The 127,785-nt window shown below is 39.2% G+C and overlaps 7 protein-coding genes across 16 annotated transcripts in view; 6 read left to right on the top strand and 1 right to left on the bottom strand.

The window, feature by feature from the left end:
• Positions 1-6,486, top strand: part of IL21R (interleukin 21 receptor) — a 15,019-nt gene extending 8,533 nt beyond the window's left edge. Inside the window, exons 4-8 of the mRNA XM_064726447.1 lie at positions 1,164-1,315; positions 1,717-1,894; positions 3,192-3,288; positions 4,066-4,147; positions 4,646-6,486. Of these exons, the coding sequence (XP_064582517.1) occupies positions 1,164-1,315; positions 1,717-1,894; positions 3,192-3,288; positions 4,066-4,147; positions 4,646-5,560 (1,424 nt within the window). The 3' untranslated portion in view covers positions 5,561-6,486. The remainder of the gene's footprint in view (positions 1-1,163; positions 1,316-1,716; positions 1,895-3,191; positions 3,289-4,065; positions 4,148-4,645) is intronic.
• Positions 6,487-11,472: 4,986 nt separating this feature from the next.
• On the top strand, positions 11,473-21,876 carry LOC135454392 (interleukin-9 receptor-like). The gene is made up of 10 exons (XM_064726448.1): positions 11,473-12,054; positions 12,610-12,827; positions 15,481-15,571; positions 15,962-16,070; positions 17,318-17,511; positions 18,201-18,346; positions 18,667-18,841; positions 19,075-19,189; positions 20,201-20,285; positions 20,763-21,876. Exons 3-10 carry the CDS (start codon positions 15,493-15,495, stop codon positions 21,300-21,302), a joined length of 1,443 nt encoding a protein of 480 aa, XP_064582518.1. The 5' UTR covers positions 11,473-12,054; positions 12,610-12,827; positions 15,481-15,492; the 3' UTR covers positions 21,303-21,876.
• Positions 21,877-27,105: 5,229 nt separating this feature from the next.
• Positions 27,106-58,618, top strand: PDPK1 (3-phosphoinositide dependent protein kinase 1). Of its 4 annotated transcripts, XM_064726038.1 has the most exons (15): positions 27,354-27,477; positions 27,941-28,092; positions 37,298-37,570; positions 41,235-41,277; positions 41,468-41,605; positions 42,825-42,969; positions 45,653-45,750; positions 46,507-46,582; positions 48,043-48,111; positions 48,608-48,704; positions 50,011-50,184; positions 50,592-50,809; positions 51,590-51,647; positions 52,561-52,713; positions 53,296-58,618. In XM_064726038.1, the coding sequence occupies exons 2-15, from the start codon at positions 28,090-28,092 to the stop codon at positions 53,401-53,403; spliced, it is 1,653 nt and encodes a 550-aa protein (XP_064582108.1). In that variant the 5' UTR covers positions 27,354-27,477; positions 27,941-28,089; the 3' UTR covers positions 53,404-58,618. The 4 variants fall into 4 exon arrangements, with proteins under 4 accessions (XP_064582109.1, XP_064582106.1, XP_064582107.1 ...); XM_064726039.1 differs by lacking the exons at positions 27,354-27,477; positions 27,941-28,092 and adding an exon at positions 27,106-27,213; XM_064726036.1 differs by lacking the exon at positions 27,941-28,092 and having other exon boundaries at positions 27,295-27,477.
• Positions 58,619-58,771: 153 nt separating this feature from the next.
• KCTD5 (potassium channel tetramerization domain containing 5) lies at positions 58,772-90,907 on the top strand. Of its 2 annotated transcripts, XM_064726040.1 has the most exons (7): positions 58,772-59,091; positions 66,406-66,514; positions 67,660-67,751; positions 68,611-68,706; positions 71,754-71,870; positions 77,602-77,727; positions 84,789-90,907. In XM_064726040.1, the coding sequence occupies exons 1-7, from the start codon at positions 58,858-58,860 to the stop codon at positions 84,816-84,818; spliced, it is 804 nt and encodes a 267-aa protein (XP_064582110.1). In that variant the 5' UTR covers positions 58,772-58,857; the 3' UTR covers positions 84,819-90,907. The 2 variants fall into 2 exon arrangements, with proteins under 2 accessions (XP_064582110.1, XP_064582111.1); XM_064726041.1 differs by lacking the exon at positions 71,754-71,870 and having other exon boundaries at positions 58,780-59,091.
• Positions 90,908-92,889: 1,982 nt separating this feature from the next.
• On the top strand, positions 92,890-105,659 carry UBE2I (ubiquitin conjugating enzyme E2 I). 4 transcript variants are annotated; one of them, XM_064725970.1, is made up of 7 exons: positions 92,890-93,008; positions 96,918-96,996; positions 97,180-97,263; positions 99,888-99,960; positions 101,612-101,721; positions 101,894-101,973; positions 105,002-105,659. In XM_064725970.1, exons 2-7 carry the CDS (start codon positions 96,931-96,933, stop codon positions 105,063-105,065), a joined length of 477 nt encoding a protein of 158 aa, XP_064582040.1. In that variant the 5' UTR covers positions 92,890-93,008; positions 96,918-96,930; the 3' UTR covers positions 105,066-105,659. The 4 variants fall into 4 exon arrangements, with proteins under 4 accessions (XP_064582040.1, XP_064582042.1, XP_064582041.1 ...); XM_064725972.1 differs by having other exon boundaries at positions 93,005-93,053; XM_064725971.1 differs by lacking the exon at positions 92,890-93,008 and adding an exon at positions 93,207-93,339.
• A 1,311-nt stretch (positions 105,660-106,970) lies between these two features.
• Positions 106,971-111,587, bottom strand: TSR3 (TSR3 ribosome maturation factor). 2 transcript variants are annotated; one of them, XM_064725964.1, is made up of 6 exons: positions 111,315-111,587; positions 111,008-111,224; positions 110,003-110,196; positions 109,043-109,216; positions 107,637-107,700; positions 106,971-107,560 (listed from the first exon to the last, which is right to left on the bottom strand). In XM_064725964.1, exons 1-6 carry the CDS (start codon positions 111,562-111,564, stop codon positions 107,428-107,430), a joined length of 1,032 nt encoding a protein of 343 aa, XP_064582034.1. In that variant the 5' UTR covers positions 111,565-111,587; the 3' UTR covers positions 106,971-107,427. The 2 variants fall into 2 exon arrangements, with proteins under 2 accessions (XP_064582034.1, XP_064582035.1); XM_064725965.1 differs by lacking the exon at positions 107,637-107,700 and having other exon boundaries at positions 107,397-107,560.
• On the top strand, positions 111,326-120,645 carry GNPTG (N-acetylglucosamine-1-phosphate transferase subunit gamma). 2 transcript variants are annotated; one of them, XM_064725968.1, is made up of 11 exons: positions 111,326-111,514; positions 111,596-111,650; positions 111,911-111,978; positions 114,101-114,155; positions 114,263-114,346; positions 115,393-115,486; positions 116,779-116,893; positions 117,463-117,545; positions 117,791-117,919; positions 119,282-119,363; positions 120,466-120,645. In XM_064725968.1, the coding sequence occupies exons 1-11, from the start codon at positions 111,472-111,474 to the stop codon at positions 120,588-120,590; spliced, it is 933 nt and encodes a 310-aa protein (XP_064582038.1). In that variant the 5' UTR covers positions 111,326-111,471; the 3' UTR covers positions 120,591-120,645. The 2 variants fall into 2 exon arrangements, with proteins under 2 accessions (XP_064582038.1, XP_064582037.1); XM_064725967.1 differs by having other exon boundaries at positions 111,457-111,514; positions 111,593-111,650.
• The last annotated feature ends 7,140 nt before the right edge of the window (positions 120,646-127,785 follow it).

The following is a 127,785-nucleotide window of genomic DNA, read 5'->3' on the forward strand; positions in this document are numbered from 1 at the left end:
GCCTCCAGGGATGGAGCAGCCACAGCTCCTCTGAGCAACCTATGCTAGTTCCTCACCACCCTCACAGAGAAGAATTTCTCCCTGATATCCCATCTAACCCTGTTCTCTGTCAGCATGAAGCCATTCCCCCTTGTCCTATCACTACATGCCCTTGTCAAAAGTCTTTCTAGAGCTCTCTTGTAATATCCAAGGAGCTGGAGGCTCTCAAAAGGCTTTTGCAGTGGACACCTGAATCAACATGACATTATTTTGGGTGGCAAAAGGTTTCCCAGATGCACTGGATGTGGGAGTTCCCCTTTCTGGGGCAATTCCTAGTCATTTCTCCTGCATGACACGCAGACAGAATGCAGTCATGTAGCTGACTTGGTGAAATGCTGGTAAGTTCTGGGCTGTATATCAAACTGTGAAAAAAAAGGAGTGGTGAGCCAGGCAGATGGGTACCAGGCAGATGTAGGAAAAGGATTTTTCTATTTGGCTTCTTCTGAAACTTTACTTGAGAAACGTCATCTTTTTGACAAATGCCTTAACATTTCAGGAAGCCTTCTTACTCCCACTGACAGACTAGAGATTGGGTAGTGGTGCTTTGCATATCTCCTAGAGGCCCTCATCCAAAGGCATCATAGCTCAGCGGTGGGCTCTGCAGACTGCTGGAGTTTTGCACTACTGCTTTTCAGTATATGAACACTCCCTGCAGGGATACAAAAGCTTGCTTTTTGAGCAGATGGGGCATGGAATTGCAGTGGGTTTATGCAGTATCTCTTAGCCTCAACTTTTCCTCATGACTCTGTTACATTGAGGGGTATTTCCCCAGTCTTGTGAGTGATTGTGACTACACAGAGTTCTTTTATGTCATGGGAAGAACAAGGTGATCTACATTTTAAATAATCTCCCAGCAGTTTATTAGCTCTGTGTACTATCTTTCTCCATAGGCAATGAGGAGCTTCAGAGACAAGCAGAAGATATATAGAGATAAATGTGGTCCTGACTTCATTATATTCCTCACATGTGGGGTTCCATGCATGGCTGAGGACAGGAATGCTGTGGATGTTCTCTAGTGTAGGAAGGCCCACCACTGCTAGGGCAGCTTTGTTCCCTACTCGCTCTGCATTGCTGTTACCATGTTGGGCCATCTCTTAACTGTATAACACCATCCTTTCTTTCAGTAAAACCACAGCCTCCATTCAACCTGACCGCTTTGTTCTCAGAAGGTTACAATATTTCTTGGGAAACCATCTACCAGAACTCTTCCTTCTACTTTTTGAATGAGGAGCTAGAGTATCAGCTGCGTTACAAAAGAAGAACTGACACTTGGGAGGTAAGTGAGATGGCAGTTTACCATCAACTGGGGTGTACCAGAAAAGAGAAGGCCAGCACAACTAAGACAGTAGCACTGGTGGGAAAAAAGAGTTTTCATAATTTAGAAAAAATGTCTCTCTGCTCAACTGGGCTGAAAACAGGCAAATCCAAAAATTAATTGAGACGCAGAAGCTGTGTGAGAAGTATTAGATCCTGTGAGGAAGACTGATAATTCATTTGATTCTCATGCTGTCCTGCCTGGAAGGCTCCCCCAGGATTGCATGTAGCTGCTGACCAGTCAGAGCATGGCCTTGCAGAAACAACATGAAAGCAGAAGAGGTTACTTTGCAGGCATCCTTACTGTGCAGCAATGTGAGCAAAGTAAGAGCAGTCACTCTAGTGTTGTTTAATCATTCACAGACTCAGAAGACTAAAGCTGTTCATGAAGATAAACGGACATTGGTGATCCTGCCATGGGAACTACAGGCGGACACTGAGTACGAGTTCCAAGTGAGAGCTAGACCCCGGGAAGACAGTGACTATGGTGGCTTTTGGAGTGAATGGAGTTCTCCGCTGTCATTGAAAACCAGCCCTGCCGGTACATGCTGCCAGATCTCCTTGCCCTTTTAATTAGTCCAGTGTCAGAGAATGCTTTCAGAAATTTAATAAAATCTAATTAATTACAACAAATTTTAAACAGTCCAGTGAAGACAGGTATGATTAGCTTCCTTACTGGTTATGTGAACCCCAAGCCTGGGCTGTCAGTATTGACGTTCTCACAGTGTGGCAAAAGAAAGAGTGTTTTGTGGAGTTGCTGTACATTTGGATACCACTTGCAGGAGTGCAGCCTCTAGCTTCCTTTTCATTGTCAAATGTCCAGGGTCCTATTTGCAGCTTTCAGAAATGGGAGAGATCTCCTCTACTGGGTCTTAGTGTTGTCTTCAGCTGAGGGAAGGGGGATCCTGCTCTCAAACCTGAGTTCTGTGTCTGGACTGTGATGTTGGGTCATGCTGGGTCTGGATGTTTTGTTTGGTAGCCACCACTCTGCAGTACTCTGCAGGGAGTTCACAGTATATGGAAGTACACTGATGCTTGTCATGGTGGAACAGAGCTTATGAAATAAGGAGCCTTTGCTCCAATAGAGCAGGTGCAAAATTACTGTGATCACTGCCAGCAGTATGTGCTGAGCTTCTCTGCTCTCACTACTCTGCAGCTCAAACTGATGTATTACAGGGTTTACCTGGTGCAATGGCAGCATGGCCAGGCTCCATTTGCTAAGGGATATCTGAGTACTGGATCTCAAAGATGCTGCTTTTCATCACAGGTGGAGAGCAGCTACCAAACCATCATCTAGTCAACACCTGTCTCTAATCAACTGCACTCTTTCACTTCACAAATCATCTGTGGAGGTGTCCCTAACCAGGAGTCAGAACACCAGGGATCTTTGTGGGAAGGAGCTGTCCTGCCCTAACTGTTGGCTGTCTGTTGTGCAGCCAAGTCATAGGGCAGCTGATGTGCTGCTCCTTTCATTGATGCAGTCATCACTGAGCACCCTCAATCAAACCTGTCTGGAGTACAGATGCCCAGGTGACAGCCTCAGTATCCCAATGAGAAAATCTGGGGTAGAAATTAATCATTTAGGCTGGAAAAGACCTCAGGATTATCAGGTCCAACCTTTGACTGATGGCCACTTAATCAACTAGACCATAGTAGTAAGAGCGATGTCCAGTCTCTTGATCTCCAAGGATAGTGACTCCACCTTCTCCTTGGGCAGTCCATTCCAATGCTTGACAACACTTTGTATTCCGAAAACCCTTTTCCCCTTCACCATCTACTGATTATTGATCAGGATATAAATGCAAGGTGAGCCTGAATGACCTTGTCTCTTTCTCCAGCAGTGACACAGACAGCAGGCATGGAATGGTTGTTGTTGTTTGGTATTGTCGTGGCAATCATAGCTTCAATCACAACATTTCTGGCCAAACAGCAGAGGTAAGAATGCTTCAGGAGGCAGAAGTTAATGCAGCCTTCCTTGAGTCTTGTATATCTATGAGTGGGCAGCTAAGAACCTGTGAGGGACAGCCAGGAATGGTCACTGGCTGATGTGCTGCCCCGAGTGACCTGCTTTTCACTGTGACTCTGTTGCCGTTAGCTGGCTGGGCCAAGATGGTGGCACATGCGCATGAAGCAAGGGCCACACAGCCTTCTGAGCTGTTCTCCTGGTCTTGTCTGTGTTCTGCAGTTGCCAGATAGAGCACAGTAGCCAGAGCTGCCCCCTTCCAAAGCTGACATAGGTCTCTCAATGCTGGCTGGAAGCCTCTGTCCCTCTCAGAGGCTTCTTATGCCCTTGAAGAGATATGGGATGCTGACATGGAGGAGGGCTGGGCTGGTGCAGCAATAGGGCTGGCACAGCCTAGGTCCACAGAAGAATTGCATAGGTTTGTGGTCTGGCCTGCAGACCACAAACCAGCTCAGCCTCAGTGAAAATGCATTTCTAGCATCTGGTGCTTTTCCAGGAAGGAAAAAAACTGGAACCTCTTACCTCAGTGTGAATGTGTGTGTGCAAGTGCTGAGGTCTCACCTCTAGTGAGGTTCACAAGAAAGGCTATTAGATTACTCTGGCAGCAAAAGACATCCTTGGAACCTCAGCTGTTGGTAACTCACGAGGCTGGGCAAGTGATTCCAGTTGCTTGAAATGGATCTAGAGATGCCTTGATTTGCATTTTTAATGTGTGATTAACCCCAAAGCCTTTCTCTTTTCTCTTCCAGCTTGTGGAAGAAGATGGCTTGCATCCCAGACCCTGCTCCCTTTTTCAAACCTCTTTACATGGCTCATAATGGAGATTTTAAGGTATAAATGGGCTACTCAAGTGAATGGAGTACATGACAAACTAAAAGGCCATCATGCTATCCTAAGCAAGGGATTTTCATTAGGGCAGTAGAAGGAGAAATCTATTTCAAAGGAATGCCAAACGTCTCTAGATATAAGAACCAGAGCTTTCCAGTATCTGTTCAGTGCCATGAAAATCTTTATGTTACATCTATACTCTTTATTCTCTGTAAGTGCTGTCTCAATGTGTGAGCTGAGTTCATGGGATTTCTGAAGCCTGGGATCCTGTCGGGAGTGTCAGAGAAAACCACAAAGCTCTCAGAGCTAATTATTTTCAATTACTTCAATTAATTCTCCTGCAGTTGCCCATATCTCATAATAACAGCATCATCCTGCTATATTGGAGGAGTCAGTGAATTTAATTTTTGCCTCCAAAGGTGTAAGAAATTTGGTTATTTCTGTGGAACCTCAAACCTTGTGGTGCTAACCTAACCTCTCCCTGTGTTTCTTTTTCTGCAGAAGTGGGTTGGTGCATCCCATATGAAAATGACCTTTGATTTCTTTGAATGGGGAATAGTCCTTCCAGAAGTCCTAGAAGTTTACACCATGCATCCTTCCAACAGCACCCCACAGGAAGAGTTGCATGAGCTAAGAAAGAATCTGCCTTGCAAGCCCTGTGTGTCTTGCCTGACTACCCCAGGTCATGGTAGCCAGTCACCGTGGTGCAGTGTAAACAGTAGTGATGGGACTGAGGACCAGTCATATGGGCATTTGTCAATTGATACAGTGACTGTGGCTGATGAATTTACATCTTGTAACTGCCAGTGCAGCTGTAATCATGTGTACAGGGAACATGACCATACCAACAAGGAAGATGATAATGCTGGAGAACCCGGTTACCCCAAGGTTAACCTTGATGAGGAAGACAGAAAGATATCCAGTGACTTACATTTGGCTGATCTGAGTACACAGGACAAAATACTTGCTTCAGGCTCTGTGTCCACAGACCACCTGAGGAGCACAAGTGTCCCAGTCAACCAGCAAGGAGAAAGGGGAGTGGAAGGAGGTGTGGGGAGCATCCTAGAAGCCCTTTGCTTGCAGCCTTATCAGTGGGATTTGGAAAATCCAGGTTCTCTACCTTCTCCTGATGGTGAAAGTGTTTCCTACAGTGAAGGCTCCTATGACTTCTTCCCTCACAATACAAAGCCTGGTGACAGTTATCCTTTGATCTGTGTAGATTTGGACACTATTGACAGTGGCTTTGTGGACTCAGACTGTGGAAGTCCAGTTGACTCTGAATTTGGGCAAAACAGTCAGACCATTTGTGGGTCCATCCCTCTTGAGCAAGAGGGGCAAGACTTTACACGGAGCTACGTCAAGCAGTGGGTCTCCTGCCGCTCTGAGAGCCCTGTCAGTGGGACACAGACAAACTAAGGACTGGATGAGTGTGGAGCCTTTTTCATAGTGTGCCAGGAGCAAACGGCTAGCAAAATTCAGAAGAGAAAAGTTTACTTTGTGTAAGCTCTATTGCATAAGTTGGCACCTGTTAGGTCCACAGAAATAATACCTGTTTCTATTCCTGCTTATTAATGTCTCAAATTTATTGTGATTGATTGTTCTTGAGTTTTGTTGGGTTTTGGTTTTATTTAGAATCACAGATCAACCCTCCCTTGGTGTAAAAAAAAAAAAAAAAAGTTAGAAAAAAGCAACTGTACCTTGAAAATTATCCTTTGGCTTATATAGATATGAAAAATTTTTTGCAATAATCTTATAAAGAGTACAGAACTTTATTTTCCCTGGTATTCTCACATGACTTAAGAGTTTGGCTGCACATGGAACCTTAGAATCATAACTCATGGCAAGCACATTTGCTATGTTAAAGTTCTCCTACCTTTCCAAACAACATGTGATGTTACTTTTCCTTCTACTATCTTTGGCTCTTTAAACTCAGCTGTAATAGTCTGTTAATTACAGACTGGCTCCAGACCGGTCCATGGGGATCAAAACTAATTCTTATGAAATCATTGCAGAAATGCGTGTACTAAAGACTAAGCACGACTCAGGTTTCAGAAAGATTTTCCAGGTAGAGTCTGCAAATGAAAAGACTTCAATAGATATATAATTCTAAATAAGCTCTCACTACTTGGCTTTTCTATTGAGTCAGACTCTCTCCCTGTACTTTTCAAGCATTTTAATTGAGCAGCTTTTAGAATTTTGCCAAAATTATCGAAACATTGTCCTACCTGGATATGCCTGCCACTTCTGCCTTGGACTTGCTCTGCTGCAGTTAACAGGTCAGTAGGACAAATTTTGAGCAATTTCTGCTAGCTAATAAAGCCAAATATGAAACTGCACTGTAACCTTGAATCCGTTTTTCTCCCTGGCATCTCCATATCTCTGATTTGTTCAGGATACATGTCTTAAAAAGTCACTGAAGAGTAATACTGAAATTGAATGTGAAGACCTTCATCTTACATAGACATAGTGCTACTAACCCATAGACTGCTTGGCTCCAGAAGGTTGTATCTTGAGAGAACCTTTGTGGTGAATGATGCATGTTTGCAATGTAGTAATAATCTGTTGTTGCTGTGATACCAATAAACTCCCTTCCCTCACTCCCTTCTCTTACCTGAGACTATAGGCAACCCCACAGCTCCCTAAACTGGGGAGAGCACTGTAGTAAAGAGAAGCTGTTTTTTTCAGAGGTGAGTGCTGGGACAGTACTGCATTGCATCCACATCCTCTGGTTTGATTGTTCAGATCTGCCATGGTATTTGTTATGTTGATTTTGGACCTACATGACTTAGTTTTGTCCATGTAGTTATTACTCCCCCAGTACATCCCTAGCTCAGTGTCTTCCGGGGTACTGCTTTGAGATATATTAGCTTCTTTGGTTTCTTCCCTCCTTATTTTCCATTTTTCTTGTCATGTGCTGTGCTAAGTCATAGGAATAGCTGTCTTCATGTGCTGATCCTGGTCCCTCTGCTGCTACTGCTGATCCAATCCCTGCTGCTACTGGTCCTTCACATGCTCTCCACAAGGCAGCAGAGAATCCAGCAGAGAATCACCCCAGCTCCACTGCCCTGAAGAGCTGACTGCCTCACACTATCCTATGAGGGCAGCTTGCGTTGGGATCATGTTGATGCAAATATGTACTGGACCAGAAGCATTTCTGGTGGTCTCAGCACAGTCTTCTGCAGCCTCATCTTGCAGCTCTTTTCACTTCAGAAACTACACTGTGGTAACTGACCCCAGGCTGCTTAAAGGAGAAACTTGCTTGTTTTTCTGGGGCCCTTCACATCTCAGTCCTGTGTGCTCTGTTTCCATTTGTATTGATAGCCACAGAACTGCTGAAGGAACTGTTTCTGTTACTGGAACACTATGTAGCTGTACATCTGATAGATGGTGGTGGTTTGGTGTTATGTCGGGCTGGAAATTATCTCTGCTCACCCTAGGAGGCAGACTTCATGAACAAGTGTGTGACACCAGGATATTAAAATAAGGGAAGTAGTTCCCTTTGAAGCAATGTATAACAATTAAGCTTTTGGTCAGGGAGTTGTCACTGTGGATGTGGAGGGGTTTGAGGTGGGGGATTTTCAAAGCCTCTCAGGAGCAAACTGCAAATGTCCCTGATCTAGCAGTTCTGATTTGGAAATTTTTTTCCCCCATGAACAATAGGGTCAAAAAGCAGGTACTGGGAGAAGCACCACAATCCATTCTGATGTACCAGTTTGGAAATGTCCATCTCTATTTCTGCATGGCCCCTGCCTCCCTGTCTCTTGGCCACAGAAGCTGATACTGACAGACTGTTAGTCTGTTCTTTGACTGCTTCTCTCTCTCAGTTCTCTCACTAGACCCGTGTACAAGACTGTCTTGATGGATTCCTGGCTGTAACACTGCCATTGCATCACTGCTGCTGGGCATGGGAAGATCTGTTCCTTATACACTCTAGGATCAGGACAAGGAAGCACTGCAATGGTTGTTGGCCTTCGCTTCCAGAGCTGCCCTTTGAGCACAGTGCAGCAATCAGCTGTGGAAGAAGTACAGGGCAGGGAAGCTCAGGGATGCTGCAGGGGTCTGAGCACAGTTGGGCACAGGTCTTGGCTGGAGGCAGTTTAGCCCGACATCCACACTGGGCTAGGAAATGTCTTTAGTTCACTTAGAAAGTTATTTTGTTGACCTATTTATATAAAAGTTGCAAGTAGATACTTTTCTATTCAGCAAATTACTTGCCCTTTTAAATGTTAATGCTTTAGCAGAAATTCCTTTTTCTCCATGACTAATGAGAAATTACATATATAGCTACTTTAACTCAATCTGATAATCAGAGCAGTTTTTCATTGGTTCTTGAGATTATCTTTAAAATCAGGCACAGTAAGCTCTGTTTTATCATGCCACTGCTGCTACTGCCTGATCATCAAACCACACAGTTTAAACTATCAAGGGACAGAAGCAGAGTGAAAAGTGACATTTCTTTTTTGCTGGTAAGACAGTTTACCATATTTCTGTTCTATGCATTCCAGTATGTAATGTTAGGGGATGTCTATTGAGCAAAATATTAAAAAATATTTCTTTATCTAAATGTGGAATTCTATATTGTTTCTTGAACTAGGAGCCTGAAGACCAGAAGTGTTTTTGCACTTTTGTTCTGATAGTTTGCTGAGCACAAAACACCACTGTTGCAATAATTCTGATGGATTGTGCTTGAAAGAAGGGCCATCTTGAACAAGGTACTCCTCTCTGACTGCAAGAGATGAATGTAAAGGAATTCAGCCAAAATAGTCCTTAGTGTTTGGGACTTTGCAGATATGAGCATACTTTTTAAATGTATGTGTACATATATATGTGTGTGTGTGTGTGTGTATGAATATTGCTTTATTGCAATCATCATCTGAAGCAGCTTTCTTTCTGGGATCCAAGTATATCACATCTAAAAGTATGTGGCCGTTTGTGGGCCTCAAATTGTTGGGAAAATGGCTCTCTAAAGATGAAGAGAGAAAAGGCTTGTTATGTGGGGTTCTCTTGGATAATCTGTGCAGATAATAAAATCCAACTACCTTTTCCTTATTCCCCAGGATAAGTCTCACGTGACCCTGTTGTGCACATTTGATGTGTTTCTGTCAAACGTGTGCTTAGAGGCCTAGATATTCAGAAGGTAGATAAGGTATCACTAATTTTTCTTTAAGGATCTACAAAAGTATTTTCTTATAGGCAGGGATGATTGATTGCAATGGGTACCCCTCCTGTTGCGCATACTAGCATGACAGATTGCTCTGGAGACTCTGCACTTTGGGTAATCTTTGTGGATGAAGGGGTGTACCTGTTGGTACAGACATGCTATTGCCTGTCACTGTTTTACTTTGTTGGTGCTAGTCAGTGTCCTGTCTTTAGTGCCTGTTAGTGCTGCCTCTGGAAGAGACATAAGCAAAGGAAGGGATTATGGCCAAGGGAGAGCAAGTCATTTATGTCTAATTGCTAAAATGTAAGGAATGGAAACTGAGCATTCAAGGGTGCAGATCTGCTGTGTCTGCTCCCACTGTGCACCACTCATTGTATCATAGAATTCTGGAATAGCTTCAGCTGGAAGGGATCTTCAAACCCTCTGCCATGGGCAGCAACACGTTCCACTAGACCAGGTTGCTCCAAGCCCCACCCAACCTGACCTGGAACACCTCCAGGGATGGGGTAGGATTGTCTTTTCTGGACAACTTGTGCCAGTGTCTCATTGCCCTCACAGGGAAAAATTTCTGCACAATACCCCATGTAACCCTGGCCTCTGCTTGTTGGAAGCCATTACCCCTTGCCCCATCACTACATGCCCATCTCCAGCTTTCTTATAGCTCTTTTATGTATTGGAAGGGACTTTAAGTTCTCCTGGATCCTTCTCTTCCCCAATATGAACAAGCCCAGCTCTCATCCTGTCTCCATAGCAGAAGGACTCCAGTTCTCTGATCATCTCTTTGGCCTCCTCCAGATTTGCTCTAGCAACTCCATGCCCTTCTTATGTTGAGGACCCCAGAATTGGACACAGTACTGCAAGTGGGGGTCTCACAAAAGCAGAGTAGAGAGGTAGAATCCTCTCCCTTAATCTGCTGGTCATGCTGCTTTTGATGCAGGCTAGGATACAACGGGCTTTCTGGGCTACAAACGTGCATTGCTAGGCTTTGTCAAGTGTCTTATCAGTATCAGAATCTTGCTCTGGGAGTGAGAACAAGCAAAACACATTTTGAAAGAGTCTAGAGCCACTGCCAAATCAGAGCCTGAAGTTTCTGACTTTCTCTGAGATATAGGTGAGCATACAAGATCATGTGAATGAGCTGCAAGAAGAAAAATTTACATTGATTAAGCAACATACCTTATAAAAATGTTGATGTCAGAAGTGGAATAAAGCCTAGAACTCCCAGCTGTCTGCTATGGGCTGGCATATAATATCATGTATCAAAGGATACCCAAGCATATTGAAGAATCTTCTGCATGTATCTCTGTCACAGACATTTCTTCATAGAAATCCTTTCTTTGGGATTTCTCCTTCTGGGAAGCAAAGGGCCCCAGAAGAAGAATGTAAACAATTGTTATCAGCTGTTGTGAAATGTAGCAGGTGTCCCTGTGATTGCCTCATCTTCCTTGTGTACCATTAAAGGCCAATCACAGGAGCAGCTCAGGGACAGATTCCCTGGGCAAAGAACTTTGTTATTCATTCTTTCTATTCTATTCTTAGCATAGCTGCTCTCTGCAACCTCTCTTTTTCTTCCTTTTAGTATAGTTATAATGTATTATATATCTTATATGAATAAATCAGCCTTCTGATCAAGAAACAAGATTCTCATCCTTCTCTCACCACAGTGACCGTCTAAGGTCGCTGTAATATATCTCCATGCGAGATCCTTACTTCATGTTTTATCAGGCTTTTGTAAACTGATCTTACTTGCAGCCATCCAAGAGTCAGAGACACAAAAATCCTATTTTATGTCCATCCCTTTGAGCCCATTACATTTATCTACACATTTCTTCTATCTCTTTTCTCTATCTCATCAAGCCTAAGCTTCTTGTCCCCACTTTTGAAGTCACTGACAGCTTCTTCTTGTCTTCCTGTCATCTCTCACTTCCCTATCTAGAAGTTAACTCTATGATGTTAGAGTTATGTTTAACTAGATCATTAAATCTACTTCTCCTAATCATGCTCCATACTACTGCTTGCACATTGAAGGTGCTGCTTACAATTCTCTTGGGCTACATCAACCTTATTCTTCAAGTCTCCCTGTAAAGCTCTGTTTTACAGAGTTTCTGAAACCTAGATGATATCTAGGCTACCCACATGCTGAGACTGTGTTGTCAATGCTTGCACTACTTCCTCTCTCAGTGGTATCTGTCAAATAATTTATTTTACCTTATAAATTCTTATGAGAAAATGTTATCTTTTTATTGTGTGTTCAACTGGACCCCAAATCTGGGAGTAAATCCCAGAATATTAATTTCTGGTGATAGATTTAGCAATAGCAGTGTCCTGGGGTGACGTTATGATGCTTGTATCCCCATTCATCTGTTCTGTGCCTTTAAGACCGGCTCTGAAGAGTGGAAGTTTTTTTTGGGTTTCTCTTATCAGGGACACAGAGACAGGCAGTACATAGGGCTGTTTTCACTTCTTGCTTTCAGCTTGCTGCTTTGCTTGCTCTCTTTTCTGCTCTCGCTTCTGCTCTGCTTTGGCCTCTGCTTATTAGTTAGTTTAGCTAAACAGTCCACATTCCTTCCTGGACTGTTTCTCCTCTCCTGTTTCTGTGACCATCTTGAACCTGCTCCGGACTAGGACTCGGGAACACCGAAGGTTTGGCTGCAGCAGCTGCCCCAGTGCCGGAGGGACTGAGAACAGAGCAACCACCCCCGAAAGAGACTTTCTGATTTCGTCATCTTTCTCAGAGCGCTGTCATTGGGTATTGTTCATTTTGTGTGCTGGGGGGTGCTGTGTCTGTCAAATAAACAGGTTCTTTCCACCTCTCTCCAAGGAATTTTTTCCCGAACTGGTTGGGGGGAGGGGCCGTGTGGTTTTGCTTTCTGGAGGGGCCCTCCTTTGCAGATTCTTTAACAAATTTGCCCTAAACCAGGACAAGCAGTCAGTCATTTGTCTTTCTGTTAATAAGCAGTTGAGAGCATTTGGACAATCTGTGTTGTACAAATTCTAGTTAAAATTACTTAAAATTGCTTTTGGGAAGTGTAGACAGGAACCACAGGACGGGAGGGGAAAGGCACAGATACAAGGCCTCTTTTCCTTGAGCAGATAACGGGCAGAATTCTGCCCTGGAAACATACTGAAAGGATGGAGACACCATTGCAACCAACTTGAGACCACTTTGGAAATCAAGGTCATTACCACCTCCTGGTGCTGATAGACTGCTGGCAGCATACCTGATGTATCATTTCAGGGCATCATCTCAGAAATTTTGTCTCTTCCTGCAGAGTGAAGGTGGTTCTCCTTTCTTTCTTTGTAGTTCTCATACAGCTTTTCTGCCTTCGCCGCAACTTTGTAGTGCTGCAGAAACTGGACATTAGAACACAAGAAAGCAGCAAGCAGTCTGGCGCCCAAGACATCTGGCTAAGAAGTTGATTTGTCTTTCACTGCTAGAAGCTGCTGTAATTCTACCTGCACTGCTAGCACTGGGCTTCCTTCTGAGCTAATAGGAAGACTACAAGTCTTGCACATGATTAGGTGAGAGGTTTCAGCAATAAAGATAGCTCCTCCTTGTAAAAATTCTTCATTTCTGTCTAGTTGTATCTACCTTCAGTGTCCAATTACTGGACGCTTTCCATATTTCTCTCGTAGATTTAAAAAAGAAGAAAAAACATACTTTTCTCCTACCTGAAATCATCTTCTCATGTAAGGTACTTATGGCTGGTGTGAAATGACTACTTAGCCTTTCCTTTGGCTAAGTTAAAAAGATTTACTTGGTCTATAACTGTTGATTTCTGAGTAAAGTTATCCAGGGCTAAATCATTCACATCTCCCTTTTCAGAAGCATTTTCATATTGACAGCAATTTTTTATTTAAAGCATTGATTCCAACAGAAGAAATGATTTAATAGTGTTTCAAATGCTACATGTAGCTGCAATAACTTTTCTTTTAATTTATATGTATCCAAAGTCTCTATGTTAGCTCCTGTAATTGTATTAATGTACTGCAGAATCTCATTCAGCTTGTTATGTGTACTTCTTGAAATTATTTTCTGGTAAGTCTTTCAGAATTCAGTGCTCCGTGACCTAATTATGACTAATGTTTATGGCTTCTCACACAAAAATTTGCATTTAAACATGTTGTATTTGCCTCCAGAAGAGCCAGAGAGCCAGAAATGTCTAACACATTTCAAACGTTGCAGAACTGAACAAAGAACTTCTTGCGTGGGAGTGGGGAGAGTTTATCAAATTAGTAACAATTACCTGGAAACATTCTGTCCTGGTTTACTTATCTTGACCTAAGTTTGTTTGTTTGTGTGCCTGAACACAACTTCTTGTAAGCACATGAATAATTCTACTTAATGCAGCTCTTTCTATTTTATATTTAGTCAGAATTACTGTATTTATCACAGGGACCATAAGCAAACCTGATTAGAATGATAAGCACAAGAGACTTCATGCCTCCCAGCCTCCCAGCTAAAATCAGCTAATGGTGACACTTCCTCTTAACAACCCCCACCCTGAAGAAAGTCTGCAGCAAAACAGGATATTTATGAAAAACCCGTAACTGAAGAGGGGGTGAAATGAAAGCCAGAAATACTCCTTTTCTCTTGATCAGTTTCTGAAACATTGTAATTATTTTACAATTTAATTCAGACAAGGGGAATTATAGACAGGCATAATCATGTGCAAGAAGTTATACATGGATGCTGTTGTCTAGCTTTGTGAAATTCATGACTGGAAAGATATTCTTGGTTATGGATCAGGTGGCTTAATGTCTTCAGTAAAACAATCCTAATGATTACTATATCACAGCTCTTGCTAAGCATAGGGTTTTTCTTGCACACTTCAAGACTGCTTCAGATCTTTTGTTGGTTAGTAATCATAATATTATTCTATAGTCAGGCTATACACACTTGGTCCTGTGCTAATGCTGTACTTATTTTTTTCTCCTATCCTGACATTCCTTCCCTTTTCCCCAGCTTCTTCTGAAAGAGAGATCATAATCTCTGGCAAGTTTTCTTTGGTATTGTTTTTTCTTTTTTTTCCTTATAATAACTAACCCAAGCTCTTTTGAGACTGAACATTCCACCCTCTTGTTACCCCAGCTGTAAAGCTCAGTTCAGTGTCTGTGCTAGTCAAGTAGTGCAAACATTGTTCCTTCAATATTTTTTTTTACTTTCAAGAAGATGTTTTTGTTTATACTGATTAGTGGTCTCTGTCTACAAACTCACTCTAAGTTTTCTGGGTTTCAGGCTCTTTGGAGCAGCCCTCTCCTTGCAGTGGTGTTGGGCTTATTTGCTGTGCTCAGGTAACAGCAAATAATGCAAACTGGAAACATCTTTTTAAAACACCGCATATTGCTACATATATCCATAGGTCCATATTCTTCATATTGCATGTTGCCAAAAAATCATCAAATCAGAAACTTTTAGTGAAAAAGTGTAATTTTAAATTAAAACTTCATCAGGAGACAATTCAGAGAATTGAATTTTCGGTTAAAAAGAAAGAGAGTGAGCCCACAATAACCTTGTAGAGATGTAGAGTTCCATATTGTGGAAGATGTTCGTCAAACATCCTTGCATAACCCTTCAGTGAATTGGGATAATGGCTAGTATTCTATACCTAAGTATTCTATATCTCCCAATGAGTGCTTTGACCAGCATCATATCTGTTACTCTCTGTGTCCTTTTTCTGAATACGCAGAAATAACGTTGCTCCAGGAGGCCTGTGAGCTGCAAATGTCTGGAGGCTGAGAATGCTCAGAGAGGAGCATGGATGCTCTACTACTATGATTCTCTCTAAGCATCTGGTTTTGACTATCAGAAACAGGATTTGGGGAAACATGAAAATTGGTTCCAACCCACTGTGGCTCTCTGCTGCTCTTCAATTGTCACAAACCACATGACAAAAATGCAGGAAGAAAGAAAGATAGAACACCCACACCTTCTCCCACCCTTGATAAAATTGCAGGAATTGTAGATTTCCTTTCAAGCAGGTGGTGCTTTAGTGCAAAGTACTATTTACTGCTATGAGAACAACAGTTCCTACAGAAGAAATTATATGGCTGAGTTGGTGCCCTCTCTGGTTCAGGATCAGTTTTTGTCAGGCTGGCAGAAGTATGCAGCTAACGCTTCAACCCACTGGTAGAAATACCAACAAAACTGGTCTGAATTATTATTCTGTTCTAGATACTATCTGGAATGGGAGGAGTTGTGTGGCCTTTGGGGCTCCAGCTGTGCATTGCTGCTGCGCTGCTCTTTGGTGGAGGAAGAGGGAGAGGTAAGAGAAAATCTGGAATAGGTCCACTGCACAAAGACAGGCACACGTCTGAGCTCATTTTTCATTCACAGACCCTTCGGTTTGCAATCCAAGGTCTTGTGACTACCCTGTCCCAGGAGCCAGTACAGCTGGCTGACAATGCCGGGCCTAGGGGACTGAGCTAGGACAAGCTGGGCACCAGAAAAAGTGTAGCCACTGCCCAAGGTCCCTGCCCTAAGATCTTACACTCATCTCATGCAGTGAAGTGTGTTACAACAGAGTAAGAACATGAGGAAGATCTGATGCAGTGTCAGCAAAGGAAGTACTAACAAGTAATGCATTTATTTGGCGTGCTGCGCAAGGCATCATCCAGTGATATATGAATCCAATTCTGGTCTCCTTCCTCTGCAGAGCTCTCTGGCAGCCTGAGCTGCCTGAATAACTACATGACTACCGTGAGTTGCATGTGGGTAACGGAGAAGCCCATGGGCAATGGACCTTTCCACCTGCATTTCACCAAGTAAGAACTGCACACCAAGAGCTGTCTCTGGTAGCCCCAGCTCTGGCTTGGACAGGGCAGTACTGAGAAGCAGAGATGGAGCCCAGCTGCGGGCTTTACTCCCTCCACAGCAGGACACCTGTGGCACAGCTAGCTCTGCCACCCCATCACCCCAGGCCTCAAGCTGATCTCTACTGGGGCACCACAGCCTCAGGGGCCACAGCAGTCAAGTGCACATGGCTGCATGGTCTCCTGTCAGCTGTGGGCTCTCCATCTGTTTAGTGAACCATTCTGGCAGGCATCTCAGAGCAGAGAACCTTTCCTTCCTGGCCTCTGGGTCCCCATGACCTGGGAACTTACAGAGGCCATCCTATGTAAAGCTGTCTAATCAACTTCTAATAATTTCTTTCCTTTTTGCCTAGAAATTAAACACCTAATGATTTAATGTATACTATATATATAGATACAAGTCATAATCTTTAATAAGAGATTTAGAATATTATCTGAATAATTTTTCCTCTAATAGAAGAAATCAGGGGAATCATTTGCTAACTGATAGGATAACTTGAGTTTAATGTATTTAGGTTATGTAGAAACATTGACTTGACCACCAGTAACTATTATATGATGGTAAGCCACTCTGAGTTAGATGACTTATATTCTGCTACACTTAAGTAAAAAATAGCCTAACTCTTATTAATACTAGATTTTAAATCTATGGAAAGAGGGACAAGCTGATAAACTGTGATATCCCAGTTTCCTGTGGGATCACATGCAATGTGAAAAAATTGCTAATGAATGGCTAAACCACAAAAAGGCAAAGCAACTTCGAACATACTTTGCTGTCAGTACTGGTTTGTTTGTAGTGAAAGAGGACTTAATGTACAGCTTATTGTTACCTTTGTGCCATGCACTTGTAACCAACTGTCCATCCACTCTGTCCATCCCCCAACCCACCTGCTTTCCTGCAGTTACAGCAGCTCTCTCACTTTCAGAGGGAGCAGGGAACAGCTACCAGATGCTATGTGTAGCTTCTCTGAGATCTGGTGCTCTCAGATCTGGTGCTGTCAGCAGTAAGGTTATAAAGGTGTCTTCTTCCTGTCCTGCCCTGCCATCCATCCAGCCAGCTGGTTTGCTTGCTGTCTGCACTAAAGAGGTTCATGGTCTTCCAGAGTGTGGTGCTGTGCTAAGGTGCCACACATGCATAAACTGAAAAGCACTTAAATTGTATGACTTAAAAGAAACTTTCAGCCTTTTTATTCTTCTAGCCTCTGGTCAAAGGGCCACAACGCCAGCTGCAAACTGACTGCCACAGAGAGCATGCAGAATAAGTACCACTGCACAATTCATTTAGCCAGCCAGATCTTGGAAACAGATGGTTATAGAGTCTCTCTCCAGGGAAACTTCTTTGGATGTAATCAGACATACATGGCCTTTCTAGAGTACAATCCCCGCAAGCACAGTAAGTATGAACCAGGACAGCTGAGAGCTGAGGCTCTGCCCAGCAGCTTCAGGATAGGTCTGATATGCTGCCTAACAAAGGATGTCTCAAAGATAGCAAGGGAAAACAATGAAAACAATCAAGTCTGCCCATCCCCAGAGATTGCAATGTGTCAACTGCATCAGTAAGGATGCAGTCACTGAGTCTCTCCATCCTGACTTTTCCCAGACTTCAGAGGGGCTGGATCTGGAGCACCATTCAACAATACTTCTCATCTGCATCATGCTTTCTTGTGCCCTGGGTAATTTGCAATTGGATTGCTTCAATTATTTGTTCATTTTGCTGTTTAATTTTTCTCTAAGAAATTATGTAATAAGGAGTCATGGATTTTAACAGTGTCCCATGGCCTGGTACCAGGGAGAAATTCTCAAAACCTGTCCGTATTTGTGGTATGTTGTAAGGGCAGAATGTGATATCCAGAGTGGTTCTTTGCTTGCAAGATTAACCCTAGGGACTACTGGAGTTATCCTTAATTTATGTCAGATCTGTAGCTGTTCTGATGCTGTAAGATAACTTGGTCTACTGCTAGTGTTAGTATCCCTCTTTAGACTCAGCTTTATCTTCCATTATTTCAGTCACCCTAATATCATGCATTTTCTTTTGTGGTGTCCCAAACACTGTGAAAAAAACCCCGCCTCCTCTATTTGCAGTAAAACTTGATCCACCTTTGAACATCCAGAGCAATGCCACTGCCAGGAAGTGCCAGATATGGTGGAGTGTGTGGAATGTGCCTTGGTACCTCACTGAAATTCTCCAATATGAGTTGCAGTATAAGGAGTACAGCATGTCCTGGGAGGTAACTGGATGAGGCATACAGTGATCCTACTTTTTTCTTTGGGTACAATGGCCTTGCCACTGAGCTCTGCCAGCTGGCTTAAGATGGCCTTTCTGGTTTCCCATACTAAGGCTGAGAGATTTTACATTAAACATCAATACTGAAGTTCAATAACTCTCCTTCTTATGAACCCTGCATCATTATTCAGGACCTCTTCTTGCATCTAAGAAAAGAAAACATGGAAAAGAAAAGAGAAGGGAAAAACCAACAAAAAAAGAATATTTAAAAGACCATCCTTTTGCCCAATCTCATTAACAGCAATGCTTTGTAATACTTTGCAGGTTGCAATGAACAAGACACTGCCCAGTTCACTGCCACAAGTAGAAATTGAAGCCAGAGAGCTTCGCAGTGGCATTGCTTATGCTGCAAGAGTTCGCTGCAAAGTTTCTGAAAATGAGAATTCATACCACAGTCAATGGAGTGAGTGGAGCCAGACAACAGTGTTTAAAAAAGCAGGTACAAAGAATTTTCATCTCATTTCATTTCTTTTCATGCCCATGTTAAAAAAAAAAAAAGGTGGTAAAATGAAGCTTTTCAAATCAGAGGTAGCTTTCTTCAATTATCCATAGCCAAATTATTTTCCTTAAGGCCTTTAGCTGCCTGTTTCATTTGTAATCCTTGGTTACTTGGGGTTCTATCTTGACTTCCTGACTTTTTATTAAAAATTTTTGTGCTGATTCTATTTCTAGATGTCCCCAAAGTCTCTGAAAAGATTCTAAATATCAAAACTATGCAGTACTTGTTCATTCCTCTGAGTTTTGGCACTCTACTCTATTTATTCTGGAACTGCAAGCTTTCCTCAAGGTATGTGACTTTCAGTAAGTTCCCCTTGATCTTTATGGCCTGAAAAGGGTAAATCAAGAGTCATTACATTATTTTTCCTTCCTGTTTCTGCTGCACAGACTCAGTCATTTCCAAAAGGTCTTCTGGAATGTGACATGTTCCTTGGCTGATGATAGTTAATGACACACTATACAGTCCTTAAGGAGACCAAAATACCTTTGAGACTCCCAAATTTGACTGAAGTCCAAGGATGATGGTATCTTAAAGAAATTTAAGCACATGGAAATATTTGAAGTTTCATGTAGATAAATTAAAAGTGCAAGCACACAGCAACCCATAAAGGTTGTTAAACTAATGTCAAGCTACGTGTGATATTCCTGGCAGGAGTCAGGAATAAGGCAATAAAGGCAAAATAAACTGACTGATTCATTTGAGACCAAGTTGCACAGACAAAAAAGTGGTTTTAGAACCTTGGTTCAAAAATCGTCTGCAATTTTTTATTCTGGCAGAGGATAAGTACCTCTTTCTTTTTTACCTTGACATACATTACTATGCTCCATATACACATTTTTCGTAGAGAAACAGAATACATTATGTCCACATGATAAAACATTTTTATAGGATAGACTCCAATAAAGGGGCAAGGATGTCTGGCAGAATTTCTCTGTTTAAATGTAATGAAACTAGAACTCTCTAAAATACTTTCAGAAACAGTGGTTTAGATTAAGTAAGCTGATAAACAAATGCTTAAACAGCTCAGTGTATATAATGAATCATAGACAAGTATATTAAGTTTGTGACATATTCCAAATAAAATTATGAGACTGTGCTTCAGGTTAGAAAAAACCTAAATTAAAATTAAATGCATGCACAGGTGGCAAAAAAATAATTGCATGAGAAGTCAGAAATTATGATGAGTGGGCTTCTTGTGCAATCTTACTAACAAAGTGGGGTGGGGTTCATCTAGCCAGTATCATGGAGACAGAACACAGAAAAACTCTATTTTTTTTAAGTGGTGTTTTCTCACTTTAGGGCAAAAAGCCTCGCCTGCTTTAACATTCCCACGCCAGCTGCTTTCTTTCAGCCACTCTATAGTTTGCACAATGGGAATTTTAAGGTAAGAAATAAATTTCATTTCTTTCTTATGACCCTCCGTTTATGAGAGGAGGATTTTTTTCTGGGATTAATAATTCTAGATCCTGAGCAGACTTACTGACACTGTTGATTCTGATCTTCCTGAAAGGTTATAGTTTCTCTTTTTGCTGCTTCCGCATACTAGTTAACCACCAGAGCTTCTGTTCAGCTTCTTGCTCCTTAGAAGCGGAACGCCTCCAGTGGCTCCCAGTTCAGACTGAATGCAAAAGGTGCACCTTTTCAAAACCAAAGCAATACCAGCAGCTTGCATTATATTCTAGTGGTGTAATCTTGTAAACATTTGTGAAATTAGCTGCTAGGTTTTTACCCTATTACTCTAACTTTACCTGTTGGATTTGCACTAAACATCTGGATTATTGTGCCAAAGCTATATAAAGAAAGAAAAGTTATTTTGGAGTAACTATGCAAAATGACCCCAACTTATTGATGCTTTCATTAGGACTGGGTTGGACTGAATGAGGCTTGTAGCCAGCTTGAAAGAGAAGAGGCCAGCAACTCAAGAAAAGTGAATGCAGATAGAGTTTCTGATCTAAACACCCAAGAACTGATTTCCCAGATCTCATTGAAACCTACAGGAAGCACAGATGTGGTTACTGCAGAAGAAAACTTTGCATTTGTCTCAGGTCCAAGCCAGCAGTATGTCCCCAGCAGGTACATAAGAGCAGAAGAGATAGAGATGTGGCCAGGACTATTGTTTGCACCAAACCATGCTGATGATACCGTTGGCCCAAAATTCTCTGAAATAATTAAAGACAACCTTGAGAGCCCTAGTGTTGGAAGGAATTATCCCTCTCACTCACAGCATGGAAAAGGTGACTTTCTTATGCTTGGAGAATCTTTGGGGAAAAAAGATATGTCCTTCAGTGGTAGTGACTATTGTACTTTGTGTGACAATGATACCACAGGAGGTTTGATTTCCGCTGAACTACTGAAGCTTTCTAATCACAATAGTCATGTTAAACATCAGAAAGACCAGTGACCTTCTCTGAGGAATACTGCCTACAAAGTTCCTTGTGCTCTCCTATCACCTCCCAAGCAGCACGAATGGGGACTTGTCTGCAAAGTGCAGACATTTTCAAACATGTATCATTTTAAAACACATCCTCAATTTCTGTACTTCAGAAGAAGATTGTGACTAAGTCCCATGTCCAGCAAATACTACCCCTACAGGCATTCCCTAAATTAATCTCCTGGCTGCAAGATCCATTAACCCTCTTGTCTAAGAAGGCAGCAGCAGACCTGCTGTTTTCCTCAGGAAGAACTATTATAGTTGTGTGCCTCGTGGAACCAGCAGTATTTTCAATATGATAAACCATGATTTAAATTCCATCATTTTGTAAAAAATATGCATGATTTTTCACAAAATCGTGAGAAACTATTTTTGCTTAAGAAAGTAATTCTGCTTCTTAATATGATATTGATGAATTAAAGGGATTCCTGATTTGATCAGAATTTGTAATTGCTCTGTTTAGAGATAATCAAACAGTAGGCCTTGTTCTTTATTATCTTGAATGGCTGTAACTTTTTATTTTGCAATAAATAAGCCTCATGTACTGCTTTAACAAAAATTTATTTCAAGGTTAAGTGGCTGGGCTGATTTAATAGAAAAAAAGTGAAAAATAAGAACAGCACAAATGACTTTTACTTAATTACAGTACAGGCCAGGCCCACTGCCTCTCCAGAGCTTCTATTATTTCTCCAGAATTCATGAGTCCTTTGCCTATCTGCACAGCAGGTACAGCCTTTGTGAGCTGAATCTCTGGAGGTTTACTTTCTGCCCTAGACACAGAAAATCCTATACTTGATTAATAATCTACCAAGCAGATTTTTGCAGTCTTAGTTCCGTCTCTGAGATTTAATGGGCTCAACAGTTTTAGCAAGCATACTGAGATATGTACATATACATCCAAACTAGCTGACACATCTATATACACAGTCACATACATTCATTTCCTCCTCTTTGGAGTGCTTCCCTTGTTACTCTGGCGAGAACACAGATTAATTTAGACAAGGCAAAGAAAGATTTCATGTAGAAGAAACAAAGTGGGTCGAGACATCCTTCCCAAAAGTGTGCTAAACTGTTGTGAGCAGTCTTTATCTGTAAGAAAAACAGGAAGAGGTAGAGGAGTTAACACCTGATTTGTGTGTTGCCACAGGAGGTGATAGCAGTGATTAGTTTTCAGTGTTGTAAGCAAAGGGCATTTCTGATACCTGAAAAATATCCCATTTCTGGTTCTTGGTGCTTTCTAACTTACAAAAACTATATTCAAGGGTGCTTCTATTACTCCGCCACAATCTAATGGCAAGAGAAGAACATGATGTTGCTGTCATTAACAGTTACTGTTATTTCCCCAGGATGAGAAAATCAGTAAAACAATGCCACATACCAGGAGGATGTTGGTGATCCCAAACTTTTAGACCCTATAGCGCGGTTTGATGTATTGTCCCAAATTTCAAATCTTCAGAATCTGAGGGACACTTTTTGAAATTGTCAGATCAATTGTATCTTAGATTCATCAGTTCTTGGCAGACGAGAACTTCGCAGACGAGGTGGGTTTCCCCCTTTCTTATGAACATGTCTGCACAGAAATATAACCATTTTCATAAAATCTTGTTTTATTAATAAGGTATTCTGTACCAGCTGTAATAGCAAAATGAGAATGGGAACAATTATATTCAGATATGAGTAAGGAGAAGCAGGTCAGGCTTCTATGGAAGGGAGAGTGCATTAAGGGAGTTTTCATTAATAAAGACGCAAAAGAAAACTGAGATTGAATGTAGTCAGAAATTATTTGAAAGAAATGAAAAGTCAAAAACTGTGCTGCTTGTGTCCATCAGGGCAAGATAGGAAGACTATAAGGACTGAGTCTGCAGATGATGACAGGCTGATGGTTGAAAGGCTGAAATGATATTCCAGCATCAGCAGTTCTCCAAGTGAAACCTCCTAAAAACTTTTAGCTGCTTCTGCTTTTATGGAATTACTTAAAAATATTAGTTGTTGCAGCTAAAACCAAAATGCCTCTTCTTTACAATTAGGTCTTTGGAAAAAGAAAGCCTCGTTTTTATTTAGCCACAGAAATACTACAAATTTTCTAAAGCCACCCCCCCCTTTTTTTTCCAGTTTCCTTTGTTTTTAAAATTTTTTGTACTTTTTTTGGTGTGTCATTTTTGAGATTGGTATTAGGTTTAAGCTATGGTTTTTCACAGCTTGTTCCAGAATCTCTGAACTATTCTAAGGCTGACTTTTGCCTCCAAGAGTGATATGTATCCTTCCAGTGGAAGATAGAGAATTACAGCCTAATAAGGAGACATAATATTGGCTATGGTGAAACCCATGAAGCCTTTCATATCCTGGGACTACTAAGCACATACTATTTGTATCACCTGCAACCAGAACAAAGTAAGACAGCATATTCTCCTTTTTCTTCTGTTGAGTTTTGTCAAAAGAAATTTTTTTGGAAGGTACTTAAGTAGTGCTTGTAAGCCACTAAGGAGCTGGAAGTGTTCTGTGACAAAGATTTTGGTTTAATTGTAGATATGCTTTTTGGTGGTGTGTTTGGGGGTTGTTGGGTTGGTTTGGTTTGATTTGTTTGTCTCACCTGGGACTTCTACTCACATAAACTGCCCAGGGCATGGGGACTGTATGTAGCCTCCATCTAGGCCTGAGGGACACAGCTTGTCTTCAGTTCTGTTTTTGTGTCGCTTCCTGTATGGCCCCTGGGGGTGGGCTTCAGGTAGTTATATTTGGATAGCCCCCTTGGGTGGATGTGGTAGTGTCTCCCCACTCCCCAGGGCCGTGTCCCCCTCCCCGGGGCAATGTCCCCCTCCCCGGGGCAGTGTCCCTCCCCAGCCCGGCCCGATGCCCCTCGGCGCGTGGCCGCCCCCTGCTGGCGGATCCCGGACGGCTCCTCCTGCGTGCCTCCCCACAGGCAGCGTTGACTTCCCCCGATTCTCTCCAAATTCCTCACATCTTCCTGAAGGCATCATGCCTCGACTTGGAAATACTTATTCAACTACATCCTCATTTGTTACATGAAGAATGAAATAAGTACTAGCTGCCGTTCTCCAATTCTGTATGTCATTACATGCTAAAGTAGCATTTATTTGCAGTAACTCTCTATTAATTCATTACATAAATTCTGGTACCCTGTAGCTCTCACATCCTAGTTCAATATATTGCTAACAAACTATTATTTCAGAGTTTATATTAATATATTTGCTTTCTTTTTTGAAACACTTTGCACTCTATGTAATTCCATATTAGAGTGTATTTCACATATGTCAAAATATTTTTCCTCTTCATTTTTGTCTCCCCAAGTGACTAAAATCTTTCCCAGAAGAATATCACAAATCTTGTACACATACTTTCTATTTCATTATCAAAACTGATGAAAACATTGAATCAGATCAAGTTTGAGCCTGGAATGCTCCTTGAAATGCCATTCCACTTTAACAAGGAACTGCTAATGATTAGACTCAAACACATTATCAAAAAATTTAATAATTCATTACAAGACTAGCTGCTCCCATTTAGGTCAACTAGCTTCCTTAGTATTCCTTTAAAATTGAACTGTGTCAAAAATCTTGGCAAAGTCAAATTATAGACTACCTACCCTGTTAGCAGCAAGTAAACTTTTTTGTCAAAGATGGAAGTTATATTGTTTCTCTGTTTATCCACTTGGTGTAGCATTATTTTGGGCCTTACTTTTCCTACATTTGAAAATGAGACTCTATCATTCTGAAGTCCTCTCGTTTTCTTGAATAGCTTCTCAGAAATAACTTTTAACATTGCAGAGACTGCTTCAGTTATTTACATTTTGCTTGTTTTTTTTTTTTTCCTTTGGGGTTGTTTTATTTGTTTGATTTGGTGTTTTTGTTTTCTTTCATTTTCCCCAAAAATTAGTTTAGGGCAAATTTCATCTGTCCCTGCAGAATTTAACACACGTGCTAAGGACTTCAACTCAGATTTTTTGTCTGCTATTATCTTGTTGAAATGAATATTATCTTGTTAAAACTAGATTGTTCACTGGAAGAAAAATGGTGTGCTCTATTCTTCAATCCATTACACATTATCTACTATTCACTCCCTTTCCTGAACAGTAATGGGCCTTTACTCTCCCTTTTTCCCAAAACTGATGACAAACTTGTAGATGTTGTGGTTGTTCCCTTTTCTAACTAATTGTAGTTTCTCAGTTTGTTTTCAACTGAACAAGAGATAGAAAATATCTACAGTCCAAGTTTTTCAGCATGTTTGGTACCCTAAACCCTGCCAGATGAAGCCATTGGACTCTACAGCATTGTCATCTCACAGGATTACATATGATATATTGATATTTCATAGCTTTAAATTCTACTGTGTGCTTTATTACCTCTATTCTAAAGGCACCATTTGCTTTTCTAGAAAGGAAAATGTTAGAGTTTGCTGATATTAAGCAGCAGAACCTAGGAAATTGCCTATAGTGATGCTGTTGCCTGATCTGTACTTGCCTTGGCTCATACACGCTGGAATACACATATAGTCTGTACAGATGATCCACAGCCCAGGGGAGCTGAATCAGTATCACATGTGCCCAAGTAAGCCCTGCTGGACAGGATATGAGCCTGCACAGAACTGTCTTGACTGACACACAGAGCTTAATTGAGTAGTCATATAATATTATTGCAAGTCTGATGGTTTTGCTTCTTTTCATTTCTTTGTGTTCACAACTCTTGGCAATATGATGTTTGAAATAGCTGTAAACTTGCTGTGTACGAGCCACAAATTTTATTAGTTTTGTGATGAACCTGATAGTTTTTGAGAATTATAAAAGTATCCAAGGACATAAACATAAATCCAACTGCTCAAGCAGCCATGTGGACTATTATACTTGTCTGGTTAGACCCAAAACTGTAAACAGAGGAGAGAAAATTCTTTCGAGATCACATGTTAAAGAATCTGCCTTTTTGCCAGGACAATCTCTTTGAACTCACGTGTGTGAAAACCATCACAATGTCTGTCATTCAGTAGCTACAAACAAAGTTACAGCACTACTGCCCCAAGTTATGCAAAAGGTTTGTGATACTCAGGAGAGTTTGTCTGAGATGCCTAAAATACGGATAGTCTGAATAGCGAACATAGGCTTACAATAAAAAGCCACATACACACACACACACACTGATCCATGCCTCCAACCTACTACAAGGTTATGATCAATTGTTCTACTCATCTGCAGAAAGATGAGAGAACTGTCACACAGGAAAGCTGATTTAGGCCGACTTCTTAAAAAAATCTTTCTGAAAAAAGTGTATTAACCCTCCGACACAGCGATTACCCTTACCCTCCGTGCACTCCCATTTGAAGCTAAATATCTGTATTTTGTAGACTGTGTTGTTCAGTAAACTACATGGTCTTTTCCTGCCTCATCCTTTTGAGTAATCCCTCACAATTCTACGAATTCCTTGACAAACCCTATTTGCTCGCTGCAGTGTTCTGCACCGCTGGCCCGCCCTTCCCGGCCTCTGCGGCCAGCAGGCTCGCACACGGACTGACACAAAGCCGTTAACGGGCATAGAGGGCTCGACCGGAAAACAGCCTGTCAGAACCGGCGAGGGACCGCGGGTGTTACGCAGACACGGGGGGTTCTCAGGAGCGAACACCCGCACTAGAATTGTATTTATGACACACTTGAGTTCCGAGCTGCGCGGAGGGGGCGGGCTGACGCCGCCGTCCCCCAATAGCACGGCGCGCCGCCGCCGTGGCACGGACCCGGCCGCAGAGGGCCCTGCCGGCGGCCCTGCCCTCTTCCGCCCCCATTACACGCAGCTTCCTGGGGGCGTCATCGCACAGCTGCGCAGCCTCTCGTCGGCTCAGGCGCTGAGGCTGCCGGGGGACGCTGTGGCCTGGCCCGAGTGTGAGTAACAGTTACCGCCACCAATGAGCGAGCACAGTGCGCGGAAGACCCACCTACGGCGGGGGGATTGTTGTGGTGACGTCAGGGGCGGGGGACGCGGGCGCCCCATTGGCTCAGGTTGGGCCGAGCGCCTAGCGCGGAACGGGTGGGGAGAGGCCCCGGTCCGGGCGGGCCATGGCCAGCACCGGCAGCCCCCTGGTGAGTCCGGGCGCGGGGAACGGCCCGCGGGCCAGGCGGGCCATGGCCAGCACCGGCAGCCCCCTGGTGAGTCTGCCCGGGGCTGCGGCCCGCGGGGTGCTGGGGGAATAAGTAGGCCCGGGCGTGAGGGCCGGCCCGTGAGAGGTGGCCGCCCGTGCCCAGCGCTTTGGCGGCGGCGGGGTCGCGGTGGGCTTTCACGAACGGCCGCGCCTCCTGCGCCCGCTGGAACAGGGCGGGTGAGCGGGCGCTGCCGCCCGTGGGGCCACTCTTGTCTCTGCTGCTCGCGGTCATTCTTCCGCCCCCCACTCCTGAGTCGCCGCGGGTCTCCGTTCTTCCCCGAGCGCCGCCCGTTCGCTGGAGGAGGTGAGGCCGATGGTGAAGGGGCCGCACTGCGGCCTCTCGCGGACCTCCGTTTTCGGTTCCGGTACGGGGCGTTGGCGTGGCTATGCCGGGCCGTCTCCCGACGAGAGAACAGGTGTTGTTGCCTTGTGGGAGCTACCTGTCACTCTGTAATCGATTTCTTTTGTAGTAGGAACAAACGCGTGAGGAAGATCGCGAGGGTCACAGTAGGACGCCGTTTCAAACGCAGTTGTTTACGTTAGTCTGACAGCGTAAACTCGGTTTGTGTGCAGTGGCATATCTAGAAGATGGAGTTGTAACTGGTATACAGACGTTGTAATGGTAAATCTTCTTTTGTGTTGTAAGTTATACAGTTCAGCTAGCATAGACATCCCCTCTTGAAAAGAAAAATAATCACCAGCTTTCACTCGTGTTGACAAAACTACCTGGCAGTGATATGTTCCTTATCCTCGTGTGCATGCTGCTGTGCTTTTGGGTCTTGTGTTTTGTCAGTTGCAAATTGCCAAGCTTCATTCTGCAACACTTAAAACCTTTTCATCAGTTGGAATTGGCTGAGGAGGGTTTTCTGTGGAGAATAGCACAGCAGTGTTGATTCTTGACATGCTGTTTCAGTGTGCTCTCCTCTTCATGCTCAGTGATTTTTTTATTAGGGTATTACACAAAATCATATTTATTGATGAAAATGAGAAGTACTGTGGGAATAACTCTTCAGAACACATAAATGCTACATGAAGGAGTATGAGATAAACTAGTTTTTGATTATTAAAGGAATTTGTTTTGCTTTCTTGCTAGTTGATACTGCTCTATAAAACTGCTTCTGAGCATCAGAGATGACATCTGTTTACTTGGACTCTTAAACAGAGAGTATGCTTCCCTTTGTGTTTCTGCTCTTGCTTATTGCCCATCTTTTTGGTTTTTTTTCCTCAAAAATGCTCGCATTTCTGTTCCTTTTCTATATACAATTTAAGTCCTTGCCCATAAGAAGAACATGCAGAGAGGGGAAAAGTTAAGAATGCAACTGCTGCCTATTTAGGTAAAAATTAGGATATTTTGTCACGATAATTCTTTTTAATTCCTTCTCTTCCATTCTATTGAATGTTTTCCTGGTCAGGTGAGTGTACTGACAGGCAGTACCAGATACAAGTGGCCCGATTCCACTAACCTTTTTGTAATTAAGATGAGATCAAATATGGGAAATCCAGTATTTCTGAGACTGAGCAAGTTACTGTTAATGTTTATGTGATGGAGTTAGTGACATAATGAGTTCTGTGATGACTGAGTTGTAAATGCATAAGAGGGATTAAGGAGGGGAGGTGTGAATAGAGCACAGCTTTGAAAGGAACATTCTAGCAATTCTCTGCCAAAACAGTTTTCTGTATTTTTGTATGCACAGACAATTCCTAAAATATTCCATTATTTTCTGAAGATTGACATAAGGAAGGGAGTTGTACTTCTAAGAAGGAAAGTATTTTAGGCTTTAGTTGCGGATTCCAATGTGATGTTAGTTATTTGCTGTTAATCTTATTGTGAGTATATTGGGTTTCAAACCAAGAAGTGCCCTTCCTCTCATAATGAGAAGTCTGGAAGTATGGTAATTTACATCTTCATCTGCAGCAACATCTTCACTGGGCTGTTCAGCTGCACGAGCAGTTATTAGATTCTACCAGTGTTTCCAACCTGATAAAGCTTATAGCGTAGTCATGGACCTGGCTGAACAAAATTGCTGCCTTCTTTTTGTTCCCCCAGTGGAACTAATATGAACTACACTTTTCAAAGAACTGGGCCTGCAGAGCTTACATAGAGTAAGTTTTGCATCTATGTTGAGAATTAGATTACACTATATTAAGAGTTCTGTTTGTAGTTATTTGTACATGTAAAACTTCCTCATACATACGTAGGAAAAACCCTTCAAGCCTGTCTATTTAGTGTTCTCTTCTCTTCTCCTTCTTTTCATCATAAAGCTGTGACTAGTCTTTATCAGTCATGTATGTGCTTTTAACTGGGATGGGTTTTTAGTAAATGTTCTGGACATCAAATTGCTTACCAAAGCAGGCTGCAAGAATAGAAAATAGTAGAAGAGAAGGATGTTAAAAAGGTGCTTAAAGGTGGAAAAATCAGAAGTTTTAAGAGGTACAGTTTTATATGCATTCATATTTCTAACATTAGAAGTTCTTAGAGCTAGTAGAAAGGATATGATCCACAGGGTAATCTGAGTATAATAGGGATGTTCTACCATATGGGTAGGCTTTTTCCTTTTTTAAACAATTTTTTCTTTAGATTATTGATCTATTACAGTGCCAGAAGTAAAGTTTAATTTAGCTCTTGAAACTCTACAGGTAGATTACTGTAGCTGGATGTTGTAAGATACCCTGCAGGCTCAGCCTCCAGTTAGGAGGCAGCATTATCAGAAAATCATGGAAAGGGATGCTGACTATTGAGGTACTTGCAGGAATTTTTGTGCAGAAGGCATGAAACCAGGGGCACAATCACTTTGTTAGACTGAAAAATGTAGTCAGCTGGCAAAGTAATAAAAATAAATTGGGTCTGAGTATTTGAAATATTTTAGTAATACCTGTTTTTTAACAGTAAACTTGTATGTTTATATATGTATTTGTCAGAAAAACTATACAGATTGGTATAGAACTAGCACGTTTATGGCATTCAGAAAATATGCGAGTGACTTTAATTTAGAAAACACTATATTTGAAAGATAAAATCATTTTTCAAATTCCTCATATTGGACCTTTCCAAAGAATATGTATGATGCCAAGGAATTATTTCTGGTATTTCAGACGGAAAAACTTTCTTTGCAAGTGGCCAGGTTAGATTATGTATATATAATAAAGAAGGAAAAAAGAGCAATAAGCAGATTTTCCTCCCTTCCCGCTTCCCTTTCTGACATCTTATTTGCAGGTAAGCTTTTAGAAACTTACTGTAGTCTAAAGCACCTGAAAAGACTGGAAACAAAGTACGCAAAGCTAGCTATTTGGTCTAGAACCTTATTTTTCACACCATATGAATTCTACTCAAAATTGCTGTAGGAAATAAGTGATTTGCTGTGTGGCTAAATATTGAACTTGAGATTTGATTTCTGCTTTAAAAGACAAGCTGTAAATACTTCACTTGCAAATATTTTATTATTCTTTATGGTGAAAAATTGCAAGGATTAACTGGCTTAGAGCATTCTTCTGAAAAAATACTAAATTCAATGTTTTGTTCTTTAGTAATCCTGCAGGAATTTACATTTCTTGACTGTGCCATGAATCCTTCGTACATGCACTCCATCTATATACTGCTGCCTTGGTGTGTCTGCTTCTCTGTTCTTCATGCCAAGCTGTTCTCTTTGCCTCCTGTAGCTGCTAGCAAGCAGCCTGGCATAGGAAACCCTTTTGTGTTTGCTAGGCTGAGCCCCCATCTATGCCATGCAGCACCTGATTATCAGTGTGCCTTGTGAGGTAGCTGGTGGTGTATTCTGGGATCCAGACTATCGCAATCACAGACAGCTTTTGTTTTCCTGTGAGCTAGCCTAGATCTGTTTATGTTAAATTAATTCTCAGTGGTTTGTTTACATTATAGCTGTTTGGGCCCTAGGCTGACTTTAGGTTCTTGGAGATTTGAGTGGTTTCCTGTTTCTGATTTGTTTTGAAGTACTAGGTAGTGGAAGGAGGGCTTAAATAGTCTGTCTCTGAAGATGATTGGAACTTAATGCTTTGCTTAGCAGTAGAGGAGGTCAGAGGGTAGCTGGCTGATATGCAGGTTCTTATAAATCTTTTCATTAGCTTTAATCCCTACCTGATTTTTGAATTACAATCTTGGAAGTCAGTGGCAAGAAATACCACTGTATGTAAAGTGGTCAAATTTAGAGAAGGGCATTTGCATAAACTAAAATTTTGGATCAGCATTGCTTGGTATGTGAAAAATTAATTTCTCTAGAAGCAAAAATGATCTTGTGGATAAAATACCTTTATTCCCTAAAGGCCAAAACAATCTAAGAATGTAGAGGTGTTCTCTGTGCTTCCAAAGCATTGAGCCTCTTGGCTATATTTTTGCTAATATAATATGAAGCTGATATCCTCATTAATCACTTATGGATGAACTGTGTTATGGATTTACTGCACAAAGCAAGAAATGACCATAGACGAACAGTACTTCTGTTTACCACTACTGCAGAGGTACAAGCCATTTTAGGTAAAATAGTATGTTTGAATAGGGGAAAGCTTGAAGCTTTCCTTCCATTAATTTGTAGAGTCTTTAATCTAGAAATGTATTACCAGGACATGTTTTTTTAAAGCTCTTTTATTGTCCTTCAAATTATGGTTATTTCTATCAAGATATTTTGTTAAGATATTTTTGTGGGAAACAGTTTTATGCAGTACTTCAATGAGTGCTTACCTTTCAGCATTAGAGAGATTTCAAATGACACTGGGGCCTGAGGGTGAGCATAGTTGTTTGGGTGGGTTAGAGCCTAGACTTCTTTAATCAGTTGGTATCGCAGTCTGTCTGGACAAGAACAACAAAAACCCACTCCTTTTATGGAGCCAAATGCTTTTGAAGTTTGCATGGTTAATTCATAAAAATGGTCTTTAAACAACATTTTTTTCATGTGGCAACTTCTGAGATCAAAAAACTTTACTGTAGATAGATATGACTTCCGATTCTCTTGCAAAATGAATTTGTGTCAAAATAGTTTTTATAATTGAACTATGAGATTTTAATATGTTCGTTTAAATGTAGTAGTTGGTAACCATTTATGAACCTTGATCAAAGTATAGCTTTTGACAAATTGTTTGGCTTCAGACTGTTTTGCTGACTCCCAGTTTCTTCAAGTTATGTGGTGTTAAAGGGGCAGTTTGTTGGCTTATGTGCTAAATTTTAAGTTCTCTACAGCGATCTTTGCCATTTGATGATGAGGTTTGAAAGAGTGCTGATGCAGCTCTATGTAACATAAATGCAAACCACTGTTACATGAGATCACAAGATGAATGTTTGATGTTAATGCTTTTTAAATATCTACAAATAACTAATACATGGAGTGGAGTTTGTTTGCTGCAGTTTGACTTACTATTGTCTTCAAAGAACTCTAAAGAAAAGTGTGTCCTGTCTTTTTTGGGTTTTTTTGGGAGACGTGTTTGCTCTTAGAAGTCATGCTGAACTTCTGTCAAGCTGAAATTGTGAGCAGAGTACATGTCTTTAAATTACTGTGATGTTTTAATATGTCTGTATGTATTTTGGTGTCAAAGTTAACCTTTTAAGTGGGTGAACAGTTAAGGAGCTGTGTGATGCATTCAAAGTACTTCTGAGACTTGGCTTACTGTGAGTTTTGTCTCATTCATTACATGCTTGATTTTATGTTACAGTAAATAGACTGATAGCATCTAGTGACCTTTTCTAATGACCGTTTTTTTCTCTTCAGGCTAGTATTTTAATTACTTAAAGGCAATAATAATGTTGGCAGATAGATATGCTGTTGAATTCTTGAGATTATCTGACAAACTTCTAAGCATATTCAAAGTGTATATAAAGAGGGACTGGCATGCAATGGAGTTCCATTAGTCAATACATTGTTTCTCTCAATACAGATACATGTACAATTGGTTAATAGAAAGAGGATGCTGTTGGTCACTTAGCAGAAAGTCTGACGATCCATTTTTAGACAGACATCCAGAGCATAAATAGACATGAGCATATAAGGTCTGAGAACTGATGTTTGCTGCAATTTATGAAAGCACACTATCCATTATTGCTCTGGGTTTTCTTCATTGAGGGTGCTTCACTCTGGTGCAGCAACAGACTTTATGAAAGGAAAACTGGTGTTAAATATTGATAGGGATCACACAATAATCATTACACTTCTGCAAATAGCTCCCATGTGGGATTGGTATTTATTGGTGCAAACTGTACTGTGCTCTCTGCACTGAAATGTGAGGCCTTTAGTTGGATTTTGTTACTCTGAATCAGTGGATTTATATCTTCAGTTTCTTGTACCTGAACTACACTGCTTTTGCCTGCAGTCTCATTTTAGGTACTATGAGGCATAGTTTGAAGGCATATATATTCAGGCCCATCTAAGTATCTGACCTGATCAGTTGCTTTTTCTTTTGGAATATGCTGGAGCTCTCAGTGTGACTGTGTTACACAGTAACCTTTGAACTGGAGACTGTCACAACTAGGTACTGGGGAACCTAGAGAAGGTTAACATTTTAATTGTGGGATATGAGTGGGGAGGAGGCCGGTGGAAAAGCTGTGTGTAATTCAGATATGAGATGTGTGTCACATGCAGTTGGTGCATCTTTGTCAACCCTCTGAAACACCACTGTGCCTTGAAAAGAATATATTAAATATAACTGCTTAGCTTTTAGTTTTTTCGCTTTAAAACTCTAGGTTGTCAATGTTTAAATTGTAAGCAATACAAAGTAAATTTCACTGTCAGAACTTCTGGCTTATATGACAAGGTCAAGACTGTTTACAAAACAGCTCAGACCAAACTTGTCTAACTTAAACTGCCTTTAGCAGAATCATGGGTTGTGCCAATCTTCTAGCTTATAGTCTCATTAGCATTATTTATAATCAAAACAAATGTACCAGTTGAGGATTAAAGGTCATGTTGCTTTGTGTAAAAAAATACTTTCTGTTACCAAGGTTTGCTTCCAAAAAATTAGCTTTATAAGTAGTTAGATTAAGAGGTTTTATGATCATGTCTGTCCTATGTCTTAATGCAGCTTGAGATTCTGTAATAGACAGCAGTCAGACTCAGTGTTATCAGACAGCTGAGAGGTCAGCATCCTGTTCATACTGATTTTCTTTGTAATAGATCTTGCTAGTAGAATTTCAGCAATAGCAAAGATGTTCTCAGTCATCTTCAGTGTTCAACAGTGTTCAACATCCTGTCACTTAGTACAGAAGTAGAGGATATTGGAAGTTTTAGTCAGTTTGGAAGTTTTATTAGAAGCTCAGTCTCTAATAAAAATATTTTTTGCTGCTGTCAGTGTTGATAGAATGGTCTCAGGAAAATAGTGTTGCAGTTTTTGTGGTGGGGTAAAGCTAGTGGATATGCAGTTGTGGTTGTAGTTGCTTTAGAGAAGTGTGATATGTGTTTGATGCATATTAATACATCAATAGTTCTAGTGATAGTGCAGTTGTCAAAATGCTGAATTGCAGAGGGAAGAGGTATAAATCCTTTTGGGTGGTGGGGAAGAAAGGAAAAACATGATCCTATCTAGTGGGGTTTTTGCATTGATTCCAGTTTACTAAAGTTTACTCCTACTATTTGCAGGCAAGTGAGGAAAAGAACAGTATTAGTACTTATTTCATGTATAAATAGAAGGAATCCTGTTTCTAGTTATTTAGTGAAAACTACTTGATATAGATTTTGAAATGACTGTTGATCTATAGTGCCACATATATTCAGCAGATTTGTTATTTTCTTCCCTGGAAGATTTTCAAAATCAAGTATGTTGCACTAAGAATGGAACTACTTCTATATGAAAGTCAATGAAAAGGAGAACCCTTAACGGTTTGGGAAAGTGGGGTTAAAGACTAGTTTTTAAAGAGATAACCACTTATCTAGTAATTCTGTCAGCATGGTCTATGGTGATACATGACATGCAATAGGTCAGTCTGTTGTTACCATGTGAGGATCTGTGCTTTCACTGACTGCCAGCTGAGAAATGTTGATAATTGCTAGAAGGAGAGCATCTTCAAGCTTCTGAGAATTGCAGATGCAGTTAGAACACTTTAAATTTCAGTTACTGACTTTGTATCTCACTAAAAAATGTCAGCATCTGGTAGAAGAAAGCTCTTAAGTCTGATTTTTACAAAAGAGTAAGGTACAGGGTTACATCAGATAAACTGGCCTGTATTCTGTCTTAGGCATATATGAAAACCCATATATAGAGGCATATATGGTTTCTGCAGACATATTTTTTGGAGCCTTTCAAAATAAAACTTAGAAGGTAAATAACACAGGACAAAATACTAAAGAATACGTGGAGTGTGAAAGGGCGAGTGTAGGAATCACCTTTTTCAATAAACATTGAGGTGCAGACCTAGTTACATAGTTCTGTCATTTCTTAGGTAACTGATCCTTTTAAATCTATTGCATGTTCCTCTGTCCTCCTTGTTCCTAATCTTGACTTTCCTTTGAGAAAATCAGGGGACTAATTGATGTTATATCCTGGCCAAAAATAACCTACTTTTCCTACAAAGTCCATTACTCCTGTCTCTTCCCTCAGGATTTTTCTATACTTGATATTCATTGTGTCTTAGTTTTAACTACTGTGTAATGAAACACACTGCATCCAGCACCTTTTTCCCCCTTTCTCACTGTGCTCTGATGCTTTTGTAGTGGATTTTTTTCTTGCTTGTTTGCTTTTTCAAAGTGATCTTGCTAGCTGCAGAATCTAATCAGACACCCGACCTTTTGTGAGAAGTAATTTTTAATTTTGTAACATGGTGTATGTTACAGACTCTCTAACATGGTTGTACAATACATCTGTTTTGAGATTCCATGATTTTCATTAAGTCATAGTTTCATTCTGCTGGGTGTATGTTAGAATACTGAGATTTATAAAATGGTGTTAACTTTCTTAAATATTTCCTCTTGTATGTTTACAAACATTTTTTTTTGTTTTGTTAATGGTAGTTTAGCAGAGCTCTCCTATTTGTTTGTGTTTTCTGCCCAGTTTCAAGTAGAACATCAGAAGCAGTCCCTGACAGACTAATTGTGGTGTATTACCAAAAGGGGCAGAAAGCAGCTTCACAAGGTTCCTTGATCTTACTAAGGGAAAATTGATAAAAGGGTACCAAATGACAATTTGCTTTGTATATTACATTAACCAGTGTTAGGAGTGTGTCATCTTGTATTCTGGGCTATATCTATTCTTTTTGTTTTGCAATTGGATTGTCTTTATGTGGCCGTATGTAGAATTTAAGAAGTGCAATCTCCCTTGTTTTAAAAGGTCATGAACCAGAACATTCTTCAAAAAAAGTTTTAGGTGTTGCTGATTATTAAAACCTCCACCTGATCTGCCTTTTTATGTTATGTCCTTCCCCAATGTACACTAAAGTGAAATTCTAAGTAAAAAATTAAAAATACGTCCTTTGTCTCCATTAAACTTTTCATGTGTTTTAGAGTTCATTGTCACTTGGATCTCTGAACTAATGTTACTGGTACATACTGGTGTTTATTGTATGACTAGAAACTTAAGGTCATGTTATTCATAGGAGAAGATGCCATGAAATTTGATAACTTGGTGTTAGGAGCATTTTTTTGAGTTTAAAAAAAGCATTCTTGAATTAAAGTGTTCAGATGTTTGACCTATGGCTATATGACAGCATGACCCAAAAAGAGTTATTTATCAAATTGTTGCCATTTTCCAACATAAATACTTTTATTCCCTCCTAAAGAGTTTTTTAATGATAACCCTTTCAAAGAAGAATTTTTATGAACCTTGTATGGAAATTAAGTACAGTTGTGCATGGTAATTATGTCAGGTATGGGAATAATAGTTTAATTTTCCCTTTTCAGTATGATGCTGTTCCAATCCAGTCAAGCGTGGTGTTATGCTCCTGTTCATCTCCTTCAATGGTGAGGAACCAAGCAGATTCCAGCACTCCACCTGTCATTTCCGCTTGTGGCAGCAGCAGACAGGCATCTAACATGGAGGGCACAGAACCCGAATCAAGATCTAATTCAAACTCCTTGCAGCAACATACAGGACAGCAGCCTCCACAGCCTCGAAAGAAACGACCTGATGACTTCAAATTTGGGAAAATTCTTGGTGAAGGATCTTTTTCAACGGTAACTTTACTTTTTATAAGAAGTGACAGATATCTTAGATAAACTTGAAAATTTGTATATTTGTTGTGTAAGATTGATGAGATTGAAATGTGGAGAGAACAGCCTGAAGATTTAGTGGATTAACTTGACTGTTAAAATTAAGTGTCGTCTTAAATATGGGTGGTGATTTTTTTTTTTTTAAGCTCCACTTAAATTGATCAAAAGCCTTGTTGTATCCTAATGACTTGATGCTTGGATGTTTAATCAACATTGCTTTCTAATGTAATTGTGATAGCCATAATAGGTTATGTAAAAATTTTGATATAAAGGATTGGAACTGATCTAGGAGCTTGTGGTAAAAAACTATGTGATGTCCGGTCAGTGGCAGGAGGTACTGCCAGATGCTTTCAAAAGAAAGAACACTGATACTTCTCTACTATTCTTGCTCAGTCCCTAGTCCTTGAGGATTTAGTGAGTCACAGTCAGTATGTTTGTGTTCAGTAGCCTTGAATGGTTTGTATCTCACATCCACAGCATTGCACAAAAATGAATTACATAAGTATTGCCTTCGTGAATCCATGAAGCATTTAATACTTTCATTTGATGGTTTGGTAGTTTACCAGTTGTAAGACAATAATATTTCTGTATCTTTTTCATATGATACTTGCTGTGTACGATTTTTGGTTGTAGGTCTCTAAATGTTGGGGTTTTCTGGTTCTTCCAGTACAGCCTACTGCAGTGTTTAGGATGCAGGCCTCTAGTACTTGTCAAAAGTAATTTGTGCTCATACATGTAGTTTGCATAATTTACAGGTTTCCCTAAAGCATCCAAGAGAGTTGTTGTGGTTTGGGTGTACCAGGACACTTCACTTCAGTAGTACACTTCATTTCTGCTTTTGGTCTCTGAAAGTTAATGCTATGTTCCATGTAGATAAAGAAATTCATAGGGCTTAGCCCAGACTCTGAATAAACTTTGTCCAGCACTCTGCTGCCTGTCTCCCTGGATGGCAGCACAACCCTCTGATGTATCAACTTCAGAGCATTTGATCTGTGGGGCGTGTATCTTTATGTTGTCATCAAAACATCTTATTAAAAAGCATATGGTTTTTTTCATATTAAACACAGTTGTAGACTCAGAGATCTGACTGTACTCCCCAAGATCCTCACCAATATTTTAACTAAAAAGTGTTTATCTCAAAAAATAGGTGCCCTCATATTACCATATATCCAATGACAGCTTCAGATTAAAAAAATATTTTCTTCAAGGTCATAATGAATGTATTCCATTTTCTTGGACTTCTCTTAAGCTGCCACAAGCTCTTACTTAATGCCAGGACTGCATTTTAAATTCAACAGATATATATGATGTGGCTTCAGGGTTTTTCGTCAGAGCACTCTCCAACTTTGTGGGATTGTATTCTGCAGCTGCAACTTCTTGGACCCATGCCTGATATAAACAAACAGACAAATACAGGGCCTTCTACTTGTTGTTCTGCTCTTTTAAATTAATGAGAATCTACTTGGTTTGTAGACAGCTTCAGGCTTCTTTCAGAATAATATCTGTTATTGGTGGAAAAATTGTAATTCTCATGATTGAGGAGGCATGTTGTGTAGCTCACCTCCTTCAATATGTGGGTACATGTATATTCCACCTTGGTTTTGTCTCCACCTATAAATGAGGCATTTCTTAAAAACAGGAGCTCTAAGGAAGTATGATTGTCTGACCAAAACCAGTTCTTAAATGCAGATTTAATCTCTAGCAGCCTGAAGTATTTGTTTAAGTTTAGAGTGGGGCATGGTCATGATGTATGCCAGGTATGTTGGCAGTTACTTTTGCTTTGTAGCCTCTAAGGGTTCTCTGCTCTATCTATGTCCCCTTCCTCTCCCCTTCCTTTGATTTGGGATGTTTAACTACATTTCTTGCCTTGCTGTTGTCTGAATTTGCAACTTACATGTTTACATGTTCTGTGAATGCTTTTGTTTTTCTGTTCGTTTTATGGCTTTTTTTTAAGCTATCCAGTTAATGTCTAATTTCTTTCAATAGAATTTACATTCCTTATTGATACTACTTCTTCCCATAGGGTGGATAAGATTCAGGCCCCTGATAAGAGACATTGTATTAATATGTACCTCTGAGCTGTTTTCTGTTTCTTTATTTTTGTGCATATCTACTGTGGTTTTCTGGATTATTAGTTAAGGGGAAATTAAGATATATGGTATACTCAGATCTGATTGGTGAGGAAGGAGCCTGAGGGTACCAAAGTACTCCTGCTATCAGGTAAGTGCTCATGTACTTAGAACACAGCTGTTTTATGTCAGTGTATGTAGGTAATACCTGTGAAATACAATGGTAAAAAGTTGGATACAGTGCAGGACTGGAAGAGAGTCAGTCTTCAGCTTAATTTGCCAAGATATATTTTCATCTGTGTCAGCTGATACCTTCTGCCATCTGAGTCTGGTCTCTGTGTATGTGGAGTTTTATTTGATAACTGCGTTTTAAACTGACCTGCTTTCAGAAGCTTTTGTGGTAGATATGGTTGATGAAACCTAGTTACAAAAATCAGAAAAGTTAATAACATTCTCATTCAGCTGCACATCTTGTCTAGTGTTAGGTGTATACACAGAAGGATCTCAAAAGTTCCTTATGCGGAGAGGCAGATGTTAACAGACTGGTTGTTTGTAACATTTCTAATAGAAATTTTCATTGATGAAATACTGTAAATGTCAATGTGGTTTTAGGAGATGAAATTTTAAAGAAAGTTAAAGCTGCCTGTTACTACTGAACAATTTTCTAGTACTAAAGAGTGCAACTGCATGCACCTCTTTCATCTGAAGAAATGCCTTATTTAGATTTCCTAAATACCTAACATTTAGCATCAAGTGTGTGTAGTAATATTTTGGAGTACTCTGTTGTAACTGATTTTGTAAGGGATTAGAAGCAAGTCCAGTGCAGTGATTAAAAAAAATAGTGTGAAGTTGAGATTTTAGCAAGATGTTGAAATGGATATAAACTCAAAATGCGAAAAACAAAGAACTGTACTCATCTATTGTTACAAGGTTATTGGTTGCATTCGTGCAAGAAGACTTTTCAGATTGTCTCTAAAATTGCCTTTTATAGAGATCTGTCTTGAAAATGAGCCTGGTGTTCCTCCAAAAGCATTTCTCTATAAAAATGTAAACCTGTTTGCCTGAAATTTCATCCTTTGCTTCTACTAACTGGAAATCTTCTGTTCGTTTTATTTCTTTTTCTTAACAAACTGTAAATAATTGAAAGTTCTGTCTCACTTCTTACTTTTGCTCATTGGATAAAATTTATCTTTCAATCTTTGCCATCTGTATTCAGGAAGGTGCTATGACAATTATTTTTGTAAGTATTTCCTCAGTGTACTTGTTGCTTTTTGTTTCCCCCTTTAAGAAAATATGGCAGTTTACTTTGACTTATATTACAATCCTCAGAATTCTTCTGTGAAAAAAATATGCGGTATTTACACTCTTGCATGTGTAAGTCTTTTGGCAAAACAAACATTGGTCAGCTGAACTGAATTTCTGCAGAAGTCTTGCTGAAGCCAGCATAATATTGAATACATGCTTAAATATTTTGCTGTGTTCCAAATATCTACTGGAAGAGCAATGTTAGTGCCTGTGTTTAGTGGCCAGTAACAATGTTTTCTTTCCTCTGACAACAGGTTGTCTTGGCTCGAGAATTGGCAAGTTCTAGAGAATATGCCAGTAAGTATTGACTCCTTTAACATCAACTTTTTGAAAATAAAGTGTCAGTGTAGTCCAGTTATGAAATACCTGTTGAAGGAACAGAATTAGTGGTTTCATGTTAATTAAATGTAACCAAAAAACTCCAAAACAAGATGGGCTTAATTTACTTGTACCTCTTGCATTTTCACTTTCTCTTTTTTTCATTAAGTTAAAATTCTAGAAAAACGTCATATCATAAAAGAAAACAAGGTACCGTATGTGACACGAGAGAGAGATGTAATGTCCCGTCTGGATCACCCTTTTTTTGTGAAACTGTACTTCACCTTTCAGGATGATGAAAAACTATGTATCCTTTGCTTATTAAAACTTGCTGTAACACTTTCTTAAGACTAATAACAATGCCCAGTTTTGATTCCTTAAAAAGTGGTCTAATGGAAATGATGGAGGTAACTTTAGGTATTTAAAGTATCCTGATGTATGTGATGCAATTTTTGTAGTCACACTTTTAACAGAAATTAAGCACATGGAATGAGTGGGTCCTCTCAGAGAGAAAAGTAAGTGTCCTGTGAGACAGGGGGAAGCAATTAAACAAATTGTCCATGTGGTAAATGTTGAAAGGTGACTTGTAACAATCCAAGTTTAAAAATAATTTAAAAATTCTAAATTGAGTTGGAGGGGGGAGGTGGGATGTATGGGAAGTGTTTCAGAAGTGTTTTATTCCTGATGTATATATGTGTGTACGTATATCCATCTATTTATCTTTAGTAAAACACAGTAATTCCCGCATTTAAAATAGGGGTAGCCAGCTATATTTCGTACTAGTTTCAGTTCTACAATTAGAGCTATTATTAAAACTTCTTTGTAAAGATGAAGATGCTTATAGAATGTGAATCCTCTGGGCTGCTGTTTTCCCAGCTCTCTCTAGCAGTAATTTACGAAGTGCAGTTTAATCCTGGAAGCTCATTGCTTGGCAGTTGGCTTTGGTTTTTTTTTTTTTTAAGAAGATGTTAATTATGTGAACTTCCTCTTAAACCTCCTGCTTGGAATTGGCTGTGCCAAGCATAAAGGTATAGATCAGTCTATTTCTGGGGTCAGTAAGTAGTTTTCTGGTTTTCCCAAAGGCTGCTAATAGTGCTGGCAGGCCCTATATATCATACAGTATGAGCTCACAGGGCTTCTTTAGTATTATTTGTATTTATGTAAACACTTGCTCTGGTACTTTCCAGGTGATGGGACAATTTTTAACTTCTATCAGTTATTACTGTAAATAACTCTGAGGACAATTATGTATGTAATTTGAATGAATTATCCAGATAATTCTCTGGAAAAACTACGAAGTTAACCCTTTATGTAGTTTTTGCTTTGCTAAGAAATTTGGACCCATGTCCTTGGTTGATGATATATTTAAGATATTGCTTGGGCCTGCTACTTGTAAAGTTTCAAATTAACCACCTTCTTCCCTGTTGTTCATGAATTTTTAGTAGTATTCTTCTCTTTGGAATAAGATTGTGGGGATTTTTGTTTTGGAGTGGCTTAGAGATAAACCTTAACCAAGTTACATTCAGATTTTGGACTTAGCTATGCCAAAAATGGAGAGCTGCTGAAGTATATACGCAAAATTGGCTCATTTGATGAGACCTGTACAAGGTTTTATACTGCTGAAATTGTATCAGCCCTGGAGTATTTGCATGGCAAAGGAATCATTCACAGGTAATACAGAGTTGAGACAGACATGCAGTTGATCATGTAAGAGGTGGGTTTTTTCCTAAAAATGTTCTTTGTGAAACTAAAAGCAAAGTTGGATTTTTGTGGAAAGCTAAAGAGCACAAATTGCGTTTGATCAGCCCTAGCACAGTTAACATCAGTAGTTAAACATAGCAAACTTGAGGAGGAGAGCCAACCGCTGTTATACCAACTGTTGGAGCAGGAAAAAGTAAGAAAACCTTCTGGCCTTGAATTAGCATTACCAAAAGCTTGTCTTTTAAGCTTCTTTGGTTGGCCTGAAAAGCAGAAACTGACTTTTTGTTTAACCACTTTTCTTCCTGTGCTGTTATGTTGCAAAAGTAACTAGAATTCTTCTAATATATATAAGAAGAAAATTAATAATCATTAATAATCACTATATAATCAAGAAAATTAATCTATATCAGTTTTCACTGAGTAAACAATTTCCACAAAGCTGCACAATAATTAGGTAAGTGGTGAAATTAGCGAAGTTTTGAGCAGTACTTATGAAGTTGTTCTTGATGTAATATATTGTTTGGATGGTAATGATTTGTCATTCATGTTTATTAACTAAAGCTTTAAGTGCTAGACATCTGACCTGCAGAACTTCTTTTTGGGTAAGAAATTTATTGTGTTTAGGTTACCAAGGAGTTGTCATGGGACACTAGATGCTAGTTGGCAAAAAAGCTGACTGGTTATAATTCTGCTAGCATTATTTCTTTCAGTTATTACAAAAACAGTTTTTCCTTTTAAACAGAAGTTTTTTTTGAAATAATTTGAATCTAAGAGGGATGGATGTGGAGCATACTGAAGGCACAATACTTTCTACAGGGGCAGGGGAAAAGTTCAGGAACTTCCAGTTCCCCTAGTTTCCCTTTGATTTTATAGTTCATGTGTTTAGGCTGAGAGGATGCTTATAAAATGAATGTGGCACGATTGCCAGTGTTACTAACCCTATACTGGAAACCTCCTGTTGGAGAAGAGCTGTGTTTTACTTGTTTTTATATGAAGGACCCTATGAGGAGGTCAAAAAAACCCAGGAAAATTGTGCAATTGGAGAACTTAGTATGAAGTTCATGAGGACACAGCTCTAGCAATGCTTGAAAACTCTTGAGATTTTTTACTGCCTGAAGAAATAGGACATGACATAGAACCACTTTAAGATGTCAGGCTACCCTGGAAAATTTATTACACAGATATCTCTATGTATTTATATGTCGAAGGAAGGGGACCAGGACACCATATGGTTCATCACAGGCCCCTCAGGTCGGTCCTTCAGGTCCCGGTCTGTTGAAGAAAGTATCAAACACTTATGCAGCAAATAATAAGCTTATGAATATTCTGTAAGCCAAGCAATCTATTGGTTAAACTATACCATGAACTCTTCCTCATTCCTTAGGGGTTACATCTCTCTTTTCTCATGTCTCTTTCACTGTTTGTTATCCTACTACAGCTAGGCCCAAGGACACTGCTATCTATATAGGTGCAGGACTTGGAATTAGCCACGGTTTTGTACTTTTCCAGTCCTTAGCCAGCCAAACTCCCAACATTTATATATATAGCTATAGATCCATAATCCAGTATTAATGTAGGTATAGGATATATTATATACACAGTATATATGAAGCATGTATAGAGTACAATATATCTACATACATACATGTCTTAAAAAAGCTCTACACAAAACTGTTAAGGAATCCATTCCATTTATGTACTTTCTACCTCTCTCATAGGACAGACACAGGAAAATCAACAGGATTTTTATGGCTTGTTGCTCTCTGTGGTAGTTTTCAGACTTTAAATTGTACAACTCATACTTTTCCATAGTAGGGGACTTCAATCTGAAGAAAATAGTGCTGCACAGTGATTGACAGAAACAGCTTTCAGTTTTTACTAGCTTTTTCTTATCAGTCAAACAAAACAACTCCCATGCTCCTAGATTTCTTTATGAGCATTCAAAGATTCAGCTTAGGAGGGAAGTATGTAGGGTTTTTTTGGATGAGCTAAGGAAACTTGATGCAAAGGCATATCATATCAGTGTAACTGAATGCTCTTAAGTTGTTTCTAATGCAGCTCTTGACATCTAAGTCTGTACTGCTATCTATTGTGTTTGTGATGCTGTGAAGTCTGGTTTTATTCAGAATCAGAGGCTATGCCTATGCAAATAGTAGGCATGCATTTGAAATGCAGATTATGCGTGGAGGTGATCTACCTTACCTGGTCAGGACATTTAGCTGGGGCTGGGTTTGCCAGTGTTTGATTAACTGGAGTTTTGCAGTGAGGAAACAGAATTAGAAAATCTTAATGCCATATCAGTCTGTCAGATGTTATTTAAATTAAGGCTTTGGAGTGAACGGGCTTGGGGTTTAGTGTGTGTTTTTGTGAGGTGGGGTTTTTGTTGGGATTTGTTTTGTTTTTGAAATTTTTGAACGTGTGACATGCACATTAGCATAGTTTTGAGATGATTATTTACGTGATGTTTAAAAAAAATGTTAATGGATTTAACAAAATCTGTCTGCAGGTTGACAGCTACATGTTAGAGAAGTTGTTGTAACAATGTTTATAGAATGTTTGCATCATTTGTTATAGCATTATGTACCTCAGTCACTAGACAGTTTTTCAACTTTAATTTGTATGCTATTTGAATATAAAAATCTGTCTTTTCCAGGGACCTTAAGCCAGAGAACATCTTATTAAATGAAGATATGCACATTCAAATAACAGACTTCGGAACAGCAAAAGTATTATCTGCAGATAGCAGACAAGGTTTGCCATTATTCATTATGTGACACCAGTAATTATAGCAAGTGATCCTTTGAAAATGTACATGTGTTTTATTTACCAGATTGTAACCTTCCAATGGCATTACCTCACCTAAATCACTAAAGGACCTCGAAACAGTTTTGACTGTCACTACGTAGATTATATCAGAGGGGGTAGTGTTTGGTGTAGTGGAGTACCAGCTAGATTACCAAATAGACTGGGAAGTTGAACTACTCAGGTTGCTTAGTTTTCATTTGCAAGACAAGAATACAAACAAATAGGTACCATGGCTCACCTGATACAGTAAGTTTTAACTCTGTTTATGTGTTTAACTCCAGTGGTTGAAAGAATTGCGCAAATATGAAGGTAGTAGAATTAATGTGTCTGCAGTTGTAATTAATAGCCTGTAAATAGATCCTGCAAACAATGCTTGAAAAAAGCACTAGGCTGAACTGAATTCAATTGACATTTTTTTCTTAACTGCAGCAAACTTGTGTTGGTAGATTTTATAACTAGGTACCTAAATGCCTAGCTTCTTGAACCAAACAGGTATCCCTGAGATTGATTTGTTTCTTCCAAGCAGGTTTTGTGTATAGTTAAAGAAGTTAAATTCTCATAGGTTCTTAGCAGCATTATGTAAGTTACAGTGGATTGCCTTTTGGGTTTGTTTTTTTTTTTTTAAACTGGGTGGCGACAGGGGAGGAAGAGGAGAATTGGCTTATGCATAAGTATATGTTTGCTTATTTCTTTCCTCAACAGCACGGGCAAACTCATTTGTAGGGACAGCACAGTATGTTTCTCCAGAACTGCTGACAGAGAAATCTGCCTGTAAAAGGTGAGGGCTCTATATTCCAGAACTTTACTGTCTCTGTCAGGAAACGGTCAAATGGGGAGGAGTGGATAAATCAAGCAAGAAAGCTTAGTATTTTAAAGAAACAAGATGCTTGAGTATTTTAACAGAGCTTGAAAATTTTTTTCTTATTAAGTATTGCTTCTCGTCTGAGGGCTGGCTTCCTTAGTTTATCTACTTTTTTGGGTTCTACTAACAGGATTAGGTGTTTTTGAGAAGGAGGTGTGTAAGGTGAAGTTGGATTTCTCACCCATAAATAAATCAGACAAATCTGTTATCCAAGTAATATAATTATTCCGTTTTATATAAGATTGCTCAAATATAGTATTTCCTGCTGTAGGAACAACAGAAATGTCACATGCTGTTCCGTTAAGGAGAAGGCTGCAGCTTTCTTTGACTTGTATTTAGATCAACTTGCAGTTATGTTTCCTAAACTGTACTTAGGATTTGCAAGATTTTAAAGCTTATCTGTCTGCCTGGTATGAGTGATGCCCTTCAGAAATTTCTGAACTCATTAAAATTGTTTGTTGGTGGTATCCTACTGAATGTGTATATCTATTTTACTGCAATGATGGAAGAGTAAGCTAGTCGCTGACAAATCAGAAGTTAAAAGGATCATTTAGGTGAATAGGTGTAGTAATTTGTGCTAGCATTTCTTTAAGTGATAGAGATACTGTCAGACTTTTCACATCTTCTTTTAGTGAAGAGCTTTTGACTGTTTTGGCAATGGAAAGATTTAACTAGAATATCATCTCCTTTTAGAAGTTGCATAATGCTTCACCTGTACAGAAAACTCTTAGTTTGAGTAGTTTTAAGTATTTTAGTCTTCCATGAGGGTTTTGAAGCTTTAATCAAATCTATGGGTAGCTTACCTCGAAGTAAAATAAGTTAAAAGTGTTCTTTCAGGCCAACACACTAAAGCTTAACTTTCCTTTGCCTACCACACTAGAACATAGCTTTTCCTTATCATTATAGCCTTTCTGTTTGTGTCTTAAGAAAAGCTTTAAGTAAAAAAGATAAAAAACTGTAATATATTCTCTTTTTTGAAATCAAATATTAAGAGGAAAGTATTTTAAATCTGAAGGGGCATATATTGAATGAAGTTGGATGCATCCTTGAATCATCATGTGGATAATCAATATTCTTTTCAAAGTCATTAGTTACCCATTATTTTGACTGTGAATTCTACCTGTCTTCCACTTGTGCTTGGAGTCAGTTTTTGTGGGACTATTACTCTACAGTTTCTTCTTTTAAGTTGTGTTGCTAGCCTATTCTTCTGTCAAGGGCTAAAGTAAAAATAATGTGGTAAATATACAGAGCAGGTTTGTCCACTGGGTTCATGCTATGTTTTAAGTAGGAAAAAGTTAAGAATTTTTCTTTTAGATTTCATATTAAAGATTTCTTTTACAAAAAAGATTCTGTGTTTTTTCCTCTTTGTTTTGAAGCTCTGACCTCTGGGCTCTGGGATGCATAATATATCAACTTGTAGCTGGATTGCCTCCATTTAGAGCTGGGTAAGAGATTTGAGCTAATTATTTACATGTGGATCATAAATATATTGCCTCTGATTGGATTTTTACCGTACTAGCAGTTCTGAAGTATTTTTCTTAATGCAGAGCTGGTATTAATGTCATGCTGCTTTTATTTGTCCTTTTTGGTGCAGTGAAGTTGCTTAGACAGTTATAACTAGAGCTCCTGATGGAGAGATTCCTTTAAGCTATCCTAGAATTTCACGTGTAATTTGTGCCATGATGGTAACTATATAACTGTACGTGAAGAGGTTTATAAGGCATATCCTCAACACTCTCTGTTGAGTCATATGAGCTTTTGTTGTTATTTCTCAAGTATCTGGTGCTTACAAGATCATAGTACCCCTTCACCCTAGGAAGATTCACAGGAACGTAACTTAACTTGTAGATTTTTTGTTTAATATTTGTCTGGTTTATTCAGGTTAAGGTGAAAGAATCATGGAGAACCAATAACAAGAGTTAATATTTTTCTCTTCTGCAGAAATGAATATCTTATATTCCAGAAGATAATAAAGTTGGAATATGACTTCCCAGAAAAATTTTTTCCCAAGGCAAAAGACCTTGTGGAAAAGCTGTTGGTAAATATTTGTGCTTTTCTTCTTGAATGTGCTATGCTTGTTTTGATTGATTTTTTTTTTTTTAATAACTGACCAAGTAGCTAAATGCCTAACTTCTTCAACCAAAAGGTATCACTGAAATTGATTTGTCATTAAATGTTTTGATGACATTGGAAAACATTCAGCTTATGTAGTTCTCTTTTCTGAAAGTTTCTGTGCACTCTTGCAAATCTTATAATACGAACATCTGTGAGTATTATTGACTGTGTAGGGGACTCTCTTGAAAATCAATATCTGTTATTAAACAGCACTTTGATTTTTTTTTTAAATCTGAATTCTAATAAGAATTGTTAGAAGGACAAGGAATGTCTTTCTATGAAATGGAAGCAAACAAATCTAGATACTGTGCATTACAAACAGAAATTAAGATTCAAATACTTAGGCTTACATAGTTCTCAGATTAATTGGTTTTGAGTTGTCTGAAGGATCATTTAGTTAAAAACAGCATCCTGTACGTCACAGGCAGATATATTCATTACAATATAAATCCAGTTGCCTTGCATTTTAACATGCACTTAACATGTCTCAATAGTATCAGTCTAAGAATTACTATGCCTGTGAAGGTTTGACTATAGGAAGAAAAAGTAGTTCTGTTCCATCAGTGAGATTATAGTCATGACACTCAAGTGAATATGCAGAGAACATTTTAGGTGTTATAAGCTTTTTTCAGTTCAACAGTCTATCATATTAGCAGGGAATGGGGAGGAAACTCTAACCTTTGTGGATGATGACAAATACAACCTAAAAGGCCTATTAGTGCATTCCCGTGTCCAAGTCCGGTTCGATGGCCAAGCCAGCATCTCCTGAGTGGTGAAGTCCAGGTTGTATTTACCTGGTTGTATCCTGAGAAGTGTGTCATTTTGAGGTCCTTGAGAGGCTGATGTTTAACACCACCTGTAGTTTCCGCAGCTTCCTGTATCACTAGAATGTGATGGTGGACTAAACTTAAAAGGAGGTGTGCTTCATCAGACCTTCTCTGTATGTTTGTTTCAGTCTTTACAAAGAAGCAAAACCAAAAAATTGTGTCAACTTAAAGAAGTGCTCCTATCCTTAGATCTGTGAGCTGATCTAATACATAATGTTGTTGACAAAACATAGTGACAAATAGCATCTTTTATTATAAACAACCTCCTTATAGTATAGGTATGTATGCTTAGGGCAGGGTGACAGACTGATTTTATATTTTCACGTGGTGCATTGCAAATGTGAATAATGCTTGCCTTTTCTCATTATTTTATGCAGCTTAACTTAATTTTAATTTGCTTAGGTTCTAGATGCTACCAACCGATTAGGTTGTGAAGAAATGGGAGGATATGGACCTCTTAAGGCTCACCCCTTCTTTGAATCCATTGTGTGGGAGAACCTACATCTTCAGACACCCCCTAAACTTACAGCATATTTACCTGCTATGTCAGAGGATGATGAAGACTGTTATGGAAATGTATGTTTGTCTACTGCTGTATTGAGCTCTGATGCTGCCTGAGACTTCCATTATAGCATAAATATTGAATACCAATATAAAGAAATAATATAAATACTAATATAAATATTTTTACTGAAACTATGAATTAGTTATATTTTAATTTTTAAGAATGTAATAAATGTTGCTGGTTAAATTTTTACTTAAATCAGCATTTGTTTTCTGATAAAGTAAGTATTTAAGGCTGGCTTGCTTTTGATCAATCATACTTTTTTGCATAGAATCCTGCTGATCTGTAGGGAGTAAGCTGGGATTTGGCCCAAAAGCAAAATAAATTAAAGCATGCTTAAATTAAAAGCCACAGATTAGTGCAAAATAAGCTTTTTAATAAAAGACATTTAATTACTTCATTTTTTTTCCTCCTTTAGTATGACAATCTCCTGAGTCAGTTCGGTTGCATGCAAGTTTCTAGTTCTGCCTCTTCCCATTCACTGTCTGCTGCAGAGACAAGTACACCACAGACATCAGGAGGAAATATTGAGCAGTATATTCATGATCTTGACAACAATTCTTTTGAGCTGGATTTACAGTTTTCTGAAGACGAAAAGAGGTTACTTCTGGCAAAACAAGCTGGTGGAAATCCTTGGTAGGATCTTTGGATGTAGCTAAATAACTTGCACAGCAATAAAGAATCCTGGAAAATAAGTGATTTTGATTCAAATTAATATTTGTCAATCTTAGTATTTTCAAGTAAACAATTAGCAACTAGATTTTTCTTGGCTTCTATTTTTAAAGCAATAGCAGCAAAACCCTAATATTATATTTCTAAAATTTACAAGGTCTAGAAGATGATGTAGAGTGTATTTATAAGATAGGCAGAATGATGCTATCCAGTGCTGCAGAGTCTTTGCACTACAGTCCTAAACTAGAAGAGGTTCCTCCTTTTTTACAGATGCCATAAGTTGTTGGAATTTTTTGCATGATAATATTCTGTGGATATCTAACCAAAATGCCTCCAGACTACGAACAGCATTTCTTTTCACTCTTTAGAGAAGTCTCTCGTGTGAATTTTTGTCGTTGCTGTTGTTCCTTGGTGGGAAGGGGCGGGGGGGCGCTAAGGGTTTTTTTTTTTTGATTGGTTGGTTTGTTTGGGTTGTTGGTTTTTGTTTGGTTTAGGTTCTTCTGTTTCGTTTTGGTTTTTTGTTTGGTTTTGATTTTGGTTGGTTGGGTTTTTTACCCCCTGTTAAATTTTAGAAAAAACTCACTGGTCTGGGCTAAGGAAGAGTCCAAAACTCACGTACTAAAGTTGTTCAGGACTCTCATGGAAAAAGACATGCTAGGGAGTGACGTGAAAAACTACTTGATCATTATAGCTGTTTCTGTGAAAGAATTACTTCCGGAGTAATAGTTATTTTCTTTTTCTAAGGCATCAGTTTGTAGAAAATAACTTAATCCTAAAAATGGGTCCAGTGGACAAAAGAAAGGTAAGGGCTTTTCTTAATTTCCTGTAACAAGACTGAGCCGTCAAATTTTTGCACAGCTGCAGCACAGATAAGCAGCTTGTTTTTAAGCTTCCTTGTTTAAACAATTTGTCACCTATAAACAAGTTATTTCTAAAATATCAGTGTTTTCTTGTGAGTAGATTGATTTTTTTTTTCTTGATTTAGTAATGTGCTCTTGATTTCATGGAAAAGCCTAAGTAAATCTGCTATTGTTGCTTTCATTTTGAGATTGCAGCAAATGAGATTTGCTTGTCCTCTTCCTCCCAGTCTGATATAATCTAATAAACACTTTCTTGACGCATATCTGAATGTGATTTGAACCAAAAGTACCAAAAAATTATCAGTGTTGTTCTCAACTGTGCTTTTTTTCCTGGATCTGACTTTGTGCCTTTATCCTGAAAGAGGCAGAGGTGATGTTAGAACAGCTTTAAGTGTTAATTTCAGCAGCTTACAGAATCAGCTACAGATAGTCTCCATCAGCTTTAGTGGAAAGAAGGTTCTCTTTCATCTAAGTTAATACCTGCTTCTTCGTAGTCTTTTCTACAAAATCATGACTATTGATTTCTTTGAGAAATAGATTCTGCTTCACTCTGTGCCACCTGGTGTTTCAGGTTTTGCTAGAACTTGAAGATACTTTCCTAAAATAGTACTTGTGTTTCGTCATGTAGTAGAATAATGCACTGCAACACCCTAAAAAAGGAGTGAGGTCAAATAGGTAAAGTAAAATTAAAGACAGCCCCCGAACCCAAATATACCATCCTAGCACTGAGCTGGTTTTATCCTGCCTCTGTTGTTTAGTTCAGAGATGTCTAAATTTACATTTTTAATTCCCTCATGGATTTTGCTGGGATTTGTTTGTTTGTTTTTGCATTGCTACTTCTACTTTTCTTGTTAGGGATTGTTTGCACGTCGGCGCCAATTGCTGCTTACGGAAGGGCCCCACCTGTATTATGTGGATCCTGTCAACAAAGTTCTAAAAGGAGAAATTCCATGGTCTTTAGAGTTGCGTCCTGAAGCCAAGAATTTTAAGACATTTTTTGTTCACACAGTAAGTTTATTTTTTGAATTTTTTTTGTATATTGCTCTAAGGTCCTTGGGCTATTTCTGTAAGTTATCAAAAAGATTTTTCTGAAGAAAGTATAGGTTTTTTTGATACAAAATTTCATAGTCCTAATTTAAAACAAAACTAAACAAAAATCTGAACAAAGTCAACCAACAAAAAAAGCACAAAATCCACACCCCCGGACAAAACAGAATAATAATAAAACAAAAAATTACAAAAAATCTCATTCTGACATACATGTTTATCACAAAAATGCAACTGTATTTTAATTATTAGTGTTTAAATTAGCCGTAAGTGGATTTTGGGCTTTGAAGGATGTTCTTAATGACTTAACATTTAGCCCTTCTTGTATGTAGTGAATCATGAGAAGTGCATAATATATTGTCAGTTGACTGCTTATAATGGTTAATCAGTAATACATAATGTTATATAGCTGTAATTGAATTTAACTTTCAGAAAGTTAACGAGCTAATTCTGAGTAATTATTTTATTGGTAGGTGCAGAATTACTACTGCTTTTTGGTTAAACTATGTTTGGAGTAATCATTAAAATGTTGTTCACTTATAGCCAAACAGGACATATTACCTGATGGACCCAAGTGGGAATGCTCATAAATGGTGCAAAAAGATACATGAAGTTTGGCGGCACAGATACCACCAGAATGCTGCAAAATAGTAAAGCTCATCCAAAATTTCCCAGTTTCCCTACTTGCTGCTAGAACTCCGTGTGCAGCCGATCAGAGGAATCTTTTCAACCCACCTATTACCATCTCAAGGGGAAGCATACGTCTGAAATGTTCTTGGTTTTGGGTTTTTTTTTTTGGTTTTTTGGGGTTTTTTTTTGCATTTTGCTTTTGGTTTTCTTCTTTTGTTTGGGTTTTTTTTTGGGGGGGGGAGGTTTTTTTGTTGTTTTGTTTGTTTGTGTGTTTTTTTGGGTTTTTTTCTTTTGTTTTTTTTGGGGGGGGCAGTGGTTTGGGTTTTTTTTTTTAAGAAGAAAAAAAAAAGGAAGAAAAGCAAAAACCTAATGGAATTCAGGGTTGCTTTGCTCGCTCTTTGTGCTTCTGTTGAGGCTTCCACTTGCATATCATTGCTGTGAAGATCTTGCTTTTGTGCACTTCAGTTCTGTTTCTGCTGCAGACTAGTGGATAGACCTTGCATTACCAGCTTCACTTAAGATGAGTTAAAACCAATCCACACGCACACATGCCGAATCATGTACCAGCCTTGCATTTTATGGGGCTGGAGTTTTCTGTGACTCTCAGATTATCATTAAACTGTGTTTCATCAGGGAGCTTTTATATGCCTCTTCTAAGTACCACCTCTTTGTTTTCTCTTCCTTTCCTCACAGTCCCCCAGCTTATTGGTATATGGCATTTATAGCCAGGTTGGTTGCACCCTTGTGTAATTCCTAACATAGTTCTGGTTGCAGGATTTGTGTGGTACTATAGTTATTATGTGAATGAATCAGATGTGTTGGTCTGGCAGACCGGCTCCAGTGATAAAGCTTTTGAGAGAGAAAATGCTGAACATAGCACTGAAATTTATAAAATTGAAATGTTGGCTTCTGAAGTCTTTCAAACATTAAGTTTAAATTTTAATATAAGTCATATATGTGATTAATCAAGGGACAATAAACTTACCAGCATGCTTTTAACTAATGCTAACTAAAAGAGAAACTAGTTAGTATGGGGGGAAAAAAGGCTACTATTGATATAGTAGATAGTTTTTCACCTTTTCAGCAGATGAGGGCAGGAAGCTTTCTTTCCAGGGTATGCATGTGTTGTGCATTTTAGTGGGGCCAACCTGTTTTCTTGGGTAGAGAAGGAAATGTGAAAACTTTGTACAATTGATTACTTGACTTTTTATTGGTCTCATTGTGTAATGAGATGTCAATTCTGGTTTTGGTCCTTGGCCAAACATTCAGGAACTCTGGAAAAATGTAAGGAATTGAAATACAGATAATGAAGTAATCTGGTGAGAAAATCAAAGGCAAATACTGATACAAAGGGAAAAATATATGGTACTTAAAGCATATCTATAAAATGAAAATATCGATCTCCTTTATCCTCTTCAAATTATGGCTGTTTTTTGTGGTCAAACATTTCTTGTCATGTTACAACGACACAACTTCCTGTGTGCTAAAAAAAAACTTCCCCAGTGGTATTTTCTACATGCTTGTGTTCCTAAACCTTGCAGAAGAGAATGACCTAGGTCTGGACAAAGGCATTCTTTCTTTTTTTTAAAAGCAGTATAAACATCACACCTATTTATTCACTCATTACATATACCATTACATTGCATTTTGAGTTGTCATACTATGTGATTTTCCTTCCACCAAAGAAAGGTTTCTCTACAATGTTGAAAAAACTCATAGGCTACTATTCTCTAGAAGCAGTATTTTAAGAACAATGGCTTATAAGATTTCTCAAAAGACACATGAATGTTGAATATTTCCTTGTAGAGGGTGAAGGAGATTTATTATTGATCTCTTAAAAACTGTGTTATGTGGTTGAACTTGATGGCAGTTCAGCTTTTCCATTCTTTAAAAGAGACAGTGCAGTGCAGTTGCCTTTTCTTTTGGAGCAACTGCATTCCTGTAGTCATCCTTATCCCATCACATACGGAAACCTGAGAGAAGCAAATCCCTGGCTTACTGTGTCTGGTATTAAGGGGGAGAAGGGGTCCTGTAAATGGCTTAGGAAGACATAAGAGTGTTGTTCCCTTTTCATCATGAGAAATTCCATCACATACAAAATATACCCCTTGTCACTCAAATTTGAATAGCACACTGTACCTTTGATCTGCATCTGTAGCAAGCTATATGTGCTGTTCTATCCAAGATGACATGTATTTTAAGTCTGTTGCAGTGCTATCCATTTGTTCTCCAGCTGCCAAATTTCGGCCATGTATTGTGTCCACTGGAGACAACCCTACCACTTTTGGATTTAGTCTCTGCTATTGAGATCTAGACAGGTGTATTCCCAACTTCGTACAGGAGAGTTTGGCAGTGATGGGGATTCACAGTGCCACTACTGTTCAGTGTGACAAAACTTGGCCTCACATAAAAAGTCTGGCAAAATGACCTTCATTGGCCTGTTAACTAGGTGGAGATCTAGATGTGCTTAAACATGTTTTCTGTAATATTTAGATTTTTAGTCATTTTACCACAGCAAATTAATTGTGTTTTTTCACACCTTGAAAATCTTCTCTCAGTAGGCTTTCATCCTGCCCACCAAAAGCTTTCAGCCAGCCTTGTAGATCTTGGTAGCAGTAAGCTGTCAAGAAGGTATCTGGAAGGCTGATGTCTGCATTCTATAAATCCTTTTTTTTTTTTTTTTTTTTAAATTGACAGTGCTATTATTGGAAAACTGTAAGCATCTCTTACAGGCATCACTCCACTTAGAGCTTCAGTATTCCTAATCCAGTCTTACTTAGCTACTGCTTTTTTGGGAAGGAACTAGAACTTTCCTGGGAGAGGTATTTCTATTTCTTGGACTATGTGTAGAATCTGTGGGTTTGAAAGGTGACAAGAGTATAGAGTAAGGCATCACAAAGTAATTTTGGATTCAAGTATGTTTTACTAGTTTGTCCACTTAAATGTGTGTTGAAAGGTGCTGCATACATACTACGAAGGGCTGGTACCCATTTAAAATGCTTATACCTGATGTGGGGTAGAATCAGGTCTTTGTCCTGAAGATCACTCCTGTGGTTCATGGGAGTTCATGGAATGAAATGTGCAAAGGAGGTTCTTCAGAGCTGCACATAGGCCAGGTGATTTTTCTGCTTTTAATCCAAGCGGTTTAAAGGAGAAAAAAAAATTAGGTACTTGAAGACTCTTCTTCTTACTGCAGACCTACTGAAAACCAAATCTGTTGATTCATTCCATCTCTTGAAATTTCAACAGTTGTTGATCATTTATGAAGAATCTGGTCAATAATGTTGTAATTTTGCTTTGCTTGGTATTTGAACTTCAGAAAGGTATTTATTCCATCTTTTTCTGTGGTGTGGAGCTTAAAAAAGGATGAAGTACTACTGCCCAGTCACAAGAAGCTTAGAACTACTTTAATAAACTGAGAAATTAGTTTGTTACCATTTGCCTTTAAGTCCAGTTTTGTAAAGGTTTTGTATTAAGAAAGAGTTACTTCAGATGTGATGTTGAGGCATTGCTAGCAGACTAATATTGCCTATTAGGATTCCATTTGCTAGGTACTTAAGTACTGAAAAGATCAAATTATCAGTACTGTGCTCTACTTTTCTCCTTCTGATGTGATATGATTGTGAAGTATCTGCTATATATAAGTCTGAAAAGAATTGTGGATTGAAACAAAGATGTGATTATTCTAATCAGCTTTCATAGTTCAAGATGCTTAATTTAATGTGCTTGATACAATTATTTTTTGTGCTGGGAACTTTGAAGAATTATGGGAATTTTCCACATGTACATTTTCTTCTGAACGATTGAGTAAAGTCAAGACAATTACTTCATTTGGCCTGTGGACAAAGCATTTGATTTCAACACCTTGCTGAGGAGAGAACTTGTGTATTAATAGTTGCCTAAAGATGTGGCCTCTGGATGGATTCTGATCATTCTTTCTGCTAGTAAATGGCACAAATAGATGCAGTATTTATATCTGAAATTTTGCTGAATGTCTGTAATGCTTCATGGAAATGTTTTGTGAATCAAATGGAAGTGCTCCTGCAAAGCCTCATGATGCAGATTGTCTATCAGTTGATCAATTGATCAGCTACTACAGACAAGTAGTTCTGTAATCCAAAATGGCATGTTTTCGTTTATGACTGATAATTTCAGAATGTTTCCTCTTTCATAGAAGAAATTACTGTTATGCAGCAAACAGTTGGAGAGGTTCTTAAGCACTCAATAGCCTGGTTTTAGAGTAAAGAGAATATACTGAGTTGGAAAGGACCCATCAAGGTCATCAAGTCCAATTCTTGGCACTGCACAGGACTCCCCAGCAATCCCACCATGTGCCAGACACCTTGAACTCAGGCAGGCTTGATAGTGTGACTGCTTCCTGGGGAGCCTGTTCCAGTGTTTGGCCACCCTCTGCGTGAAAAACCTTTTACTGACACCTAACCTAAAGCTCCTGTGACTCAGCTTCATAATACAATTTCCTCAAGTCCTGTCCCTGGTCAATAGAGAAATCTGTCATATCAGCTGGGCCATGAATGTAGATGATTGCCATTTGACAAAGCTTCCTATGGCCATGTACTAACTGACTTGATATGGTGAATGTTCGCAATGGTAGCAGAACTGAAAACTATATCTGACAAAAGAGAAAAATTAGGAACCAGTTTTGGTAGTTGTATGCTGTTTTCAGGTTGCTGGCAGTCAGTTACATGTGTAATATGCTCTACCTAGTTTGTAGCTGTAACTGTGATGTACAGAAAAAAAGAAAAAACCCACCCCAAAGAAATAAAACCCCTGACCCTCCGTCAACAAACCACAAAACAATCTCCCCTCCTCCAAGAACTCGTGAAAACAGAAGCAAATAATGCAATGATATGATATACACTTTTGTATTTTTATTCTTCTAAGGTTATTTGCTGGCTCTTGTTGGCCTCTAGTTCAGTCTGTGTTATTTAAATTCTAATATATGAATTATTTGGATTGAATTCATGTTCGGGGCCATGCTGTTGTATGTATTGATGTACAGCCTTGAATGTGAATAATTATTGTAAACTATATTTTACACCTTTTTTCTGGCTTTATTATATAAATTTTCTATTGGTCGATGATTTAATCATATCTCATAATTTAATGACGGTTTATTCTCCTCTCGACAGATCTCTGTGCTATAGATGTGTAGTTAGTGACTGGATGATGGATTTCACTTATGCTTGGTAGTCTGTAATAAAGGCATGTAGGGTTCTGCGCGGCCTCCGCCTCTTCCTTCCGCTGTGGGGCGGGGGGCATGGGACAGAGACGGGCCCGCGGCCTCTGGCCCGGCGGCGGCCCCGTCGCAGACGTGAGGGCTGCTCCCGGGGCCCCAAGCCGGAGCCGCTCGGGCGAGGGGCGAGAAGGGGCAGGGCGCCGTTCCAGCCGACGCTTCCGGTGGGCGGTGCGCCGAGGGCCAGGCAGCCGGGGCGGCCCCTTCCGGCGGTGGTGAGGATGGCGGCGGAGAACCACTGTGAGTTCCCGGTGCCCCCGGCTGGCGGCCTCGGCGCGGGCGGGCCCTGCCGTCGGTGTAGCTCGGCGCCGCTGCCCGGCGCGGGGCCCGGCAAGTGGGTCAGGCTAAACGTTGGGGGCACCTGTTTCCTGACCACTCGACAGACGCTCTGCAGGGACCCTAAGTCCTTCCTCTTCCGCCTCTGCCAGGCCGACCCCGACCTGGACTCTGACAAGGTGAGCGCCGGCCCCGCCGCGCCCGCTCCCCGCTTCGGGCCCGCTCCCCCCGCCGCCGCGCCCGCTCCGGGCCCGCTCCCCGTCTGCCGCGCTGAGGGTGCGCTGCGGATGGTGCCTGGTCCCGCTGTGACGCCTGCCTAGGCGGCCGCCGGCGTGAAGGGAATGCGGGGCCCGGCGCCGCGGTGAGGGGCGGCAGGAACGACTCTGCTGCCGTGGAGGGAGTCTTCCTGAAGAGTGTTGCTTAATGAGTGCTGTCGTGCGAAGCAGTTGGGCTCGTGAATACAAAACTGCTCATAAATACAGCAGACAGCACAGTATCGTTTGTACGTTTGTGTAATATTTTTACGTTGTTTGACGGAGTTCAGTTTTAGTGGTTTCATGAAATATCTGCATGCACTGACGTTTTGTTATTTCTGCACTGTCATTAGTCTCTTGTTCAATTACAAGAAGCAGAGCAAAGTACTTTTGATAATAATTTTCACTTAGACGTAGCATTCTGTCTTTTCAGCAATTCTTAAAGAAAAATGCATATTCTGCATAGATTGCAAGTAGTGGGTGAATATTTTAGTATTCACTCTGACTCATTTTTAGTAGGGGAAGAAAGTTATTAAGATTTTATTTGTGGTGTGGTATGTAATAATGGGTATAAAGTATATAGTGCTGGCTCTGAAAGAAATTTTGGAGCATCATGGACAAAAAAGTTACGGAAAAGAAAGGAACAGCTTATAACCCTATAACCAACAGGTTGAAAATAAGGAGTTGCTTATTATATATAAATTTTGAAGGTTTTTTTTTTTTTTAGTGAGGTTAGTAAATTTCATCATTTTTTCAGGCATAACTTCCAGAAAGGATATTTGAACACTTAGGCAACAGAATGTAATATTCCTGAGCTAGAAGGAAAAAAAGTTGAAGTGTGGTGGTGTGGGAGTTGTTTTGTAATTGTCTTTGGTTTTGGTTGAGTTTTTTATGAAGAGCTTAAATTTACCTATAAAACTAAGTTTAAATATTTAGGCGACTTGCTGATACGTAAACTGTCTCCTTGGGAGAGAGTAGGAAAGCATTCCTCTAATGCTTCCGAAGTAAAAGATAAAGCACTGCCATATGCTCTGGCAAATGGAATGGCCAGCTGTGTCCTGCTCTGTTGTCCAGCATTGTCCCATTCTGCTCTTTTTTGGGATGTGGCTTCACTTTGAGTCCTGTAGCCAGTTTTGGGCACCACAATATCAGAAGGATATAAGGCTCTTAGAGAGCATCTGAAGGAGGAACACAAAGTTTCTGAAGGGGAAGCCATATGAGAAATGGCTGAAGTCACTTAGCTTCTTCAGCTGGAGAAGAGGAGGCCAAGGGAAGGCTCATCACTGTCTGCGTGTTCCTCTAGAGGAGCAGTATCAATCTCTGTTCTGTGTGACTACTGACAGGGTCAAAGGGAACGGCTTGGAGCTGTGTCAGGGAGGTTTATGTTGGATATCAGGAAAAAGTTCTTTCCAAAGAGATTGAACACTGGAACAGGCTTCCCAGGGAATGGTCATGACGCTAAGCCATGAGCTTGACAAAGCTCAGGCACATGGTAGGAGTGTTGGGACTGTGCTGTGCAGGGCCAGGAGTTAGACTTCATCCTTGTGGGTCCCTTCCAACTCAGGATAGTCTGTGATTTTAAGAGTTCCTTAATGCTTCCCACTGTAAAGAACTGCGAGGCTTCAAGAAAGGTAGCACGTTGGCCTTTAAGCTGCCTTCAGGTACTAATGTTGAGTAGGACCGGGCAGTCTGTCTCTTGCTGTCAGGTATGCTTCCACTTGTAATGGGAGAAAGATTAATCTTTGGCACACCCTGTGGCCAAACTAGTGTTGAATGGATTAGGATAGTGACATTGACTCTCTGAATTTAGTATGTTTCAGAGTGTTACTTTCAGCTTTAAAACTGTTTGAGAATCATTTCAGATTTCAGCAAATAAATGAGCTGTAGTGGTCATATTTACTGTTCAGAATAAGATTTGTTTTCCATGGTACTTAAATCTTGGTTTAGAGATTAATACATAAAAATAGACAGGCAGAGCCTTGCTCACCTTGTCATCATTGTTTAATTTAATGCTTTTACTGCATTACTGGTAATAATGTACATATATTCCTTGTTTCAGCATCTTCCTATTTTAGATATATACCAGTTTTTTGTTTGCAAACTGTTCTAGCATTCTTTTAACTTTCCGCTAAGAAGGAGATTGTCAAACTTTTGTAATAAGGTTTTGGCAGTAGTATTCATGCTTGATTTTTAATGCCTTTCTAAAGTTGGCATCAAATCTGTCAAAGAAGGAAGCATGCAAGCACTGAGTGTTTCAGAAAAGTCAAAGTCTTCCTGGTAGTGCAACCTTGAATGTCAGCATTAAGAAATATCTAAATTGTAGTAATTTTTCTAAGAAGTAACAGATACATTTCATTTGTCTATGAGATTTCTGACTTGTCAGGTGGGTTGTATTACTGATGTAGTTTTGATAAGTGCCACTAGTCTGCAGACACTCAAAGTTTTTAGGCCACACGGTTTGTGAAAAATTCACTAGTTCAATATTTAAAAAGCACAGATGATAGGGATGGCAATTATATATAAATCCAAATTTAGTCCCAAATACTACTGTTTCTCTGCATATTGCTGCCTTTATAAGAACTCAGAATATGTAAATGATGTAAAATTTAAAAATTATATAAAATTAAAATATTCCTGTTAAAGCATACAACCTTGAGCCAAGAGCTTGATGGTATGACTTGAGTGTATCCAGATCCAGTATTGATCCCAATGAAGATAATTAATTGGAAATAAATTTATGACATTTCAGCTAGAGTTTTAATGCAGTTCCTGGGGAGATTGTTAAATCTCCCCAAGAATTGCATTAGGACTAGGGAGGCATATGTATGTGACGCTGGATTCTAGCATCCTGTACTGGATTCTAGCATCCACAATTCAAGGTCACAGCAGAGCAGTGACTAATCACAAGGTGAAATATGATTTGGTGAAAAGTTTTAAAGAACAAAACTTTTTAATGGCAAGGAGTTTAAGGAGTGACTTCTCAGTCCAGAGGGTATATACATGGAGACAAGAAATCTAATAGACAAGAAATCTGTTCAGTCTAGCAAAGGTATTGTGAAATACAGCTAGCAAAGTGTCAAACGATAGATGTCCTTGTTAGAAAGTCCATAATATTAACACTGACAGTAATTATTTATTGGAATGATTAGGTTTCACTGCTACTTTCTAAAGGTTATAAATAAATTGAGTTCTTTGTGTGTTTTAAACTAAGATCAGGGTAAGTGTTCATTATGATTCCTTTGAGCTTCAGTCTATAAAGATGGAAGTGAAAACATTTGCAACTGGAATACATGATCATTTAGTTGCTTTGGTCAGTATTTTTCAAAGGAATGTAATTGGGAGCTACACTAACTTTTCATTGGTATGCTGAACCAGGTGATTGAAAATTTAAAAGTAAGTTACTAGATTTCCTCTTAAAATTCCATGGTGTTTGTAACTTGAACTAAACATTAGTGTGGGAGAGTGGTAACAAACAAATGCAGTCTTCACTGTATGTAGGCAATGCTGTCTTCTAAATGGTGTCCTTGTAAATATGCATGAAAACGGCCTAGAACTTGCAGACAATGAAGAAAAAAGCTCTTCAGAGAAGAATGTAATGCAAAAGTAGAACTGGGTAAAGATACAAACAATCCTGTGATTAACTAGCAGTTTAGGGTTGGATGCACAAAGACAACAAGCATTTGTTTTGAATTTTCTTATGAAGAATGTCAGCATTTGCAGGAAACACCTCCAAGTGTGGGGTGATATGACTATACTGAATACAGAGGAAAGTTGAATTTCTGTTTTATTTCCAATTTTACCTGCTGTTCTGGTAAACAGTAACACCTGTTTCTATAAAATAATCTGAAAGAGAGAGAACTTTGAAACCTTAGTAGAATATAGGTTTATCTGACATTTGTGGTATTCACCCAAAGTTTAGGAAATGGCTTCAAAATACTTACACTAGTTGTGTCAGTGAAGATGACTGACACATCTACATTCTACAAAACTTGCAGAAGAAAACAATTTACTAGTTAGCAGAGGAAATTGCATAGCTGGGACATCAAAACCCATAATAATTAAGCTAGCAAGACTAAAGCTAGTTATGTACATGCAAACTAGCTACCTCTTTTAATTTTCCAGTTCACATTGGATCACGTTTGCAATTTATTATTTTATCTTACAATAAAACAGTTTTTATTAAAAAGTGTCAAAAAGCTAATTACATGTGATTATGCAGTGTGTTTTCATGTACATGTGGATGAAAACAGTCCTGATAATATTCTGAAAGACTTATGACCTGTATTTTTAGAGTTCTAGATAGAGCAGATGACTACGCTTCTGTGTCGGCTTGTATGGAATTTATGTTTATGTAAATATCCTTAAAGATCTAGTGTAATCGGCCTTTCTTAGTGATTTCAACATGAAGTGCTTAGCATACACTGAAGGATATTCAGGCAGCTCACTCAAAAGGAGGAGTGATAAGTCATTTTCGATAGGAAGATGCTGAGGAGGTAAATTTTTTGCGCCACTCACCTGTGCCTTATTTGCATATGGTTACAATATTCTTTACAGATCAGTTCATCTCTTGATTCTTGGCTCCCTGGTGCTAGTGTGTAGCATATCTGAGCTGTCAGGTCAATGTTCAAGACACACATCCTCCTCTTATTAATGCATATTTTCTGAGTCTGTATTCTGGGTAAGCAACTTTTGCATGAATTTAGATGCTTAAGTGAATCCTGTTGACAGAATTTGGTTTGCACACTGTTAGAATTTAGCCAGAGTTCTTTAACTGTTGATATTTTCTAATGTTTTAAAAAAAATCTATTACAGCCAAAATTATAGGACTTTTGTGTGCCTTATTTTTTTATTATTTTTCAAGCCACCTTGTCTGAAAGGCTTCCACAGTAAACTATGACACTACTGAGATTTTTTTTTTTTTGTGCATGGCCTCACATAACGTGGAATTTTAAAGAGAAGAGCTGACATAGCTTCTTCCCTTTGTGGTTTTGTTGGAAGCTTGTTTCATATATAGAAATCAACTCAGAAAAATACAATGTCAGATAATGTAGGCCTTTAAATAAAAAAGTTCAGGCCTTTTGTGAAAGGAGTGAAGTAGCCATTGTTACTTAAATTTCGTTTAGAGCTTTTAATGACTTTGCTTCTGTGACTCACCTCTCTGTCTCTGAAGTGGTATAAAGCTGACAACCAGTATTGCTTCAGAAGGTGATGTGAGAAGACACTGCAGTGTGAAAAATTACAATCATCTTAATGAAGAAGATTATTTCTAGAGATTGGTTTTTCCTAACTCCGAAGACTTCCAGTTTTGTAAGCCCTGTGTTTCTTAATGCAGTTCAGATGATGACTAAGTACGGGGTTTTTTTCTTGAAAACAGGTTTTTTTTTAATCTGGTTTGGATTTTCCTTTCCAACCTCACTGGTTTCTTTTCCTTTACTTGAATAATACTTTTCAGTCTATAATTCATACAGTTGTCAGCTATTCTAATTTCTTTGGGTTGTATCTGTAGATTGCACATTCTTGAAGTGTTTTGGTTATGTAAACATATTTATAGATTAAATAGTAAAATTAGCCTCCTTCATGTCTACTGGTTTTGATGCTTAGTCTTGCTTTTGTGAGACAATGGGCTTAGATCAGAAGAAACTGTGATTAGACTTCATCAAGCATTGTCCAGTCTGAGTGTAGGTTAACTGACAGCACATTTTAATATATTAGCATTTTCTTGAACAGATAATATTATACAAAATTATACACTCCTTCACTTCTTCTGAAATGACACCGTGTCTACGTGTGTAAAGCATTTAATTGTAATTATAGAAAGGGTTTTGGCTTTTGTAGTTGAGGTCGTGGTCTTTCTACATTCTACCAATCCTGGTTGGACAAGTGCAGTTATTCAGAAACTAAATCTATGTACCTGAAAATACATCCTCCATGTTTTTTTCCAGGAAAACATTTTAGGAACTCTACATACTGTTAAGTAGGGAGAGCTTTCAGATATCACAGTTCAGTAATCAGATTTTTCCATATAGGCATTAATGTTCAAATGCAGACAATTGAGTCAGTAGAGTTTCTTTCTTTCACTAGCAATTATTGCTAGTACCTATGGTTTTGAGGGAGTATGATCCGTAGTATTGGTAATGATAATTTTTTTAGTATCTCTTGTAAACTACTAGAATATTAAAAATAAGAATAAGTAAAAAGGTATTTGGGGTGCTGGCACATCTCTCTAGAATATATCTGTAGGATATCCATTGCACCAAACCTTATGTACTAATAGATTAATACAGTCAATAACCCACTTGATAGTAGAAAGGAGCAGTAGATCAGTTAGAAATCTTTCTATGAATCTTCCTTAGATCTCCAGCCAGCACAAATATGTCGGTACTATCTTGATTGCAGAGGTTCACACATTGATTCTAAATAACATAGGAATTACCAATTTTGCTTCTTTATCTCTTTGTCAAGAATATCAGCTCTGCAGATGAATCTCCTGAACTGTTTCACAATTCAGAAAACGCTGTAGTCTGTTTGGTAAATTGAGCATTAGTTTTCATCTATTACTTCGCTTGTCTGCATGAGATAGGTAGGAATTGCATCTTCTACTTTTTTTTTTAGAAGATGCATGTATAGCCCTTGCTTGCTATACAGCAGTTCTTAGTACCCTGTGAGTATTCGTACATTTGAGCAAAGACAAAAAGCAAATATTTTTAGAGCAAAGTGTTGAAGTTAAAAAAAGTTAGGTTTGTTTGCCTTTAATTAAAAAAAAAAAAAAAGAAAAAGGAAAAAACTGGTATTTGAAGCTCGCTAGAATGTAGCCATTGTTCTGACTTCAGGCTCCCAAACAAGATTTCCTGGTTTTAAGTGCTATTTTTAACCTTAACTTTTGGTGTTCTCACTTACTGCTTAGGTCTTTCATGCTAACAATGTTGTTAATCATTGATAAGGGGTTAGGGGGATTGATCAAATAAGAGAAGTTGTGTATTAGATGATTTGATTGATCAGTCTGATACCATGACAGTTATATTGTTTAATTCCTTTTATTGTCTTTAATAAATCCAGCTTTCGGGGGATGTGACTATATCTGCACACCTGCTTGCTGCAAGATGAATATTAGCTTGCAGTTCCCACTTGGATGTTCAAATCATTGTGAGGTTTTTGGTTTGTTTGGTTTGGGCTTTGGTGTTCTCTTCCTTTGTTTTGGGTTGTTTGTTTGGTTTGTGTTTGTTTGTTTTTCTAATCTAGGATGAAACAGGTGCCTATTTAATAGACAGAGACCCAACCTACTTTGGGCCAGTGCTGAACTATCTCAGACACGGAAAACTGGTTATTAACAAGGACCTAGCTGAGGAAGGTAAGACAACTTTAAATATCTCATTTGCTTGCTACTTGCTTATTATTTTCACTTCTTTTGAATCACCAGAATTAACTTAGAACAAGATGGCAAACCTTAACCAGTGAAGCATTTCTATCTGTTTCAAGCAAAACTGATAGGTATCATGCAGTTATAGTTTATATAGTTTATAAATGGGGTTATTTGACCATTTTGAGTACAATTCTTGATTTCAGAACCCCCATTCTCAGTTGGAACATAAGTATTCAGACAAGGGGATATGTCTTTTTATTGTGTTATCTTGTATCTTTCCTATGTAACTGTGAAATATTTGGGTTTAGTTCTCTTTAAGCAAAAGAATGCTGCCTAGGAAGCAAGCTTTAGATGTAAAGCAAACTAAAAGTGAAGTTCTGGCATGTTCAGATGTGTGGAATATGCTTTTAAAGACTGAATTCTGTCCCCAGCTTCTCCCTTGTTGTTCCCAGTTTGTATCAATTTTACCCTAATGGAGGATGACTGTTTTAGAACATACAGTAACAAAACTGTATTGATAGCATATTGAAGAAATTTATCAGAGTAATACAATTTAACAATACTAGGGGGAAATAGTGTGAAATATAATTTCCATGTGAATTAGTTGAGCATTAGTTAAGCACAGTTAAGCATACTGCATGTGCAGAACAGGTAGGCCTTGAACATGTGAGTAGAAGCAGTATATATCTTCAAGCTTTTGTTTCAGACTCTAAGATCTCAAATGACAGGAAGAAAAATATTATGCTTGCTAGCAGCTGCAGAGATTTTTCTGTAGGATTATTTTAATTTCTCTTTTGCATTCCAGCCTGAGGCAGGGCCTGAGGTATGGCAGTCTTAGTAGTCTGCTATGGAATGGTATCTGTGCACATTTTTTTGTTTCTTGTCTTGTTTTGTATGTGAAATGGCATCAGTTTTCTTTGGGATATTTTTAGGGCAATTTTTTAGAATGAGACAAACATTGAATTACATGTACCGGAAAGAAGCCAGAATTGTTAGGTTGGTGAACTGCCTTATCATAGAGAAAAGTAAATAATTTTCTGTAGCTGTTGAGAAGATAATCTTATGAACTGGTTGGTGATTTTGGCCTGTAGTCTTTAGTTATACTGTCTTCCCAAAAACTGATTTCATTCTAGGTGTACTGGAAGAGGCTGAATTCTACAATATCACATCTCTAATAAAACTGGTAAAGGACAAAATCAGAGAAAGAGACAGCAGAATCTCTCAGGTGAGGCTGTTTTCTTGTGTTCTTTTGATTATTTGTTCTATGACAAGTAGTGATTGGGTTCCGTTTGTTTTTTTTATGTATTTCCTGATTTCCCCAGTAAGATGCTGAATGGCTGCCTCCATCACTGGATGATCTGGAATCGCTAGTATACAAAGATTAATATTCTTAAATGCTGGCTCCTGCCAATCTGCTTACAAACTTCACAGATCTCTTTCAAAAACTGAACACATTCTAAGTAATTGTTCCAAAATCTTTAGTAATAGTAGAATTTGTCATGATACCATTTCTGGAAATAGTTATGTTAGAGAACAACTTTTGAAGAGCATAGCTTTCTCATTGACTTTTAAATGTTCTGAATATGATGAGGTTGCCTAACTATGGTATAACTGCTGTTTATACAGTACGTTTATGCAGCATACGTACAGATGCTGTTTGGTTCCTGTCGTATGTTTTTGTAGCAAAGTTGCTTTCTTTATTTGTAATGCTCTGTGATTGAGAAGGTTGCCTCTTCTCATAGCAGCTCGTGTTCTCCATGAAAGTGAATATGATGAAGTTTGTTCATTAACTCTGCTGCTCAGGTAGCTGGTAACTTCCCTGGTAGCTGAGTCTTCATGGAGATACTACAAACTTACATTGTTATTGACAAATTTCTCTTTAAGCTAGGTTGTTGGATTGCAGGGGTGCTCTGATAGCATTTACTATAGGTCTCAGCTAAAATGGCCCTAGTTATTCATTGCTCTGGATGGGTTCAAAGTGGTGTTGCTTACTTACCATTTCGAGAGAGTAAGGGCAACTTCAGACAAGTCACAAACATAGTGAATTCCATGCCCTATTGAGCATCTTATATTTCTTCTTGAAGGTGCCAGTCAAACATGTATACAGAGTGCTGCAGTGTCAGGAAGAGGAACTCACTCAAATGGTTTCCACAATGTCCGATGGCTGGAAATTTGAACAGGTAAAAAATCCCTATGGGATATAGTTAATACAGTCTTCTAAGAAATGAGTGTGAAGTACCTTTTGTGAAAGAGGACTATAAATTAAATTCCATGCATCTTTTTTTATTCAGTCATTTTCAGAATTTGGATAAACATACACAGTGAAGTTAAAATGTGATTCTTGTGTTTTCATTTATCATAAAACAAAAGAAAAATTCAGCTTTCCAGGAGGTAAATTTTGCTGACATTCTATAAAAACATCTGCAATGTCTGAAATGTAATTCTTCAGTGTCTACACATGAGCAGTTGAAGGGTGAATCAACCAGAATTAACTAATAACTTCAAGTTTATGTGGATGATAGGTTAGATATGAAGAGCTCTGGGTAAAAGAGATGAGCTTGGAAGATAAATGTTTGACAGGCCCAAAGAGTGGTTCTTCAGATAAAAAAACCTGATACACAAAGGAGGGTGGATTTTACCTGTGTAGATATGAAGCTTGATAGCTGTGAGCTACGTAAATGTTCTTGTTCTTTGCAGTGCATAAAAATAGCTTTGTGTGTACATTCAAGAACACACTGTAAAATTGCAAGATCTATCTATTATCTTTGATAATTTCTGTAAGTAAGAAATGAACTATACAGCTGCTTTATCCTTCACATTCCTAATCCAGCAGAGTATTTAAACTGCATTGGAGCAATGAGTCTGTTAACTCTGAAACACAAGTGTTCATCTGCTAGCACCTTTTTCAGTGTCTGATGCTTACAATAGGAGAAATTGAAATAAGCACAAGCCCATTATCCTGTGTAGTCTCACTGTAATAACACAACAAAGCAACATTTAAGAAATGTTTATGACACAAAGGTGAAAGAGAACATGTTGTTAAATTTGACAAAATATGTAAGGCGCTGGAAATGTGGCGACAGTCATGAGCAAATAGAATAAACAGGCACAGAGCAAGCTTTTTATGCTTCAGTACTCCACTTCAAGTATTACCAGGTCTGTTTGCCATGTCACAAGCTAAGTGTTGTTTTAGTCCCTGAAAAAAAACTCACTTAATACACTAGTGTTTTTTGGCTAGTGCATGGAAAAGGGTTTTCCAAGATTCTTCTTTGTCAGGAGAAACTAGCTTTCATTACAAATAGAGCTCCTTTACTTCTTAGCAGCTTAAATGACACCATATCTTTTACCTATCCTTAACCCTTCGAGGATATTTTATTTGGGAGTAATACTGCTTTGACAGTGCAACTGCTGAAAGACATATTATAATGTCTTTTATAACTGGAATCATCCAGTGGTTCTCTTGGACATTACATCCTTGTTTCATCCAGCTGTCTCCCTACTTCCTCCCTCTCCCATGTTGAATATTTTTAGACACATAGTTTGAAGTAGATAAACAGAACAGCTGTATGATCTCATAATACTTAGCGTCTCATTACCTCACAGTAGCCCATTCCCTCCTTTGTACTCACTTGAAACAGGATTAGAATATTGTGCATAAACAGGTTTATTGTTAATACCTTCAAACATTGTAGCATTTCTGTAATTTTTTCTAAGCCCATGCTGCTCAGCAGCATGCTTTCCTTCAGAGGCAGTCTTTAGGCTGGTACACACCATGCTCTGTATGTGAAAAAAGATGGACTCATCAGCTTTTTCAGAGGAGTGATATTTTTACAGATTAAGAGTCCTTGTGCTCTGAGTCACATATAACATGCTCAAGTGGTTGGTTTCGAAAAAAATGTTTTTTTTACGCTTAACATTTCAAAATTTTATAGTTAAATATGATTGTATGTGGTTATTGAATAGGAGTGGAAGGTGCTGACCTGTTGGTGCACTAATGCAGATGTATTGATGCCCTTTTCCAAAGAACACATTTGAAAGCTCTGCTAGAATAGTACAATTATGTGTTAGTCCCAGTCCAAAATCTATTACCAAAAATTATGCTGCCCCACTTTGCCGAGTTATTTTGTGGAGGATTTTTAGCTTCAGTTGTTGCCTCTTCAGGCAATCAGAAAAAACCCAGTATTTTGGCAGTACAACAGAATAAAAAACTGTGGGCTATACAAAGTGACTAAATAGAAATGCTTTAGACAGCAGCAGCATTGATCATGTAAGTTTTAATGATTAATGTAACCTGAGTCTGGCACCACAATGCAGTCATAAGTATGTTCACTGTATGCAGAGGGTGGTGTTTAACTGCTGTCTTCAAAATTATTCACACACAATAGCAGGATATAGATAAAGTTACTATTCGTGGGCCTTCTCATCTGTCGTAATCTGCAGTTTACTCAGAATAGGCAATTGTTGTCTAACTCTTCACATATAAATTAAGTTCTAATCTCTCTAAAGTGCACTGAAAAGCTATGCTTCATTTTAAATAGGCTAGGAATTGCCCTGTGTTATTAAGGCAAAATATGTTTTGTAATAAGAGGTTGAGACACTTAGCTGAGGTTGAATTTTAAATTATTAGATGTTTGGCCAGTGTTCTTGGTGGTGATTTTTGTGGGAACAAGACAATTTTTTACATTCCAGTTATTTTCTTGGATCTTCTGTAAATTACTCTTTCTAAAACTAATCTAGACCACTCAGTGTTTTTTCCTCTCATTGACTTCTTATGTTTCCTTAGCTGTATTTTACCAGTAGTTGCAACAAGATGAAGCTCTTTAATACCTAGGCTTTATATATTGCTTTACATAACACCCTCCAGTCTTATATCCATGCTGCCTTCTCCACTTGTCAATGTATGACAGGAAAATAATGGTTACTTTTATAACGCACCAAACTTTGTTTGTTTTTCAGAGTAGTTGGCTACAACACAGTTATATGGGGAGTTTTCTGTCTTCTTATCAGTAATTCTTAACTTCCATTTAAATTAAAAAGGGCTTTGCAACTGCCTCAGTAAATTTTAAGTTGAAATGAAAGTTGTAGCTTGATAGCAACCTGTTCTAGTGGCGAGTAAGTGTTACCTGAACGTTTGAGCTCATCTGCTACTTGTACAATTTGGATAACGGTATGTACTTCAGCTTTACAAAGGTTTCTTTTTGTGTTTTGCTTTGATTGGTTATTTCAGCTTATCAGTATAGGTTCCCAGTACAGCTGTGGCCGGGCTCAGCAGTCAGAGTTTCTGCTGATAGTGTCACGGGAAATGAAAGGGGAAGAGAGATGCTTCCAGAAATGCTGCAGTGAGGTGTGTCACACCATTCTTTTTGCCCTCACAGTGATATGCTTGAGCTCCTTGCGTTTCTGCTGCTTTCAGATCATTCCACTTTTTTTCTGGATGTACAGCGCATACTAGTTTGTGTGTATTTGTGACTGGCTTTTATTTATATTCACAATATTTCATTACACATTATGAATGTCCACATTGTAAAAATAAGAGAAAAACAACTGAACAAAAATCCCTCGGTTATTTAGTTCAAAGTTTTTCTTAGGGAGAGTTCTTACTTCCACAATAACTTCTTTTCCTTAAATTTTCTTCCAAAATTAACAGCCTTTGATCCATACTTGTTAAGTAAGAGGTACAATTCAAACGTAAGGAGCCCTAAAAATACACCTTTGAGTTCAGTGGATCCAGAAGGGGACTGTTCTGGTAAACTAGGAAAATGATTATTTCATCCACCAAAGTTAAGTTCTGAGTTTGAACCCTTTATTTCTGATAACTCAGAACTTAACTCTTTTTTTAGGTGGATGAAAGATACTAAAATTTGAATAACGAGTAACGGGAGTTTTTATAAGTAAAATATGGAGGAGTGAGGGGAGAACAAAATAGACAGTTTTAAATCTTATGTCAAGTTGAAAAAACATGCTGGGTGTTACTTGGCTTTGTTGTTTTGGGGTTTTTCCATCTTGGGAAATTTTCTTGAAATCCAAATGGAGAATCATAGCTTCATTCATTCTCTATTTTTTACATCCTCCCTTTTCCCCTTGTTCTGCTTTTTTGATTGCTGTGTCAGTTCCAAGTATTTGTGAGGTTGGGAAGGATTTTTTGCTCTCAGTAACATTAGAGGCAGTTTCTGTTTCTTTAAATATCTGTGCTACATTTTGAAGTGTTGTATGTGAATTTATTTGGGAACCTGGTGCTCTGTAATTTTTTTCATCAACAAAATGCCTGGAGTACTTGTTCTTTTTCTTGCAACATATATGGTTATTAAGTCTGAAAGATGAGTATAACATTATGAAGATAACATGATAGTGAAATGGCTTAATAAAAACAAACCTTTGCTTGTGATTTTATATGGACACATAATTATGCAATACTAGATTTGAAACCTGGACTGTTACCCAGCCTTATAGCAGAATCTGCTTTCAATGTACCAAGCACTATCTGTTTCTTGCAGTTGTATAGGTAACATTTGGAATGTGAAATGTGGGTGTTTCATACTTCTGGCAGCAGAGAAAGACTTGTGGCTTGTAAGCGATGTATGGGGTATAGGCAGAATGATGTTACTCATGCGCTCATGCGTGTCCTGGATAGCTCAAAGTAAAAGACAGCATTATAAAATGGAAGGTGGGGAGGACAGTGAAGAAATTAATGCAGGTATAAAATAAAATAAAAATTATAATAAAAAAATAATCTTTGAAGTCTGACTATTGTATTAAGAGACCTAAAATAAATATTCTTTCAGGCCTGGTGTCAGTCATCAATGCTGAGTTTTAAGAGCTGATATGTATGTATCTTCATAACCTTTTGCAAATCCTTTGGGAAGGCAGAACAAACGCATTGTATGTTTAAAAGGCATAGAGTCATTTCTTAGATTCATACAACTTGATTCTGTAAAAAAAAAAATAATTGAGTGGAGGATTTTCTTTGATTTTATTAGCTGGTAGTATAATTAAAAATTTTGAAAGGACCATTTTTTCAAGCTTTCTAGTGTACAAGGGGTTCACCACATCTGAAATAAGAGCAGAAATATTCAAAGTACAAGAACATTTAAAATAGGATTTGAGAGTAATTGTTACAGAATTTACTTCGTTTTGAGAATTAGAGCATCACAAAAGAGAGAAGGAAATTACTAGTGGTGAATGGGAAAGTTAGTTAAAATGAGTAACTCCAGTGGTAAGCAGAGGAAGAAGGAAGATGAAGAAGAAGATTGGGCTGCTGTTTGTGCAGGCTGGAGTGGTTATCCGAGATAGCAATACTGTTGCTGATTTGTCTGGTAAATATATGATACAGATTTTGAATCAGTATTATTAAAACAATGCAGCAAATCTGTATAGGCATGTTACTGAAATGTGTCTAGTTTAGAGAGCTGTTTCAGTTCAGTTAGGCATGAGATTAGTTCACTTCAAAAATAAGGTTTCTTATTATGAGACAGGAAATTCCTTCTTGTGATTTCTTTTCAGGAAAATTGTGATCTCTATTAGCACATCAAGCAATACCTATATTTCTTTTGATTTAATAAAAATAAAAGTAATGTTGCTTTCCCATTCTTTTTTTACCTGTTGCTGACAGCCTACTAGTACGATCAACCCTTATGTCATGCAAACAGTAATGGATCCGTATGTAATGAATTTTCTGTGATAAGTCACATTGGCATTTTCCTGTGCTCAGTTCTGGTGCTGTTGGGGCTCACAGGGATGCTTAAATAGGATCGCACTGCTTTAGTAATGAGTGTAATGAAACAAGCCGCGGAAGGAATAAACCAATGCAGAAAAACAGTTACATGTATGTATATATATACATATCTGTGTATATATATATTAAAGTGTACAAATCTATGGAATTTACCATTTCACCATGTTGTTTTATCCTTCCTTAAGTTCTTGGTAATTTAAGCTACATGAAGCAAATGTGGCTTCAAAACAAAAACAGTTTGTCCTTTCAGAAAGTCTGAGAAACAGTAGGCTGGATAATCTGAAATCCTTTGACCTGTTTTTCATACCTCAGATTACTCTGATGTGTTGTGGCTTCGTTTGGGGTGTGAGATGGGGGTGTTAGTGTGGGGGCAGATGGACATGACAGGGATAGTCTTCCAGTTCATTAGCATCCTTCTTAAAGTGTTGTCACCAATACTGGGAACAGTGAAGTGACTTTTAGAATAGGAGTGCTAAAACATATTTCTGATCTCAGTTCCTGACAGAACAGTTCAGTTCTAATCTGCAATCATTTTCTATTGTTTCTTTTTCTGCCATCAGCCTTATTGTTGATCATTTCAGAAAGCTACAATGACATTTCTAGCATACAGTTGCTACTATGCAAATGCTACATTTTTGTCTGCACACATATCAAACTGCTTTGAGAGTATTGTGAGTTGGAGTTTTTAGGAACTTGGGTCTCATTCTGCAAAAGTTGACTTTATCAACTGTTCAGTAGTGGCAAAACATCATTAGATATTTTGCAGTCAGCTAAATTAATAGTCCTATCCAACTGGCTAAAAATATTCAATCTGCCAAATCTCCTAAAAGAAGACTTACATGCAATATGTTGATTTACATGATTGGATTATGAAGAATTTGTTAGTAGCTATCCACTGAAGACCTGTCAACCTGGTTGAAACAGGATTGATGATTTGGCTGACGTATGGTATCTACTTTCAGAGAGGTCATTTGTTTCTTTAGAGTGTCAATAAGTATAGAAGTATTTTTCCTTCTGGTAGTTAACAGAGCTTACCTGATAACTAGTCCTTGCCTTTTTCCAAGAAGAAGAGGCAACTGTATATTAATCAAATTGTATGCTTGAATTCTTCAAACTTCAGAGAAGGTGAATTTTGAGTGGCTTTATTTAAGTATGTATGCATTTTTTTTTATGTTTTCTAGCCTTTAAGTGGGTTTAAAATGTTGTTTAATGTCCTACCTTTTACCTTAATAATTGGCGCAGTTACTGTATTTGTACGAAATGTTTTATAGTTGCTATGTAATGTATAGTATAAACTTTGTACCACTTTGTTGGGTTTAAAGCAACTTAATTGCTATTATTTTCTGAAGATCTGTGCATATTTTTTGTTGATAGGAAAGACAATCAACAAATCTTCTTAATATACAAAATAAATTTGAGTTGATTCTGCAGCTTTTTAGTAGACTTTCTTAGTCCATCTTGTGCAACTAGTTACTCTGTGGGTTTCATGATTCTATGTTGCACAAATACCTTATGGTGCAGACTGCAGAGTATTCATTGTGAAAGATTAGCTGATTTAACATCTCAAGGTAAATAATGTCTTTATATCCATCGGTGCTTCTAGAAAACCTGGGGTGTTTGTAACTTCGTTACACAGTTTAGGTTGAAAAAATGTCTTTGACGATAATTTTTGCCTGTGTTCATTGCTTTTTATATATATATTTTGCAGAACTAGAGTGATGTTAGAAGAGGAAGAGGCAGGGAAGGTTTCTGGTGTAGTTAAAGTACATAATTTGAGAATGATGAATTTTGATGGGCAGTGCTGCTCATGGAAAGCTGAGCCTTGTATGCTGTAATATTATCAGGCTCCCAAAATTTTTGACAGTGCCTAGGCCTGACATCAAGTTGATTCATTATGTAGACACACTGCCTACTGCTCTTTGTTTTGATTGACTCTGTCCATCTGTGGAAGTGCTTGCTTGGCTGTATTACTGCAGTGCAGGATCATCTGGACACCTCTCTCCTCTCCGTAGAAAGTACAGTGAGGCTTTGTTACTTCTAACAGTGCTGTATGGAAGCTACTTTTAACCTTGGTTTAACTTCAGTTTTTGTTGGGAGAATAATTTTATTCCTTTAAGTGCAAACTCTGGATCAGGATTTCATCTTGACTTCATCTTTCATGTTTTAACAAATCTTTTACTCTCTTTGGTGTTCTGCTAGACTAAGGGTAGCACACTATTTGTCTTTACAGAGGCAACTGTAGTGTTTAGAAAAATAATTAGGCCTTTTCTATGCGGCTATTTCTAGATCACTTAAATGGTACAGTGGAAATTGGGGAATAGGGCAGTCTTATTGTATATGTGTGGTGATTTGGTAGATAGATTCAATGTAGTTTGGGTAATGACAAATTGACACAGTGTATCTGTGCAACAGTTTTATTTTTAGGATTTTGATCTGTGTCAGTAGATCTGACATTATCTTGTAGAACATACATTATCTTGTGATTTTGAAATAAAACTTTAAAATAAATGAATCCGCTACATCTGAATTGAATCTGGCTTGGAAAGGCAGGCAAGCATGTAAAGCTTCTAGCATATTAGGTAAGTGTATTGTGTGTAAGGTAAGACAATTTCTGCCATTTGATAAACATGCTGCATAAGAAGTAGTAGTGATGTTGAGTATATTCTTCTTTCTCAGTAAATTGTCATTTATCATTCAATGTAGAGACTTTAGAAACTTGTAAATATGTCACATTTCATTATACATGGCTTCTGCTTGTAGCACTTCCTTAATTAACTTCCTTGTAGCAGTACGTATGAATTTTGGATGTTAGTCTTGATGTCCCACCATACCGTGTCTTGTTGTTTTCCAGTCAGATGCAAATATTGTGTTTGTTCATTCAAAATATGTTTTAATAGAAATACTATTATTCTGTAAGTACTGATGGGTATCCCTTCAGGCTAAAGATCCTGCATGCAGCCATTTACATGTTAAATCATGCCACGTTAAGATACTGCATATAAACATTAGAAATTAACTTTGGAGGATAGGAAGGTTTCTAGTAAATAACAGAAAGAGGGAACAGGCTACTGCTTCACTGGCCTGTCTCCACAGTCTTTTCTTTCACAGTGAATCATTTATTCCCTAACTGTTTAAAAATAACCTGTGTGTATCTTGTCATCAGAGTGTGTATTTTCAATGTATTTGTCAGCATCAAAACGTATTTGCATTGAAGTGGAGAATCATGCTTCAGGCACAGCCTACAGTCTGAACCATGAGGAATGTTTGTACTAATCGTGAGACTTTGTGGAATTTGTTTTATGTGGAGATACAACTGACTTTTTTTAAAAATTTCATCTTTCAGCTGGTCAGTATTGGTTCTTCCTATAACTATGGCAATGAAGATCAGGCTGAATTTCTGTGTGTTGTCTCAAAGGAATTGCATAACACTCCTTATGGCACAACCAGTGAACCCAGTGAAAAAGCAAAGGTGAGTTACTGGGCATTGGACTAAAGAAATGGTGTTGAATTGGGTGGGCTTCACAAGTCATGATAAATCTACCTCTGTTCTAGACTATTATTTCATTGTCCTTTTTTCCTCCCTTGTTCAAGACTAATAATGATTCCCTGTCCATTGTATGAGGGACTGTAAATGGTACAATCAGCATGCATTTGTTATGCATGCCTGAATTATTTAAATACAATACTCTGTACTTTTCCAGTACCTGTTTTTTTTTCAGGTATTGGCAAATACTTGCTCTTTACAGCTGAGAAACTAGGTTTTGTTTATTATTCAACATATAACGCTGGTTCAGTTAAAAGCTGTTTTTCTTGCTTGACTTCTGCTGAAGAAATCTTACTGTCGAGAATGGAACTTGAAAGATGCTATCTCTGTAAAACAGTCACATGCAATAAAATGAGGATACTTGTTAATGTTTTTAGGGTTCTACCAAGTTTAATTTCTGTAACCAGCTTTATAATAAGATTGTAATGGGCACAGTATCTTAGCATTTCACTCGGTTGTATTTCAGAATTTGTACAAAGGAAAATGTAAAACCACAGCTGACTTACCATAAGGCAGAGCAGTTCTGTAATGTAAGTGTATTCAGAGTCATGAATGGTGAACAGCTTTTATCATTGTATTGCTGCTTTGTATGAGGAGATGACTACAGACAAACTGGATACATCTGTAGTGATCTTAAAAGCTTTTGGTTTCCCTTATGTAGATGGAAAACAATTGATAAATCATCAAAGCTTGCTTTTTCAAAAATCACCTTCAAGGAAATTGATTTTGAAATAATGCTAAGAATGGGTCTGAGTCTTGGTATTGAGGCCTCAAATAGATAAAACTTCATTACTTTCTAGGCTTTGTAGCATGCTTATGCAGCTACACATATGTAATAATTTCATACTTAGAACTATAGAAATACTCTAAGCTGTATGTTAGATTCCTAGTGAAACGAGTAATTTATGTTCATCCCTGTTGAGATAAAGCTTCCAAAGAGTTGTAGAGGATTAATGTAGTTAGGGGTAAACAGTGAAACTGGGTAAGCCATGACTTATTCTTTCAAAACCCTAGTTAAGGTCTGGTTTTGCCAGGATGCTCGAGGAAGACTTTGAAAGTTGACATGTTAGAGGTGTCTGATAATAATGTAGGGCTGAGATATCTACCTGAAATAAAATGTGGAATTCTAGAGCCTAATAAAAATCTTCATAAGGAATGGTAGTGCATCTTCAGGTAATTTTAGTAGGTGCCAGAATTATGTTGCATCCTTGATGTAATAGAAAATATGGGTCAAAAATAAGTGCTAAAGACAAAAACCAAAAGCTAGTTGAGACTGAATTACAACTGTGTAAATGGAGTAGCGCTAAGAGAGACTGTCTTAGACGTCTTCATTAGTGTGATGCTTGGTCATTATTTCAGAGAAGAGAGCAGAGCATCATTTGACCACTGTGATGAATAGTGATTACTGTTAATTTTGGTTGGAGGTTCCTTCCTTTTGTCCTGGAAGAGTTAAGCTGTTCCTAGCAATTAATAGGCGATACTTGAAAAGTAATTCTATTATATATTAAGTTTCTAAAAGATCAAATTTTTGTATATAGGTATATGTTGTGACTGGGAAAAAAAGGAAAAATCATTTATTTTTTTCTTGAGAGGTTTCTGACAGCTGTGTTCAGGCGTCTTGACTCGGGAGATGTTGTCTCCATAGTTCCTCTTAGCAAGCATTATCCTCTCACCTCAGTAGTGTCTGACTTGGTCTTCATGAAGTTCATATGATTGAAATTCTGGGATCCACCTTTATATACAGAATAATATGTTCATGTACTGGGACTGACTTACAGGAAACTCCTCCTATTACTTTTACAGCAGATTGAGTTAGAGAAGAAAAAAAAAACAAACTGCCAATATGTATTTTTTATTGACAAGCACTTCAGTTTTAGTTAACAGTCCTGGATTTTCAGAATGGGAGAAAGTATCTTCTGATAGCCATCTAATCATGCTTCACCTTCATTCCTTCTTAGGGACTTGTTTTTTCTGTTTTCTTGTTTTAGTTAACAGCATAATAAGTTATAGACAACTTCTGTGTAACCTTCTAATACACCCAAACAAAGAAAATTCATCTTAAATGGTTCCATTGGCTTTTACTGGTAGCCATGGCACAACCAAAAGATAATCTGTATTCCCACAAGCAGTATTCTCTTTCAAACCACTTTATGGACCTGATTGTTCCCTTCTATCTGCTGACTTCAGGATGTTTGGAAGAGGAAATTGTCATGATATCTGTTACGTTCCTTCTTGAAATGGTCAGCTGTCATACTTTTTTATACAAAGAGTGGAGGTCCCAGGTGAAAGTAAATAAATGTCATTGCCACATGCTTCAGGTGTAAGTGGAATTTACTTTTTTGCAGCTCTGACTCACTTGCAATCTCTTCTTTTCCCTTCCTTCTTCTATACGTGCTGCATGCTGCATGACACTCAGAGTGAGGATGAAGAAACGGATTACGATATGAATGACTCAGATTAAGTGTAAATGTCATGGTGAGCACTAGCTGCCCTAGGATTTTAACCAGATTCTTTTCTGCCCCATCCAATTCCCACCCCCACTAGTGCTGTCCTTCAGCTAGTCCTGGTGGTGTGTGTGTGTGTTTGTGATTATAGTTGTGGCATGGTTGGCAAAGGTAGAATTTGTGTTCTGGATATTGCTTCTTTGACAGAATAATTAGTGTTGCTTTTATAAACTGTATTGTGAGTAGTACCTGTAAAGCTTTGCTGAGAAGCAAAGTTCTTCATGTAGATTCTAGGGCCAGTATTGCTTTTCATTCATTCATTTCTTTCTTATTTTATGTGCACCATCTTTTCTGTCAGATAGGCTTTTTTACATGTAGAGGCGTGTGATACAAGCTCACTGTATACAGTTTCAGTAAGTGTCTGATTTGGCAATAATTTAACAAACTTGAGTGAAGTGCAGCATAGTCCAAAGGTGGTCTTAACTGATAATTTTGAAATAAGGATTTTCTTAGTAAAGATGTGGCAAGTATAAGTAAATAGTGTGATCTTGGTGCTGCAGTGGTATTTATCACAGAAAACAACTCTGGGGAGGGATCCTTTCCGCTATAGTTTGACATCTGATTGAAGATCAAGTTACATTAAAAGTCACAAGTGGAAGAGCACAAAAAAAAGCTGCATCTGAAAAAACAACTTAGGCACTTTTCCTAATGTGTCTTTAAGTACTATTCATATTTATTCCACTCTCTAGTTTCTAGAAGATAACATACCATTGAATTTTCAGTGGTATGGTGTGGGTGGTCACTTGAGCCTGTATAAATTAAAGATATTTACCATCACATGAGAATACACTTTGGCTTCTTACCTATACACCTGACCTTTTTAGCTGTAAAGCAGCCTTAACACTTATCTCTGAAGTTTGGACAGTGCTGTCAGACACATGGCATGATTTTTGAGGTTGTCTTGTGCAAGGCCAGGATCATTACTTAATGATTCTTGTGGGTCCCTTCCAGCTCAGGATATGCTGTGATTCTATGAAGTCACTGCACATGGCTGGAAAAGAACTTATATTATTTTCTGAAATGATGCGAACAGAAGCTACTGCTTTTGCCAGGTCTTCAGGAATGGCTGAAAGGAATCAGTCAAATCTGAAGTTTTATTGAAACAAAATAAATTGGCACTTTGCTGGAATTGAATATTCTTAAGCTGCCTGAGAGGCAAACAGTCCTTAAAACACATTTCTAGCAGCAGCAGCCTTATTTTGAGTGGGAAGAAATAGTTTTCTTATTCTTTTGCCTAAGAAACAATCACACTCGGGCCCCTAGAATATGAGAGTTCATTCAGCATTGTTTAGAATTTTTAAGCCAGCTTTGGATCTGGTGCACCTATAGGGAAAATAAAACAGAAATATGAAAATAAGGAAAATCCTCTATACAGCTTATCTGTACTAGAGTTGGTACAGTCCCCAGTATCAGTACAGACTGGGTGATAGATGGATTTACTGCAGCATTGCAGAAGACTTGGGCATACTGGTGGGTGAAAACCTGAATTTGAGCCAGTAATTCTTGAAGACTAGAAAGCCAATTATCCAGGACTGCAGCAAAAGATGCATGGCCAGAGGTCAAGGGAAGTGATTCTCCCCCTCAACTCTATTGTCATTAAATCCCACCTGAAATGCTGCATTCAGCTCTGGGTTTCCCAGTACAAGACCTGTGAGAGTGGGTCCAGAGGAGAGTCACGAAAATGGCCTGCATGCTAGAATACCTCTCCTGTGAAGACAGGCTGAGACAGTTGGGGTTGTTAGGCCAGGAGAAGACAGCCCTAGGGCCAGTGTTACTGCATTTCCAATGCTTAAAAAGCCTTACGAGAAAGATGAAAAAAGACTTTTTTACCAGGGCTCATGGTAACAGGACAAGGGGTGAGGTTTTTAAACTGAAAGAGGCTAGCTTTAGATTGGATATAATGATTAGCATATTCTTTACCGTTAAAGTGGTGAGACATCTGGCACAGGTTGTCCCGAGAAGCTGTGGTTGTTCCATCACTGGAAGTGTCCAAGGCCATGTTAGACAGGGCTTGGAGCAGCCTGGGACAGTGGAAGGTGTTCATGGCAGGGGTTTTGAATGAGATGATATTTAGGATCCTTTCCAACCAAACCCACTCTTGTGAGTCTATGATTTCCCTTTCAGTAGAGGTGAAGGTTACAGAAGAAGCATCAAGAAAAGTGTGTTAAAATATTGCCTAATGTAATAGAATTTTCTGCTTTATGTTAGGATTCCTGGTTCAGTAAAGTGCACAAAGTTCAGTGTCCCGATCTGGCTCAGCTTTATCTTACTGCATGTGTTCCTGATACTACATAAAATAGTTCTAAGGCTATTAATCCTGCAAGCACTCTTCCAGGAATGAATAAACTCAAATGCTTCATATTAAATCGGAAATATTAACAAAATTAATAGATCCAGTATTATTTTCTAGTTGCACAGGTATTTATTTCAGCCATGTTTTTGTCTCTGATGGATATGGTTTCACTTACTGACTCCATTTATTGCGTCAGACTGTTATCTTCTGTTGTGGGCATCTACTCCAGCACTTTGTTCTCTGCTCTGACTGACAGCAAAGACTTGGGGAAGGAGTTTAAGTATGAAGCATTTATGATATCTGCTCCTGATATATTTCCCCAACTTCCAGTGCAACTCAGTCTGTGAATTTTTTCTTCAAGCCTTCGTCTAGGTCATTTTGTGGAAGCTACAATGACACTGTAATACCCTGACTTGGTGTCAGTGGTACTATCTTTCATAAGTTTATCTAGTCCCTTTGGCATGTATTAACGAGCAGTTGCTGAGTAATTTATAGAGCCTGGTTCTTCCCCACAGAATTCACTTTTCTCTTTCCTACAGTTTCATATGAATGCTTTTTGCTTAGTACACATAGTCATGTGTTACATTCATGAATTATCTTCATGAAATAAGAGGGTTTTGCTTCTAAAATGTACCTTAAAGCATGATATGACCAGTGGAAAATTACTTTCTGTATTTTGGAAATTTTTCAAAATAGTTACGCTGACATCTGGCTTCATAACTTCAAAACAATAATGCTGAATTTGAAATGAAAAACAACTTCCTATGCACAAAGCTAGATCCAGGTGTAGGAGGGAGTACAGTGAGCAAATGATAAAGTAGACTTTTAATTATTTGAACTAACACCACACTGCCTCTGAACTGTCCCTGAGTTACACAAATGGTAATGGGTGTTTCATGAACTCCAGCCTTTAAAAAATCCCATGGAATTGGGCAAAGTAGGTGAGACTTTGCTTGTCTTCAGTCACTATGAAAGACATAATATAATGGCCATTTAAGCAATATTAAAAGGAAACCAAATATCTCAGATTTTAGAATTTAAAACCATACTTGAAACTGTTGTGTGAATCAGCTGCCAGCCTTTACCCTAAAAGCACAGACACTGAAGTGTTTATGTGTGCTGGCAGATTCTGTGGGCTGGAATGTGCTACTGAGTGTTTGTTGTAACATCAGGCTACACAAAGATCATAATAAAAGGAAAATCCATCTTGAGAGAAGCTCTGCCATTGTCTAGGGATTGTGCCTTAGCTTTCTTTCAGCTTTTGAAATAAAGAGCCCTTCCTAGTACTAAGAAAATTACCAAGAACCAAAAGAAAATGAAATATCATAAGACTTTTACTTACAGATTAACATTCTTAAGTACTTATGCTCAGTACGTTTGAAGCTTTGCTTAATGCATTGTTTGCCTTTTGTCATGATTGGTTCTACAGCCTACTGACACAGTTCTAGAGTACTATTCCGCCCAACAGTTCACCTCAGTATTGTCAGTTTAGAGCAGCAACATTAAAATTTAGTTGCTTGAACAGTCAGTCCTAAAACTTGGATCCTTTCCTCTGTGGAGGAGGCAAAATAAACTGAAACAGAAAATGACAAAGATAGTAAAACTGGAAGTAAAATGGTTGTTGTTGATTTAAATCTTGCTAGGTTGTGCTTGGCCTTTAAAAACTTCTTGCATCAGTGCACTCAATGTGACATTTCTGCACATTTTGATTTGCTAGTTCATGTTTTCAGTACTAATTTATGGAACACAGTTTGTATCTGAAACTTCAGAAGGTTAAGGACATTTTTCTGGAACAGGAAAAATTAAGATTAAATTCAGTTCTAGTAAAGTACCCAAGTTAATTTACCACATAGGACCTCAGGATCTTCTGAACTAGGTTGAGGTGCAATGCTTACTTTTTGCAATTGTCAACTCTTAAGTCTTATTAATGTATTAATGATTTATTTTAATAATACTCAATTCCTAGCAGTGTTTTGCACCTGTTTTAATGGTATTTGATAGTAGACATTGTACATATCAATCTGTCTTTTTTCAGCTTTAAAGCACAGATCCCAGGAATTTCCTCGAACCAGGTCCCTGACACATTACCAGTTATTTAAAGTAGTCATTATGTTGCTCTTTGATCTCCATGCTTTAGGAATGACATTGAGCTAATTTTCATTTATAGAATTTTTATTGGTCTATTTCAGATTTTGCAAGAACGAGGTTCCAGGATGTGAAGACAGTATTGAACGGTGACAATTTTTTTCTTTATTCGAAGATCCAGTGAATTGTCACACTGAAGAGGCTTGGCTGCAAAAGAAAAAAATCTGATTTAGACAATTTTCTGTTGATCTGGGTTCAACCATATTTGCCTATAAGCTGGTGTCAACTTCTGGAAGCATTGCAAGATTACATAATGGGAATAGATGGTGTGGGAATGTGTGTTAAGTTTTGGTTGTAGTGCATGGTTGTGCTTTCTTGTTGGCTTATTGACACTGGTCATTTGAAAAGAAATGACCATGCACTCATATTTTCCTTGGAGACATGTAGCACTTAATGTCTGGTGCTGGATGACCCAATGTTGATCAGTTTGGAGACCTTTTCCTACTAATCATTGTAAACCTTAAAAGGACAATGTAATTGGTGCTACACACACACACACACATACACTTAGACACACATGCACACACACACACACAAATGTTAGCCCAGAAACGCAAGTATTTGGGCATATGTTGTTTCAGAATCAGTGTCAGCCCCAGTTGACTGTATTATACTGCACATTCCTTATGGTTCTGTGACATAATCTATTATGTAATAACAGCCTAGGAGATCAACTGAAACTAGCATGTGTAAAAGTTACACAACAGAGAAAAGATTTCTCTGAAGGGTGTATATATTGACTGGATGTATAGCTTATTTCAATACCCAAAGGGAAGACTAAACTCAGAGAAAATGGCCTTCCTCTGAGTTATTCTTGATGTTCTCTCTGTTAAACAGTCTCCTGCAAAAGTTACGCTCCAGTCCTGGTCACATGCTTGAAAGTGGAATCAAAATTCACTTAAAATGACCAACTGAACATTCTGTTTCTTTGGAGGTGTTTGTACTCATATGTGTGTTTCTGCTTCTATAAAATGCCTATAAGCATTGAACTGTGGATTAGGGTAGAGATTTTTCTAGAGCTGAAGGTTTTACAGAAATACAGCTGGCTAGTCCTAGGTCCCTGTCTCTATGACTTGGATTAAAATCAATCTTAGTGTGAACATAAACTCATCCAGTTGAAAAACCTGATTACTTTGGATATTCAGGATCCCTGTAATCAACCTTTCTCTTTCTATACAGTTTCAGCTATGCAGTTAAGAACAGTGTTTGAACAGAATGTGGTTCAGCTTTGTTAGTTTGTCCTTGAAAAAGGCTAATACACAAGACACGCACTGTTTTGAGCGAAATCTTTAGCACATCTTTAAAACACTTTACAGAATGGACAGTATAAAACTTGGCTTCATTGACTCATGGAACCAGTGGAAGGGAGTTTCAAAAAGCTACAAGATGGTTTTAAATTCTAAAGACATTACAGTTTTCATTCTTAGTAATTTCAGAATTTTTGCATATACTGTATACTGATTTTCAAACACCCAGGGTCTACTTTTTTTTTAATTATTATTTGATTTTTTAAAGGACTTAGACATTGATAAAAGTTTGGCAAAACAATTTGTAAGAAACATTTCTACTAAACAGATTAAGCAATGGGCTAAATGTTTTGTCTGTGTGCCTAATGCTTGAAAGGATTTGTAATGCATTTTGTGACTTGGATGTGGTCTGCACGGGAAGCTGCTGGCCTCTCCACAACACATAAAATTTTTGTCTTTTTTTAAGAAGTTAAAACTGAATTTAATTTACTAAAACTCTAATTGTGTAGGGGGAAATGTTTATACTTTTATACTTTTTTAGGTACCCATATTTTATCAGCTTAAATTGAGCACAGACATGTCCCCTAAATAATGACGGATTATCTTGTGTATCTGAAAATAAGCATAACAATTGTCTGTGTTAACTGCATATTAAAACATTTCCTCTGCTGCAGTAGTCACTGTGTTTTTAAGCAGTATGAGTCCACCAAGATCTCTGAGCTCCCCGGTTCATTGCAGCCAACCATGTTACTTGTTGTTTTCTTGATGTGCTCTACAGAGTAATTCAGCATTGATCTAAGTGGATTTTAATGCCTAAAATACCAGTTTTACCGTGATCCTTCTGATTCAGCATTTCTGTTGCCTGTCTTATTAAATCCAAAAAGGACAGACTATTTAATAAAGTGAAATTTTCCTGAATGACATTGGCAAAGCATGAGTAACAAACTGAGCAATCTGAACAAATTTAGAGTGTGTAAAAGAGTGGGTTTTTTCTAAGTATGGGGGATTTTCCCCAGCAGAATATTTTCAGTTTTAAAACCTGCTTCTATGCTGAGATTACCTGCAGTTTAGTTTATATTGTATCCCTGCCGTAGCTAATTTTAGGGAAATGAGTGTTTAATAATTTTTTGCACTTTGTTTCCAGTATCTCACACAGATTTTAAGAAGGAAAGAAAAGAAAGAACTTTAGTAGGCAGGTACCTTGTAAATTATTTTAAATACACTGTCGTTTGAGACCACCTGAACTAACTACTTTCCTGTTCTTGCTATTGTCATTATTGCTTTAATTTTTGTGATCATGCAAGGCTTTCAGATAGATGGAAATGCTCTCTTCAGCTTTTTTCAAGGCATTAAGAATTTATCCCCAAATAATTTTGTTTCTTTTTGTTTGACTGTTGCAGTTTCAAATAAAGTAATGCAAGGTAATTGCAAGAGTCCAATCTCCGTGACTAGGCTTGGCAAACATTGCTTCATCTGTTAAGCTCTTGCAAGGAGGAAGCAATGTACCTATGCAGTTAAAACTGGATTCCTTTGTTCTTTTTCTGCTGTTTGGAGAGAGTACCTACCTGAGAATTACCTGTGACTGTGCAGAGCTGAGGGGTTCACTATCAGGCTGGAACTGCAAAGCTGTACTGCAGACTGCTTGAACTTAACTCTGGACATACACAGCTCCTCTGTTGTTTATTCAGAACAGTATTCCAGGTTAGAACTTCAGATCCTGAGCTTGAACAGATCATAACAGAAGGAATAAAACAGGAAATGAGAGAGATGAAATTCTTTAAAGACATTTACATGTCAAACTTCTTGCAAAACTTGTTTAAAAACAGAAGTTCAAATTTGCTATAGCAATTTCTTGCTTTGAGTTAGGAGACAGCAGATTGTTGGCCTTAGGTTTTCTCAAGAAGCTATTTTTTCCTTTATTGGAGATGGTATTTTTATGTTACATGCTTTTGACTTCTTCAAGCGGCAGGTGAATCAGAATTTGTCTACAAAGAATAAGTAATTCTGAGGCCTCAAAGACATGGATGTCACATGGTCCATAATAACTATCCCAATGTATACTCTGACTCAGCAGCTCGCAGCCCAAAAGTTACCTGGTATTTTGTCCTATTTACTGTGGGATTTCCATGGATTACATTTACTTGCATGTTTTTAATCCCAAAGTAATTTAATTGTCTGTCAAAGACTTGATTCAATTTAGAAGCTTTTTTTGAATCTTTACTAAAGTTTCCATCAATACAGTCATATACTCATAAAAGTTGGAAAATGTACTGTTTTTTTCAAACTCAGATTTCTTGTAATGATAAAAGTTCCTTTCATCCTGCATTGTAGCATTAGGAGAAGATATTTCTTTAAAAATGACTCTCAGTGAATCCATCTGAATTTTTTGGTTTGAGATTTTCTTTAGACACTAGCTGTGTAGCTCCATTTCTAGCATTGTGAATGCACAGTTATGATTGATTAGAAACAAGACTATTTCCTGCAGATTCAAAAATTGAATCAGTCTCCTGTTTTTCTGAGAGAGGGATATTTTTGGCATTTTTTTCAGGAGAAAAATGAAAACTGGCAGATTAAACAAAAGGCAACGTAATTGCAGGCATGCAACTAAGGGAACAAGTCTGCTGAGTATGGTGATAACACTATCAGAAAAGTGCTTCTCATAACAGAACGCTATCCTGTGAATGTCTGTTGAAGTTGTTGATAGTTGTCAGTCTCTGTTTAAGCTGTAGAGAGCTCCCACCAGCAAATGAACACACATTAGTTACAAATTTTTATTAATATTACAAAAATGAACTTTGAGTGCAAAAATGCAATAGTATCTGGTTCAGTGGAATTAAATGGAATCCGGATTGTAATTACCCAGGTATATTGGAATGTATTCCTTGGGAAATACTGGGAGAAGAGTGAAGTTCTCCTGGGCTTTTTGAGGAAGATGGAAGTCAAATGAAAGCCTGAAGTCTGGGGTTTTGTTCCCTTAAGATGTGATAAAATCAGAAAGTGCCATTCTCTTAGTTTTTATTCTCTCTGTCACCTCATCAAAAGTTTCAAGTTCTTCAAATTAACTTTTTCAATCAGCCCTTGAACTGTAGGTCTTTTGAAAAGAGATGAAATTTTGTTATGCCTTTAACAGCATCTGTTAGCTTAAGAGAGTAGGGTTAAAACTTGAGTGGTCATAGGAACAGTCAGTGTCTTTTCTAACACAACAGTTTTGAAATACTTAAGCCTAAGGATGATGCCTGTTACTTTGTTGTAATTTAGACTGCAGCTGTTTCCAGTTTTGAGGACAATCTTAGGCTCAAGATTGGGCTTTGTGTAGAATTAGTGATTCTTTAAATAGTATGAATATTCAGTTTAAAAAAAACAACCCGGAAGGCTCTCTGAACTCAGTGTCATGCAAGTTTTCTTTTGTTTCAGAAAAATCAGGAGCTGTCTTTAAAGGCTTCTTAATGAACAGAGGCTTTAAAGGGCTAAATAGATCTTATTGTCCAGTTTACCTAAATGACTGTCAGCAGGAACTCTCCATTTTCAGAGCAGAAATGCTAAGGGCTAAAATGCTTTCCAGGGCTAATTTGAGGTTCCAGAGACATATAATACCTAAAAAACAACTAGTCTGTTTTCCTTTCAACTCATGGACAGAAAATAATTTTTACAAATCTCTGAACCAATTGCAGATCTGAGTGTTCCTATATGGCTTGGATTTTCAGTATCCAGATCTTATAAGGGCACACTAGAGAAGGCAGGACACCTACCCTCCACGTCATTATTACCTTGGCTGAAATCTGTTGACTTTTATGAACAGCACTGGCAATAGAGAAGCTTTGAGGAAGATTTTGCCCCAGGAAATTGTCACAGAATATTTCTGTGCAACTTAGTTGACCTTTACTTTAGTGATGTCTACCAAGGCATAAACTTCTCAAACGTTCATTGAGTAGATACTGCTGCTAGTATAGCTTTCTACAGGCGTCAGAGGGTTCTCCTCAGGATTTTGTGTCTTAATAAGTACTATAATGAGAGAAACTTTTTTTAAAGGTATTTTGCTACTTTGGGGGTGAGTGGAAGGGGAAGAGGTTCTGTGATAGTGCTCTTCTTGCCTTAGAAAGCTGAGTCTAAATTTTGATCTAAGACCTGTTGTAATTTTGAGGCCTTGTCATCTGAAATGAGTGAAGAGTAAGAGTAAATGTATTTATTATGTACATGATTCTTGCTGCTTTTGAAGATTTTCCAAAAGCTTATGCACAACTTTACTCACATTAACTTGGCTCATGTGTACTTGCTAGAATGAAGAAAGTGCGAAGGCACTTGTGAAAGGAATGTTACCAACCTCTCTACTGGAACTGAAACAAGATCATCAAACAGAAGGAGTATCAAATGGCAGCTTTTTCCACCTGCTTCTGCCCTTAACCTTACCTCAACTTAGCTATGAGAAATCAAGTTCCTATGCACTCTTTAGGATAACCTACCCAATTCAACAAATGTTCTTTTTTTTTTTTAAGCTTTTCCTCCGAGTCACTGGTCTCAAAATTAGTTGGGCATCACCTGCTTAAGTTGTGCTTATACCCAAGTGGCCATACTGGCAACGTGTAATTTCCTGGATAGTGGATTAGCAATAACACTTTATTTTGTGCCAATTCATTATATCTGAAGTGTTCTTACTGCAGCAAAATTTGAGTTATGATTTGGTTTTAATGCACTTGCATTAACCAAAACTCATAGCACAGACACAGACAAGAAACTGAATTCAGGGAAATTTCCCTGGAAGAATATCTGCTAGGGCTTCCCAAGTAATTTGAAGATGGTTACAGTTAACCACCACTTTCAAAACAAATGAAATGTGTATGGGTATTTTTTTAACTTCCTTTTCATAACACTAGTGTATTGTAAACTGCATGGAATAAACCTGGTTTTTCCCTTTTAAAGTGTGCTGTCTTACATCGTCTTTTCTAAATGCACTAATTGATATTAATAGTGTCATATCCTGTGAGAATTCCTAGTTTAGCACTTCAGATGTAAAATGTAGTTACATATTTGTGTAGTGATTCAAAGCATTAATGCTTTCTCCTTTGTAAAGGAGAAGTATCCTTTACTGCTGCCCCAAAAAACTTAGTCACGAAAGTTAGGTCTATTCAGATATATATCAGTTGGGAAATTATTTTCCTTTGCAGTTGCTGTGACATGCTGATTTCTGTAGGAGGAAGTAGTTGTCTCTTTTATGGATATATAATCACATGAAAAAGTTTTAAGTAATCACTTTGCTTACCTTTTCTTTTGTACAACTCAAAAACCACCCTGCCTAACATCAAAGATCCTAGAATCCACTACTTTGCTTTTTAATGTAATTGCTTCCTTTGTTTGAAAAACTAAGCTAATGGAAATTGATGCTTTGTAATAAGGCAAACATATAATAAGTTGTAAAGATAGAAATGGCTGAAGGAAGTAAATTATTTAACTACAAAGTACAGGTTGTTGAAATTATCCAGGAAATTTGACAGCTGTGTCCTCCATAACTATAGAAAAGTTTATAATTGCGTATTAGTATTGAGAAGACCACTGGACAGGTCTTAAATTCTGAACTGCTAGTGAGAATTTGAGAAGCTAAGACCCTAGATTTTTAAATTTCTAAAGGCTCTGTAGTTACAAATGAAGTGAATTTCATCTTAACAGTTTAGTTGGTTTTAAGTGCAAAGCACATTCTATTATTTCCTTGCATATCCAGCAACATTGGTAAAATTTATTTTACTAAACCAATTTGCTGCATTTAATTGCGTTTGAATTTTTCCAAAATAAGTGCTAAGAGCAAACACTGCTGTAGTAATCAAGTACAGCAATTACAGTAATTAAGCAATCAGTGTGTGCATCTGTATTTTCATCAGACTGTCCTACTAAAAGTATTGATCTTTTAGAGTCAGCCAGCATGACTTTCAACCCAAATTCCCATTCTACATATCTGTTGCTGCAAATGTTTTCACCATTTAGGAAAAATGAGAGCACAAAATGGACAAGTGTCTACCCTGAACTAGAAACCAGGTTATAAAGGGGACACAAATGACTAAGTCATTGGCAACCTGTTTGGATCTTTTATAACATCTAGGGTTCATTTGGCACTAGTTTTCCTTTCAGTGGTAAGTTTAACTTCAGAAAGATGAAAATGATCTGGCAAATCCACCTTTTAGGGTGCTGTTCATCTTTCTGTGTGCTGAAGTCTTGCCTGGTAGTCATATACACATAGCCCATATGTGTATGACATTCTCAGGGACTGTAATATGTACAATTTCACGAGAGAGATCCTGTAAGGCAGGTGTTAACAGTTTCCACTGCTTTTTGTAATGCCACTGGAATTGTATGGAAAGTTACACAGGGGAGTATGTGTTTATCCTCGTCTGCAGTGGGCATTTGCTACTGGTGAAAGGTTTCTTAGGTAGAGTGATGTTCAGCATATATATTGATTAGGACTGATTGGAATCTAGGTGATTATTTATTGAAATAGTAAATTCTGGAGTTATTACTACACAGAAAATCGTTCAAGCAACACTGACACAGACAAGCACAAGGCATAGCTAAGCAGCGGTTTCAAGACTAAAAATTCCTCAGTTTCATTAAGAAAGAGAAGTTCCAAGATGAGACTAGAATGTGATTCATACTCTATTTGCCACTAAAAATCCGTCGTCCCGTCCCGGGTCCCCCCCAGGAAAGGAAACCAAACCAAACTAAACCAAACCAAACCAACAAAGCAATGGGAAACAAAACCCAGGTCATAAATCTCGTAAAGGTCAGTGAAACTAGCGCGGGATGGAGGCGAACTGAAGACCGCCTTCCGTGCCGCCTGCCGGCTCTCTGATAGGCCCCTCCGCCCGCCCGCAGCCGCGGGAGCCCCTCAGAGCCGCGGCCCCTCCTCCAATCAGGCTCGGCCGGCACAGGGGGCGGGGCTCGGCCCGGCTCGAGAGCGGCCCGCCAGACCTGCGCGCGCCCGTCGACGGACCAGGCGTTCTTAAGTCGCAGGCGGCTCCCACGGCGCCAGAGGTAAGAATTGATTCAGCTTTCTGCCGGAGCTGGCGGGAGCGAGAGGTACGAGGAAGTTCTCGGCTTTGGGGTAGCCCCGCGTGGAGTTTTTCTGGTGCTTCATACTCAGGCGTTGTTGGGGGCACCTCTGGGTCCTGTGTCGCGGAGATGCGTAACGCGTGACGATAGGTTCACAGACGGATCGGGCCGAGGGACAGAGTAGCGCTTTCGCGCTTCGCGCCGAGGCAAGAGGGAGGGAAACTCCGGAGTGGAGACAAAGCAGCGGGAGCGGGAACATCCGGGTCACTCGCGCGGCCTCGATCTGGGACACGCGCGGCGGCGGCGGCTCTCGGTGAGGCCTGGCCGGGAGTGGGGCCGGGGTGGCCTCGGGGTCGGGGAGCGGAGCGGAGCGGGGCTGGGTCGGGCCGGGCTGGCGCCCCTCACCTGCGATGGGGCGGGACGGGACTGGCGGCCACGGGCGTGCGGGCCTGGTGGCTCCTGCCTTGTGGCTGGGCCGGCCGGCGCAGCACTGTCCGCCTAAGGCTCTGAGCACCCCGCAGGTCTCGGGGGTGGCGGGCGGAGGTCGCCGGGCAGGGCGTGGAACCGCTCGGCCTGCGCGAGCCGGTCCCGCCCCGCCGGATATATGCCCGGGAACGTCGGGCGGGCCCGCGGTGCCCCGTGCAGGCCTTGGGCGCTGCCCCGGCCCCTCGCGGGGCTGACCGGACCAGCGGCCCTCCGCGGTGGCGGGCGGTGCTCGGCCCTGTCCGGTTACTTGGCCGTCGAACACGGAGTCCATCGCCGTGCGGCATCTTCTGTTGTTTTATGTGCGACTCTGGTCGCCGCTCGGCCTCTTATACCTTTCTCTTGCCGCAAGCAGAGGAGACTTTCTATCCCAGTCCAGAGTTAGTGTGCTTTGATTAAAGCTCAGACCGTGGCTTTCTCCACCTTTCTGAAAAATAAAGTTTGTATTGTTCGGGGCAAACTACTTCGATAATAATGTCTTTCTATGTTAGTATTTAACCTGCAAAGTAAAAATGTGAGGCTAGCAGTCTTAACGTTTTGGGGTCTTTTCTCTTGCTGCTTGGAATCAATAAGTCGTACTGAAAGTTCTTGAACCTCAAAGAGCATATTGTTGATGTGTTTAGAGAGTTGTTTGTGGCACGGGAAAGATTATTTGCAAGACGAGCATTTTGTATGTGAAAGTAGGTTGTTCCACTCCATCAGAAAGTGTAAATGGGTAAGATATTCTGTAATGAGGCACAAAAGTTTGCATCTATGATGAGCGTGATGGTTTTATTTTGTCCTTTTTCTAAAGCAGGCAGTAACAGCAGCAAAGGCAAGCTAATGAGTAAATTTTGAAGTTTCTGTTAACTTTGAGTTGATGGCAGTAAAAGGGACATTACTAGCTCTTAATGGCAGGGGGGAATTTGGGGGATTAAACTCAAAACGTGAAAACTGGTCTCTTCGACTTTTGTGACATTTACAGAAATAGGATTGAATAGACTTCCTCTGGTGCAGAATTCTTTCTGGTAATGTAGTACATTAATAGATTGGGATATAGAGAATTCATATTGACAGTTTGTTAGCAGATTGCTTTTGAGGTGATGCTTAACTAATGGGATTTTAGTTTGTGAAATGGGATTTCAGTCTTGTTTAATATTTACTAATAGACTGTTAAGGTTCTAGATGCTTGTCTGTTCTCTTCGATGTAACTGAAGTCTGGAAAGCAGATATGTGAAGCCTGTTGTCTCTCATATGCACTGAAATTCTTCAGTGCTTAACTAAGTCAATGCCTCAAGATTTGGAAACCTATTTGTAGAGCATTAGAAAAATCTTTATTGCATTAGTGCACAGTATAGTGTGTAACAAAAGTAAGTAGGATGCATGGTCTGAAAACTCGGGATTCTTTTTTCAATTACTTGAAAAGTTACTGATGTTCTGCAGCAGATCCACTCTTTATTTACCCAGTGAGAAACTGGTGTTTCCCTTGAGGTTGTAGGTAATTGGTTGTTAGCCACAGGAAATTGAATAAATGTGTTAGAAAGCATCATGTAATGCCAACCTTTTGGCAGAAAAAGTAGTTGAGTTTGGTGAACTATGTAAGAATATTTGGATGGTTTGTAAGCAAATACAGTTTTCTCAGCCTATGATGAGAAGGTTAGTGTTAGTACAGTGGACTACCAGGTACCAAAAGCACAGCTGAAACTCTGCTGTATATGCTGTTCATTTACATCTCTTAAAACATATTAAAACTTGCTCACAACATGCTGCCTGTATAATTTGGTTAAGGAAGAGGATTTTTTGTTGCCTTTGGTTTTTGTTGTTTGTTTGGTTTTTTTTTCAGTTTTGCTGGTATTTTTTTTCAATGGCTCTGCATTTCCTGCTTGTGAACAGATTTAAATCTGAAGTCACGTGTACACATTCACTAAGTCCTGCAAGTCTTCTGCCATAATTAAGATAGAGGCGTATATGTTGGGAATACTAGAGGAAAATTGGACTGAACGTAGGACTATTTTTGTGTGCGTGCCTGTCCACTGAGTGTGCATTGTCCCTTTTAAAAAGCTTTATTTGACATTAATTTGGTTGCTACTTTGAAAGTGAATTAGGGAATATGGCTGTCTAGGCAAAACAGGCTTAAAGGGTTGAAGAACAGAGTTAAAATACATATTGTCCTAGGAACTGTATACATTGTTTAGTCTGGTATTTTTAAAGATCTACAGTTCATATGCTTATAATAGTAGTAGACTGAATTACTTCTTATAAGTAATCAATATGAGTGAAATTCTGCATAATTCTTAACCAGTGTGTAAGGGTTTGTTTTAATAGAGTTGAAACAGCACTTTCAGTCACTCTGTGAACTTGTTAAGTGGAAGCATTCTACTCTTCTGCTGTCAAAAAGGTTTACGAGGTACATGTGGAATTGAGAACGAATTGGCCTGACTTCTCCCATTGCCAGTTATCATCTCTTAATTAAAATGTGTGGAAGTGCAGTTATAAGGATTAAAAACCTTCATTGGAATTTGAACATGTGGCTAGTGAAACCCTGAGTTTAGATACAGTTTGATAATGAAAAATAAACTCACTTTGAGTACTGTTATGGTGAATGGAGTATCATCCCCTGAATTTGAAAGCACCACGCCTGCAATCATCCTGTTTAGAACTGTTGTTCTGTGTCATGCAGTAGTGAATGACCGGTGCTCTGCATATTTTTTCTGTAGTTGTGGTCGCCATGCTTGGCTACTACTAAGGCAGTGAAGGTGCAGAAATATTCTTCAGTTTGTACTGGAATTTAAAATCTGTCTTGTGGAATGAGCTGCTGGCTCTTCCTTAGCTTAGCTCTGTGTTGCTGCCTGTTCCTGCTGTTGTCTAGAAATCTTATAGCCACATCACTGCAAAACTGAGATGACTTTATTAAATGCTATATCCCTGTGGCTTTTCTGGGGAATACTGGCTTTCAGTGGGAATTTACCCAAAAAGTAGTATTTCATATTCCCATTTGCCAGAAATGGGAGAAATGCAGATAATTGCCTACAGAAGAAATTTGCCATGCCTCATGTGGTGTAGGAAGGAGATAAACAGAGTGTATCAGTTGCACAAGTAGGAAGTCTGAGCACTTTTTCCATTACTAATAGTGTTTCTGTTGTCAAGCTACTGTCAAAGTTTATTCTAAGATTGGGTTCAAATATAAAGCAGTAAGGTAAGGATGGAATTTTGTAGGTCAAGTCCAGTTACTTAGAACTTGATGACATGGAGAAACTTGATGTTATTCCTGATGATAAATTCTGCTGGTTGTGCAGAAACATGTGTCTAGGTTATTGAAGTGAAAATGAGAGGTCAAAATTACTCTTGAGTGAGCTGGGCTTTAAAACACAATGCATTGTTTATGCTGTAAGAAAAAGTATATGCTAATAGCAATTACTTTTGTTGTAGAGGGACTCTGAATATGTCTGGCATAGCTCTTAGCAGACTTGCACAGGAGAGGAAAGCCTGGAGAAAAGATCATCCATTTGTAAGTATGAAAGCTACTGAATATCTGACTCTGCAGTTGTTTCAGTGTTCTGGTGATGATTTTGTCATTGATAGGATTAGTAGTGCAAAAAGAAGTGACTCTGTGTAAAGATAAAATATGTCACAAAGTATTTTAAGTACATCTTGTAAAATCCTCACCATATGTCTTATTGCCTTGATTCAGGGATTTGTAGCAGTACCTACAAAAAATCCAGATGGCACGATGAATCTAATGAACTGGGAGTGTGCTATTCCAGGAAAGAAAGGGGTAAGACTTACTGTTCTCCTGATTTCTCATTTATGGTGAAAAGTAATGTAAGTTGCCTATGCATTACATTGACAATTGAGAATTTACCTTATGTATAGTTTAATAATGAAGTTTGTGTCCTGCTGCTACTTTAGAATTAAAAGTGCTGTGGACTAGGAACATTGGACAAAGTATAGTGTAAGCCTGTTCAACTCCTGTCACTTAGCACCTGAAGAATACAAGTTTTCAGAGGAGTGTTTAAGAGTCTTCTGGGGGTTGTCTTCTGCTTCTTCTTGCTTCTTCTGAAATACTACTATTAATTTTTTGGTGGTTTTAATTCTTTCTTTCGGGTCTTCAGTGTGGAACTTTTTTTTGCCTTGCCTTTTCTACTGCCTTTTGCCAATTTGCCTAAATACCCTTGATGATCTTGTTTCTTAGATTCTCAGAAGAGTTTGTGTGTAGGCAAGACCTGCGATGCTGCCCTAGTTGAATGCTGGGCATAATATTGCTGTTAGAGTTACAACTTAGTTTTGGTAGTAGTGCTCTGGGCGCAGCATTAGTTAGTTCTTAAAAAAGCACAAACAAATATTCTAACACAGTCTAAGGAAAAACTCATCCCCTTCTGCCTGAACAAGACTATTCCCCATAACAGTTTATGTACCTTATGGAGATGTCACTTTTAAATACTTAGGTAAAATTTATACGCCATACATAATCTTCATGGTATGGCTTTGAAGTTTTGTAAACCGCAAAGTGGAGCAGACGAGGCCTTAAAGCTTGCTTCATGTGTACCAGAAAATGTCACACCTGGACAAGATCAGTTGGGCTGATGTGATTCCTGCTAATAAAAAAATTGTATTTAACAAGAAGCAGCATGACTTATTCATCTCTATCAGACCAAGCAGTTGGTCTCTATTCCCTTTGTGTTTGGAGGCATCCTATACTGCAGCTGCTTTCCCTGAGATGAATAGTTGAAAACACCAGAATGCTTTCTTGTCAGCCAGATTAAATATTGAAGCGGCGTTAGTCCTGGGTGGGATACTCTGTTCACTTATTTGACAGCAAATCACTTGTTAACTACCTAAAATTTGACTCAAAAAACATCTGCAACTAGTCCCATAATGCAATATGGTCTCGATGATACTGCTGTCATACTGTTAGCGTTAGTAGGGGTTCTGAGTGTCTGCTGTCTTTCACCCATAAGGTGTGTTGCTGTATCAGAAAAATGATAAAAACTTTGCCAACTGTTCTGTTCTTCTGTGTAAATTATTAAAAGCTGTTTGCCTTCCTGTGTGACTGAAAGCAAACAAAAATTTTATTCATCAATAACCTTGTAATTTCTAAAGAGGAACTCCTCTGAGAAGGTACAGAGAATGGATTTTTCTAGTTGTTGACAACAGCAATTTAGAACAAGCTCTTTAAATACACTACAGCAAATAGAATAAAACTCATTCACTTCTGGAAGTGTATTATCTTATTAATTCCTAGCATGTTTTTCTTCCTTTTCTAGCTTGAGGCTTTGCGTAATGAATACCAATGACAATGAAGTGATTTCTCTCTCTTCATGTAGGTTTTTTGGATGTTTTGGTTTTCATTCAGCTAAAAATCATAGTTCATCTAGGAAATAATAAAAAAATTCCTTCTAAGGTGGTCTTCAAGCATGTCTGTCTGTGAGGATAAGATTTGATCAGTTTTGCTTTTAAGATGTGAGACTGTGTTTACTCCAGTTGTTTTAGAAAAATCAACCCAACATTTACTTCCATTACAGTGTTTCCATAGCAAGGGGAAATTACAGAGAAGTAGCAGAGAAATAAATTGTATAGCTATTAGAATATTTTCTACATTTCTGCACTTCTTATCAGAACTCAGTTTGTCAGAAGATGGGCTTTTTTCCCTATGTGTTTTGTATATTTGAGACAGTCTTTTTCTCTATTGCTAGATGTTTTTTTTTCTCGTTTGTATGACACTTTTGAATAGTGCTGTCTTATTTGGTTTGCTCTCTGTCATTAGTGTCCTTCCCAGTGCTGGGTAGGGATAAAGTGCCTCTTAAATTTTCTTGTTATACAGAAAGATGGAATCTGGGAGACTACGTTCTACCAAATGCAGACAGGGTTAGTTTAGACTAGTGAATCTCATTAACTCTAGCAGTTGTACAGTTCTGTCTGCATTTTTAGTTCATTTATGGTTTTATTAACCACATTCTCATAAGGCATGAGAGAAGCCATTTACATTCCCATGCTTAAGGGATGTATCCCTCTCCTGTCTTCTGAGACTTTAGTGGGGGTACAACAGCCCCTTCCTCGTTTTGCATTTATAGTGTAAAACTTCAGCAGTATCCTGTTCTTAGGTAGTGTGAAAATTTTACTTTTATATGAAATTACTGGTGATGACTCTGACTGTGTTGATGAGTTGACATCACTTAGTAGCTGAAGAAAGAAACCCTATCCTTTCTACTTCAGCTTCTTCTATAGGTAGAATAGTTTACCGTAGTCTAGACAGTGTGCTACAGTGCAGGACAGCTATTTTCTGCTGTGTAGCAGAAGAATGTCTTGTGCTTTGCCTGAGAAGCTGTATTCTTGGTAAGCTTTTTTCCACAATTTTGACTTTTCTTTTCTGTAACCAAATTCTACATTAACTCTTGATAGACACCATGGGAAGGAGGCTTATTTAAACTACGGATGCTTTTCAAGGATGACTACCCTTCTTCACCCCCAAAATGTAAGTAAAATTACCACAGGTAATTAAAAATTACAGGTTTATTAGAACAGTGTTGAATTAATCCATGAGCTTCTTACAAATGGTTATTACTTTCCTACAGTTTTGTTTGATTTTGTTTTGGTTTTTTTTTAAAGATACATTGCCTTTTCTTTTTTCCCCACCCACTTGCATTTCATCACAGAAAGTTGTGATGAAATCAGCTAAGTGCTTGATATATCTGAATTGAGAGGGGAGGGAGATTGGTTCCCTCAAAGTTTGATGAAAGCATAGCTTGAAATGCTCACTACATTATCAGCTGTCCTTAGAAACTAATATCCAAGCAAGCTTAGACTAAATCCCTATGTTCTTACTGTTAAGTTGGTCTTCTAAGCTGAGAACTCAGAAGACAGGAACTTGGAAAAAAGGGCTCTGTAACTTGAACCTTTTAATCAACTTGCTCTAAAATATGAATCTGTTCTTTTTCTGCTACCATGTATAACTTAGTAGATCTTCAGATTCCTAGTCTCCTTAAGGTTTTGAACTGAATTTTCCTTATATCATCTCAAATTTCACCTATTATAGAAAGTTGAAAGCATCTATTCCATTGCATGGTTTCTTGGTTCTTGAATTGGATACCTTCTCAGACCAATGACAGTGGTTACAAATTGCTCTTTTGACAGCAATTCATCTATCATTACATTTGCATATTTAAGCTCTGTCAGCTCCTGGCTACTCCTTTTGCTTGATACCACCTAAATACATGTAACTCAGGGGCAAACATCTCTGGTAACTGAAAACATTTCACATTATTTTCTTCAAAAATACCAGTTTTCATATCCTGACAGTGTTAAAGGAATTGTCATGCTTTATTATAAGATGTATATGTGACTGATAAAACTTCCTGCCAGTGCAGCTTCTGAAGTACCACTGAACTTCATAGGGCAGCAAGACTGTTATGTCTTGTGAATACTTGCAATGTCAGATGGATGAGAAATCTGCACTAATATGTACATGTTTCATGTATTGCAAAGGTAGTGTTCATTACTTTACTGAAGATGCTAGCTGTTGCATTTAAGTCCTGTAAAGATTAAAAGCAATGCCAGAATATAGATTGAGCGGCAGAAGGAAAGCTACACAAGCCGTCAGTTAGTCTTGTAATTTAAACTTGGTTCCTCTGGTTCCGTGCATCTTGATTATACATAGGAAAATATGAAACTGAAAAAAATGCTGGGAACTTAAGTTGTCTTTGTATGAAACTTTCATTATTTTAAAGTGAGGAGAGAAAAGATGAGTGAAGGGTAGTATCTTTCCCTTATAAAGTAGTATGTAAAGCTGAAAAGACAGAATTGTTTTTAAAAGGTCTTGATCACAAAGCTATCATGAATTACTTTGTCTGTTTCCATTCCTAAACCAAAAGATTACCAGTCAAAAAGACAATGTTGGATTGCCTGGATTGATATCACAGATGTGATGGAGTTTCTGTTTTAGGTACGGGGTGAGCCAAGAAGAAAACTGGTATTAATAGCTCCAGAAATTGGTGGGGTTTTATCTGGGGCTTTTTTGCCAGTGTTGGTGTGGGGATTTTTGGGTTTGTTTTCCCCCAACTGATCTAACCCAACTCTCTGATCTTCCTCTTAGCACTGTATGCAAGTCATTTCCTCTTCTTTATCAGGTAAATTTGAACCACCGTTATTCCACCCAAACGTGTATCCTTCAGGCACCGTGTGTCTCTCCATCTTAGAGGAGGATAAGGACTGGCGGCCAGCAATCACAATTAAACAGGTCATTAGTTGTACTTGGGCATGTTCTTAATACTTTTGCTTTGCTTGCCTATCTGATGCAAGTATAAGATGTTCACTGTGTGTACCTAAACTGGTTTCTAAGGGTTTTTCACTGAATCCCTATTAGTAGTACCCATAATATATGCCTGTTACTTCTATTCCTTTTTCCGTAGATCTTGTTAGGCATACAAGAACTTCTAAATGAACCAAATATTCAAGACCCAGCTCAAGCAGAGGCTTACACAATTTACTGGTAAGTGTCTTTGCATATGAGACTGAAAGTTGTCATATTGCTTCCAAGTGTCTATTACTTGTAGTATAACATGTAAATGTTTTTACAAATGACATGGGTAATTTTCTTACCTTCGTTACTGTATTCTGTGGAGATGTCTAGATTGTGCTAAACTTGAACAATATAGTAGCTGCATGGCTGTTAGGCTAGTGGAGCTTTTAATAGCAAAGCAGCAGCAATAAGATGTGAAGGCTCCCTATATCAAGATTTTCATCCTGGTTCTAGACTAACACAGAGTCCGTTCCCTTAAACGCCAGATAGTAACAATGTGGTGTAATGGTATCACGAGATCAGGAGGAGACTGAATTAGGTGACAGTTCATATTTGTCAGTACAGGAGTAACTTACTTCTGCCCAGTGGTACATACCTGTAAGAACTTGTGCCTGAAGGACAAAGGAGAGCTGTGGTCAGTGTAGGAAACATGGCATCTTGGGAAAACTACATTTTCCAGAACAATAGGTGGAAAAGTACAGAATGCCTGTAGCTTTAGCAGAATGAAGTTTGCATTGATTAGGAAAGGAGATAATTTGTGAGCTAAAGAGACTTTTTGGGTTTCTTTTGTTAGTTAGTTTTTTTTTAAGGCTTAGTCTTAAAAGTTTTTCCACCATTAAAAGAGGAGATCTGTTCTGTAATCTTTAGGGAAGCAAAGCATTTTAAACAAATGCTTTTGGCACTGGTAGCTACTGAAATAATAACCAAGGTGGAATTGTGGGATTACAATTCTGGACAGGAGGAGGCCTCCAGGAGAGTGACAAGTTTGAAAAATAACATGAAATGTGACTGTACTTGCAAGCTATGTTAAATATGTTTTTTAGGGTCCTAGTGAAAAGGAAACATAGGGATGGATAGTGGGTTTTGCATTTCATTAATGGCTCCACTCAGTGTTATTTTTTTAATGTACTTACTGAAGGCTTGATGCAGTTGGGTGCATGTGGAAGACAGTTAACTGGCCACAGTTGCAGGAGCTAGGAATGATGAAGGTGGCCTCAATAATATACTTCTATACATGTATAGATAGTCTGTGTTTTATTCTTTTTAATAATCTCCCATGTGCATGTATATACAAAACCAGTCTTGGCTAGTCTTGTTTCTGTTTAAAGTGCTTCCAGGGGGAAAAAATGTCGAAGGAAGGGGACCAGGACACCAGTTGGTTCATCACAGGCCCAGTCCAGTCCGGTCTGGTCCCAGTCCCGGTCCAGTTTATTGAAGAAAGTATCAAACACTTATACAGCAAATAATAAGCTTATGAATATTCTGTAAGCCAAGCAATCTATTGGTTAAACTATACCGTGAATCTTCCTCATTCCTTAGGGGTTACATCTCTCTTTTCTCATGTCTCTTTCACTGTTTCTTATCCTACTACAGCTAGGCCCCAAGGACATGCTATCAACACAGGTGCAGGACTTGGAATTAGCCACGGTTTTGTACTTTTCCAGTCCTTAGCCGGCCAAACTCCCAACAAAAAAATACCTGTTTAGCTTAAAATATTACAAGATTTTTGTTACTTCAAGTATGTATAGTCTCCCGTTTGTGCTTTTCATGTCTCTTGGACATGCAGAGTATTTCAGATGGGTTATTATTATTCTGCAGTCTGACATTGTCTCTCGCTACTTAGTGAATGTCTGGTAGAAGTTAAACAGAGCAGGATTGTGCACGCATCTGTAATGTTGGCATAGTTGATAAATACTGCAGAAGATGCACCATTGTACATAGAGGTCTTTTGGTCAAGTTGTTAAACTTTCAAGAATAAACATTCAGAATAAGAATACATATTCTCGGGATTCCTTTGGTACTGTCATTCAGTAACTTCAGCACTCCTAAGGTGCTAGCCTACCTCCTACTCTTCGCTGTAGGCATTCCGTGTCTCCTATGGAAGGCATTCTTCTGTGTGGATTCGATGGGTGCCAGACTTAACAGCTAGGCTATGTTCTCATGTGGCAATGCAATATAACTTTGAGGAAAAAACGTAAAGTTTGTAAATCTCTTCATGAGAAGAGACAGTCTTCAGTCTCTTTGCTAGCAATTGTTCATTGCATGTGACCACAACTGGTTTCATTTCTTCCCCCCAATCTGTCAAGTTCTGAGGATATAATTCGCTGCCTTTTTTTCTTTCACTGCAGCAAGCCTTTGTAGCTGAAAGTAAGTTAAGTTTGCTGCAAAGCTGCTTGCAAAATCTAAGCACTCTAAACTATCTCTGGCAGAAGAGTAATGGTTACAAATTTTTGTTTAGCTCAACTCACACTTCTGATGACTAATACAGAATGGACAACTGAATGTAAATGCATGCTTTACTATGGTGCTCCTTCATTGGCACAAGAACAGAAGACAAAGAACTTGCCCTTTTACATCTTGAGTCAGAGGCTTAGTGACTGGACATAGTTCCCTCATCAGTAGTAACTATGCTACACTTAGCTGTGTTGAACTACCTTTTTTTCCCCAACTGAAGATTAGGATAAACCTAAATCTGTGAGTCAGGGTCTGTAGATATAAAGGTTGAAATGACCACACCATTGTCATTCTCCTGTTTCCTAGGAGTGTTTCCGTTTTCTCTCCAAAGCAGTAAAGATGATAATTTAAAACCATATGAAGTCGACCAGCCATTAGTGAACTATTATTTGTACTGTTAGGGTATGGAATTTGTTATTAATGACCTCAGGTCTTAATGTGAGTGGGGAGTAGAAAAATTCAGATGAACAAGGGAATGTTTGCACATGAGGTACAGTTGGTCTCGAGAAGAGCATGTGCAAACCCATTTGAATAGACTGGTACAGTACAAAGTCAGTGCAATCATTTGACAACAGGTGATGGAAGTAACTAGTTGAACAGTACCATACTTGTCCAGAAAAGTCTTTAATTTATTGTAGAGTTCCGTGGATTGCTATCAAAAAGGTTTGCCTTCAGCAATGATTTCTGTTTCTCTTCATTATGAAACTAACCCTGTAATACAGCCTCTGATTTTTCCAGCTATAATTACCCTTTCTCTTTTCAGCCAAAACAGAGTGGAATATGAAAAGAGGGTTCGAGCACAAGCCAAGAAGTTTGCACCATCATAAGCATTTGTCACGCAGCATCTTAAAAAGGAAGGGATTGGTTTGGCAAGAACTTGTTTACAAAACTTTTGCAAAATGTAATGTTGCTATGTACAATTAATATCCACATAAGGGGAGGGGGTTGTATGTGTGCCATTTTCCATATTCGCCAGTTGTATACAGTTCTAAATTTGCTGAATTGCCCCCAGTTTTTTCATACAGGGTCTCTTCCTTCAGTCTTTTGTATTTTTGATTGTTATGTAAAACTTGCTTTTATTTTAATATTGATGTCAGTATTTCAACTGCTGTAAAATTATAAACTTTTATACTTCTATAAATTCACTAGTATCTCTAGTTACTTTGCTATCTGATGCAGGCATGCTTTAAAATGTTAGAACTATATTTAGCCTCTAGCTGGCTGTATGAAAAAAAATCATGCCCTCCACCCCCTTCCCTCCCTGAATTTGTTTTTTCTATCTTTCAGAAACTAGGTTGTTATTGCTTAAGAGCCTCTGAGATCCAAAGTTAGCCAGCATCCTTATTCTGCATCACTTTCTTTGTGTTTATATGGCATTCTGTCTGTGTTGCTGTTTAGAGTAAATAAACTGTTTATATAAAGGGCTTTGTTTCATTTATCTTCATTTAAATTATTAAAAGACAGCCATTTAAACGGCTCTGGACACAATTCAGTGCAAGTTGTTTTTAAGGCCTGTGATGCTGCATTTGCCTTTGGTTTAGATGTTGCTTTCATTTGTTTTGCCGGTCCCTGACCTGGAGCAGGTATGTGGCCCGTCCTTGGGCCATGTGTGGTAACGGCAGCAAGTCAATTCTGATCAGTTCCTCAAGCAGAGATCAGTTGCTTACTGTGCATAATGGGATCAGCATACTGGTGTGACCATGTTAATATAAAAAAGTGAGCTTTAGACTGATACGAACAATAATAGAAGTTGTCCAAGGAATGCTGAGGATTTTCAAATGGCGCTTGTTTATTATTGCTAGAAGTAATTTTGTGCCTCTTTCCATTTATTAATGCATATAGCTTCTACGGAGAGGATGTGCTCTATGATCAAAGTTATATAGCTCTGTTTCCAGATCTGTTTTGCTTGTCTCCATTTGATTACTACAGCTTAATAATGTAAAAGCGTTCCTCCAAATTAGAATAGCTGATGTGCTCACATGGTTCTCAGTCTTTTGTTATGTTGAAATGCTTTCTTGTCACTGTCTAAGAAACCCTTGCTAAAGCAGCACATTTAGGACAGATTTTATATGGGTGGGGAAGTTATTGAAAAAACCAAATCAAAGGGAATGTCTCCTTATAGAATTAATTTACTTGTCCTTCTCGTTTTTAAAAGGGAAATTGAGTATTTGTACCACCCAAACTGCTGCTGTTACTCCCAGCTCTAGCTCCAGTAGCCCTTAGTATTTAATCCCTCTAGTAGTAGAGGGACAAGAGGAGAAAGTCCTGTGATGTGAAGAACTTTGAGTTGTGAAGGTGAGTCTACAAATTTTCCTTGGTATCTCCAATTCTACTGAATGATCACTAAAGTTTAGGTTTCAGTTGGGTGCCTGAAACTCCAAAGAGTATTCTATTTAAATATATAGAAAACAACTGCTAACAGCTCATTTTCACTATACAAACTGGCAAGCGCTGGGAAAAGTGACCTGAGATACTAGTGCTGGTATGGGTGTATCACAAAGCTTTAAGGGCCAGACAATGTTTATTTCTGACTTGGTACAGTGCCATTTTGAGTGATGAAAATGCACAGAGATAGCACTGATGAACCTGTGATGTGAAATTTCATAGTACAGTTCTGAGTATGAAGTGCCAAAAACACTTGTTGTTGCTTAGGACTGTATCTAAATAACTAAAATGAACAATTAAAGTTCCTGAAAAGACATACTGAAATGTTAAAGCAGTTCCAAGAAGTGTTTTTTCCTTTCAGGCTTAGCTCAGTTTATTCTAAACAGATGAAGTAGTTGAAATACATATGGCAGATTCAAGCCTGCAAAAAGTCAAGAGACTCCCTATGTGGTAGGTACAATGAACAGGCCAATAGCATGTTCTCCAATTGAAATACAGACCAGAAGCTAAGAAAGTTTACCTAATATACTGTTAGTTTAATAATGAAGTTTATAATAAACCACTTTCCAGACACATCAATTAGAATACTGGGTTATTTTTTCACTTGTAACTAAACTTCAGACTCCTTACAAAATAATTTAATGTTCCATACTTACCTAAAAATTTAATAACCTAGAGCCTAAAAACACCTCGTGCCTAAAAATACCTACAAACCTGCATAGAGACTGAGGTTTGCTAAGCATCAAGTTACAGGTCAACAAGACACACTCAAGTAGTCGCAAAAAAATTTCTTTATACAAGATGTTACAACTCTTTGGGATTACTGGGGATTTTTATGTCTTCTGGATTGCTCTCATCAGTGCTTTCGCTGCTCTCAGTGGCATCATCTGAATTGCTTACACTGTCCTCCTCAGAGTCTTCTTTCCTTGGTGCTAGACTGGAAACATTTTTCAAGATTATAAAAGCAAAATAACATAGTTAGTAAAACTATGGTTTAAATTAAATTTCATTACCCTGAGGAATTGACTGGCCTGTTGGGATTAGAAACTTCTTTTTCTAGGTCAACATCAAATGGATCTGGAAAAAGAAGATGAAAAAAGCATTTTCTTAATGGTCTTCCTTCATTTTCATAGATTAATGGCAGAGAGGGGAAGGCACAGAAAGGCTAGTTCACGTCTCTCTTAAGTTTACCATAGTTGTTAGAGGAGAAACTGGGGGAGATGAGAAAATAACCCAAGTCCTGCCTGCCCAGTTTAGGCTTTTCACTGTTTTCCCTCACCCCCTGCAAGGGGTCCTGTAGATCTTTAGAGGTGGTCAGATTGTATAAGTAGGTTTCTGAGGCTTTGGGTAAGAAAACACTGATTAAGTTCTAAAATGGCTGTCTAGTTAGCTGATGTCCACTGAGAAGTGAATTACAGCTGTCCAGATTTAGCTCTTGCTGAGTTAAGGGTAGGGCTGGGCTTACTTTGGCTGAAGTAGCTGGGAAGAACTGTCAGAAAAGTCAAACAAGTCTTGGTTCTGCAGTTCCAGAAAATACATAGGATTGTAGGTGGAAGTGTGCTTTAAGTGGCATAGCCATATTGCCTCTTAAGAGCTGTCTTCAGTTTAGTGTACCTAGTTAGGCTTCCACCAGGAGGATGGTTTAATTCAGTATTATGGCAACGAGATCAAAGTTTAGAGCAAGTGAATGCTATTGACCATCTTCTTGCAGTATGAGCCATACCTATTTTAAGGGCTTAATCACCATGAAAGGAAAATGTTAATTAGGATAATCCCTTTTCATATGTTCTTGATTATTTGCCTTTCTTTGTGCTGTCTTGAATGAGACCAAGCACTCAGCTGAATACAGCCTGAAATACTGGGATTGCAGTAAATTACTGGAAGACTTTGTGAATAAACTACTTGTACTTATTATAAATTATTTTAATTCTCTTAAAAGATCTGATTTTAAACATCTTGATTGAGAACTACATAAATATGTCTATTAAAAGTCCTTCTTAGATTTATGTGTAACTAACTTGGTGTCTGACTGTATGCGTATATTTCTTTCATAGTTCCTTCTCAATTACTAGTCTTTTTACTCATACTCTGTTTTTAACATCTGTATAGAAAACAAGGAAGCATTGTATTTTCTTTTTGCTCCTAAGTTTCCATTTTGGTTAGCTGAATAAGGGTAACTGCTTTACGGTTCAGCTGTGAATACTCCATGCATTAAATTGCTTTAGTCATTTCCACCCTACTTGACTTGAAAAAAATGGGCTAACAGGTACACTTAGCACAGTATAAAGATAGAACAACACATATCAGCAAAGCACTTATCTTCCACCTTGCTAATATTTTTATGGGATTTAAGGAAAATACTGTAAAGAAAACTAGTTAGAAAAAGGGCACGTGTAGTGTTTCTCTGTTTGTCTCTTACCTACTTCTTCGTCTTTTTCTTCTTGGACACAGGCTAAGAAGTCCTTCTCAATGATTAGCATATCGTCCTGGCAATGACAGGCTGCATATTTTTCCAAGAGATTTTCGTTCAGGTCAAGAAATGCCTTACCCCATTTAAATTTCCTTAGAAGAATGGTGGCTAGATCTGGGAATCCTAAAACAGAAAATAATTTATTAGTTTTCTTCTTTACTGTGAGATTTCACTTGACTTACATGTTTCTAGTTAAGGATGTGCATTCATGTCAGTACAATAGAAAGCTGTTTGCCAGTGTTTCTTTCAGTGTTCGGGGATTAAAACTTCTGGAAAAACTACAAATATTTCCAAATTTCAGTTTAACTTGAAACATAGAACTGAATCCAAGAGCCGTTCATAGCCTTCTAGCAAGTGCTACATAAAAGTATTTTGTACAGGTAATGAATGATTCAAGCAGTATCTCCCTCAGCCCTTCAGTACAAGATCAATTGTACCATACAGTATTTTCAGAAGATAAGATTTGTCTGCAGTATGGTAGAGCATTTCTTTTATCAAAGTTCCGTGATGAGTCTGAAAAACATCACAAGAGAGGGCAATTTATTTTGTTCTTACCCAGACTTCGCCCTATTAACAGCCAGCTGCTATCTCTCATTAAGGCAATCTTGCCTAAGCATTTGTGTTCTTTCTTTTTTTTTTAACGGCTTTTCTAACATTATGCGCTATCCAGATAAAATGAGGATTATCAGTTTGTGTCCCATTCAGTAGCTGACATGAATACCACACGGATACCTCAGTGCAACTGGTAACACGCATCTGGAGGAAAGCTAGATAATCTGATCCAAAGTCAAGAAAGTGACGACCCATATGACAACATTACAGTTTGTTTTGTTGCAGACCATCTCTTCTGTTTGATTAAGAATGTAGCAATTGCTAGCACCATACTTGCCATCAGACAATTGAGCCTACCAACAATGCAAAATGCTGCAGCAAAAGCTTCCACACAGGACAGCTTGCATGGCCGACCGTAGTTTACAGGATTTGCAGCCACCAAGTAAGGCAGCAACCGCGGATGACTCCCCCTCATTCTGTTAAAGGGAGTTTCTTCTAATTTGGCCCATGAGCAATCTATGACTGCAATTCCACTCTGAGCAATGACACGCCTGAAAAAAAGAAATGTCACTGTATTTGAAAAATTGTTACCATTATACTGATGAAGTGAGAATTCCAATTGTTGCTTTATATTGGCAACAAACTTGGCATACATCCCCTGGTTTTTTAAATCAAACCCCATATGCTTTACAATAACCTCTAACAGACTCAATGAGAAAGAATAGTAGCATGGTTTTCCTCCAAACATACAAATTGCAAAAAAAGGTTTACCCATGTGTTTCAAAATGAAATGTGATTAATTCTAGGTTTAAAAATGTGACAGAAGTGTGATGAATAATAATGTTCACACCTTCAACTACACTTTCAACTACAGTTCTGATTAAGGTTCTCTGCTAGCTTCTCTCTGCTTCTAAAGACAAATCTTTTCTCTGATATGTGTATCTTTATAAAAATTCTGCTGGCACATTGTGTTAACACATTGTGTTGTCTACCGAAGAACTTAAATATAGCATGATAAAAGACACAGCAGGTACACGGCTGTGCTCTGACGAAATTAACCTACAAGACGTGCACTTGGATTTTTCATTGGGAACTACAGATGCTTTTCTCATCTGATACCAGCTGTGTAAAACTATTAAGCTGATTTGATAAAACGACTCTGTTTCTCATGTTCAGGCATCAGTGTAACGTAATAAGAAGGTCAATTTTATTCCATAAGAGTTTCAGCCATGTATCACTGGTTAAAATGCTCTCTTTAATACAACATCAGTACGGTATTCGAACGAAGTGCTCTCCCTCACAGTCTGCAGCTCCCCCACTTCCCTCGCCGCCGGGTTTTGCCAACAGGCACCGAGGCCCCACCTGTCAGCCGGAGAGACGTACTCCGTAGCCAGCGGACTCAGGACGACGCCCGGGAATCTCTGGCGGAGGCGCAGGGTTCGCAGCAACCCCTTCCGGGCGAGTTTTCTCCCGGTGCATTTCTTGGGATCGCAGTGTCCGAGCTCCCACATGGCAAGGGGGCAGGGGAATTTGGCCTCCCGGGCGCCCCCATCCGCGGCCCTCTCGCGGTCCAGGCAAGCTGAAAACAGCAGGTGTATATCAATGCCCAACGGTGACGGGGCACAGCTCGGCAGGACCCGCCTGCCCTCGCCCGCGTCGCTTCACGCACCTGTCAGCGCGGCCTCCGCTTCCGCCGCGAAAGTCTCGAGGCTGCGAGTCCCGCGCCGGCCCCCGCGCCGGCCCCCGCGCCGGCCGCGCTCCATGGCCGCGCTCAGCAGAAACACTGCCCCTGGCGTTACGCACTTCCGCTTCCCGCGGAGCAGGCGATGGCGGCTCGGGTGCTGCTTGCGGCGCTGAGCGCCGCGCTGGGTGGGTACGGGGGCCGCGGCGCGGGCGGGGGCGCCGATCCCTTCGCCCATCCCGCCGCTCCCAACTGCTCTCTCCTAGCAGGTCTCTTCGCCTCGGCGGGAAAAATGAAGATCGTGGAGGAGCCGAATACGTTCGGGTACGTGGCCGCCTGCTCTCCGGGCCGGGTCTTCCCGTGATCCACCTTCACTCGACGGGTTCGGGTCTGTTTGCCGTCGTGCACGCTCTAGCCCGTTTCTTCCAATGGGGATGGGGGGCCGGGCCGGGCCGCTCCCGCAGACCCCGCTGTTGTCCCGCGGGCAGCGGCCGTCGGTGTTGAGACACACAGGTAGGGGAGGATGTATGGACACCCAGATGCACAACTCAGCCTTAAACGTTTAACTTTCCTTCTTTTGAAAGGTTGAATAACCCATTCTTGCCTCAAACAAATAGGCTGCAGCCAAAGATGTCCCCGTCTGCAGTATCAGGTATATGCAACCGTTACCTTTTTTTTTTTTTTTTGGTGCCGTTTTCATTATTTAGCAACAGTTGTTTGCAGTGCAAGTAGTCTGTTTCGACTTTATGTATAGAAAACCGAATTTCGCGTGTAGTTCTTTAAGCATCATGGAAATTAAGCACGGGCAAATATATTTCATTGTGCTCCTGAAGGATTAAAATGTATATTAACTTCACTGGTGGTTCCAGGTCTCGGTGCTGTTAATATTTTTTTTGTGATGGGACTGTGCATACGTTTTATTCTGTGTTTTTCTAGCCTGTAACAGATCCTTTTGACCCATAGTACACACTCTTTTTTTCTTGACACAATCCTCAACGTCATTGAGATTATCATATAAAAGTCATCCTGTGGTCTGGTAGTACTTACTATCCAAAAATAGTTTTAGAAAAAAAGTCCTAAGAGTAGTCTTGGAACCAGTCAGAGTGGCTCATATGCAGAGTTTCATATGCAGCCTCCATGTTGCAACATAAATGCACCCCTTAAGCAAAATGGACAGGAATGTACGAAATTCTAGGCCATCTCTAGAGGAGAGCAGATAAACACTGAAGGCAAAGACTAAGCAAAAGGGAGTAATTCTTGTCTCTCTGCTAACCTTAGGCAGAAATTTAAACCTTGTTGAGATTCAAGAAAGGCATTTTGGTATGATGACATTGAATGTGATTATGCTTAATGTTTCTTGTCACATTTTATAAACTCAAGTGTATAATTCTGCATGTACTGCATGTGAAATGTGATATAGTTAGAAATGGGATTAGTAATAGAATGCTGAATGGTAACATGCCAAAAGTAGTAGGAAAAAAGGACAGCACACCAGAAATCCTTCTTTCTTTGTTGTGGGATCTTACATGTAGCCAAAAATTGGGAGTGTGCATGGAACCCTGTCTTGCACGATTATTTCTTTAGCATGGAAACCATCCTTTTTCTTTTCTTCTACAAAACAGTTGGGGTAATAATTCTGGTAGTTTCTCTTCTACAGCATCTGCCCTGGAAAGGGAGACATGAGTTTAATGCATTCCTTACGGACACATTCACATCTGCTGTTTTTCATTTGCGGGGAGATCATGCTAATCACTGAGGCACAGATTTCATGTAGTAGAGGAGCAAACCCTTTGGCCAAGCCCATCTCTAGAATGAAACGCAAGATCATGCAGTCAGAAGAATACTTGGGAAAGAGCACCAGCCTGTATCCCAATATCCCTGTATCCCAGTAGTTAAAGCATTCTGGAGGGCGTGTCTCTGGTAGTCTGACCTTTGTTTGTAGGATTGATTGTCTAGATTCTTGGAAAAAGTACCTACGCAATCCTGACAGTGGGGAATTAGCGTCCAGGATGGGGTTTTACTTTATTTGCTTTGTTATCTCTTTTCTTCTTTCCTTATTAATATTTAGTAATTCCAAGGTAAATTTCCACATACGAGAGATACTGAAGTACTTCTCTAGCACGTAGTTCAGAACTTTTCTCCCTCTTTTTAACGACAAGTTTCCAGTCTTAGATTTCCTTGGCAACAAGCCTTGTAGTCAATACAAAAAGAACAGAATTGCATCTGCTGACCTGTCTGACGGCAGAAGTTTTATCTTGTTGAATGTTACCTGGATCAGACCATGAAGGCAAATGGAAAAAAAAAATCCAGTTTGAGAATCTCAGTGAAACTTTAATATGGAGCACTGTCAACATTTTGACCAAATGAGCTTTGCTAGTATAAACTTTCAGAGTTTGGATGAATTTGGAGACAGATGCCAAGCAAGAGTTTCAGTGATTTCAACATTAGATTTTGGCAAGATCAGCACTGATGACTTCTTTTATGGACTTCACCTCCAAATGTTTTATTTTTACACAGGTTTCTCATTTTTGTTGTCAAATTAAGCTTATCTATTTCACTGGGTAGTGAGAATGAACAGCATTAAAGAACGTGATGCAATACAGTATCGTGCTAGTGAGAACTTACAGTAATTCATATGAAAGATAAAAATTTCCTTATGTACAGCAGAAAATTAATTTGTCACGTACTCCTCACAATTTTGTCACCACAGTAGCTTGCTTAAATTTAACCAAAACATTCTTTTTCCTTTATGTCATCTCTTGTGATGTTTTTAGGCCCTGCACATCTCTTTAGGCTTGCTGGCAAGTGTTTCAGTTTTGTGGAATCCACGTGAGTAATGGATTTGGATATTTGTTTATATACTTACTGGGAATAAACTATTATTTATTCCAATCTGAAGCATTTCTTATTTTCTGTTTCTTTTCTCTCCTTTTAAGGTACAAGTATGAGTTTTGTCCTTTCCATAATGTCACTCAGCATGAGCAAACTTTTCGATGGAATGCGTATAGTGGGATTTTAGGGTGAGGCACTTAGACTTTTTACGTTTTAGCTATGTTGTCAGCAGGCCACTTCATAGATTGTAAAAATGAGGCTGTTTTAAAACTAAGATTCTTGCATTGGTCAGTTTAGATCATGGTAGTTCCCAACGCACTATACTTAAATATACCCTGTCTTGAAAAATTCAGGGTTTTTTTTTTTAGTTGATAAATACTAACCTCCTATTTTTGCTGGAGACTGATTAATAACCCCTGCCAACTGCAAGTGGGATATGTTCATGTGAAAGATTCAATAATGTCTAACTACAGCTTATATTAACACAGATTTCATGGCCATTAACTATTTGCAGTTTGGGTTAAGTACAAATATTACAAAATGAAAAGGAGTGCTTTATGCCTAATGGTAGTTAAACAATATAAAAAGTTATAAAATGCTCAATGTATAACCAAAAAAAAGTATCCCAAAGTATTTAAAAATACCCTGGATCATAATACCACCAAATCATAATACCTAAAATAAATCTTAGTATAAACCAGACCATTGCTTTTCTAGATATTTTGAATATAGATATCTCTTTTTCTCCTTTGTGCAAAACAGTAAGCGGGTATGTGAGGAAACTGTACATCACCATGCTGAGGGTATCATTTGCTTTAGGACTAGCAGAAGTAGACTAGCGTTTGTAGGTGCTCTCATCAGCACTAAAAATCCTGCAATCAAACTGAGTTGCACAGGGTACTTAGCCTCATGGACTTCGTTGTGGGATTGATCTATAAACTTTATTTTACTAGACTTAAACACAGATTTCTAACTGCAAATGGTTTCCAAACTGAAATTGGATCCAAAACTGTGCTCTCAAAAAGTGCTCTTGATGTGTCCTATATAGCAACATGGATAACAAACTACACGGCTTCCAAGGTGTTGGCTGTAGGAAGTGGAAATCCTGAGACAACAGAAATTAAGTATATACACTTAAATTGAACATGGTATAAGGGTATTCTTGGTTTTCTTCCTGAGGGTTCATCTTTTTCTGTCCAGTAACTTAAAACAAATTAGTGTCCTCTTTTTTCAGAATCTGGCATGAATGGGAAATTGACAATAACACATTTGTTGGAATGTGGATGAGGGAAGGAGACTCCTGTGAAACTAAGAGCAGACAGACAAAGGTAAAATAACTTAAACTATGCTAATTCAGACAGCATGACTCTGCAAACACTTGTGAGACTACAAACTGAAACATTCCTACACTGAAGAAGTCATCATTTAAGCTGTGATAGAAAACATAAAGATGAATTCCTTCAGTGACTGTGTGAATGACTGGAGGAGGAAAGCTAGAATCAGGATAAAATTTTGAGGATATTTACCTATGTATTCTCATTGGTTACTTACAACTCATTTTTTCCTTGAAAGAGTTGTATAATTATTACCTTAGAAATACAGTACAGTGCTTTTTAATGTGTGTCAGGCAAAATAAAGAGAAAGAGTTCTTTGCAGAATTCAAGATGCCAGCCTATTAAAAACATCCAGGAAAAAGGAGGGAAAAGAATTCGGCAGTTAACAGTAGCATGCTGAGAAGCTATGGTGTTAGAACAAGCACTAGGGACATTTCAAGAAAGACTTTGAGGTGATGGAGCATGTCTAGAGAAAGGCACTGGAGCTGTGGAAGGGTCTGGAGCACAAGTCTGATGAGTAGCACCTTTCAACCAGCATTCCCACGTCTTTTTCCACCAGGCAGCCTTCCAGCTATTCTTGCCCAAGCCTGGAGCAGCGCACGGGGTTGTTATGATCGAAGTGCATTACCCAGCACTTCACCTTGTTGAATTTCTTGCAATTTGCTGCCAACTTGGCTGCCATATCCTGGCCATGGTGAAAATGTTATACTCTAGTGGAGGTGCCTGCTTAACATCTTTATTTCCCATAGAAACTGCAGAAAGAATTCATATTCTTGTATGACCTTTGATATTGTGATTGAATTTTTCACTGGCATTTCCTTTTGAAGACAAAAAATGTTGGTGCTGCAAATCTAAAGATGAAAACAATTCTCTGCAGTCTGGATGTGTCTTATATTCTGAAATTAGCACACTGGTCAGAAATAAAATTTAAGAAGATTGTGCTTATGTTAAACGAGATTCTTAAGGTGTCCTATTCACTGTCCTTTTTACTCTCATTCTGCTGAAAATATAGTACTTAGTAGTCCAAGGAACAATGGTTGGTGGGGAGAATCATTTCCCATTAGACAAAACAGTTTTCACATTTGATAAAATAAATGGATTATGTGCTTGCTATGATGCTTTTTCTTTTCTTTTTTTTTTTTTTTTTAATTTAAAAAGGCGCTGGAAGCTTTGACATGACAATATGTACAGAAATGCATCTACTAGCATTGGAACACAGCAAATAGATCAGTGATGGTGTTTCATGTAGACATTTTTTGCTCATCTTTGTTTTTCCTGATGTTTAGGTTCATCTTGCTTGTGGAAAGAGCAATAAATTGGCTTATGTGTCTGAGCCAAGTACTTGTGTTTACTCTCTGACATTTGAGACTCCTCTCGTGTGCCATCCTCACTCACTTTTAGGTAAAATTTAAAAAAAAATTCTTTGTGGAATAGCTAGCATATACACTGTCTTCAGAGTGTCCATTTTTAGGTTGAGTTAGTACCTTAGTATAAATTAGTATTAAATGTTAACATATTATATGAAGTGATTTTTAAAATGCCAGTCATTATAACACCTAGGTATTTCTCAACTAATTTTTTTTTTGGGGATTAAATTTTTTTTTTTGTCATTGCTAGTGTAGACCCAGTGAATTACTTTTATTTTTCCTTTCCTTTTCTTGGACTGTAGGAATAAGCTCTGTAGTATCTGCCAATTTACTTAAATTACAAAAAAGCTCCATTAGAATTACGTTGACCAAAGGAATATTAGTCCCTGGATCTGGAAATAAGAAAAATTTCTGGTCATTCTCCAGAAACTTTAAATGCATGAAGTGCAATTTAAGCGTAAGCCCAGCTCTTGAAAGCAGTGGAGACTGTGTACTGTAAAGAAGCATTGAGTTCTTTAATATTCTTGCGTGATACTAGAGGAGGAATTAACTAATGCAGGATAGTGCTCCTGGTTCTTATGTGGTTTGACTTCCATTTTTCAGTTTATCCAACTCTGACTGAAGCACTGCAGAGGAAGTGGGACGAAGCAGAGCAGCTACTGTACGATGAACTAATAACCGACCAGGTTTATTGATTCTTCCAACTCTATGTGGTAAAAAAAAATATTACTGTCAAATAGCCAAACCTGGCTTCTGTATGTAGTTTCTCCTTTATTTATTCTGCAGTATGCAAATAGGAATTTTTGTGTTCTGTAACTGCTATATGAAACGGTAATGAAGCTGGAGGACACGGAATGGCCAGTGCAAACTGCAAGCAGAGATGAGAGTTGAATAGATTGATCTGTCACCTTTTGGAAACTTTCTTTTCTAGGGTTACAAAAAAATTCTGAAAGAGATTTTTGAGGAAGCAGGACTTCTAAAAACAACAGAAGAAAATGAAGTTGAAAAACAGAGTAAGAAAATAACTCTGGAATTTGAAACAGTGGAAAAGTGCAGTAAGGTATAGAGCATTATGTTTACAATGTGGAATTGCCACCTTGGTGTTCAGCTGAATCTCTTAATGGAGTTATCTTTTCTGGTTTCAATATGTGACAGCCTGCATGTAGTGTGATTCGGTATCTTTATTATAGGCCCTAAGTCAAAAACAAACCAGCAAAAATGAATGGCCAGTAAGAAGATAGGGGTTATGAAGGAATTGGTGTATGCGCTTGGGTTATGAACACTCTTTCTGGGGAATATCAGTCTGGAGACAGGAAGAAATTACTAGTGAAGATAAATGTGTAACCAATCTCAAGAATGTTGACACTTTTAATTCTCTCTGTGGATAATTATCTCTGTGGATAATTACCCAGACTTGTGGAAGAATGCATTGGCTGTTGCACAAGTAAAAGGCAGAATGGCTGTATTTATTTCTGAATGACTCTTGTGTATGTGAACAGTTCTTCTACAACAGAATTGGAATGGGGAAAATAGAGGCAGAAGGCGTGCTCAGCCTAGAAGAGCACAACCTGACCATCAGAAAAAGAGCATGGATGAGAATTTATTTATTACAATACAGAGAGGCAGTTGCTATTTTCTTTTTATTTGCAAAAGGTAGCAAAGACAAAACACCACGTAGTAATTAATGAATATAATCAAATAAAACCATGGTTAAGGTGAATATACTTCAATGTAAAGATCACCATTTTGATCTCATAAGAGCTGGAACAGTCACATGATTATTTTTTCACTCATTATCAATACAGTATTTTATAATTTCTATTTCTTTTTCTGGCTTCATCATAGCTTAATTGACATAAATTGGCTGGTTTGGTAAACACTTAATCTTAAATACTTATTCTTTTGCTCTGTCTTTACTTAAACATCAAAACACAGCAAAAAATAGGGGCTTCTCTGAGATTTCAGGGACATACTTTGAATCTCAATGGAACTAAGCAATCCCTGTCTGTAAGGTAACAGAAACTGCTGAGAGCAAGAACATGAAGTTACTAGGCCAAGAGTTGAAGAATGTACAAATTTCCAGATGGCAGAATTACGATAATTATAAAATAAGGGTAGTCCTGAGGCAAACTTAAGATTTGTTCTGTGATAAAATGCTACTTACAAGACAGATTTGAAATAGTTACAGAAAGCATTTCTAATTTTTACTCTTGGGCTTGAAAAAAGCTGGTTCCTCTTTTGGCAATACAGACATGTATCTTTTTCTAAAATCTGCTCTATGTTCCTGAAACAAGCATTTTAAGTTCTTCAAAGCCGAGAGATGTAACAGCTGTGTAGAGAGGCATTTTTTTCCTAAAAGCTCCCAATCTAGGTATGTATTTGAAAAGTGGAAGGGCTATTTTTAATGTATTTTCTTTCTTAGGAATACAAGCAACTTTCTGAAGAAATAAAAAAACTTAGAGTTTTATTAGGTCAGCATGGTATTGCATACAAAGGAAATCTTGGTGAGTTTTTTCGGTATGATTCTTTTTCATTGTTGTCTGCTCAGAATGTGAATACCTTAATGCTGTTTTCAGTCACAATAACAGTTAAATAATCTGGCATATCTGGAGGTAAAATTCAGTAGACAGTTTTTAATAAGTACTTGGATTTTGATTCCTGTCCACAAGGACTTACTTTGTCCTTAAAATATCTGTTGATGACTTGAAATTCTAGCTTTATAGAAAAATTTTGACTGCTGTTGTAACTGAAATTTGTCTCCCGTCCTTAAGGTGCCAGTTCAAAAGGAAACTGATATTACATCATTAATAGAACAGAGGTGTCTGTTAAGTAACTCCACTTCTGTATTTTAACCACAAGGCTTGATTTCTTTTATAACACTTGAAGTTTTCTCTGTATCTTTTTGGATTGTTTTTTTCCCTTTTTGAAGTTGCCTGTTTCTTTTTTCCCCTCTCTTTGATTTTTGTTAGGTAAGTACCATACCACATGCAGTTTTTAGTAGAAGAGACTGGTGCTGGCTGTGAAGGGGCATGGCTTATCTGGATTAATTCCAGATAAGTTGTTTTTTGATTTTTTTTTGGAGAGGTTTGTTTGGTTTTCTGTTTGTTTGTTTGTTTTTACTTATTCCTGCCGGACCATCACGCCCTTTATTACATGAACTATTTGTCAAAGGAGAATTTAATGTCCAGGAATACATGTATATACATAAATACATATATCTTTTTCTTTTACAGTTATATGTTCAGAATTGGCACTTCAACAAAACAAAGAACCTTTGAGCTACTTAAATTAGCTTAAAATTATTGACAAAATATTTTTTTCTTTTTGCTTTGAGAAACTTTTCTGGGAAAAAACTTATACAAAAATTTTGTAGAACATGTTATCTGCACGTTTAAACTATTAGCAGTGTAATTTGCACAGTATTTCTACCTGTTTGGTAGTATTGCAGTTGTTCTTTTAATTATTGCAGATTAGCACGCTATAATCAAAAGTCGAATTCAGTTCACTGTAAATGACTTCAAAATTATTTAGTGAGTTCTGTGACAAAAATGTTTTGGTGTTTAAAAGCCAGAATAACTGATGTCATATTAAAACTAAATTTTACAGCTGGAAATTCCAGTGTTGAGTATGTAAGGCACCAACTGGCAACTGCAGTGGCATCAGTTCTTAATGGGTCAAAGGATGATGAGCACCTCCATGGCGATACAGGAATGTGGAATTACACTCTGTGAAGAAACTTGGATGGTACCTAATGTAAATTAAACTGAACACATATTATGCCACATAGATGATTTGCCTTCTTGTGAGTATTCTTGACTTTGTTTCAATTTGTGCCCTAAAGCAAACACATTGTAGTAGAGTGAGGGCACACCATTATGAGAACAGTTAGCTTGTTTCTGACAACATTTGTAACACTTCTTTGGTACGACCAGTATTTGACACGAACTTAAAGATTCTCTGCGCCTAGTCCCAGCTTTTGCTATTTTTATTGATCAAGTGTGGTAGAAGTTGGAGTGAATATAAACCAGCTCAAGACCAGTGCTGCAAGGTGTTTTAAGAAAGGTACTAAATACAGTATTAAGAACATGCTATTTCATCTATATGCTAAAAAGATTTCTGGACACACTTTAGCGGAAAAAGAAACGTTTTCTGCCACAGCAGTGCAGACCATACCACTACACCAATTCGTGTTCAAAGGTCGATGTCGTCTTTGGCTGTCAGGTTAAATGGAAGTTGGTCAGAATATGGCAGAAAGGTGCAATGAAATCACTGAGTTGTGACAAAAGCATAGTTATAGTAATACCTGGCAATTCTGTGTATGTAATACAGAATAAAATGGACTCCTCCAACACAACCTGTGAAAGCGTTCACGTCGGCATTGGTGAACGCCGAGCACGCCATCTGCGGTCACTGTGCTGCCTCCTGTGGTGCCGTTTGGGGGCCCCCCCTGGCCCAGAGTCCTGTCGCCCTTGCCCTCACAGCGGCAGCTGTGTTGAGCCGCGGCCCAACCCACCGAGCCCTCGCGCTTCAGCTCACGTAAAATGGGGGATGATCCGGGCGCTGGGTCACTGGCGGTGAGGAGCGGGCCGGGGCCGGGATGGCTATCCCACCTCATGAGATAAAAGAATTGTGAAAAGCAATAAGGGACAGTGGTATCTGCTCCCCATAATTTAAGCAACTGCTAAAAAGTACCCTGGAAGGACATACACTCACACCAAATGACTGTAAAAATCTTGCTAGTAAAATTCTCACAGACTCACAATATATGATATGGGAACTCAAATGGAAAAGACTGCTTACAAGGGTACTAGCCACTTATAGACAAAGTACTGATGCAGACCTTCATACCCTTGTCATGTCTAAGATGACTGGTGACCCTCCTGATGATCAGAATGATAATCAAGTGAATTTACCCAAAACAGCGTTAGATGACATTCAAGAGATGGCTCGCAGAGCCTTTTTCCAAATTTAGCCTGCAGGAAGTTTTGAAAAAGCCTATAATCTGATTAGCCAAGACTTGTCTGAACCATTTAGCACATTTGTGGACCAGGTAATCCAAGCAGCAGAAAGACAATGTGGCGATGATACAGCTCGCCCAATAATGATACGGGACATTACTGAAAGTAATGCCAATGCCGAATGTAAAAGAGTTATCAAAGCCCTAGGCAAAGAAAAACCCACAGTGCCTGAAATTATTGATGTGTGTAACAACATTGAGAGTCCACAGCAAGTAACAATTATCCAGGCAAAAGAACTCGGAAAAACTCTAGGAGAAAAAATTGAAAGGGCTTTTACAGCTCAAACAGCGCAAGCAGCTGCACAGGCAGCACAAAGAGAAGCTTTACCTGTAAATCAACCAAATATGAATGTCTGTGTTGCTTTAGCCAGGTCTGCAGGCTCCGATACCATCTGTCTATCTGACACAAGCCCTGACAAACCTTTTTCAACCTGTCTAGTTGGAGTACCTTTCCCGAAAGGTTTTGATAATGTTACTCCTGATAAATATTGACGATATGATGATCAGCATGTATCTCCAACTCCCAGCCAGAAACACCAAAGTTATATTGATAATTCTAAAGCTGATAAATATGGTCTTCAAGAGGTAGAAATCCTAGGCTCATTAGCTATGGATACTTGTTACTTCTTTCATTTCCTAGGAGAAGACAGCCCTCATTTAAACATTATCCCATATCACACAGCTTATAGCAGTATGACTTCTTGATGCAATCAAACTAAGCTTCTTACGTATGACGCACCTTGTGCAGATCATTTTAACAAACTTCCAATTCGATTCCCTAGAGGAATCTGGCTTATCTGTGGAGACACGGCCTGGCAAGGTATACCCTCAAAAATAGATGGTGGCCCTTGTGCCTTGGGACAACTTAAAATAACTGCTCCTAGTGTCAAAGAGACAAAGTCAAAAAGAAAAGCAGAAAGATTAGATCCTCCTGGGGACATCAATATGAAAGCAACTGTGATAGCAATTTTCACTCTTGGAACTCTGGAAAATCAGTTGTTGCAAGCATTTTTCTACCTCAGTGGGGTTCCTCAGCTGCATTGACACATTTAAACAAGTTAGGGTGTTGGCTCAGCAGAGAAGTAAATACCACCTCTACTACAATCAGTGATTTGTTGACAGATGAAGAAGCAGTCAGACATGCCATTTTACAAAACAGAGCTGCCATTGATTTTCTTTTACTAGCACACGGGCATGGTTGTGAAGATTTTGAAGGATTATGTTGTATGAACTTATCTGATCATTCTGCTTCCATTCATAAACAGCTACAGAACCTAAAGGCTTTAGCTAACCAAATTACAATAGGTGGCCTATCTTGGCTAGACAGTTTGTTTGATGGTCAGAGCTTTTGCACCTTGCCTAAAGGAACTCTGTAAAATAGGCTTGATTGTTCTAATAGTAATAATTGTAGTTTTAGTAGCAGCACCCTGTATACTTCAGCATGTGCAAAGAATTATGAGTAAAACAGTGTCTAATATGTTAGTTGTTCATCAGAATGGGGGAGATGTTGGGGAAGATGAAACAGGAAAGCCTTATAAATATGATTGCCGGGCAAAAGATTTTGAGACTATAGAAACTAAAAGCGAGATTGAAATGGAAGCAAGCTTTGAGATCCCTTAGTTACTGAACAACAGGAAAACAACGGTGTGGCCGACTGAAGGTAATCCCCTTTTCATGAAACAACACCCTCTGCCGGCAGACAGCTCCAAGGGTCCGAGCAGACCCTACCAGCTTGGCAGAAGGGGTCCAAAGAGGAGTTTTTAGGGTTTAAGATGTAACATAGCGCGGACAGAGTCGATAAATCTTCCTGGATACTTATGCTTTGGTTTTGTCACTGTTATCTTACCACTTAGTAGGGCCAGTCCTCAGATACAAGAAACACAATAACTGCTTTACACCATTCTCTGAGTTAGTTACATAGAAGTATTTCAGTTTCTATTTTAACATTTTGCTAAAGCCCACGATATATTTATCACACTACTATTCATATGAAATACACAGTGCATACATAAACTGGCATATTACACTATACAAGGCAGTTAAAAGTAAGTGCAAATTGTACCATATCAAAATACTTGTGATGCAAAAAGCTAATCTATGAATGGGAAAGCCAAGATTGTTTTATCATCTATAACAAACGACCACTGTGGGGAAGAAGGAGGGTGAGCAGCGGGCCCGCATCAGGCGGAGGGCGGGCAGGGGGACGCGGGCACTTAACTTTGGCCAGGGTGCTGATCTCGGCCAGTCGGGGCAGGCCAAGTCCGCGCAGAAGCGGAAGCACTGCGGGAGAAGAGGCACCCAAGCCCGCAGCGGGCTCTGCACGCCCACCCCACTCGCCGCTGCCGAGCCCCCTCCTCACCATGTCGCCGCCGCTCCCTAGTTCGTGCTGCTGCCGCAGAGTCCGTCTTTGCGACCCGGAACCACTCCCGGGCTACACTTCTCTCCGCCCCCTGCCCCGAGTGCCCAAGGGAGCGCTCCGGTAGGGGCTCTGCGGGGGTCTTTTCGCCCAGGGGGACCTGAGCACGAGAGAGGGCCGGAGAAGAGGACGGGGGTTTCGCGAGCGGGACCCCCGGCGCCTGCGAGCCCTTCGGGCAGCCCGAGCTCCGCCCCACGCTCCCAGGGGCCGCAGCCTGACGGCTCCCAAGCCTGCCAATCACGGCCCGCCTTTCTCCGTCCGCCCTGTCCAATCACAGCCGCTCTTTCAATCCGGAAGCGGTCCCGCCAATCTCAGCCCGCTCAATCGCGGCCCGGCCCCTCAGACTGGCCCCGCTCGCCCGTACGCCTGAGGCGCCGCTCCCGCCACCGCCGCTTTGGCAGCCGGCGGAACTGTATCCCCGCTGCCTCGGCAGGCCCTGTGGGGGCCGGCAAGGGCGGCCGGGAGCTTCCAGTTCAGGTCCTGGTCGGGATCAGGTTCTGGTCCAGGGAAACGGGCAGGCAGCGGGGAGCGGGCGGACGCGGCCACAGCAATGGCGGCGGCGGGAGCAGCGCTTGAGGGGACCGCGGGGAGTCACAGAGCCCAGCGCGTCGGAAATGGGCGGGCTGGGATTGGTGGAGCCGGCAGGCGCTGCCTCGGGTTGTGATTGGCTGGCTGGTCCGCCCGTGGGGCATAAATAGCGTGCGTTGGGGCGGCAATGGCGTCAGTTCGGCGGTGAAGCTGGGAGCGACGGGAGCTGCGGATGCGCGATCTGAGGAGCGGCGCTGCGCCAGGACGGGACCCCCGCGGCAGCTGATCCGGGGAGCGCCGGTGAGCACGGACGCGACGCCTGCGGTAGTATCTGGGGGCCGGCCGTGTCCAGTTCTTTCTGCCGCGCCCTGCGTGGCTCGGGTAGCCGGCGGCTGGTGCGCGGCCTGGAGCGGCGCGGGGGCGGGGGAGGACCGCCTACTGTCACTGGGGGCTGGGAAGTAGCCGTTTCGCGGTTTCTGGATTTAAAGATATGTTCAGAATACGAGGAATAAAGCTTGCTTTTTGCATTTTTATTACTTTATTTTGTTTTTACTTGTAGTGGTTTTTTTTCTTTATTGTGTTATTTTATTATTGCTCATTTTATTACATCTTTTTGGTTTGATTTGTTTTCTTTACTGGATATCACATGTTTATTCGGTAAGGGTTGTGGGACTGGAGCTGGAACACCAGTTGTGAGAGCAGTGGGGACATAAAACCCCAGGGTGTGGAATAATGACTTTGGCATGAGTCAGGCCCAAAACAATGTGGAGTAGTGGAAATGATGGGGCTAGATAAATGCCATGGGAGGAAGGCATGGAGCTGCAGCACAGGGCCTGCAGGTTATGCCTGGGGGTTCCCAGCCCCTGCCCTGTGGTACCAACGAGGGGCTGAGGGTGTGGGGGCTCAGAGGGTTCTAGGGCCCAAGAACCAGCCCAAGGGTGCGTTTTGGGATCGGGGAGCAGGAGTTCAGTGGCTATTCCCAGCCCCTGGAGCTGCCTGAGGGGAGGTGAGGGGGCCTTTGTGCAGGTGCTGGGCTGAGAGCCAGGGTGAGGGGGAAGGTGAATGTTGAGCTTCAGGCCTCCAGTGTCCCCAGAGCTGGGATGCCACTGGGGTGGGTGGGTGGATGGGACAGCTTCTAGAGATATTGAAATTGAAATGATGGCAGTAACTGATTTGTGACCTTATCAACAGCCCCAAGGTGCAGTGAGAAGCATGAGCAGCTTTTAGCTGCAGCCAGTAGGAAGCTGAGGAGCTGGAGCTGAGGCAGCAGAGCTGGAGGAGACAGAAATATGGTAGGGTTTGGGGTAAAACCCCTGTGGGGCTGGGATAAGGATTGTGGAGCGGGGAGGTGAAATGCATGGTTGGAATTGAAATTGCTGCAAGGACTGTGATCTGAGCTCAAGAACTAGAGCTAAAACAAAGATCCTGTCCTAAGTAGCAGAAGTAGTATTGTGTGGCACTACTGTGAAGATGTTGAGCAGGAAGGGCAAGAGAAGAGCTGGCAGTTAAATAAAGCTTTTATGGAACTAGAGCTGGGGATGGGAGGGGGACTGAAATACTGCAGAAATAGTCACGGCGACAAGGGACACTCACTGTGGATCTGAGGACTAAGCACAGAATGGGACACAGCTGGAAGAAGAGAGCTGGCAGTAAAATAAAGCTTGTGGGTCAAGAGCTGAAAGAGTTGAAATCACTGGGCCTGGACTTGTCATCATTGCGGGACGGGAATTGCGGCTTAACCCATCACAGCAACCTTAGGGCCGGTAAAGAGACTGTAATGTTCTTGCGCCGAGATCACTGTAGGCGTGTGACATGGATGCAGGGGCTGGGTATTGCGACTAATAGTAGAACGGGATGTGTGGAGTGGGAAAAGGGGGCTAGAAGCCTGCGCCTGAAAATCCCGTCGATGGTAGAATATTGCCTGCGACTGTGATGGCACCTCTTGGGGTGCAGCTGAAATCACTGTGGGGCTGGGAAGTGGACTGTGGGGCTGGCACTTTGAATGAAAATGGCAAAGGCACTAGACCTGTGAACGGTGCTCTGGGCATCCAGGAGAACTAATGCAGGGGTGGGCAAAGTGACTGGGGACTGCTGGGTGGGAGCTACAATCACTGCAGGGCTAGGATATGGATGGTGGGGTGGGCTTCCAGAGGCTCGTGCGGGAACTGAATTGTTGCCGAGTTGGGGCCAAGAGCCAGATGCTGCCATTTGAAGCTGAAGAAACAGAGCTGGAGCTGGAAGAAGAGAGCTGGCAGTAAAATAAAGCTTGTGGGTCAAGAGCTGAAATCACTGGGCCTGGACTTGTCATCATTGCGGGTCTGGGATCGGGGCTGCACACAACATGAGAACTATAGGGCTGGCACAGGGACGGTAAAATAAAGCTTGTGGGTCAAGAGCTGAAAGAGTTGAAATCACTGGGCCTGGACTTGTCATCATTGCGGGACCAGAATTGTGCCTTTTAACCCATCACAGAAACCTTAGGGCCGGTAAAGAGACTATAATGTTCTTGCGCCGACATCACTGTAGGTTTTTGGGCATGGAGCAGGGGCTGGGTTTTTGCGACTTTAAAAGTAGAAAGGGTTTTGTGGAGTGGGGAAAAAAGGGGGGTAGAAGCCTGCGCTGAAAAACCCCTTTGATGGTTTGGAAAATTGCCCGGGGCTGTGATGGACCTCTTGGGGTGCGCTGAAATCACTGTGGGGTGGGAAGTGGGGCTGTGGGGGTGGCACTTTTAATTTTAAAAAGGCCAAAGGGATAGACCCGTGAACGGTGCTCTGAGCATCCAGGGAACAATGCGGGGGGGCAAAGTGAGGGGGGCTGTGGGGGGAGTACAATCATGAGGGCTGGATATGGATGGTGGGGTGGGTTCAGGGTCGTGCGGGAACTGGAAATTTTTGCCGAGTTTGGGGGCCCAAAAGGGAAAATGCTTTTCCATTTTAAACTGAAGAAAAAGGTGGGGCTGGGAAGA

This window comes from Zonotrichia leucophrys, chromosome 14 (genome assembly GCF_028769735.1).
Source record: "Zonotrichia leucophrys gambelii isolate GWCS_2022_RI chromosome 14, RI_Zleu_2.0, whole genome shotgun sequence".
NCBI classification, from domain to species: Eukaryota; Metazoa; Chordata; class Aves; order Passeriformes; family Passerellidae; genus Zonotrichia; species Zonotrichia leucophrys.

Bases quoted from the DNA above. Each gene is read 5' to 3' on its own strand.
- PDPK1 (XM_064726036.1), top strand. From the start codon at position 27,388: ATGGCCAGCACCGGCAGCCCCCTGGTGAGTCCGGGCGCGGGGAACGGC. The intron at 45,751-46,506 runs GTTTGCCATTAT...TTTCCTCAACAG, and splicing joins ATCTGCAGATAGCAGACAAG to CACGGGCAAACTCATTTGTA. The intron at 52,714-53,295 runs GTAAGTTTATTT...GTTCACTTATAG, and splicing joins AGACATTTTTTGTTCACACA to CCAAACAGGACATATTACCT.
- GNPTG (XM_064725967.1), top strand. From the start codon at position 111,472: ATGGCGGCTCGGGTGCTGCTTGCGGCGCTGAGCGCCGCGCTGG. The intron at 114,347-115,392 runs GTGAGGCACTTA...CTCTTTTTTCAG, and splicing joins GCGTATAGTGGGATTTTAGG to AATCTGGCATGAATGGGAAA. The intron at 116,894-117,462 runs GTAAAATTTAAA...TCCATTTTTCAG, and splicing joins CCATCCTCACTCACTTTTAG to TTTATCCAACTCTGACTGAA.
- LOC135454392 (XM_064726448.1), top strand. From the start codon at position 15,493: ATGGGAGGAGTTGTGTGGCCTTTGGGGCTCCAGCTGTGCATTGCTGCT. The intron at 15,572-15,961 runs GTAAGAGAAAAT...CTTCCTCTGCAG, and splicing joins TGGTGGAGGAAGAGGGAGAG to AGCTCTCTGGCAGCCTGAGC. The intron at 19,190-20,200 runs GTATGTGACTTT...TTCTCACTTTAG, and splicing joins AACTGCAAGCTTTCCTCAAG to GGCAAAAAGCCTCGCCTGCT.
- TSR3 (XM_064725964.1), bottom strand. From the start codon at position 111,564: ATGGGCGAAGGGATCGGCGCCCCCGCCCGCGCCGCGGCCCCCGTACCC. The intron at 111,225-111,314 runs GTGCGTGAAGCG...TGCTGTTTTCAG, and splicing joins AGCGGAGGCCGCGCTGACAG to CTTGCCTGGACCGCGAGAGG. The intron at 110,197-111,007 runs GTGGGGCCTCGG...TCTTTTTTTCAG, and splicing joins TACGTCTCTCCGGCTGACAG to GCGTGTCATTGCTCAGAGTG.
- UBE2I (XM_064725969.1), top strand. From the start codon at position 93,810: ATGTGCGACTCTGGTCGCCGCTCGGCCTCTTATACCTTTCTCTTGCCG. The intron at 97,264-99,887 runs GTAAGACTTACT...AACTCTTGATAG, and splicing joins CTATTCCAGGAAAGAAAGGG to ACACCATGGGAAGGAGGCTT. The intron at 99,961-101,611 runs GTAAGTAAAATT...CTTCTTTATCAG, and splicing joins CCCTTCTTCACCCCCAAAAT to GTAAATTTGAACCACCGTTA.
- KCTD5 (XM_064726040.1), top strand. From the start codon at position 58,858: ATGGCGGCGGAGAACCACTGTGAGTTCCCGGTGCCCCCGGCTGGCGGC. The intron at 66,515-67,659 runs GTAAGACAACTT...ATTTCATTCTAG, and splicing joins CAAGGACCTAGCTGAGGAAG to GTGTACTGGAAGAGGCTGAA. The intron at 71,871-77,601 runs GTGTGTCACACC...TTCATCTTTCAG, and splicing joins TCCAGAAATGCTGCAGTGAG to CTGGTCAGTATTGGTTCTTC.